General features: G+C 42.8%; 7 protein-coding genes across 15 annotated transcripts in view; 5 read left to right on the plus strand and 2 right to left on the minus strand.

Moving 5' to 3' along the window:
* The window catches only part of LOC129833205 (galectin-2-like), a 6,651-nt gene extending 3,838 nt beyond the window's left edge, over positions 1-2,813 (plus strand). The window contains exons 2-5 of the mRNA XM_055897615.1: positions 469-564; positions 1,601-1,680; positions 2,082-2,256; positions 2,520-2,813. Coding sequence (XP_055753590.1) covers positions 550-564; positions 1,601-1,680; positions 2,082-2,256; positions 2,520-2,666 — 417 coding nt within the window. The 5' untranslated portion in view covers positions 469-549 and the 3' untranslated portion in view covers positions 2,667-2,813. The remainder of the gene's footprint in view (positions 1-468; positions 565-1,600; positions 1,681-2,081; positions 2,257-2,519) is intronic.
* LOC129833201 (interferon-induced very large GTPase 1-like) lies at positions 911-26,034 on the minus strand. 3 transcript variants are annotated; one of them, XM_055897607.1, is made up of 9 exons: positions 25,930-26,005; positions 25,178-25,239; positions 24,869-24,977; positions 20,468-20,612; positions 12,466-12,638; positions 12,147-12,273; positions 11,353-11,439; positions 8,951-8,994; positions 911-7,764 (listed from the first exon to the last, which is right to left on the minus strand). In XM_055897607.1, exons 3-9 carry the CDS (start codon positions 24,956-24,958, stop codon positions 2,875-2,877), a joined length of 5,556 nt encoding a protein of 1,851 aa, XP_055753582.1. In that variant the 5' UTR covers positions 24,959-24,977; positions 25,178-25,239; positions 25,930-26,005; the 3' UTR covers positions 911-2,874. The 3 variants fall into 3 exon arrangements, with proteins under 3 accessions (XP_055753582.1, XP_055753580.1, XP_055753581.1); XM_055897605.1 differs by having other exon boundaries at positions 11,353-11,979; XM_055897606.1 differs by lacking the exon at positions 25,178-25,239 and having other exon boundaries at positions 11,353-11,979; positions 25,930-26,034.
* Positions 26,035-27,093: 1,059 nt separating this feature from the next.
* LOC129833206 (cdc42 effector protein 1-like) lies at positions 27,094-38,081 on the minus strand. 2 transcript variants are annotated; one of them, XM_055897617.1, is made up of 4 exons: positions 37,057-38,081; positions 33,189-33,259; positions 30,118-32,920; positions 27,094-29,011 (listed from the first exon to the last, which is right to left on the minus strand). In XM_055897617.1, the coding sequence occupies exons 3-4, from the start codon at positions 30,569-30,571 to the stop codon at positions 28,398-28,400; spliced, it is 1,068 nt and encodes a 355-aa protein (XP_055753592.1). In that variant the 5' UTR covers positions 30,572-32,920; positions 33,189-33,259; positions 37,057-38,081; the 3' UTR covers positions 27,094-28,397. The 2 variants fall into 2 exon arrangements, with proteins under 2 accessions (XP_055753592.1, XP_055753591.1); XM_055897616.1 differs by lacking the exon at positions 33,189-33,259.
* Positions 38,082-55,931: 17,850 nt separating this feature from the next.
* Positions 55,932-67,589, plus strand: LOC129833207 (caspase recruitment domain-containing protein 10-like). The gene is made up of 24 exons (XM_055897618.1): positions 55,932-56,121; positions 58,843-59,085; positions 59,596-59,733; positions 59,824-60,010; positions 60,328-60,466; positions 60,675-60,863; positions 60,971-61,090; positions 61,272-61,397; positions 61,742-61,912; positions 62,113-62,211; positions 62,761-62,797; positions 63,445-63,482; positions 63,757-63,845; positions 64,047-64,093; positions 64,211-64,331; positions 64,480-64,657; positions 64,757-64,880; positions 65,060-65,300; positions 65,526-65,592; positions 65,678-65,780; positions 65,886-66,044; positions 66,226-66,338; positions 66,965-67,080; positions 67,226-67,589. Exons 1-24 carry the CDS (start codon positions 56,115-56,117, stop codon positions 67,431-67,433), a joined length of 3,060 nt encoding a protein of 1,019 aa, XP_055753593.1. The 5' UTR covers positions 55,932-56,114; the 3' UTR covers positions 67,434-67,589.
* A 1,746-nt stretch (positions 67,590-69,335) lies between these two features.
* LOC129833208 (trinucleotide repeat-containing gene 6B protein-like) lies at positions 69,336-92,427 on the plus strand. Its single transcript, XM_055897620.1, has 21 exons — positions 69,336-69,634; positions 71,187-71,274; positions 71,515-71,536; positions 74,506-74,865; positions 75,009-77,687; positions 77,774-77,929; positions 78,025-78,209; positions 78,341-78,403; positions 82,326-82,484; positions 82,733-82,867; positions 83,125-83,319; positions 83,534-83,629; positions 83,832-84,027; positions 84,342-84,494; positions 84,625-84,792; positions 84,913-85,056; positions 89,010-89,102; positions 89,254-89,469; positions 89,660-89,730; positions 90,194-90,333; positions 90,671-92,427. Exons 2-21 carry the CDS (start codon positions 71,218-71,220, stop codon positions 91,218-91,220), a joined length of 5,838 nt encoding a protein of 1,945 aa, XP_055753595.1. The 5' UTR covers positions 69,336-69,634; positions 71,187-71,217; the 3' UTR covers positions 91,221-92,427.
* Positions 92,428-93,790: 1,363 nt separating this feature from the next.
* LOC129833210 (casein kinase I) lies at positions 93,791-104,040 on the plus strand. Of its 3 annotated transcripts, XM_055897627.1 has the most exons (12): positions 93,791-94,174; positions 96,544-96,620; positions 98,069-98,159; positions 98,449-98,559; positions 98,859-99,007; positions 99,410-99,638; positions 99,852-100,022; positions 100,188-100,336; positions 100,698-100,887; positions 101,313-101,452; positions 101,582-101,648; positions 101,773-104,040. In XM_055897627.1, the coding sequence occupies exons 3-11, from the start codon at positions 98,084-98,086 to the stop codon at positions 101,612-101,614; spliced, it is 1,248 nt and encodes a 415-aa protein (XP_055753602.1). In that variant the 5' UTR covers positions 93,791-94,174; positions 96,544-96,620; positions 98,069-98,083; the 3' UTR covers positions 101,615-101,648; positions 101,773-104,040. The 3 variants fall into 3 exon arrangements, with proteins under 3 accessions (XP_055753602.1, XP_055753601.1, XP_055753600.1); XM_055897626.1 differs by lacking the exon at positions 96,544-96,620 and having other exon boundaries at positions 93,793-94,174; XM_055897625.1 differs by lacking the exon at positions 96,544-96,620 and having other exon boundaries at positions 93,795-94,043.
* A 789-nt stretch (positions 104,041-104,829) lies between these two features.
* Positions 104,830-120,936, plus strand: LOC129833209 (transmembrane protein 184B-like). 4 transcript variants are annotated; one of them, XM_055897621.1, is made up of 11 exons: positions 104,830-104,972; positions 105,216-105,299; positions 107,591-107,827; positions 108,901-109,066; positions 114,681-114,771; positions 114,982-115,057; positions 115,151-115,242; positions 115,616-115,785; positions 115,947-116,141; positions 116,609-116,635; positions 117,051-120,936. In XM_055897621.1, exons 1-11 carry the CDS (start codon positions 104,967-104,969, stop codon positions 117,275-117,277), a joined length of 1,371 nt encoding a protein of 456 aa, XP_055753596.1. In that variant the 5' UTR covers positions 104,830-104,966; the 3' UTR covers positions 117,278-120,936. The 4 variants fall into 4 exon arrangements, with proteins under 4 accessions (XP_055753596.1, XP_055753599.1, XP_055753597.1 ...); XM_055897624.1 differs by having other exon boundaries at positions 105,259-105,299; XM_055897622.1 differs by lacking the exon at positions 116,609-116,635.
* The last annotated feature ends 960 nt before the right edge of the window (positions 120,937-121,896 follow it).

Raw genomic sequence — 121,896 nt, forward strand, 5'->3', positions numbered from 1 at the left:
AAAGATGAGTTGATAACATTATTTGGGTATGAGTTAACACAACATGAGCTTTTAAAAGTAAGATTTATCACTGGACAGTCATTTACTTTAAACACTGTCATTACAGCACCACTAGTGGCTGTCAGCCAATCAGCACTCAGGGCTCAAACCACCCAGTTTATAATATACAGTGCAGCACTGCACAGTTGATTACTGATCAGACTGACTTTGATCAAAGATCAGGCTTTTCAATGTGAGTAAAAGCATCAGTTTAGTAGGCAACTATCTTCACTGCCAGTCTGCCACCAAGCTTCTTCTCATAACCTAGTATCAGGGTGTGAATAAGAGAATAATTTTATTGTTTTTATTGAATCATCATTAAGCATGCCTCATTATCATGCTAATCAGTGAGTGACCTGTGTGAGGAGGGTTGCGCACATAAAAGGATAGTTCAAACTTGCAACTAACATTCTACTCTCTGTATCTCAGGAAATAAGGTTATCTTGTCCGATCCCAGTCCGTCTTGCATCTCAAACCACATTCAGGGCCGCTTTCACCACCAGTGACAACATGGCAATGCCGATGGTAAGTCTCGTTAACTTTCATGCTTTCATGTGCTGATACTTTTATTCCACACAGTTACTTACTGAAGAGGCTGTGTTTATACAGGCAGCCCAAATCTTATCTTTTGTGGAAAAATATCAGAACTGGGCTGCCTGTGTAAACCCAGCCATAGTGGCCTACATGCTTACTGCACTCAGATATGTGTTGCTGAGTGAATTAATTTAAATGGTCAGGCCCTTCAGTCTTATGTTTTGTGTTTTGACAACATGGTATTTGTTGAAAAAGTAATCTATGCATGTGTTGAGGTTCGTTCCTTGTTTCTTGTCAATCGTTGGCTCATTGGTGAAATTAGAATTCAGACAATATCTTCAATTAAATCAATCAAAAACCTTTATTAATGCAATTGCAGACAGAAGTTGACAACAGGAACATAGCATGCATGTTTCCGAGTAAGTTCTGCAAAATAGAAAAGGGTCCGAGTTGTTTTATTATGCCTGCAGTCATATATCTTAGTGATGTCACTGCCTACGTCATCACCTTCTACTCATGAGACCAAACCCATGCCTACACAACTATACAAACAAGAGTTTCAGTGTTATCTAAAGGCTCAGCAGTAAATGTCCGCTCCCCAAGTTGATTTATAGTGGAATGTCTGACTAGTCTCTTATCTCTTTCACTCCCCTGCAGAGTTCTGTCTCACAGTCACAAATCTCTCAGGCCGTTTCTTTATAAGAGGCAGAGACTTAGAAAAGACTGTGAAACAATATTAAACATTATAATGAATATATATATTATTAATCTATAGTATAGGACCCTATAAATGTAAGGAGGGAGGTGTCTTATAACCCCACCTTCTATAAATACAACATACGCATAATCAATTATTATAATACATCAAACATTTGGTACAGCCCCTATCATGACCCCAAGGTGAACCCGACACATGCACTGTACATAGTGATTCCAATGATTATTAAAAGTCATGACATATTAAAATACAAAATCCCTTTTACCTTATGTTCAAAAGCACTCAATTTAATTATATGGTTCTTCATAGGAACTTGAGCTGAAGCATGTGGAGCTGAGAGCTGGAGACCAGTTCAAAGTACAGGGGAGGAATATGGATGCGGCTGAGAGGTACATTTAAAAAATAATAATAATAATCTTATTTACAATGATGGCCTACCCCAGCCAAACCCAGCCCAATTGTGCGCCGCCCTATGGGACTCCCAATCACAGCCGGACGTGATGCAGTGACGCCTCTTGCACTGAGATGCAGTGTCTTAGACCACTGTGCCACTCGGGAGCTGCATTTAACAGTTTTTTGTGTTTATATCACACAGAGGGACCCATAAGATTAATTTATGCATAAAAAATAAATATACTACCAGTTTCACAAATTATTTCTCAAAAGAAGAGAAGACGGACCAGAGAATGTTTTTTTGTTTTGGTATACTGTATGTGTGAAATCAATTAATGTTAGACAGACATGTATTAGGGTTTCTGGAATGATGTGATTTTCTATTTCCCATATCCAGGTTTCAGATCGACCTGGGCTGTGATGAAGACCACCTGGCACTGCACTTTAACCCACGCTTCAATGATGACACTGATGGTACTGTGCTCATGTGCAACTCAAAGATTGCCGGCTGCTGGGGAGATGAGAAGAGGGAGATCCACAATCCACTCCACATTCAAGGTGTGAAAATGGAGGTTGAAGATATGGAGGGAGGGGGGTTTGGTCCTGGCAATAAAAATTGAGAATCTTGGGCATAGTGTTTCAGGTGTTCAATATAACAGAAACAATTAGGGCCTATGTCCATGTAATCTCCTGCTAGTATCGTTTTAAGGAAACTGGCGCTAATACACTGCACAGTGCTTACTCCAGCTTGTTCGTTGCAATTGGCCATGTGGGTGTAAGGGTGAACGTGCTACAACACTAATGATGTAAACAAATGTGGTTTCTCCCTCTCAAGATTGTGCTGAAGCTGACGGGTGACATGTTTGAAGTGGAGATGACTGATGGACAGGAGATCCAGTTCCCCAATCGTGAGGGCCTAGACGTCATTACCTACATTCGTATCAAAGGAGACCTCAAACTTACTTCTTTCAAAATCTACTAGACCACAAAATATGAGGGGTGATTTAGTTAGATCAATGGGTTAGGACTATGTTGACATTGTAAACATGAACATAGTCAGAAACTGAAAAAACCTCTTGACAATGTGCCCTTGAGCAATGTACAATAAAGCACCGCTTTTATTATTCTACTCAGCTGTGCCATCTTGTTTGTGCCATCATGTCTGTATGTTTTTACTATTTGAGCTCCCCTTAGATTTTCTTCAAGCTTTCAATAGCTTGCTGTTTTGTGAACTTCCTCCATTCAATTGGAATTTCACCTCTGCCCTGGAATTTTTTGTCATAAAACCTTTCCAGGTCTTTTTGAAATCGACAAACAAACCACTTCCAGTACGGAAGTTCAGAGAGGTCTGGTGTGATGCTCCAATCAACAAATCTTGGGCCAGCTTTTCTGTATTCTTTCCAAAGATATTTATCCTCTGATTCATGGGATGGGTAAAACCGGCCATTACTTGTTACTGAAGTTGTGCAAAAATCAATGCTAAATTCTACTGTGTCTCTGAAGTGGCATCCATTGATTCCAATAGGGCGATGAAAAGGGACATTGTGATCCTTCGGTTGGTGCCCCTCCATGGTGTTTGTGCAGATGGCTTTACAGAAGGGACACTGTACCCAGCAACAATCACAAAAGTGTTTGATCAGAATCTCATCTGGCCTCTCCCTGAACTGCTTCATGTGCAGGAGTGACACATTGCTGAGGCTTCTGTTGATCTCCATGATTCTGTTGGCAAGACCTTCCCTTACCTCTTTTTTGAGGAAGTCAAAGTCAGTTATGTCACAGAAATCACTGAAATGCTTTTCAGCAAATTTCAGCTCATCTTTTAGAGCACTGGAAAACTCTCTAAGCCACATGTTGGTGTCTCCATTCTTGTTTTTGACCGTCTTTGTTGCTGTATGTACTGCGTGGCTCACACGCTGCTCTTTAACTTTTATGTTCCCTTCAATCAAGGCAAGGACTTTGGACCTTTCTGTGAGCATATATTTCTCTGCAACCTCTCTAATAAATTTCTCAAAGTGTTTCCTTGGGTTGTGAATGTAGGTCATGAACTTGTCAAAGTTCTCCTTCTCCGCCAGTGATATCAGGATGTGTTTCTCCATGTTAGACCTGTTTCCACTGAATGGAGGGTGACTTAATTGCATTTCTCCAGCCAAGTCAATGGCCGTCTGGTCATAGACCGCCTGTACAATCGATTCTTTCAGTGTGTTGCAAATTAACTCCCCAAGCACAGCTGCAGTTGAGGACCCTTTGCAGTATCTCTTGAAAATCTTGTTGTACTGTGGCCTCTTCTGCTCCAGGTAAGTAAGGGCATCATTGTTGCTTCTGAATTTGCTATGGGAATCTGCTAACTTACTTCCTGCAAGCTCACACACATGAAGTGAAAGATCAATCGTAAATTCCTTCTTGAATGAATATTTTCTTATCTTCGATTCAAATTCCTTCACGCTTTCTTTGACATGAGTTGCTATTTCTTGCATGTAACTGTCATTGTATCCCATCTTTTCTATGGGCTTTGTCTCGATTATCTTCTGGCTTTGTTTGACAACATCATTGGTGAATGCTCTTATCAATTCCTGATCTGTGTATGTTAGAATGTTGCTTGGACCAATGTGGTCAATTGTCTTGTTCTCTGGAGACTTAAACCCCCAAAAACTCTTAAAAGCACCCCACACATTATTTTTCTGCAATTGGTCATTGTTTGGCTTCCTTTGAGCATCTTTTGAGTGCTGATCGTCGTTAAAAAGATCTTGGTGCTTGGATACAATTGCATAGGTCGAATAACTCCCCAAGGTACACATCTCATTGTACATTCCGCAACTTTTCCGATCATATACAAGAGACGATTCATTACCGATCTCTCCAAGGATATAAGTCACATCATCCGATATGTTTATGTCCTTAATGGGAGGTGCATCTTTTGTCAACTCAGCAACCCACACTCCCCAAAGAGTATTGAATTCATTCTCAAGTTGTTTTTCATCCTTTGCCTTGTCCTTCAGTTTTGAGGCAAGTTCTTTGCTCTTTCGGAAGAGCTTGTTTTCATACTGTGTCTTCTTGTCATCCAGCTTTTTGCGCGCATCCCTCTGCTGAATAACCTCCTCTAACTTTCTTTTTGCTCCCTTCACAAGTTCATCATAAAGCTCACACATTTTGGTTTGAAATCTCCCTCGCCACTGAATCAACATTTCTTTATCTCTGTGTTCATCAAAGTACTTTTCCATTGATTTGTCCACTTCTTCACGAGTCTTTCTCATTTCTTCAACAAGGTAATGTCTCTCAACCCTGTGAAGTTTTCCATTTTCGATTCGATTGTGCAGTTGATTTTCAATGCTTAGCATGGCACTCCTGAGAGTCCAGATCCATTTTCCATACTGAATCTCAAGTTTTCTGTAAACTGCAATTTCCAGTGTGTTTTTGAAGCTGAACACAAAGTTTTCATTCAGCAGGGCATTCCAAAGGTCTTGGATACTGCTTTTGAACTGTGATAATGTCATGCCAAAAGACTTTGATGTTTTAGAGAGGATTGTTTTCCTTAGCTCCTGGACATTCTCACTGTAGCATGGGTTTGGTGGGGCCATGGGTGGGCTGCCCTCCCACAGCTGGGAAAAGTATTTCACATCTCTTTGTATGTCAAATGCAATGACATCGCTGAAACACTCTGCATTACTGTCCTCTTCTTTGGCAGCTAACTGGGTCATCTCGTCTAGTTTGTCCTGTAAGCGCCTCTTTCCCTCCATGTTCTTCTCTCCAGCCATGATGTCTCCAACATTCTGGTGCACAAACACACAACTTGGAGACAGATTAATTTTTTTCATCCTCATGAAGGCCTGAACAGCTATCTGAATGATGTCCTGCATCTCAGCAGGATTCTCTCCAAATATGTTGATCAAGGTCATGTTTCCAAGGCCAATGACAAAAGTTGCAAGTTCATTGTCATGGTTCACTGTTGCCTTTCCTGCCAACTCTAAAGCTCGAAGTCCCTCAGTGTCAACAACAAGAACATAGTCAAACCTAAAGTCATCTTTCATCTCCTCGGTCACTTTCACCAGCTGCATGAAAGCACCTCTGGTACACCTTCCAGCACTTACTGCGAATTGCAGTCCAAACATGGCATTCAGCATTGTAGATTTTCCAGTGCTCTGGATTCCCAAAATGGACAAAACAAAGACTCTCTGATCTCCTAGTTTCTTGATAACTTCATCTAAAACCCCATTAATCCACATCAGTGGCACATGAGCTGCGTCACCATCCATTAGTTCCATTGGGTGTCCCGATATCATAAGTTCTGCCGCAAGCTCTGGAAGGTAAGACACGGTCACCTTACTTTCTCCTTTGCTTTCCCTGGCCACAGATGCATGGGCTTCATAGATCTGTCCCATTTCCCTTAGGATGTGTTCAAATCCGAATGTTGCTGCTTGCAGCTTTCCTGATATTTTTTCCAGCTCCATTTGTCTCATTTTCAGTTGCTCTGATTTATCATGCTTCTTTCTCAAAGCCAGGACCTCAGACCACTTTTCATCATATTTGTGATGAAGGTCTGAGAGCTCATCCGAGGACAGGTCATCCAGTAGTATCCCTACCCACTTGAGGAAATATGATTTTTCTTTTTCTCCCAGAGATCGTAGACTTGTGATAAACATCTGCATGAGTTCAGTAAAGGCAACTTGATGTTGATAGTGTCGAATTTGCATCATTTCATGTTGTATTTTACTTCTTTCCATCTCTAGATTCCCTTGGAGACGATAAAGGTCTTTATTTTTTTGACACCAATCATGCCACAGCCTTCCTTGACATGGAAGAAATTTTTCTTTGATCTTGGACAGTTCCATTTCCTTAAGCAGATCCGTTATCTGCAGAGCATTAGTCTTCCCTACTTGGCAATCTTCATCATCCTCATCTACCCTAAACCCTGAGTACTCTGCCATGTCCTCAAGTTTGAAGGAGCAACATGGTCTTGACAAATTATTTCTAATGATCCTTTTTAGTTCCTCAGACACATCTGACTGATTTCTGTCTCTCAAACCCATTTTGTACTTTCCCTTTTTAATTTCAGTTGCAACAGAATCCTCTTCAGTGAGCAGACATATCAGAGGTTTAGAAGACTTGAACAGCTCCTGCACGATTGCCATACTTTTGTCGCCTTTTCCAAGACTTGGTAAAAGGATAACATTGACTGAGGCTTTTTCAATCAGTCTGTCACGCTGAACTTCTTTCGCAATTGCGTCACCATGGAGATTACAGAATGCAACACAGTCAGTGAAAATATCATTGGGCTTCCCAGCAGGACAATACCATGCAATCTCTACCACCCCATCCATTAGGAGGCAGGTTTTACTGCTTCCTGGACAGTGTCTGTGGAAGAATGTGCTGTGACGTTGGTTGATCAAGTTGTTCATCAGCTGAGATTTTGATGAGGACACAGAACCAAGCCTAAAGAATGACACCATTGGTGTTTCTGCCTTGTAAATAGGCATACTTTGGCTGGTGAGCATATTAGAGTCATTAGTGGACTTCCAGGTTTTTCTGATTTGTCGAAATGTCCACAAAGGACATTCAATCTCTTCGGTGAAGGGATTTGGCACAAGCAAAGGCAAGGCATACTGACACAAGGACAGCTTTGTGACCATGAACTGCTGAAGGAAACTGTCTGAACAGTGAAACACTGCCATCTGGACGTCCATTGGGTGAACATGCGTGTTTCTCTTTATATCACCAGAGACTGTGTTCTTGTTGAAAAGGGCATCAAAGGCACTTTCTTCTGTTTCTGCATGATCATTTCTGTTGTCATTTGTGTCATGCATCTCACTATTCTCATCTCTTACAGGAATGTACCTGGCTCTGTAGTCCAGCATCAACAACCTTTGTAGGAAAGTATGAGCAAGTTTGTTCTCTGTTTGGGGTTCGTGTTGATGTTGAGCAGAAGAGCCAATGTTCAGGAAGTCTGCAGTTGTCAACTTATCTTGATATTTATCTTGAAGGTGAAGTCTACACATGAGCTCTTCTACTTTTGCTAGTTGTATATTTTCTGGGATGTTTTTTTCAATTAAACTCCCGTTGATTTCCTCAAGTATCTTTTCTTCTCCCTTTAACGTTAACCAAACACATTTTAATAGCTTAGTAAGTCAAAACATCTGCAGTACTATCAACACACCCCTTGCAGTCTCACATTTTGCAGCCTTAAAAAGGGATTAAATTAGATTTTTTCCCCTACCGATCTACACAATCTACTCCACATTTTCAAAGTGAAAGAAAAATCAAAGAATAGTGTCAATTTATTACAAATAAAAAAACTAAGATTTCTTGATTGCGTATGTCTTCACACCCCCGAGTAATAACTGGTGGAAGCACATTACAACCTTTTACCTGGGCTTTGGTCCTTTCATATTTATTTTGATCCTGACAAACTCCCCAGTCCCTGCTGGTGACGAGCATACCCATAACAGGATGCTGCCACCAAAATAGTTGAAAATACAGTAGGGTTTCACTCTGTGTTGTATTGGATTTGACCCAAGCCTGTAGATTTTAATCTAGGCCAAAAGGTTATTTTATTTTTCATATTGTCTTGCAGGATTACTTAACAGCCTTGTGCAAACAATGGATGATTTGGAGTGGATTTTTTAATCACAGGATTCCTCCTTTTCACTTTGTCATACAGGTCAGTAATGTGTAGTGGATGCAATGTTGTTGATCCTATCTATTTCCTCAGTATTGTGGCGGTAGCATCATTTTATGGGCATGGTTGTCACTGGCAGGGACTGGGGAGAATTTTATTTTTCAGCAAGACAATTACACAAATGGGAATGCCAAAGACACCAGAATGGCTTTCCGATAGTTGTTCAGTGTTCCTGAATGGTCCAGTCTCAGTCCTGACTTAAATCTGCTTGAAAATCAGACACAAGGTTTGAATATTGCTATCAATGAATCCCAACCAAAATTACTGAGCTTGAGCAATATTGTTGTGCAAAGTTGGTAGAATCTTATTCAAAATGATTAACAGCTGACAAAGATGCTTCCACCATGTGTGAAGACATATGCAATCAAGACATCTTTTTTATTTTTTTTATTCATTAGGAAAGTGTTATATAATTTTTCTTTCAGTTTGAAAATGTGGATTAGGTTCTCTACATAAGTGGGGAAAATCGACTTTAATACTTGTTTTGATCGAATTTTAAGGCAGCAAAATGCAAAGACTGTACAAGGGGTGTGTAGAATTTCACAAGGCACTGTATGTGAATTTACCAGAATTTGTGTAAGGTTATTTCAAATTACCTTTTCTTTGTTTGCAAGACCATCTTCAGGCAAGTTATCTGGAACTGTAAGTAAGAGGGACAGGAAAAAGTAAAGTGTATATTAGACACGTACAGTATGATGAGCAGAACTTTTCCTAATGTCTCAATCTTTGTGGCATTGATCACTTTTTTACAGGACATGAAAGTTACCATTGTCAACCAAGCTTTCCTAACAACACATAGAGGATTTCCCCCTATCTTCACATGTGAATCTGTTTACACACTTATCCCACTGTTGTCAATAGCGAGTCTCGGAAATCCGAGACCTAGGGCAACAGCAGATTGCCCTAAAATCACAAGTTGGGGTGGGCGGGGTTTAAAATGTGAGCACAAATTGTGATCTTGAAAAATAATTGCCTCATATATATGACAGAGGCGGACACAATGTGGACGCAGATAGCTAGGCTAATTATAGCCTCAGCCAGTCAGTGGGGGAAAACTTGTAAAGTTACAGTGCCTTCAGAAAGGATTTACACCCCTCAACTTTTTCCACATTTTGTTGTGTTACAAGGTGGGATTAAAATGGATTTGTCATTTTTTGTCAACAATCTAAACAATACTCTAATGTCAAAGTGGAAGGAAAATTCTAACATTTGTAAAAAAAATATATATATATACAGTACCAGTCAAAAGTTTGGACACACTTACTCATTCAAGGGTTTTTCTTTATTTTTACTATTTTCTACATTGTAGAATAGTGAAGACATCAAAACTATGAAATAACACATATGGAATCATGTAGTAATCAAAAAAGTGTTAAACAAATCAAAATATATTTTATATTTGAGAGATTCTTCAAAGTAGCCACCCTTTGCCTTGATGACAAATCACATGTGGCGTTCCACAAGTTTCGATTTTGGGTCCGGTACTGTTCAGTTTATATATGTTACCCCTTGGCAGAGTTATCAGAAAGCCCAGCATTGATTTTCACTGCTACGCAGACGATACACAACTTTACATTTCTGTGTCACCAGAGGATTTTAGATCCATTGAAAAATTATTAGACTGTATTAGTGATTTAAATACTTGGTTGGCTCATAACTTCCTCCAGTTAAAGACCAAGGTATTTATTGTTGGAGCCAAAGCACAGAGAGAGAATCTAGTCACACATTTGAATTAACGGGCAATAAAGATAAAACACCAGGTAAAAAACCTTGGTGTTATTTTCAATTCTGGACTACATTTTGAGTCACACATTAGGAATGTGATCAAAAGAGCTTTTTACCACCTGAGGAACGTTGCCATGGTGCGGCTGTTTCTCTCTCAGTCTGATACAGAGAGACTCATCCATGCTTTTATTACAAGCAGGCTTGACTACTGTAATGGTCTCCTGTCTGGTCTACCCAAGAAAGCCATTGGTCAACTGCAAAACATACAGAATGCTGCAACACGGGTACTGACCAAGACCAGACAGAGCACACATTACACTGGTTTAAAGGTCTCTACACTGGCTGCCTGTGAGTTTAAGAATGAATTTTAAGATTCTTCTCTTGGTTTTTAAATCAATCCACGATTGTGCACCCCAATACATGTCAGACATGCTTTTATGTTATGTACCCAGTAGGTCCCTCAGGTCCTCTGGCAGTGGCCTTTCAACTATCCCAAAGCCTAGGACCAAGAGGCATGGAGAGGCAGCCTTTAGTTATTATGCCCCTAGCCTCTGGAATAGCCTCCCATAGAACATGAGGGGGGCCAAAACTAAGAACATTTAAAAGCGATGTTAAAACATCTTTTTAGCTTTGCTTTTCCATCGGGTGCTTTTTAGTTGTTCAGTTTGTGTCATTCTTTAGTTTGTTTATCTGACGTTTGTTGTGTAGTAAATATTTCAGCTTTTATTTTCAATGTTTTTTATTTGTTTTTTTCCTGTAAAGCACATTGCGTTTCATTACATTTATGAAATGTGCTGTTTAAAGCTTGATTTGATTTGCATGTAAACGTGGTCAATGACAATCCCCAAATGTCGTTACACTTTTTGGTGTTTTGTAACAGATGTCTCTTTCCATTCATCAAATGGTGTGAGTGCACAGTTTGGATCTGGAATTATTTTGGACTGGATGAACATGTGCAGGTAGCCGACTTTTTGAAGTGATTTGTTGGACAATAAGATGAAAACATCATAACTGGATGTGTTCATGCCAAATTAAAAGGTAATAAAACATGTTTTACCCTTAAATGACATGTACTTACTATTAGGCAAATAAAAAAGCAGGCCCACTCAAGCGCGTGCAGACATAGGGGGTCTATTGAAAAAAATTGACCCCCCCCCCCCCCTATGCAAGATATAGACCGGGAAACAGTTTTTGGGTATCGTCAACGATCGGGGTAAGTGTGTGTAGACGGAGCCACATGTCAAGATGGGGAAAATCCTCCTACAGGACTTACCTGATGCAGTTTTCTCCTCGCTTTGTGATCGGTCACCCCAATCTGTTTTCAGTTGCCGTTTCCTGATCTCTTCATCATACATTTCTCCTGTGTAGCAGCATAGATCATTTTCAGACACCATGAGGTCTATCTGTTCAAGTAATGTTGAAATCTCGATTGGATCATTCATACTCTTTTTGCAGGTGAGATACCTATTTCCACACATTTCTATGAGATCCATCAGATCATTGTTGTCCTTTAGATCACCCAACCCAAAGTCTTGGTCATTCTTGTGGGTAAAGACGATTATTGTAAAGGCAAGGGCTCGCTCTCCAAGCATTCTTTCCAGCCACCCCACTCCCATTTTGAATTCATCAATATGCTGACCCAATGGTAGAAGTAAGAGGACAGCATTGATACCCTGCTTATGCACAAGTGGACCTATGTGATTCTCCTGGGTAAGTTCAGAACTCTGCAAGCCCAGCATGTTGATGACAGAGACACAACGACCGGACAAATCATACATCCTGGGTGCTATCTGTGAGAGTTCTGCTGCTGGTAGATCATCTTGACCAAGAAGGAGATTTCCAGATTCAATCTCCATAGAATCAGTGCCACCAATCAATGCAATTGTCAGAACAGGTGTCACTGAAAAATTATTATAAGAACAATTAAATGTACATACTGTAAGTTAGCTGTAAATCACATACAATGCTATGACATGATGGTTGACTAAAACAATCTCACCTGTCTTCTAATTGTAAGTTGCTCTGGATAAGAGCATCTACTGAATTACTAAAATGTAAATTTCTTACTGCTTTGTGCGAAATTAGAAGACGTTGTGATTTCTGTCTTTTCTTCATCAGTCTTGGTTGTCTTGTCATCCTGTTGGTCACTGTGTTGACTCTCAATGTCTGTGATGTCAAGGGCCTCAGGCTCCAACTGTAGAAATAGTTACAGTGCTTTAACACAAGCTCTAACTACTGAGAGATGTTGGTTCAAATTGCCAAGTACTCTTGAAAGAGGCTTAACCTAACTTGTACAGGAAATGTAATATCACTTATACTGAACATTTCAATGACCCCCCAAATGTTTAACAATAGCATAATCATAAACTGTTGAAATATTTCTTACAGATTTTTTGCTCATTGTGCCAACATTATCCATGTTGATTAAAATGTGGGGGTCAGTAAAGTGATCCAGGTGAACCATGGTATCTTGATCTTGATGAGCCGAAGGAATTGTGCAAGTGGGGGTTAAACTTTCCTCACAACGATCCACCAAATCATCACTTTCGTTTTCAATGTCTGTTAGGTATAGACAGAGACAGGAGAGTTGTTTTTGTTAGGACACTTCAAGATTTAATAATCACATGGCTCTATTTTAACAAATCTAACACAATGGTAAATCTTAGTGCAACCACGCAGTGCTGTCAAGTTGTGGGTGTGGCAGAAATATTTCAGTTATTTTTACAGCGGGAATAATGGGCGCAATAGCTGGTGGTGGTGCAAAAGGGCAGGGTTTGGATGAATAAATAAGTTGTAGGTGTGACAAGAGCTTGACCACTCACAGGCCAATCAACGTTCTTCATGGCGTTCTTCCAGCAGCATACCACCCTGCATACCACTACTGGCTTGCTTCTGAAGCTAAGCAGGGTTGGTCCTGGTCAGTCCCTGGATGGGAGACCAGATGCTGCTGGAAGTGGTGTTGGAGGGCCAGTAGGAGGCACTCTTTCCTCTGGTCTAAAAAATATCCCAATGCCCCAGGGCAGTGATTGGGGACACTGCCCTGTGTAGGGTGCCGTCTTTCGGATGGGACGTTAAACGGGTGTCCTGACTCTCTGAGGTCATTAAAGATCCCATGGCACTTATCGTAAGAGTAGGGGTGTTAACCCCGGTGTCCTGGCTAAATTCCCAATCTGGCCCTCAAACCATCATGGTCACCTAATAATCCCCAGTTTACAATTGGCTCATTCATCCCCCTCCTCTCCCCTGTAACTATTCCCCAGGTCGTTGCTGCAAATGAGAACGTGTTCTCAGTCAACTTACCTGGTAAAATAACGGTAAAATAAATAAATAAATAAAAATACTGCATGCGGTTGTCTCAAATTGTGTAGATTATTAACAGTCTTTGCATTTAAATCAACTCCAATTCGTCTGGAAGGCACGCAATATTGTGGATTGATACAATTATTTAATAGCATACAGTAACGAATAATAGCAACAATAAAATGCATCCAGTTTTGCTAAATATGCCATTTGCCATCCACATTGTTCTAGTTGGCTTCAACATGTAGGTCTACATGAGTTTACACATCAGTCGCACTTCTCCAGAAATAAAAAGGCTCTTACTAATTGCATTTCATGTGCGAGGCACGTTCTCAATAGGCAAGATCATTTTGCCATTAATATGGCATTATAGGACTGAATAATTAAAATAAGTTTGAGGGAGTGCGTCTTTGGTAATCAAACGAGACCCGCTCTTTGAAAATGGGGATGGATATTTGAACACGCAAAATGAAGTATGCAGGTGGGTCGTTCCACAAAAAGTGCCATAACCCTTTGACATTTTAGGTAGAAATTGTGCACTAATATTGCATTTCATGAGCCGTTTATATTAAATGAAGTGTCCTTTGGAGAATTCAATAAATCAGATTTTGTCAAATATGAATAAAGATTTGCTAAAGTGCCAAAATTCTGCATTTTACATGTCCCTCCGTGCACCCTCTGACTTCTAAGATTTTAATCCACTTAATCCCAACATTTCTCAAAGTTTTCAACATCATTGTAAACCCCTAGCTATTTGTTGCTTTGACAAAGTCATTTCTGAATATTATTATTTATTTCATGTGATTAGTGATTAATTTACGTCCCTGTTACGGGAACTGAACTCTCATTTTAATATGGTGAAATTGTTCCTTTTTAAATATACCTTTTTTCAAATTAAATCCTAGTGTAAAAGCAGGTGAACTGGTCCTACTCTTTGTGGAAATGTTCTGGTGTTTTGTGGTCAGACAGAGCATGTCGAGCATAACACGTCAACCCTTTACCCATTGATAGACAGGCTAGAAATGTTTTAACCAAAAAAACATATATATTAAGCTTACATTCAATTGCCACTCCCTGTTACACACAACAAGCTTCCATTCTCCCTGTCACAAGGGGTTAACCTCTTGAGATGGAAAACTATTTTTTTTTATTAAGTTGAACATGTTGATCATCTTATAACAATGTTAAAACTGAATTGAATTGGTGGAGCGGCTCAGGTACAGCATGTGAATTGTGAATTATACAAAAGCATGCGGGCAAAAACCTCAAATATTTCAAGACACTCTGATGAGTAGACAAGTTTAAAACCTCTTATTGATAGGCTGCTTGGCTAATGCATGGCCAGGATTAAAAAAATATGCACCGACGCAGAAGAACCAGACTTCGTTGTAGTAGGATAGCCTATTGATGGCTTGATTTTGAATTAAATGAAACGTAAAACAAGAAATTGTACAGGAAAATAACTTAAACGTTTCTAAACACTAGGGTCACAGGCATCATCGCATCTCTCGATCCAAGATGGGCACATTTAAAAATACTTTCTTAAACCTCAACTTCTAAATACTCTCCTGCAACCCGCCTCACCCAATGTGGCGTGGATCTGCTTTTTTCTAAAGTATTTCTATTTACTTCTGATCTGGAATCCATCTACTGAAGATAGCCAGCTAACTGCCTACCAGCTATCAGTTAGCAAACCATTGCTAGCGGTCATCAGCTAACCTTTAGCTCGGAAAGCTCTCGCTAGTTCGAACAACGTGACTAAAACCAGAGCATAACGGACCTATTTCTCTCCATATCCCCGGATTCCTACCGCAAACTCTGAACATTTTCATCTGGATCTTCGCAACTAGCTAACCACAATCCCGGGTGACCACTCCTGGCTAGCGTTTCCATCCCGGAGCAAGCACCAATTAGCCTGAAGCTAGCCCGGCTAGGGCTCCTGTGCTACCACTGAAGCCCACTCCTGGGCTACAATATCCGGACCCCTTTACTGCCGGTACGGAGCACGGAACCCCGCCGATCCTCTACGACTGGAATACCGACATAATCTGCCCGAGGACTCCAACAGGCCCCTCAGGCGTGACGCCCGCTGAAGGCCCATTCTGCTAACCTACTAGGCCTGTTAGCTACCTAGAGCTACCTGGAACCCTACTAATTCCACGACTGGTCTATCGACGTCACCGCACGAAGAGGCAAAACAGACTTCCCCCCCCATCGCGACGTCCCCCAAAGGCTAACTTGCCTGCCCCGGTCTGCTAACTGCTAGCTTATCTTGCAGCTAGCACCAGTTAGCAAACACAATTCTACAATTCACAACCTCTCTTTCGCCATTGCTATCCGGCTTGGATTCTCTGTCGACACGACCACGTCTGGTCTGCAGACGTGCCCTCAACCGGTGCCCTCAACCGGCCTCCGTCTGAGCAGACCCCCTCCGTCTGAGCAGACCACCCCCCGGGCTACTAACTTTAAACGCGTGCTAGCTTAGTGGAGGCCTCACTGCTCCATCTACGGCTGCCCCCTGGACACTATGATCACTTGGCTACATAGCTGATGCCTGCTTGACTGTCCATTAATTCATGGTACTCCATTCTGTTTATTTGTGTTTTTTCTGTCGGCTCTGTGCCTTAACTCAGGATCTGTGTGTAGTTAATCCGACCCTCTCTGCCCAGTCGTCGCCATTTTTACCTTCTGTTGCTGTGTTAGCTGACTAGCTGCTGTTACCTCACATGTTGTTTTAGCTAGCTCTCCCAATCATGACCTGCAATCACTTTATGCCTTATTGTATGTCTCTCTCAAATATCAATATGCCTTGCATACTGTTGTTCAGGCTAGTTATCATTGTTTTGGTTTGCAATGGACCCCGTAGTTCCACTCTCCGTACCTCTGATACCTCCTTTGTCCCACCCCCCACACATGCGGTGACCTCACCCATTGAGACCAACATGTCCAGAGATACAACCTCTCTTATCATCACCCAGTGCCTGGGCTTGCCTCCGCTGTACCCGTGCCCCACCATACCCTGGTCTGCACATTATGCCCAGAATCTATTCTACCACGCCCATAAATCTGCTCCTTTTATTCCTTGTCCCCAACGCTCTAGGCGACCAGTTTTGATAGCCTTTAGCCGCACCCTCATCCTACTACTCCTCTGTTCCTCGGGTGATGTGGAGGTAAACCCAGGCCCTGCATGTCCCCAGTCACCCTCATTTGTTGACTTCTGTGATCGAAAAAGCCTTGGCCTCATGCATGTCAACATCAGAAGCCTCCTCCCTAAGTTTGCCTTACTCACCGCTTTAGCACACTCTGCCAACCCTGATGTCCTTGCCGTGTCTGAATCCTGGCTTAGGAAGGCCACCAAAAACTCTGAGATTTCCATACCCAACTATAACACTTTCCGTCAAGATAGAACTGCCAAAGGGGGAGGAGTTGCAATCTACTGCAGAGATAGCCTGCAAAGTTCTGTCATACTTTCCAAGTCTATGCCCAAACAGTTCGAACTTCTAATTTAAAAAATGAATCTCTCCAGAAATAAGTCTCTCACTGTTGCCGCCTGCTACCGACCCCCCTCAGCTCCCAGCTGTGCCCTGGACACCATCTGTGAATTGATCGCTCCCCATCTAGCTTCAGAGTTTGTTCTGTTAGGTGACCTAAACTGGGATATGCTTAACACCCCGGCAGTCCTACAATCTAAGCTTGATGCCCTCAATCTCACACAAATCATCAAGGAACCCACCAGGTACAACCCTAAATCCGTAAACATGGGCACCCTAATAGACATTATCCTGACCAACTTGCCCTCCAAACACACCTCTGTTGTCTTCAATCAAGATCTCAGCGATCACTGCGTCATTGCCTGTATCCGCCACGGGTCCACGGTCAAACGACCACCCCTCATCACTGTCAAACGCTCCCTAAAACACTTCTGCGAGCAGGCCTTTCTAATCGACCTGGCCCGGGTACCCTGGAAGGATATTGACCTCATCCCGTCAGTCGAGGATGCCTGGTCATTCTTTAAAAGTTACTTCCTCACCATATTAGATAAGCATGCTCCGTTCCAAAAATGCAGAACCAAGAACAGATATAGCCCTTGGTTCACTCCAGACCTGACTGCCCTCGACCAGCACAAAAACATCCTGTGGCGAACTGCAATAGCATCGAAGAGCCCCCGCGATATGCAACTGTTCAGGGAAGTCAGGAACCAATACACGCAGTCAGTCAGGAAAGCAAAGGCCAGCTTTTTCAAGCAGAAATTTGCATCCTGTAGCTCTAACTCCAAAAAGTTCTGGGATACTGTAAAGTCCATGGAAAACAAGAGCACCTCCTCACACCTGCCCACTGCACTGAGGCTAGATAACACGGTCACCACTGATAAGTCCGTGATAATCGAAAACTTCAACAAACATTTCTCAATGGCTGGCCATGCCTTCCACCTGGCGACTCCAACCTTGGCCAACAGCCCCGCCCCCCCCGCTGCTACTCGCCCAAGCCTCCCCAGCTTCTCCTTTACCCATATCCAGATAGCAGATGTTCTGAAAGAGCTGGAAAACCTGGACCCATACAAATCAGCTGGGCTTGACAATCTGGACCCCCTATTTCTGAAACTGTCCGCCGCCATTGTCGCACCCCCTATTACCAGCCTGTTCAACCTCTCCTTCATATCATCTGAGATCCCCAAGGATTGGAAAGCTGCCGCTGTCATCCCCCTCTTCAAAGGGGGAGACACCCTGGACCCAAACTGTTACAGACCTATATCCATCCTACCCTGCCTAGCTAAGGTCTTCGAAAGCCAAGTCAACAAACAGATCACTGACCATCTCGAATCCCACCGTACCTTCTCCGCTGTGCAATCCGGTTTCCGAGCCGGTCACGGGTGCACCTCAGCCACGCTCAAGGTACTAAACGATATCATAACCGCCATCGATAAAAGACATTACTGTGCAGCCGTCTTCATCGACCTGGCCAAGGCTTTCGACTCTGTCAATCACCATATTCTTATCGGCAGACTCAATAGCCTCGGTTTTTCTAATGACTGCCTTGCCTGGTTCACCAACTACTTTGCAGACAGAGTTCAGTGTGTCAAATCGGAGGGCATGTTGTCCGGTCCTCTGGCAGTCTCTATGGGGGTACCACAGGGTTCAATTCTCGGGCCGACTCTTTTCTCTGTATACATCAATGATGTTGCTCTTGCTGCGGGCGATTCCCTGATCCACCTCTACGCAGACGACACCATTCTGTATACTTCCGGCCCTTCCCTGGACACTGTGCTATCTAACCTCCAAACGAGCTTCAATGCCATACAACACTCCCTCCGTGGCCTCCAACTGCTCTTAAACGCTAGTAAAACCAAATGCATGCTTTTCAACCGTTCGCTGCCTGCACCCGCACGCCCGACTAGCATCACCACCCTGGACGGTTCCGACCTAGAATATGTGGACATCTATAAGTACCTAGGTGTCTGGCTAGACTGCAAACTCTCCTTCCAGACTCATATCAAACATCTCCAATCCAAAATCAAATCTAGAGTCGGCTTTCTATTCCGGAACAAAGCCTCCTTCACTCACGCCGCCAAACTTACCCTAGTAAAACTGACTATCCTACTGATCCTCGACTTCGGCGATGTCATCTACAAAATAGCTTCCAATACTCTACTCAGCAAACTGGATGCAGTTTATCACAGTGCCATCCGTTTTGTTACTAAAGCACCTTATACGACCCACCACTGCGACCTGTATGCCCTAGTCGGCTGGCCCTCGCTACATGTTCGTCGTCAGACCCGCTGGCTCCAGGTCATCTACAAGGCTATGCTAGGTAAAGTGCCGCCTTATCTCAGTTCACTGGTCACGATGGCTACACCCACCCGTAGCACGCGCTCCAGCAGGTGTATCTCACTGATCATCCCTAAAGCCAAAACCTAATTTGGACGCCTTTCCTTCCAGTTCTCTGCTGCCTGCGACTGGAACGAATTGCAAAAATCTCTGAAGTTGGAGACTTTTATCTCCCTCAACAACTTTAAAAATCTGCTATCCGAGCAGCTAACCGATCGCTGCAGCTGTACATAGTCCATCTGTAAACTACCCACCCAATTTACCTACCTCACCCCCATACTGCTTTTATTTATTTACTTTTCTGCTCTTTTGCACACCAGTATCTCTTCTTGCACATGATCATCTGATGATATATCACTCCAGTGTTAATCTGCTAAATTGTAATTATTCGATTTATTGCCTACCTCATGCCTTTTGCACACATTGTATATAGATTCTCTTTTTTCTACCCTGTTATTGACTTGTTTATTGTTTACTCCATGTGTAACTCTGTGTTGTTGTCTGTTCACACTGCTATGCTTTATCTTGGCCAGGTCGCAGTTGCAAATGAGAACTTGTTCTCAACTAGCCTACCTGGTTAAATAAAGGTGAAATAAAAAATGTTAAAAAAATATGGACACATGTCCTTGGAGGGGGTTTAACGCACATCCAAAATAATAACAGGAACTGGCTAAAAGAATGTCCAATACATAGATAAAAAGGGAATGTTCACTCACTGTTTTGCTGCTCACAAATATGGTTTAATAAAGCTTTGGTGATTAAGATGTACAAAAAAAATAATCTTTATATGGGCATTGCGCCATGGCCACCACTGACAAAATCCATGCTGTAATCATCTGCGTTTGCAAAAAGAGCTGATTTTAGTGGTTCTCAAAAGTCCCCACCTGCGCTTCTTGAAATTGGCACTTTGGCGCACGTTTTTAAGGACACACCTCAGATATTGACACCCCTCCCACCCCAGTACAAACGAGCTGATGTTAGACAGGTAAATTGCCAGACCTGGTGAAAGAGGTGGAAAATGCCAGAGCGACAGTCTTTACAAGCCAAAATTACTAAATAACGTGTGTTTGACAATAACAGCCTTGGCACCAGCTGAAAATAGAGTCAACAGAATCAACGTTACCAATCAATGCAATTATCAGGTGTGTCACAAAAATATAGTGCATAATAACAAGAGGAATTGAGAGAAGTGAGTATCTCTAAATAAAAGTTATACTGTGAGAATGAAATGATGGTTGACTAAAACACTCTCATCTATCTTACTGCTTTGCGGGAAATTAGAAGAAATTGTTGTGATTTCTGTCTTCTCTTCATCAGTCTTGGTTGTCTTGTCATCCTGTTGGTCGCTGTGTTGACTCTCAATGTCTGTGATGTCAAGGGCCTCAGGCTCCAACTGTAGAAATAGTTGCTGTGGATGTATCAAGGGAGTATCAAAATACATATCTGGATTACATAATTTGAGTACAAACATTTATACAAGTATTTTGTAAAGTTACTGTGTAAAGTTACTGTGTAAATTAAAAGGTAGTGATCAGATTACATTTACTTCAGACCCAAGGTTTGGAAAAAATGGGAATGCCCTTGTCATGCAAATTCTGCATAGGTCTGCACAAATATTAATAACATATTGAAAAGATGAGTAAGTTATTTCAGAATCTAGCAGATTCGTTAACTACCAACAACAGCTGCAAATCCCAATGAAACTACATCATGTTTTGATGTTCACTTTCCTGGCTTTGTCTAACAACACTATCATGAATCTAGAAAATTGGTTTTGTGGGTCAGAGTGCAGTATATATTTAGTTTCATAGCACAAACGTTTGCTAGCAAGTTTCTCACACTGTCTTTAGCTGTGGTCTGCCAGGGCAAGTCCAGGAGGGATGCCTAGCAGTGATCCCACTTTCCAATTTCAGAACACTATCTTCACTGTCCCAGACAGGTATTTAGGTTCTGGTCAAATCACCAAAAAATAGCATGACTTTTGGGCTATTCAAAACCCTAAAATCGGCGCTTTCTATGCCGAAATTACACAATAATGTTACAAAACCTCCAGGGCGTCTGTCCTATTGTAGCGGCATTGATGCAGTAACGGTCCCTTTATCAACTTTTGACTTTTTTTATTAGACTACTCGCATAACAGCTCCCCTCCTTTGTAAAGGACACCAGCAGTATGATCTCTATTATTGAACCTCTTGATTCTCTCCCTGTGAATACTTTGTTAGTTACTTTTGATGTTGAGTCGTTATACACGAATATTCCACACGGGGGCGGTATTGAAGCCATGAAACATTTTCTTCTGCAACGTGACCCTAATGAACTACCTTACAGGGCATGCATTATAACATTTACTGAAATAGTACACACACGTTTAGAAACTATTTCATGTTTATAAATGATTTCTTTATTCAGACCAAGAGTACTGCTATGGGATCATCCATTGGCTACTAACTATGCTAATTTGTATGTGAAACAGTACTCAATACTCTCAAAAAATATGTATTGCCTAACATTATTATATGGAAACGGTACATTGATATTTTTGTTCTATGGAGGGGTGATGCAAAACAGCTCCAGGCATTCCATGCTTTTCTTAACACTTGTTCTGAGCACCTGAGATTTACTATGCAATCTGGCACACGTCAAATCCGTTTCCTTGATCTTCTGATTGTGTGAGGATAATGTTCTATACACTGACATATACAGGAAACCTACTGATCGTAACAGCTTCCCTTGAAAAACAGTTTTCCCTACAGCCAATTCTGTCGAATCAAAATCATTTGCAAAAAAAACTATCAGATTTCGACAGAAACATGGCTGAGATGCAAAGAAAATTCAAGGACAGCGGGTACAAAAATGATCAGATTAAAAATAAAATGTAAAAAAAGAAGCATTCTTACTACCTGCTATTCAAAGTGCTCTGAACAAATTAAGGGTAATTGTTCGCGAACATTGGCACATTCTGAGATCGGTAATGTGTTTTCGGACATATTCTCGCGGGGCAGAAATCTCAGAGCACAATTGTTAAACTGATTTACCACCCCAAAATACCCCTGCACAACGCCTCTACCGGATGGAAACTACAAGTGTAATGGTTGCGCTCAATGCAATGGCACTTAAAAACGTAGCTCCTTCAAACACCCCCAAACAGGGAAACAAATCCCAATCAAAGGTGTTATCACGTGCTCCAATGATGCAGCTATTTATTTTATGAATTGTCATTATGGTAAAACGAAGTGCGAATTAAAAGTGTGAATCTCGGAGTATCGTAAAAACCAGTTGCGGCCCACTTTTTGGAATGAACCACTCGATTTCGTGTCTTACGTTATATCGGCACCGAACACGTCACCATCCCTATGAGAGGAGGTGACCTCGACAATTTATTGTTTAAACAAGAGGCTGCCTGGATCATTCATTTAAAGGCGCTTGCTCCCTTTGGTCTCAACCTAGACTTTGATCTGAAGCCATTCTTGTGATTATTGTGATTTTGCTATTCATTGGAAATATTTGTAGGCCTATGTAGCCAAATTGTATCTTTGATCGTATCGTATCATATCCTTTTCATTTTTTTTTATATGTTCTATTTATATCTGTAAATTAAATAATGAAATCAAGCCACACCCAGCCATGATTACAGCCACATGTGTGTGTCCTTTTACACTATATAAACTAGTGACCCGCAGTGTTTGTCATTATACCCTGATTAAGACAGCTTGTCTGTCGAGATGTTGGTTATTAGGTTATTCAATTATTTCATCCTAGTGTGCGCCTTTTCCTTTTCAAGTGTTCTACTCCGCTTGCCAGCACCTCACCTAAACAGGTGTGCGTTTCTTTCGCCTCCAGATTTTCCCAGTAACACCTCCGAGGGAGGCAACGGGTGTTGGAGCAGTAAGGGCTAACAAAGCTGTCTGTGGACGAAAGTCGGCAAATGAAGTCGTGGGGAGGTGCATCTGCGACAGCCGAAAGTCGGCAAATGAAGTCGTGGGGAGGTGCATCTGCGACAGCCGAAAGTCGGACGCTAGTGGTTTTCCAACAGCAAGGCTCAGATCAACATGGTAGCGTCAACATAATTGCTATTTATAAAAAAAAAAATGTCTTTGTACATTTCGAAAGAAACTTTTCTATACACCTATATCACACACTTACAAACTGAAAACGTGCATACTACTAGGTTAGAAACAGGCCTCAAATATAACTTTCATTTGTATCTGCTTTAGAATCGTGGAAAAGTTGGTTTCTGTTTAGGGTCACGCTTGTGTGGGTCAAACAAAAACAATGATTGGTGTGTCACAAGAATACAGTAGACAGAGCCATGATGCAAGGACTGACCATAATTTTAGACATCATTTGGCTTACTGGTATCTCCTTAAAAGGTTGATATTTGGTTACGTTGACAACCAAATATAATTAAATATCACATTTGTAATGCAGAATGCAGAATGCCTATTAACCTATTTACATGTTACCTAATTATATATTAATTAATGTAATGTGGCTCCCGAGTGGCGCAGCGGTCTAAGGCACTGCATCTCAGTGTTAGAGGTGTCACTACAGACTCTGGTTCGATTCCAGGCTGTATCACAACAGGCCGTGATTGGAAGTCCCATAGTGCGGTGCACAATCGGCCCAGCGTCATTAGGGTTTGACTGGAGTAGGCCGTCATTGTAAATAATAATTTGTTCTTAAATTACTTCCCTAGTTAAATAAAGGTTAGACAACCAAACACAATTCAATATCACTTTTGTAATACAGTAAATAACCTAAAATAACAGTATTTATTAAACCTTAAAATAAGTATTTATTCAACCTAAAATGAGTAAAACATCCATGGCCACATATTGGGGTTACTGTAATTTGTAAATGTCTTCTTATATAATCCTAGAAAGCTTGCATGTTCAAGACGGCATGTGAAGGTCGCAGATCTATGGAGATCTGCTCAATTGCTCTGATGTTAAAGTCTGGTCTCATAGACTAGATGTAACATAGTAAACGTAAATCCGGGACACGGCAGAACTTTAAATGCAATCTTAACCACAATTTAGGTTATTTGTTTTTGCTATTAGATGCAGCACAGTGATAACACATTCTGTTGTTCTATAATCAAAATATCAGATATTGTTTTCCCATTGGAACTTTGTTTTGCTTTTAAATGGTTGGAAGCGTAGTGATGACCCATTTAGGTGACAACTAAACCAAAAATCTGACAATGTTTTCCATTGGAATTTAGTTGGGCTTTTAGATGATTGAAAGCATAGTGATAACACATTGGGAAATCAACAAATATTTGGCTGTCTTTTTGAGTGGGTGATTAAAGGTTGTAACTACATTTTACATATTTAGCAGACACTCTTATCCAGAGCAACAATTAAGGTTAAGTGCCTTGCTCAAGGGCACATCAACAGATTTATCATCTAGTCGGCTCAGAGATTCAAACCAGCAACCTTTTGGTTACTGGCCCAATGCTCTAAACTGCTAGGCTACCCTGTTGTCCCCTCTCATTGATCAACGTCTAAGCCAAATATTTCCCAATTGTCCACATTGATGTGCCCAGTAGAATGCTTGTCTCTTTGTCTCTGTTTTAATGATAATTTTCCTGATTTATTTGAGAGTCAATTCCTGACACTCTCTGTCTTGCTGTTCCTAACATGATGTTCCTCAATTACTCACATGTTCTTCTCCTTGACATGTACACTCAGACGACGGCTCCAGTGCGTCTTCAGTCTTTGTCTCCATTTCCTTATTTTCTCCAGTCTCCATTATTAGCTGCTACTAGTCACTGCAAAAATTTTTTAAGAAAAATCAATACGTTTTATATTATTATATTCACTTCAGTTACCTTACATCAAAACAAAACCTTTGTTAGTATTTTACTATATAAAGCAGCACTTAATTGAAAACAGTTTAATTAATAGTAAATAATACAATTCTACTGTATCAGCAGATTTAGTAGAATTTACACATTCTGTTCATGCTCACTTTCAGTTTATGATTTTTATTTGGATCCCCATTATCTGTTGAAGAAGCAGCAGCTATTCTTCCTGGGGTCCACACAAAACATAGAACATGGCAAAATACACAACACTAATGGACAGGAACAGCAGCACAAATGTAATCTATGGACACTATGACGAAAGAACAATACGACTACTGTATTACAAAAAAAAAGAAGAAAGAAAATGAAGAAATCAATTAATAATGCTAAGAATAATGTGTGTGTGTGGTGTGTTATGGTGTAGTAGGTCAGGGTGTGACTAGGGGGTATTCTAGTTTATAATTTCTGTGTTGTGTTCTAGTTTATATTTTCTATGTTGGTGTTTTGTATGATTCCCAATTAGAGGCAGCTGGTCATCGTTGTCTCTAAGTGGGGATCATATTTAAGTAGCTATTTTTCCCACTTGTGTTTGTGGGATATTGTCTTGTGTTTGTGCATTTGCACCACGTAGTCAGGTTTAGTTGTTCAATTATTGTTTTTTTTCTTTAAGTTTCACTTTGCTATAAATATGTGGAACTCAACATCCGCTGCGCCTTGGTCCCGTTCTTACGACAACCGTGACACCCTGTTGTCATTATTTACCTGATAGTACACAATCTAATTGGGTTTGATTAAATGTTTAATTTTACAGTGTTTGATTTTATACTACTTACACTGTATTATACTACTTACACTGCCATACTACAGTTACCATGAGGTGCAACATAAACAAACATACATTATGAAGGTTACTTACAGTTTGCAAAGTGATATCCATTTCTTGTCTGTTCATAATGTAGACTGAAGTGAACCTTTCATCCACAGGGTATTTATAAGGCCTTCAGTATCTGTCAAAACATAATTTCCAGGAAATCACATGACCATGTGTAAATGAAACTTAAGGCATTTGAGATGACAAAGTTCGGTTAGCAATCAGTACACTGTAACTAATACTGTTTATCGCAAGGCAAACATATAGGACATCCATCAAATTATATATTTTACGTGAATGTATATTAAAAATGAAGTGCAAAGTTCCCAAAATCCTTTATTGGAGTGGTGGGGAAATAAAACTCATGAATTGTGTAATGCAGTATAAAGTTGACCTCATTTAAAAGTTATATAGACCTTTGAGAATGCATACACCCACCCTGTCACATGATGAAGACAGTTTTTTTCTCAGGGACTCACCTTTATAAAGCAGGTTTACAAGTATAATGAGTTTAGTTTTCTCCGAGAAACTGCATAGCATTGTGTGTGTGTGTGGCTGTGGTGGGTAGATGTAAAAGTGCATTTGTGTTTATACATGTGCTTGTCTGTGAATGCTTTTGTGGAATGTCATCCTACTTGCACCAAGATAACCTCAGGTGTGTGTGTGTGTGTGTGCAGGAAGTAGTTGACAGAGAAAGAGGAAGAGATGCAGTGTCTCTGCTCTGAATTAAAATCAGCTCTGCCCAGTCCTATACAACAGGTGCCACGGAGTCCTCATCCTTAGTCATTGGGATCTCAGAAAGTGGAATTTGAGTGTTTAGCTTCTACATCTGAATGATGGGACAAGATAGTATTGCCTTCTTTGTATGCCTAATGTAGTTTTTAGGACAAATTATGATGTTAATCTAGTTCCCAAGTATTCCCTTGAATAAGTAGAGAGACACGTGATAGTGTCTCAATGTATGGTATGAAATGATCACGTTATTTCCAAATACAATATCTGTCTGGTCTTACTTGCGGTCAATTTGCAGTGTACAAATTATTATCATATTTTTCCAGCCCCTATTCACTCAGAAATATATCGTCCCATGGTTGAATCAAGTTACCTCTGGTCGATAGTGAATATCCATTCCTGGTTGAAAATCACTGTTACTTGTTTCTGTATATTTTCTGTATCCACTCAACGTGTCAAAAAGGACAGAGCCAATGATTATTAAAAAAATGTATTTATTGTTAAGAATATGACTGCTATGACTGCTACTGGTAAATGGATCAAATTATACAATCTTATTTCATTCCGTATACATACTGTATTCATATGTGACATCACATACATGTCTGTACTGGTCATTTTAAGTAGAGTGCCTGTAGTCTTATGAACGTTGCTAATATTCAACTTAATTTGATTACCTTCATGTATGACAATGCATTTGTTTCCTTGTTATTTAAAAAGAAATGTATACTCACATGTATGAACATAACACTGAGAACAAACATACTTGGAAAAAGTACTTGACAATAACTATCACTGTAAGGCAGCTATAGGTTTAAACGATTATAGGGCTGTGTATCCAAAATTAGTTTTAGACATTTTACAGGGCACACCCTTCATTTCAACCTTAGCATGCAGTGCAATCTCAGATATTAATCCAGATATTAGTGAGAAAAGATTTATTCCTATCAAATCTTTCTCAGGAAATGATAATTTATGAAACTGGCTTTGTGTTAGGTCTAACTGAGATGACTTTGTCAGTGAAGATATGTCAATTTAGGTCAGGTGGATAGAAACGAAATCAAACAAAACTAAATGTATTGTCCCTTTAGTATCCACATACTGTTACAAATAGTTTTGCAGATAGTCATGTTTTATCTCCCTTTTCAATCCTTTTCACAGAAGGAGTGTGTCATAAGGCTGGAAATCCTACCTTTGTCTTCTAAAAATAAAATGTATTATGTTCCTTACATCCATGTGGCATGTCTGTGAATGACCACTGAGTGCTTTTGACAGACAGCCTTGGCTCATCACTGTGTCCTTCCTTCTGGTTGTTGTATGGCATCTTGTGTGACTGTTGCACTGCAGCTGATATAGCACAGAGTTGCACGATACCAAGAGATTGTTCCATCCCAGAATTTAATAACAGTTTAATGGGATCTGCTTAGTATAAGGTATATTTCTTATGAAGATATAATGAAACCTGTCATCTTTTAAAGGTTGTTTTTATATATACCCTGTCCAATGTTGCTGTCAGATCATGTCTGTCAAACTCTACACAAGCTTCTCTTGAACTGAACAAGAGACAGTATTGATTCAGTTGTTAGATGGTAGACAAGAGAGCTCTTATCATTACGAGGAGGAGCTTTCCAATTCAAATCATTCATGTAAAAGGTTTATTGAAAAACATGGATCCCTCTGAAGGTCTTGAGTGCAAGGATTCAGAACCAAGGTCACCCAGTAAGTAGTCTAATGATCAAAAGGGTTCTTCTCCTCACAATGATAGACATTTGGTAAATGTTTCAGACTTTGATCTCCTCTTCCTCAGGGAAGGCGTAAGGGACTTTAGGCTGGCTGAGGGGTGAGGAGGAGGAGGAGGCAGAATCGCTGCGTTGACTCCTGGAGAAGGAGCCTCCCCCGTAGTGACGCGCCAGTACGTCAGCTGCCCTCTGGAACCTCTCAGCTTCCATAACTGGTTCTACCTGTGTAGGAGACCCCATAGATGCGTCTGGTGTCTTAAGAGATCTTTCATCCTCCTCCTCTCCCCTGTTGTTCACATTCACTTTGAGCGGAGTGCTTAATATGGAAGGGTTTGATGAGCTTAGCATGGGGCTCTGCACAGCCAGCTCAAACACAGAGCTCTGCTCCTCCTCTTCCTCCTCTTCCCCCAACTCCCAGCTGTGATTGGGCATAGTGAGGCAACTGGGGCTGTCAATCATGCCCAGAACCTCACTCATGAGGGAGGGGCCAAGGTCCACTGTGAACGAGGTGAAGGAGTCAGAGCGCGTTAGCTCGAAGCCGTCGTTGTCTGGGAGCGAGCCACAGCGAAAGTCCTGAGCGAACAGTCCGGTGCCGTCCTGCAGCTGTTTATCAAGGCGGGAGTGGCGGGGTAGTGTGACGAAACCAGACTGCAGACCTGCAGACAGGAAGGACACAAACATATTAAAATTTAAAACATTTTTAGAACAGTTCTTGCCTTGAAAAAGGCCATTGTATATTCTATTAATACAGCTACAGTATAATATCCAATTACTTTCATTAGACAGAGAAACCAACTTTCAAAAAAGTGCATTGAAAATAATGTCAGGGAACCTTGCAGTTTGCCTCATTGGCCAGAGGGTGACAGTATAAAACAAGCAAGGTGTTTAGTCGTTTCAGAGCACCAGCTCGACCCACACACACATTCCACGGTGCCATGACTTCACTGGTTCTGAATGCTACCTGTGTGGGGGATGGGGGGAGGGCTTGGTTTTATGCCTAGTGGACAGTTCTCAGCCGCTACTGAAAGGGAAGTGAGAGGATGACCCAGAATGGTAAATATAGAGGATAACAGAGTGGGAAAGAGAAAGGAACTTAAAGTTTTAAAAGTTGATGACGTGGAGAGTAGAAAAGGAATGAGAGGAAAATGGGACAGGAGAGGAAAGAAGAGCTAAAGAAATGACCAGTGTGAGTTAACCTGTTGATCCCCCAGATCATCTAGCTCTCTGTGCCCTCTGTTGGTGCTCTTTATTTGGGTACATTCCATCTGAGTTGGGTAACTATTCCAGTGGCTGGGGGGAATTCCAGACATCCCACATACTGTTCGAAAAAACCCTACCCCTGAACACACACACACAGTTTCGCTGTACCAGCAGTGATTTAAAGGGGAGATGATGAGTGTTGGGTTTATGAGGTGCAGTCAAGCAGCCCAGAAACACAAAAGATGACAGGAAATGCCCTCTCGGTATCTTTCTCTCCCCAGCTATGTTTGTTTGTGTTTATAGGCTTAATTGTACGCAGGTGTAACGAAGGTAATTTCAGATGACTCAGAAAAAAATGATCTGTTTGTTGACTGTTTGGAGGTTTGAGAAGAGGAAATGGCAACCTGTGTGTGTGTGCGCATGCATGTGCAGGTGTGTGTGTGTGTGTGTGTGTGTGTGTGTGTGTGTGTGTGTGTGTGTGTGTGTGTGTGTGTGTGTGTGTGTGTGTGTGTGTGTGTGTGCGTGTGCAATATATGCTTTTTCCCATTACAGATGTTCTTACCGTAGCTGTAGAGGGAGGCATCTGGGGAGCTCACTGAGCTGGGGAACAGCACCCTCTGGTAGCCGTTGGGCATGTCAATGTTCAGCTGGGGCAGGGAGATAGCGTTCTTGATGATGGGTGAGACAGGAGGCGGTGGAGGAGAAAGGTCACGGGAACCGATCCTGGCACGGGGCACAGGGGACCTGCGTACATGCCTCAGGGTGCGGGAGAAGAAGCGGGTGGTCTTCGTGCTGGTGGTGGGTGAATCGGGGCTCACTGGTTCCCCTTTGCCCCCATGATTGCTAAGGAAGGAGGTGTCTCCGAACACATCGCCGCCGCGGCCCACGTGCATGGTGTGGCGAAAATCTGGTAGCGGTGGGCTGATCATGTCCACGGAGAGTTCGCTCTTAAAGCGCCTCTTCCCCTGAGAGCCCGACGCTAAGCCTTTAATCCCTGGCAGTTTTCCCAGACTCATGGTAGCAGAGATGAATACCCTTTAAATATAATTAATCAGGGGGATAAAAAATCCAGTAAGAAATCAGTCAACTTTTCCAATGTAAAATGAGTATTAAAAGACACTTAAACAACTTTCTGGATCCTTAAAAAACACACAAATTGTGTGCTGAGAATGTGTGTAGAATACATTCTCCACACGGCAGCAAGTGCCAGCTATTCATCGAGCGTAAGCCTGCAGTTTGGCTTTAGGAAGTCCCACTGAAGTTTTCAGCTGAATGATGGTTATCTATGGAGTCAGTCAACATTCAAAGCTTTCTCTCTCAGGGCCAATTCTGTGCTTTAGAATGACTCCAGCCTCAGAGAAATCCTGTCCTCCTTCCCAGCAGCTTTCAGTCATGAGGAATAAAAAGAGGAGGAATGACACATCCCAGGGATTCTGGAATAACCACAGCCTATGTGGTCTGAGAGCTTGGGATCCACTGTTCTTTTCCCAGACGGTGGGTTTTTGAATGTCAGTTCAGAAAATATATCCAGTTGTGGCTCCAAATATATACTGACAGTGAACGATAACTCATCCAGTATTTGTGCAGTGAAAGAGTGAGAGAATACCAAAAGATGCTCACATTCTGTCCATCAGACAAAATACATTACACTCTTTGTGTTATTTTGAACTTGTGTTTCTGCTTGTGAAAACTAACAATATAACTATCATGCTCTCTCTGTTGGCAAGCTCATACCTGTGAACGTTTCTAGAGCTAAATCAATCTTAGACGTGCACAGCAATTTCTATAATTAGGTCATTTAAATGCACCTTTCCCTTCAGCAACAAAAATATACAGGTCCTTAAACTTCCCTCTCAAAGTTAAGCAATGAGGCTTTACAAAAACAAAATCTTGTTCTTCTCTTTTTAGGATCAGTCCAAACTGAAGTCTATACCTACCTCCTTTAAAATGAGCACCAATGTCTTCTGTCAAAGCTGGACAGCCAGCAGTGTTACCAAAGAGACTCCTTTCTGTGAAAACCACCCAAGGTCTTGTTTACAAACAGTTAACGAACATCCAACCCATCTAGACACTAATCACCTTGCCAGAGGTTTACGAGATCCTCGTAAAATGAGAAGAAATATTTATGTTTTCTGTAAACCTAGTTAAAATTCCTTCTTGGTTTGGCACAGTACAGTAGATAGGAGTCAGGCTGTGTTATACATCTGAAAGTGGTTATGTTTAAGTTGCTTGGCCCTGTGTGCTCTGTCCAATAAACTTGTGAGATTATAAATAACTTGTCAAGGAATTGTAATGGGATTATGTCAGCTTTAAAACATTCTTTATTACCACTTCACTCTCACCCAGTGCTTTCTCTTCTCAACACTACAGGCTTCAACACCAACACAACACCAAGACAACAACTCTCACCAACCAGGTCACTTTAGATATGGCTTATTCAGGAGTGACTCAATAGGCTGACACCTTTGATTGTCAGCTAATAATCTTCTCTAATGCACCTACACACATGAACACACTGCACTCAAATACCAAAACATACACTTGCTACTTAATCACTTAACTGACAACTCAGATCCTTCCAGTTAATGATGGAGGTTTCTAGGCTGCCGCAAGTCTCCTCAACCAAGTCCTTCTTCCCTTCAGATACAGTAAGTGTTTCCAGAAACTAATTTGTAATCCTGCTTTGAAAGCAACCTCACCTTATACTCCCCTGTAATCAACAACTAAAATATCTCCAACCTGTAACTCACTAGTCACTCAGTCGTTTTAGTATTCCCTCATAGAAGTTTGATCTTGAATGTACCGTCCTCAGGGGTGTTCAGCTTTCAGTCCCTCTGAGACCCAATAGAAAGAGCAGGGGGTCCGTTCACACATGTCGTCTCCACTAAAGCGCTTTATCTGCGTGTGGCACCACACAGTCCATTGGACATCCTGTCACTTCGCTCCCCTCTCACCGGGACTGTTGTCCTCTTTTATCCTTTGTTGTACAGTTCATCAAATTTACCACAGTCCACTGACACCAGGCATTTAGGGGAAATGAAACACCATACAAAAGGGATAATGCTTTTAAAAAAGGCAATACACTAAAGTGCAGTAATCCGTGTGACTGTTTTGTCTGCGTCTTGGAAGAAAAGGAGCTCCTCTGGGATTGGCTGTGTCCTGGATTAGCTTCTAATCCATCCCTCCATTCCTCCCTCTCCTCTCTCGTTCTCTGCCTCCCACAATCCAGATAGTATTTTGAGATACAGGTAAGTGGCTCCTCTCTCGTTCTCTGCCTCCCACAATCCAGATAGTGTTTTGAGATACAGGTAAGTGGCTCCTCTCTCTTTCTTCATTCAGACCACGTCAGGGCTGCCTGGAGAAGACTTCACAGAGAGTTACAGAGTTAGAGAAAAGGCAACCATTAATAGGACTCACAGAAATGGGGTCACATAAATGACTTATTTTGGGAATGCTTCTTTTCACCCAGTTTTGGCTCAGGAGTCACTTATAACGGCCAACAGGTCATAAAATGTATTTTTTTTGGTATGTGAGTTGTTTTTCAAAATAAGAGAGCACCACAACACATTTTAGAGAGCCTTGTATGTCAGACTCCAAATGCAATATATCCATTTCAACAAGACCAGTTCTCACATAATGCTTTACAGCAGGGTTCAGCAACGTGCGGTCCACAGGTCAGGTGATTTTATTTGTCCTCCCGTTTTCTGAGCAAAAACAAATCATAAAAGACTGTAAAAACACCAGAAAATCAGCTCCAAGTGATTTTGGAAATCTGTTCCAAAGTATTCCCATGCACAATAGAGAGATGTGTGATTTAATAAAAATGTAATGTGATTATGTTTTGATCAAAATTATATATTTTTAGGCTTCTTACGGTCAATTTGCAGTCTACAAATTATTTGTAATTATGTTCCGGCCCACTGACCATCCGCTCAAGAAAAAAATCGTTCCGCGGCTGAATCTAGTTGATGATCCCTGCTTTATAGAATCTTAATTGTTTAATTGTCAGGTTTGTCTCAAACCCTCTTAACTAAACTGACACCCTAGGAAGAATGCGAAATGACATAATTCTGTATTCTAGAGTTACAATGTACCTCTAATTTTACACCACTAACTGTATTTAAGGCACTTCAGGACTGTGTAGGTACAAGGCAGCCATGTTTATGTAGGCTTACTCTAGTCTGCCATGTTCGTCCTGCATGCTGAGGAAGTGAACACCTAATTTAGCCCCATGTGGCTTTGGCTGACTGCTCCACAGCGTCTCTGAGGATTAGTGTCATGGTCTGTCAGTGTGACGTGGTGTCTCATTTGGAGTACAGGGGTTAGAGTAGAGGTACCTGTGGCTGCTGCTACTCAGGCTTAGGATAGTGGGGGAAGGAGGACTGAGGATGTTTGTTGTCTGCGCCTGTACTGTTTCGTCTTCTCATGAACGATTAGCTGCAATTCAATTAAGAGGCTGATTAGTCGTCTGTGACGGTAGCGTGCGAGTGGCAGGGAGGAGGGACGGTCGCTGCTGGCTGGTTGCCAGTTGTGTCAAAACCAATCTGTAGTAAGGGATGCCTGTCCCTGGCTAGTTGCCACTCCTATCGTTCACAGTGGGTGTCTCTGTCTCTTATAGCACCTCTGCAAGCTCCCCTAATCTCCTAATCTCACACTAAATGGCTCCCTCCTTCCCCTACCCTGACATTTTACACGGTCCCATCTCTCCCTCTCTTTATCAGTACTTCCACAACTTTCTGTGAGCTTTTAGATGCCTCTGTGCTCATAAACCCTATACTGCAGATCAGGAATCCACTGCAGGCTCTGTATACAGTACATGGACTGGTTAAAGACGCACAGGGAGATGCATGGCTCTGCTAAACATTATATTTATTATTTAATTGTACCGGCACACATCCGTAAACAAGATGAGTTATGCCGCAAGGCTGGCGAGGGCAGCCTGTCTGATTGTATTTAAACTATGGAGGGAGGGAGACACAGCGATCTGAAACTGTAATGGGAGCAGTGTGTGAGGGGAAGACGGCCGGACGCGCTTCATTATGGCCGTCAAATAAAGGACCTAAAGCTCTGAATGGAAACACTTTTAATCTCCCTTTCTTGTCAATGTTTTCCTTCTCCGTCTCTCTCTTTACTCTTTTTTCTCTCTCATCGCTCTTTCCTTGCCTCTCTCTCTCTCTCTTTCTTTCTTTCTTTCTTTCTTTCTTTCTTTCTTTCTTTTCTTCTTTCCCCTCTCTGTGTCCTCCTGCTTGCCCAGTAAATGGGTTTAAGTCTTCAGAGGAACAGCTGGTACCACAAAGCCCGCAAATTGCAGAACTGAGCTCTGCACTGGGATGGTTCTGCCACAGTGGGTCAGCCCTGAGGATGCTTCCACTGGAGAGTCCTGGTCCCTTTAGAGCAGGGTTCCCCAACTTGTGGCCCGCGGGCGCAGTTGGTTTTATTTGCCCCCCAAGATTTATGAAAAAGAATCATTGTTGGACATAAAAAAGGAGGAAATCAGCTCCAAGTGATTTTAATTTTGGAAATCTGTTCGCGGGTATTCCCACGCATTATAAAGAGACACGTGATCATATACAAATGCAGGCAATGGTTGAAATAATTTTTTGTTTTAGTCTAAAAATATACATCTCAAGATTCTCAAGAAAAAATCATCCCACATCAGAATCTAGTTGATGATCCCTGCTTTAGAGCATTGCATCACCAGGCTGTGGGTTAAGACGCATGACTCCAAATACTGTCACTTAGTTTACGAGGATCTACTTTTGCGACGTGGCTATAGAAGGTCTGCCAGGTCCCCTAGTGGTGTGGTGTGTGTGTGTGTGTGTGTGTGTGTGTGTGTGTGTGTGTGTGTGTGTGTGTGTGTGTGTGTGTGTGTGTGTGTGTGTGTGTGTGTGTGTGTGTGTGTGTGTGTGTGTGTGTGTGTGTGTGTGTGTGTGTGCACATAGTCCTCCCTCCCCATAATTCCCTTGATGCAATACATTGCAACATTTCAACACTGCATTGCCTAATGCTCAAATAAATCTCCAAAGATGTTCATTTCCCAGCACTCTCTCTCGTCATTAACCAGTGTCTTCTTGACCATACTTACTGTATGGTACACAACAGAGGGGCAATAAGTTAGAACAACAGTGGAGTGTAAATACATCCCTATTCCATTTCAATAGCATGTTAGACCACCAGACCAGAGAGTGTTTGCTCTCTAAACTTCCACATGGCAAACATCAGTAGAGGCCATTTAGTGCACAAGGTGACAGTGAATGTTCTCAGTCCAGTTACCAAAATATCATTAGAAATTCACATTGTTACTGTGTTTCAGTGATTATAATTTCAAGTAGGCTATAGGAAATTAGGCTAATTATTTTGGACAGTCTGGGACCATCATCTCTTATGCATTAATGTTTTATTGTGAGTGTCTGTGTGCGCGCTCGTGAGTGTGTGTCACCAAGAAGGAAATCCAATCTCTGTGGGAGATAAAGTTGTGTTTGTTTTTTGATATTTTCTTTCTCTAATCCAATTTCTGGCCCCTTACATACTTACATTCTCAACATCCCCAGGTGCATACTGTAGAATGAACTTAAAACCAGACCACTCATCTTGGCTGCATGTACATTGTTTAAGAAACTGTAAATCAGGGTTAACTTACAAAATGAGGTCAGAGTTGATTAACATTGATTAATTTCCTCTGAATGCGCGCACCACTACATCAGGAAATTACTACCCACTGCCAGTATTCAGCATGATGTGTAAATAGAACAAGAGTAACCAAAAGCCTAATCCATTGTCCTGTAACGCTTTGAATATGTCATTCGAACTCAATGCTCTCTCATATAAATTCTATAGGGGTTAATTATTTCACAAACAGGTGTCTTAAAACCTCTGTTGTGGCTTTCAATTGGACCCCAAGAAACCCAATTCTTCAAAACATTGAAATCAATTGGCCACTGCTGGTGTGTCATGGCAAAACTGTACTGAGATCCTGCCAGCATCACAGGCCAGTGAATAGTGAGGCTTACCTCACACAATCACTCTGCTAGTAACTGATCTGAGAGCAGCAAAAAGGGAGCAGCAGCAAAACACTTATCATAAGAGGTTCCCTTATTGCAACATTTCTGATGGTAGTGCACTGGTCCCACTGTCCCCAGCTATGCGCTACTGTCAGTTCTCTCTCTCTACCCACAATTATGCGCTCCAGGCACACAACCGATCCCAACTCCTGTCTAGAATATCCGACAGTCTACCTCGTCTCGATGTAGAAAATTACTATACAACGTTATAGATTTGATTCAAAATGTAAGGGACTGATCAACGTGATTTATACCAGTACTTGGCCCCCACCATCAGCAACTAAATTGAAAACAAAGTTTAAATTTGTCTTTACTTTACTGTTTATGTATGCATTAGCCTACAATAATAATGTATCAGCAGTTAGGATAAAGATATGTGAATAAAGTCATTTCTATAAGAAGTATAGACCATGTAATACTTTTTTCCGATGTAAACTTACCATAAAATCCGCTGAAAGTTCGCTTTCGCTCCATGAGCTATGAAGGGAAAGGTACATAGAAAATAGTATTTTCAATGTGTGCCACCCTTGTCTTATTTGATATGTTTCGATGTATTAAAATGTTTCCAGTAAAGTCCATAATGTGCTTTGCAGAGGTGTTGCGTTGCTGCTTAGAAATTGTTTCGCTGGAAGATGGGAATGAGATACAGGGTTGCGCCGCAGGAACGTGAGCGACAAAACAGTTGTCAAATCAGGATTTGAATGACGCCTTCAACAAACGTTCACCGTAAGAAATAAATGGGGAGGGGACTTGGAAGTCTTGTAACATTTATGCACACTAATCTCTGTACAGTCGTGGACAAAAGTTTTGAGAATGACACAAATATACATTTTCACAAAGTCTGCTGCCTCAGTTTGTATGATGATGCATATACTCCAGAATGTTATGAAGAGTGATCAGATGAATTGCAATTAATCGCAAAGTCCCTCTTTGCCATGCAAAATAATTGAATCCCCCAAAAACATTTCCACTGCATTTCAGCCCTGCCACAAAAGGATTAGTTGACATCATGTCAGTGATTCTCTCGTTAACACAGGTGTGAGTGTTGACGAGGACAAGGCTGGAGATCACTCTGTCATGCCGATTGAGTTCGAATAACAGACTGGAAGCTTCAAAAGGAGGGTGGTGCTTGGAATCATTGTTCTTCCTCTGTCAACCATGGTTACCTGCAAGGAAACACGTGCCGTCATCATTGCTTTGCACAAAAAGGGCTTCACAGGCAAGGATATTGCTGCCAGTAAGATTGCACCTAAATCAACCATTTATCAGATCATCAAGAACTTCAAGGAGAGCGGTTCAATTGTTGTGAAGAAGGCTTCAGGGCGTCCAAGAAAGTCCAGCAAGCGCCAGGACCGTCTCCTAAAGTTGATTCAGCTGCGGGATCGGGGCACCACCAGTACAGAGCTTGCTCAGGAATAGCAGCAGGCAGGTGTGAGTGCATCTGTGCGAAGACTTTTGGAGGATGGCCTGGTGTCAAGAAGGGCAGCAAAGAAGCCACTTCTCTCCAGGAAAAACATCAGGGAAAGACTGATATTCTGCAAAAGGTACAGGGATTGGACTGCTGAGGACTGGGGTGGGGCCATGAATGAAGAATAGTACCAACACATCTTCCGAGAGCAACTTCTCCCAACCATCCAGGAACAGTTTGGTGATGAACAATGCCTTTTCCAGCATGATGGAGCACCTTGCCATAAGGCAAAAGTGATAACTATGTGGCTCGGGGAACAAAATCCCATTGAGAGCTTGTGGTCAAACCTCAAGAGGGGGGTGGACAAACAAAAACCCACAAATTCTGACAAACTCCAAGCATTGATTATGCAACAATGGGCTGCCATCAGTCAGGATGTGGCCCAGAAGTTAATTGACAGCATGCCAGGGCTGATTGCAGAGGTCTTGAAAAAAGAAGGGTCAACACTGCAAATATTGACTCTTTGCATCAACTTCATGTAATTGTCAATAAAAGCCGTTGACACTTATTAAATGCTTGTAATTATACTTCAGTATTCCATAGTAACATCTGACTAAAAAATCTAAAGACACTGAAGCAGCAAACGTTGTGGAAATTAATATTTGTGTCGTTCTCAACTTTTGGCTACGACTGTACTGTTGCAGCAGCAAACGCTTTTATGATGCATAAATTAATTGTATTTTCTTTTCTCATTAACAAATACAATGTGGTTGTTAATCAACCCTGGCTTTAAATTCAGTTGATACGTTCTCTTTATTTTAATTCCTGAAGTTAGGATATTTATTAGGCCAATACAAAAACGTGCCACTAATTATTTGTACACTCCTGAAAAAAGGTGCTATCGAGAACCTAAAATGGTTATTTGACTCTCCCCATACGAGAATCCTTTGAAGAACCCTTTCGGTTCCAGGTAGAACCCTTTTGGGTTCCATGTAGAACCCTTTCCACAGAGGTTTCTACATGTAATCCAAAAGGGTTCTACATGGAACCAAAAAGGGTTCTTCCTGGAACCAAAAAGGGTTCTCCTATGGGGACAGCCAAAGTACCCTTTTGGAACCCTTTTATCCCTAGATTGCAGGTCTTGAAGTCTACATAGCATTGCCATCCATCCCAACCAGCAAGAGCTAGGAACAGGGAGTTAGATGGAGGGGGTTAGGGGGGTGGGTGGCGGGATGCACTGCTGGACACTCCAAAAGGATACAGCCTTGTCAGGAATGCCCAAGAATCGACAAAGCCTTGATGTGCCAGCAAATAGTTTCCAAATTCCAAAGTGGTTAGTGATTGGGCTAATCTTGTAAAACTCCTTGAGCCCTGGTGACCTGGGCTGTTGGCTGTTTCTCAAACCATCAGGCAATCGGCAGGAAGGCAGGCAGCTCTGGAGAGTCTGGGGGTCAATGTGCTGCATTTCATGTCTGTCCCCAAAACACAAAACCACATACCACTGGGCTGAAGTTAGAAGGCAGAAAGAAGAGGGGGTGTGAGGACGTCAGACACCGAAGACACTGTGAGACCAGAACGATGAGGCATAGCTTGGAACCTTGATTTCCCTTACTCATACAACCCTCTCTCAGTCAGCTCCCTCCCTCTCTCCCCCTTTTCCTTATTTTTTTCTCCCTCACAATTGCCCACTCCACTCTATCCCAAGGAAAACAGTCTTGGGCGGAGTATGCCGGTTCTTCAACAAAAAAGAGCATGACAGTTTTGGACCCTGGACCGATGTTGGTCCCTAAAGGAAGGCAAGACCATTTTCCATCGCTCTCCTCTCTTTTTGTACCCTCTCAACTCTCTAATCCTCACCTTTTTATCATCTTTTCTCATGCTCTCCCCTCCATGCTCTCATTCAGAATTAGAGATACTGATGTTCTGCAGCTGTTGTCAACAGGACCTGGTAGTCCTCATACATTTACAGAAGTCTGTCTGACCTCATCAGCCACCAAATCCATCCTTTACGCCCACTCCTCCTCCTCTCCCTCCCTCCCTCCCTATTGGCTTCTGTGGTTCCGGCACATTCCCCTTCATGGGAAATGGATTTCTCCACTGATCACTTATTTCCTAGGCAACTATGAAAACCTCTCCTGCCATTAGTCTCTATTTGTTCAGTTCTCCAGCTGCAAGGTCTTCCTGAAGTGGGTGTCAGTGAAACCACAGGCACATCCACGAACTCCAGAAGCCTTGGTGCAAAGTTGAAGTAAAATATGAACTGAGGATCTGAGGATGAGAACAAACAATATCCACATCGTTCGGATGTTCAGAATCGCCCAGGATATCTTTGTATAGTGGCAAATTCTGGCAAACTTATAGGACCGTTTTTATGGGATGCCCTGTATGCTGGTTGAGGCATTGGCACATACAGCACTGTTGTTTTAAAGTTTTGAGTGTAGACTTGACTGTCACAGAGTGAGGTCTGACTGATTCTGCTTAATTTTTGGTGGCTGTGAAGTTTCTGTCCCCATGGTCTTCAGGTCCTGATCCCTCATGATGATATTGGTGCTCCCACTTGACCCACTTCACTCATAAACCAGTCAGCAGGCCAGAATCCAATCAACCACTTACAGAAGCAACTGAAGTCAGTCACGGGTCAGTCAAGTTTAATAATGTATAACACATACAGTAGTAACACATGGTAAATGGACACATAGATCCGTCAAATTATACAGAATAAAGGGCCTTGGTCTGCATGTCTATGCATTCCTTTTGCATATCTATCTATTTCTTTCTTTTCCTGTTTTAGGAAGTGCTATTCTCTTGGACTCCTTGTTTAGTCATTTATCCACACATCTATGCTTTTCTTCATACACTCTGTGTGATGTTGTGGCCCATTAGATCTGCTTCAGAATAGCCTACAGTGGCTGGGTACTAATGGAGTGTGATCTCCACAGTTCACAATCGCACTCACACACACACGCACACAGACACACACACACACTGTTTACACAGTGGGAATGAGAGAGGAGTTGAAAAGGACTGATGGCTCCTTTGTGACCACTTAGGGGATCATATATTTTTATGCTCCACTGACGGCTTTTGAGTGTGGGAATGTGTGTCCGTGCTTGTTTGTGTGCATGCATGGATGCATGTGTTTCCTTTCAATTGGACATGAGTTCTGTGCCAATATGTTTTACTGTGCAAAATATGTTTTGATGAGGTATCTATGCAATACCAGTTGTCTTGTCATGATTTACAGTAATGAGATGAGTGTACATTTGCATGCATCACCTAAACAAACCACCTGAAGTGTGACAGACCCTAGAATCGAAGGGATTGAAGGGGATTGCTGGTGGCAAATGAGCAATGTGATGTCATCTGACACCCTGATGTAGAGAGTACAGATGCAGCCTGGGAACAGCAGGCCCTCTTCACACCAGAAGCTCTGAGGTTAAGACGGGAATCTGCAGAGTTCAGAGACTGGGGGGCTTTTCACTTTCATAGGCTGATAAAATATATGCACAAATGCACTAGCATATATACGCACGCACGCACGCACGCACGCACGCACGCACGCACGCACGCACGCACGCACGCACGCACGCACGCACGCACGCACGCACGCACGCACGCACGCACGCACGCACGCACGCACGCACGCACGCACGCACGCACGCACGCACGCACGCACGCACGCACGCACGCACGCACGCACGCACGCACGCACGCACGCACGCACGCACGCACGCACGCACGCACGCACACACACACACACACACACACACACACACACACACACACACACACACACACACACACACACACACACACACACACACACCTGAGAACAGTCACAACTGCTTATTATTTTTGGATCCTATTGTAGTCATATACACCCGCAGTCGCCGCTGCGTACACAGCAGTCACACATGGGAATGTATACAGTGTTGAGTATCTCTCTTTGTAAGAGTGATTTGCTTTGATGGCCTCAAGCTGACACTGTTGTTGTTTTCCTGTTGAGATTTAGCCATTTTAGATTTAAACTAGAGGGGGGTTAGAGCTGGACCCATGCCAGTCACACAGACAGAAAGAGAGAGGGAGAGCTGGAGCTGAGCAGAAATTTCACATCCAAAATAAAGCTTGGAATTCTGTCAACCAGTGTTCCATTTCTTTTAAGGGGAGCCACATTAGCTAAATAAAATGAAGGAAACAAGGGAGGGAGAGGGAGAAAAAGATGAGAGAGAAACAAGAAGAGCCAAGAGACATGCATAAAAAGAGGATAGATGGACATAGAGACGTGGAGAGCAAAAGATGAAGGACGATAGAGCATGGAGGAGGGGAGGCCTTGGGTAAGCATGAGAGGAGGAAAGTGAGGGAGGTAGAGGGGAAGGAGGGCTAGTAAAACAGGATGAGAAGTCTCTCAGACAGAAAAAGGATTTTTCCTCAGGAAATTGCTTTCATACAGTTTTTACAGGCTGCCAAGAAACACTTTCAGTAGTTTACTGTATATGGTTTTACTACAGTAGAAATACACTAAATTGTAAGATATTAACATTTTGTTAGTTGATTGTAATAGGAACTCTGACTTAATTTGGGAGTTAAAGTTATTGTTTAATGTGTGATGCTGTATTGCTCTTTTCTACCACACATAATTCCAATTGAGTGCTCATTGTTGCAAGTACATCAAAATACTTGTGGACATTAAAAAGTGTTTTCCCACTAGGCACAAACTGGTTGAATCAACATTGTTTCCACATAATTTCAACAAAATTCAATGCAATGACGTTGAATCAACATGGAAAATGGATAAAACTGATTGAATTTGCAAAAAGTAAAAAACGCAAAGACATTTTGGGAACGTTTGTCTTTTTTCCTTAAACTTCTATCCTAAATCCAATGACATATTTAACATTTTTGTTGATATCACGTTGAATTCACATTAGATGACAATTCAATTAAATGTTAATCAAAATGTAACGGTTGTCATTGGTGGAAGGAGAAGAGGACCAAAGTGCAGCGTGGTACGTATTCATAATAATTTAATAAAGAATGAATACTAAACAAAAACGACAAACGAACAGTCCTGTACGGTGAAGCAAAACACAGAACAGAACAGAAAATAACTACCCACAACCCATAGTGGGAAAACAGGCTACCTAAGTATGATTCTCAATCAGAGACAACAATAGACACCTGCCTCTGATTGAGAACCATACTAGGCCAAACAAATAGAAATATAACGACTAGAACGAAACATAGAAAAACAACATAGAATGCCCACCCCAACTCACGCCCTGACCAACTAAAATAAAAACATAAAAAAGGAACTAAGGTCAGAACGTGACACAAAACTAAACTTTGAACTGATGTCTATGTCTAGTGTGTTATCTTTAATAAAGTCATATTGTAGAGTAGTTGTGCTGATGCTGCACTATGTTCATACAATCATCTATCCCCTGCACCCAGAGCATAAATCGAAGTGGCAGACCAGTATGCATAAGTCACCACTCCGCAGACCTCATCCCTCAGTTAAGATGAATTATTTGTGTGTGATCACCAGAATGAAAACAGTTTTGAATTATGTTGCATCGACCATCTCTTTAGCCAGCCAAACAAAACAATACCAAGAATATACTGTAGTACAGCATGGGCCAAGAACAGCATGGTCAAGGGCAGAGGGCATAATGTGGGTCTATGCTTGCTTTCCAGTCCTACTGGTCTGTTCAAAGCCTCTTCAGCCCTTACTAAAACTAACCACTAACCTATATCTAGAACTCCCAATCAAACATACAGTACAAAGCTGGTGGGATATGGAAAAATACATCAACATATTTTTCAAATACAAATGGTTATTTCTGTATTTTCCTCTGCCACTCATCCAGGGCTGCCTTGCCAGGCGTGCTATTAAAGTGCATTACGAGAGCTGTGGAGAGCAGGGCTGGAGTCAGAATCCCTTATGAAACCCAGATGTTCTCCGGGAACGTAGGGGACAGCCAGGGAGGGGAGGGGAGGGATGTACGAGGGCGATTCAGGGAGACCATGGTGGTGCCATTGGGCCAGCGTCTCTTCAGACCCAGAGTCAAGGGTTTCCCAGCAGGGTCTGAGAATTATGCAGCTACCGCTCTGCCATAACCACACTGTGGATGGGATGGCATTGCACAGTCTGTGGTAAAATAGGAAGAGGGGGATCATTGCTATAACAGACTCAATTGGTCTCTGGTATACTGAAGGTTCCTAGTACTAGCATATATTAACCCATTCACTGTGTCACATACATTTCCCCTTCAGATTTATTTGTCCTCTTTGTGTAGAAGGAAGAGGATCTCCTCAGTTAGACTCCCATCCAGATAGAGACAGTGTGTGCGCATGTGTGTGTGTGTTTGGTTTTACTAACTTTGTGGGGACCAGAAGTCCTCACAAGGATAGTAAAACAAGGAAAATTGTCAGGTCATTTTGCCGGTCCCCACAAAGAACAAGGCTATTTTAGGCTCAGGGGTTAGGGTTAAGGTTAGAATTAAGATTAGAATTAGGGTTAGGGTAAAGGCTTAGGTTTAGGGTTAGGGTTAAGTTTAGTTTTAGGGGTTAAGGTTAGGGTTAAGGTTAAGGTTAAGGTTAAGGTTTAGGTTTAGGGTTAGGTTTAGGGTTAGGGTTAGGTTTAGTGTTAGGGGTTAGGGTTTGGGTTAAGTTTAGTTTTAGGGGTTAAGGTTAGGGTTAAGGTTAAGGTTTAGGGTTAGGTTTAGGGTTAGGGTTAGGTTTAGTGTTAGGGGTTAGGGTTAAGGGTGCGGTTTAGTGTTAGGTTTAGGGGTTAGGGAAAATATAATTGTGAAAGGGAATAAATTGTTTGGTCCCCACAAGGATAGTAAAACAGATGTGTATGTGTGCATGTGTGTGTGTGTGTGTGTGTGTGTGTGTCTGTGGTTGAAATAGTAATGTATGGAAAGGTTGGGTTAGGGGGTACATACTAAGGGACTGTGGGTCAAAGTCTCCGCCCTTTGTTTTTGTTTAGACTGCACCCCTATTTCCGTGAATTCTGACCGGTCAGGATGCCATGCTTGGCCCAGAGACAATGGATCATTGTTCTGTCCAGCCACCGCTTATGTCAGGTTAAAACAGGAAGCCTGACTTGAGTGCGCACAAATACACATATACTCAGACATGCACACTCATGCAGAGACACACATTGAAAAATTCAATCACACACATTGAGAGGCTGTGAGACTCTGAAATTCACCTCTGTGTTTTTACGAGCCAGGCTATATATAGCCCTGTGTGTCTCCAGGGTCAGATGATACACTGAACATGACTTGACAGATGATCAGTATCGAGCCCTCAAGGTATCCTGCAATCCTTCCCCTTACACTACTTTTCCTTATTCCCAGTACGTCTTCCTTTCAGACAATTTTTCCAGGGAAATTAAGCAATAATTTAGGCATATCTTGTAGTCAGGGCTCCTCAAAGAACCAAACAGGGGGTTTCTAAAAGTTATAACTCTTTCAAAGACATATTCTCTATCAAAGGTAAATAGTCTCATATGCACTTATAGTATGAGATGGTCACTTTAACACACCAATCAACAGATACACTACCGTTCAAAAGTTTGGGGTCACTTAGAAATGTCCTTGTTTTTGAAAGAAAAGCTAATTTTCTGTCCATTAAAATAACATCAAATTGATCAGAAATACAGTGTAGACATTGTTAATGTTGTAAATGACTATTGTAGCTGGAAACGGCAGATTTTTAATGGAATATCTACATAGGCGTACAGAGGCCCATTATCAGCAACCATCACTCCTGTGTTCCAATGGCACGTTGTGTTAGCTAATCCAAGTTATCATTTTAAAAGGCTAATTGATCATTAGAAAACCCTTTTCCAATTATGTTAGCACAGCTGAAAACTGTTGTCCTGATTAAAGAAGCAATAAAACTGGCCTTCTTTACACTAGTTGAGTATCTGGAGCATCAGCATTTGTGGGTTCGATTACAGGCTCAAAGTGGCCAGAAACAAATAACTTTTTTCTGAAACTTTGAAACTGAAACTTTTCTCTCTAGTGTATAGAAGGCCAGTTTTATTGCTTCTTTAATCAGGACAAAAGTTTTCAGCTGTGCTAACATAATTGGAAAAGGGTTTTCTAATGATCAATTAGCCTTTTAAAATGATAAACTTGGATTAGCTAACACAACCTGCCATTGGAACACAGGAGGGATGGTTGCTGATAATGGGCCTCTGTCGCCTATGTAGATATTCCATTAAAAATCAGACATTTCCAGCTACAATAGTCATTTACAACGTATACACTGTATTTCTGATGAATTTTATGTTATTTTAATGGACAACAAAAGTGCTTTTCTTTCAATAACAAGGACATTTCTAAGTGACCCCAAACTTTTGAACGGTAGTGTATGTTTTACTGACACACCACAGAAACTAGAGAACCAGGTTTCACCAGTCAAAGGTGGAAGAAGAAGGGGGGGATTGAACGGACGGGGTCAGTTCCAGTTTGAGTCATGGGTGAGTCATAGAGACACAGTGGTTAATACCCTCTCCCTTTCTCTATATGTGGATGTCTGGTCGAGACAGTCCATTGTATGAAACAGCCCATTGTGCGCCTCAACACGCACACATTCATGGTCCAGACACGCACACATCAAAACAGTCCTTCAACCGTTGTGCTGGATGCATTAGTGGACTGTGGTTCATTGTGTGAGACATTCCCCTACACAGTATACTGAAGTATGAAAAGATGTCTGTCTAAAACATTAACGTACAAACACAATTCCTAAATAGTGTCACTCACCTAATTATAACAGATAAAATGCACACACCACTAATACAACAGCATGTCCTGCTGTTACCCTGCAACCTCCCATCCAGTCCCCACCACACTCTTCCCATTGTTATGATCCTCATGAGAGATGACACTTCTGTGCCTGTTTGTTGACTTTATTCCAGATTTAGGGGGAATCTCTTGGGCCAAGAGAATGTGAGGAGGGAGATGTTTGCCGCCAAGAGTCGTGAAAAATGTCCCTGTGTGACCTTTAACTGTTGACCTGTCTCCGAGGGTCTAGACCACTCAGAGACATTTCTATGTCTGGCTTCTCTAATACGCACGCGCAAATGTGTGTATGCCCATGCTCACACACAGTAACAGACACACACTCATTGGCATATTATCTCTGATAAAGAGATTGCCCCCCTCGATAAAGATGAGCAGAAAAATACTATATAAAATAAATAATACAAATACTGAGCTATATTGTATGCTCCAAAGATATATATATTAATTACACTTTGGATGGTGTAACAATACACTTAGTCACTACAAAGATACAGGTGTCCTTCCTAACTCAGTTGCCGGAGAGGAATTAAACTGCTCAAGGTTTTTACCATGAGGCCAATGGTGACTTTAAAATAGTTAAAGAGTTTAATGGCTGTGATAGGAGAAAAATGTGGATGGATCAACATCATTGTAGTTACTCCACAATACTAACCAAAATGACTGAGTGAAAAGGAGGAAGCCTGTACAGAATAAAAAAATATTCCAAAACATGCATCATGTTTGCAATAAAATGTGGCAAAGAAATTAACTTCATGTCCTGAATGCAAAGCGTTATGTTTGGGGCAAATCCAACACAACACATCACTGAGTACTACTCTGGCTGCATCATGTTATGGGTATGTGTAACGGCTTTCCTCCTCCTCTTCATCCGAAGAGGGGGAGCAGGGATTCGACCAAAACGCAGCGTGGTTATATGACATGATATTTATTAAACAAAACCGAAAACACGAAGAACACTTGAATAGATACAAAAACAACAAACGACGTAGACTGACCTGAACGTAGGAACTTACATGTAACGAAGAACGCACGAACAGGAAAAACAGACTACACAAAAACCAAACAAACCGAAACAGTCCCGTGTGGCGTAACATACACTGACACAGGAGACAACCACCCACAACAAACAATGTGAAAACACCTACCTTAATATGGCTCTCAATCAGAGGAAATGAAAACCACCTGCCTCTAATTGAGAGCCATATCAGGTCACCCTATTACCAACATAGAAACACATAACATAGACTACCCACCCAAACTCACGCCCTGACCGTCAAACACATACAAAATAACAGAAAACCGGTCAGGAACGTGACAGTATGCTAGTCATCGGCAAGGACTAGGGAGTTTTTAAAAATGAAACAAAACAGAATAGAGCTAAGCACAGGCAAAATCCTAAAGGAAAACCTGGTTAAGTTTCCTTTCCAACAGGGTGAGACAAATTCACCTTTCAGCAGGATAATAACCCAAAACACAAGGTGAAATATACACTGGAGTTGCTTACCAAGATGACATTGAATGTTCCTGAGTGGCCTAGTTACAGTTTTGACTTAAATTGGCTTGAAAATCTATGGCAAGACTTGAAAATGGCTGTCTAGCAATGATCAACAACCAACTTGACAGAGCTTTAAGAATTTTAAAAAGAATAATGTACAAATATTGTGCAATCGGGGTGTGCAAAGGTCATAGAGACTTAGCCAGAAAGACTAACAGCTGTAATGGCTGCCAAATATGATTCTAACATGTATTGACTCAGGGGTGTGAATACTTATGCAAATTAGATATTTGTCTATTTCATTTTTTTTATACATTTGCTAAAATGCCCAAAAATATGTTAACTTTGTCATTATGGGGTATCGTGTGTAAAAATCTATTTAATCAATTTTAAATTCAGACTGTAACACAACAAAATGTGGAATAAGTCAAGAGGTATGAATACTTTCTGAAGCCACTGTATACCACTTACCACAATTAGGGCAACAATTATGTTTAAAACTACTGGAACAGTGCCTGGTATTGGACCCAAGTGTATCTTGTCCCCATGCACAGTGAGGAAGATGGTTCAGGAGGGAAAGAAATGTCCAAGAGCCACAGTTGGAGAATTACAGAACTTGGTTGCATTTTGGGGTCGCCAATTCTCCAAATCTACAATTAGACGCCACCTCCATGCCAATAGGCTATTTGGAAGGGTTGCCATAAAAAGCCTTTATTGACACACACACACAAATGTGAACAACTGGAGTTTTATAAACAGCATTGGTACTTGTATTGGAACTGGGTGCTATGGCCAGATGAGATGAAAACAAAGCTGGGATGCATATGCAGGAAAGAATACCTACTGTAAAATACGGTTGTAGATGTTTGATTTTATGGGGCTGTTTAGTTTCCGCTAGTCCTGGGGACTTTTTTTAAGGTCAATGGCATCATAAACTATACCAAGTACCTGGACATTTTAGCCAAAGAACCTGGTTGCCTCTGCCACGAGGCGAAACTGTCACGTTCCTGACCTATTTCTGTTAGTTTGTTATATGTGTTAGTTGGTCAGGACGTGAGTTTGGGTGGGCATTCTATGTTTTCTGTTTCTGTGTTGGTTTATTGGGTTGCCTGGTATGGCTCTTAATTAGAGGCAGGTGTTTGGCGTTCCTCTAATTAAGAGTCATATTTAGGTAGGCGTTTTCACAGTGTTCGTTGTGGGTGGTTGTCTCCTGTGTCTGTGTATATGTTTGCACCATACGGGACTGTTTGTTCGTTTTATGTAGTCTGTTCCTGTTCATTGCGTTCTTCACGTTATATGTAAGTTCGTCGTTCAGGTCTGTCTGCATCGTTTATTTTGTTTTTGTTTGTTTATTCAAGTTTAGTTTGTTTTTTCCGTCGTGTTCAATAAATCATGTCATTTCACTACGCTGCGCCTTGGTTCGATAGCTACTCCTCCTCTTCTGATGAAGAGGAGGAGGATTGCCGTTACAGAAACTTGGTCACAGGTGGATCTTCCAGCAAGACAATGACCCCAAGCACATATCAAAAACCACAAAGAAATTATTAATTGACCACAAAATCCACATTTTGCAATGGCCATCTCAGTCTTGAACACCAACCCTGTGGTTTGAATTGAAGAGGGCAGTCCATAAGTGCAAACCGTTGGATATCAAAGATCTGGAAAGATTCTGTATGGAAAAATGGACTAAGATTCCTCCCAATGTGTTCTTCAACCTCATGCAATTATTTTGAAAAAGGCTAAGTGCTGTTGTTCTTGCAAGGGGAGGGGGCACAAAGTATTGAAAACAGGGGTGCTAATAATTTTGACACTTCTCTTTTTGAGATTTTTCTAAATGACTTGTTAAAGGAACAATGCAGCTGTTTTTATCTCAATATCAAATCATTTCTGGGTAACAATTAAATACCTTACTGTGATTGTTTTCAATTAAAATGGTAAAAAATAAACAAATATATCTTCTTGCAAAGAGCAATTTCTCAAGCAAGAATTTTGCTAGGATTGCCTAGGAGTGGTCTGAGTGGGTACGGGAAAACTAGCTGTTATCGGCAGAGAGGTTTGGAACTCTCTTTCTTAATGGTCTATTAATGATGATGTCGCCAAAACTCCATTCTTTTCAAACAGCTCTTTCCCTAAAAGGGCATTATCATAATTTTCACAATTTCCCAGTCTTATGCCAACCTCAGTGTGGAAATATATAAAACCTGGGAAAATCGTGTTTTTGACTGTACTGGGCCTTTAAACAAAATATGTTACAAAATAAAATTATTTCCCCATTTTTTTGGAGCATACAATATAGCTCAGTATTTGTATTATTTATTATATAGTCTTTTTTTGCTAATCTTTATCAAATGTCCCAATAATTTCAGATGCGACTGTAACTGGTCAGCCAAGTATTGCTGTTCCATTTTCAACGTTACTGGTAGTCCCTCTAATAGGAAAGAGAAAAATTTCAGCATTTATTGTATTTGGCCTTGCCACAGCTTTCCATTTCTGTTTGTGTGCTTTTTCTCAAATGTGCCTAAACCCATTTAACACAACACTAAACATGTGGTTAGAAAAGGCACATTCTAAAATCTAAATGTTTCATGAAGTCTGAGTGGTCAACAAAGCTGTCTATAAATGCAGTTCATATGTGTGGCAGTCTCTTACTTTTAGATAGCCATGCATGCTACATACATCCTATAATTTAAAGGTTAATTACAACCACATGTTTCTGGAAAGAAAGTGATAATAATATGGCTGGCATGAGGCTAATATTGAAGAAGGTGATGTTGGGTGGTGCATTTATGTGCATGTGCAAGGTGTGTACATTTTGGGTAGAGGGTTGTTTTCTTGTAGGCGTGTCTCTAAGTGTGAGTGAGGGAGTTCTATAACTATACAAACTGAACCGCTAATGTTAATATGCTCAATTTTTAACTGGGCTTTATGTTACAGTCTGCGTCCTGCGCTCCACAGGGCCTGATGGAAAACACAGGTAGGTCTGTGGATGTGGCTGCTCTGCTACCCATGGCTCTGTGCCCAGATCCCAGTATAGTGTTCTGTGGTTAGCAGAGAGTGTCAGAGTCGTGTGTGTATAGGTGGCAGGGAAGTCAGGCGCAGGAGAATCAAACTTAAGGTAATGGAGTTGATTAATAACAATAAATAAAATATAACTCCAAAACTATAATAACAATAAAACAAAGTCAGTACGAGGACCCGTTGCGCAACAATACAAACACGAAACTGAACATCAAACAATCTCTGACAATGACATGAGGGGAAACAGAGGGTTAAATACACAACAGGTAATGAGTGGGATTGAAACCAGGTGTGTAGGAAGACAAGACAAAACCAATGGAAAATGAAAAATGGATCAATGATGGCTAGAAGACCGGTGACGTCGACCGCCGAACACCGCACGAACAAGGAGAGGCTTCGACTTCGGCAGAAGTCGTGACAGAGAGGGAATTTCCTGGAATGGTTACTAGATCTACAAAACACAATGGGCTGAGTTTAATAGTGTTCGATGGTTTTTATGACTGAAAAATTCATTTATAGTGAGGAGAACCATGGAAGGAGAGTGAGAGAAGTTGATCTTCTCTCTTTGTCAATTTGAAGTGCAGTATGTTCCCAGATCACGATTTATTCTTTCACTCTTTAGTGGTAAGTCTCATACTGTATACCCATATTGACCAGCTCATCTCATTAACACTGATTAACATTTGTGATGATAATCGTCAATCCTAAAACTGTCTATCCACGACACATGTAGACAGTGGAGTTGGAGTATGACCTCTGATGTCTGGAGCATTGAGGAACAGACACTGTGTAGGTAAAACACACACACTCAGACATACATAGACACACGCGCACACACAGCAGCAAGACATTTCACCTCGAGGTGGGTTTCTGCACATAGTGCACAGCTGTCTTTGTTGCCAGTAGTTGGACATATACATTATACAACATTGTTCAGATTACTTTTGGTCTTCACTGAAATGTTTTATATTTAATTGTATCCTTTCATCCATTTTTGGTTTTTAAACAATTTAACATTGGCTGGCTCAGAGTCTCTGATCCGTGGCCTTTATACTTCAATTGGCAGCTGGCAGCTTCTTAATAGTGCTTTGGTGATTGACCAGTTCATTCAAACACTGTTCTAAAGGAGCCACTGTTCTAATGGAAGTTCTATGACCTACACACACAAAACAAAATATATATAGTGCAAAATAAGGGTTCTTTGGCTTTTAACCATAGCGGATCCCTTTTTGGTGCTATATAGAACCTTTTTGGTTCTATAAAGAACCATACTCATATATAGCACCAAAAAGAGTTTCGCTATGGTTATAACCCTTTTTGGTGCTAGATAGAACCCTTTTTAATGGTTCTTTATAGAACCTTTATGGAGAATAGTTATATAAAGAACCTTTCTCAATCTCAGAGGTTCTACAAAGAACCTTTTGGATAACCATGCAAGTAAAACAAATTGTGGTTAGGCATGTTATATTGCTAAAATTCCATAGGTGTTATTATTGTGTTATTTGACAAGTTGGATCAGGCATGCCAGTTCTGGAACACCTAGTGGTCCCTGGGGGGAGAATTAAGAGCTGATTTAGTCAACAGTTCTCAGTTGACACAAGGCCATACGTGAGTGAGTCTTTCACAAGACACCGTCACTGGCCATGGTCATAATTAACATGTAAAAACATAACACAACAGGTTAGATCAACTTGAATGATTCTCTCACTCATGGTAAAACTACACCACAAAATATTCAAATTAACTGACACCCCTACATTTTTATTTATCACAAAAAGATGAACAAACCCTTTTCTGAACTGCAAAGAACCATTAAAGGGCACAAACCATTACCAAATAATCCTTGAGGAAACCTATTTTCTAAGTGTGTAACCCTGTATTTATTTTATTTTATTCACCACAGGGTTAGAACTTGTTGCCAAAAAAGTGGACTGAACTCATTTGTGTGAAGTATATCTGTGTTTTGTAATTGCTGGCTAGGCAGCCGTTGACAAAGCAAAACAAAGAAGCTGCCAAGTGACAGTCACTCACCCCTCAGCAAACATCCTGTTTCCTCTGAGCTTGTGAGACCTGCCCAATCATAAAAAAACTATACAGACTATAATGGTTACTAATTATAGGACTTAGGAAATAATGTGGGTTAAGTGAGAGTGCTAAGCTATTTCACAGTGCTGTGTTCTCTCACTCCAACTTTTATAGACGTCTAGAAATGCAGGGGGGGGGGGCAGCACGGGATTTTGAGAAACTCCTGCTCCTTTCCTGTTTACTCTCAGTGCTTCCACTGTTAGGCACGCATGCCTTAGTGAAGTGCATTGGCGTTTTTTGAGGAGCAGCCACTGTGTCTCCAGGAAGTCATTATTTTTCTGACTGACTGAGCTTGGTGACAGCCAGAAGGCTAGAAGCTGCTGTGTTATCTGGACTGGAGTGAGCGGCTGCTGAGACACCTGACCATCACAGTGGGCCCTGCCCTCATCATCAGCCTCTATCTGAGAGTTAATGGCTTTTGAAAGATGGCACTACCCAGCTGACTTATTTGAATCATAAATCACTCGGGGTGAATCCATTGAAAGAGAGCCCCTCCAACTTTTGAAAACAGTGCATAATGCCCAAAGAGAGCCTCCTCTGATGGGCTGAGGAATTTTCTCTCTGTATAGATGCATCCTATTTTTCTCTCTTCTTTGTTTTTCCTCAGACTTCTGTTTGTTTAAATAAACAATTCCTTACACTCTGACACTCTGGATCTTCCTTTGTGTTGTTGCATCTTTTGTGTTGATCAGAATCTAAAACAGGAACATGCATAATCTCTTCCACATAATATGGGGACAATTAGAGGAGAATAAATTGCAGAGCAAGATTAGAATTTACTCTTTTGTTCTCTGTTTCCCCCCCAAAAGTGAGGAAAGACACATTCTTTGTGGGGACAAAGGGTTGATTCTGCTGCAGCAGAGCCGACAGTGAGGCCCGAGTCAGAGATGGGGCTGTGGGTCTACTGGGTGAAGGCCAGTGTGGTTGTGCTGGACTGGGACAACGCATTCCACCACTGCAGCACTGGGCTCTGGGGCTCTCTCAATGCCCTCTCTGTTTCTGTCACCTCAGAAATGACAAGAATGATGTCCCCTCTGGGCCTGGCCTGTGGCGGCAGTGCTTCTGAATGTGAGAAGCAGGGGAGGGCTTTGAGAAAATATGAGAACGAAAAAGAGATGGGGAGGGGGAGAGGACGTGCTAAAGTGGTTTCAAACATCTATTTCTGAACATTAAGGCGCCTATGAATATCTAAAAACTTGTCCCGAAGCCACTCCTTGTTTGTAGGCCCCACTGCTTTGGCTTCTGTGCTGTAGGCCCTTCTTCAGTCCAGCAGCTCTGAGACACTGGTCTGCTTGTTTATTCAGGGGAGGCCCAGGGACCGAGGGTAGCTTGACATGTTCTTTCAGTGTGTCAAGAGAAAGACACATTCATTTGTCAGGCACCCCATATTTCCTGTCTCACATTAAACCCAATATCAGTCTTAACTGTACGCAATAAGTGGGCTTATCTAAATCTCATTGCTAAGGTAGCAGCAGCCTTTCAAAAGCAATTACATAATATTGAAATGAAATGATGTGTCATTGTGTATGTAAGGCGTGTTCCCTCTATTGTAGACTGCTACAGCAGTTTTAGGAAAACTGATTCAAGATTTTGTAGTAAAAGAGAGACCATGAATGAGTCAGTGGACCAGGCCAGGGTGAGTCACATGCTGGGAAAAAGCCCCAGGGTATAGCTATCTAACAAAATATAACATAGGACAAATCTGTCCTATACATATTCAACAGAATTAATCAAATATGTAATAAAAACAACTGGTGTTATTGGTGTGAGCAATGAAACTTCCAAAGATATTGACGAAAGAAAGATAAATTAAACTGAGCAACTTTGTAAAGCAGTGGGTGGATTGCTCCACCTTGTGGAAAAGCCCTTTTCAAGCCCCTCATCAAAAGCAGCTTTAACACCTAATTGCGTTTAAGGGAGTAAACTCTAAAAGTTCAACAGTGAAAATGACTGATCTTCATGATCTTAGATCTGTATGGCCTGTTGAAATGGAAGTTGTCCTCTAGCCTAATGATGGCTGGTTACATTTGAACTATGGTAGGCTTTCCTTTTTAACAACATTTGTTTAAAGTTAACCATACACTGTGTGCACAGGAATATCGATTTCCAAAGACCAAGAACACTTTATTGCAGGAAATTAGCTTTAACGGTCAACTTTGGGCATGAAAACGGTCAAATTCCTCCGCTTTCTCAATTTTCAAACATAAAATTTCGCCCTTGGGTTAACCGGTGATACAATATTTGGGTTGACCTGGTTTTAACCTAAAGTAGCAGGCTTAAAAGAAAATGCCTGAGAGGAGTACCACATCCAGTTTTCATCAGAAAAGGAAGCCTATGTTGAATTAGCTGTATCCCTGAAAACCGGATACATCCGGTTGTTGGAAACTCCTGGTTTGGTCATCTGGAATGATCAGGACAGTTGTGAACAATTGCTGATTGGTGGAATATGGTATGTGCAGGCAATTGTGAGGAGGCGGGACTGCAAAATTGGGGAGGACTGTGATACTGCGTCCCAGGTACAACACAACCAGCTTCTCAACGCAATAGCATAGCCATACTGGAATAGTAGTTTACGTTTCTATGTACTCATTCATCCTTTTATGATTGATCAAAATGAAAAGTGGAATATCTGTCTGAGGAGTTTGCTTACAACACGATCAATCCTTGACAATGAGTGGTAAGTGGGAAATTAAGATTTCTTCTTTATTTTTAAAATGTATTTTACAGCTGACATTACATAATTTCTTACCTGACTTTTTCAGATAAAGTTAGATGACTCAATCGGGGGTGAAAAGTTGCGGCACTGAATGACACTTCGCCCTCCTTATTGTCTTGTCAGTCACAGTTATTTTTGGTATTGTAGGCTCCGTTTAAATAGTGTAGTAAATATTCATATTGCCAAGTAGTCTGAGAGGTGTTTATTTTTATTTTGAGATGTTGACACTGCTCTTCGAAAAAGTTGTTTTTGATAAAAAAGCATCTCATGATATCTGTTTTCTATTGACTACATGAGTAGTCTGCATGGGCAAAAGAGAGATGACAGGAAAAATTCCACAGGACAGATGTGTCTCGACCTGTCTGTCTGTTCGCGAGGGGGGCGTGGTTATGGAGCACTTACTTACCCCTCATTGTCGGTAAATAGGTAACTTTAAAACATATATTATGTGGCTTCAGAGTTCTGCAGAAAATGGTGGTGTCAGCTATGACACGGCATCTTAAATTGGAAAAAAAATCTATTTTGGTTATTGAACTACAGTAAGTGAAGGGGGTTTACACCCGGTAACGGAATTCGATCATGGGTCCCTGATCTGTACTACTAAACGTGTTGAGTCTCAATTGAACGTGTTTTTCTTAGTCCAGGGAGTTGGCACAACTGCTCCTCAGTAGTTGAGGAGATCTTTGTCTGCTATCGCAATAGGTTTTTAAGTGTGCGATATGAATCACACCAGTGTTTGCATTCTTGAGCTCCTAGACAGATTGAATGTCCTCCCTATCATTGTTTACGACCCACCAACCAACCTTGTGCAACACCAGGAGAAACTTGAGTAAATCATTGGTGCAGATAATGCACCATCAAATGTGTTCATAGTACTGGAAGTTAATCCTACAGCCTGTTATACAGTGCATTCGCAAAGTATTTAGACCCCTTGACTTTTTCAACATTTTGTTACATTATAGCCTTATTCTAAAATTGATTAAATATTTTTTTCCCCTCATCAATCTACACAATACCCCATAATGACAAAGCAAAAAGAGGTTCTTAGAATTTTTTGCAAATGTATATAAAAATAACTGAACTATCACACTTCCATAAGTATTCAGACCCTTTACTCAGTACTTTGTTGAAGCACATTTGGCAGTGATTACAGTCTGGAGTCTTCTTGGGTATGATGCTACAAGCTTGGCACACCTGCATTTGGGGAGTTTCTCCCAGTCTTCTCTGGAGATCCTCTCAAGCTCTGTCAGGTTGGGTGGGGAGCGTCACTGCACAGCTATTTTCAGGTCTTTCCAGAGATGTTTGATCAGGTTCAAGTCTGGGCTCTGGGTGGGCCACTCAAGGACATTCAGAGACTTGTCCCGAAGCCACTCCTGCGTTGTCTTGGCTGTGTGCTTGGGGTCGTTGTCCTGCTGGAAAATTAACCAACAACCCATTCTGAGGTTCTTAGTGCTCTGGAGCAGGTTTTCATCAAGGATCTCTCTGTACTTTGCTCCATTCATCTTTCTCTCGATCCTGACTAGTCTTCCATTCCCTGCTGCTGAAAAACATCCCCACAGCATGATGCTGCCACCACCGTGCTTCACCATAGGGATGGTGCCAGTTTCCTCCTGACTTGACACTTGGCATTCATGCCAAAGAGTTCAATCTTGGTTTTATTAAACCAGAGAACCTAGTATCTCATGGTCAGAGTCCTTTAGGTGCCGTTTTGTATACTCCAAGAGGGCTGTCATGTGCCTTTTACTGAGGAGTGACTTCTGTCTGGCCACTCTACCATAAAGGCCTGATTGGTGGAGTGCTGCAGAGATGGTTGTCCTTCTGGAAGTTTCTCCCATCTCCACAGAGGCCCTCTGGAGCTCTGTCAGAGTGACCATCGGGTTCTTGGTCACCCACCTGACCAAGGCCCTTCTCCCCCGATTGCTCAATTTGGCCGTGCGACCAGCTCTAGGGAGAGTCTTGGTGGCTCCAAACTTTTTCCATTTAAGAATGATGGAGGCCACTGTGTTCTTGGGGACCTTCAATGCTACAGAACTTTTTTGGTAACCTTTCCCAGATCTGTGCCTCGACACAATCCTATCTCGGAACTCTACGGACAATTCCTTCGACGTCATGGCTTGGTTTTTTCTCTGACATGCACTGTCAACTGTGGGACCTTATATAGACAGGTGTTTCTTTCCAAATTATGTCCAATCAATTGAATATACCACAGGTGGACTCCAATCAAGTTGTAGAAACATCTCAGGATGCACCTGAGCTCAATTTCGAGTATCATAGCAAAGGGTCTGAATACTTATATAAGGTAAATAAGGTATTCTGTTTTTAAGCAAACATTTACAAAACCTGTTTTCACGTTGTGGGGTATTGTGTGTAGATTGATGAGGAAAACGAATTACTTAATACATTTTAGAATAAGGCTGTAACGTAACAAAATGTGGAAAAAGTCAAGGGGTCTGAATACTTTCCGAATGTTCTGTAATGTATGTTAAATGCAAAATAATCCCCTACAGCTTTCATTGGAGCACAGCCATAAAAGTAAATCCTTCTGCTCCTTCTCACAATGCAGCAGACAATGGCCATAAACTGTATTATCAACATGGTTTGAGTCTGTTCTCTTTATAACACAGAATAACTTTGGCTCCTCTTTCAAACCAGTCCTGTATTAACTTGCTTCCTCTGTACCAGGCATCACAGTATTGGAGAAGGATTATGACACGGGACAAGAAGAGGGGCGGCCGGTGTCCCCGTTCTCTGACGAGTGCTGTGAGGAGCTGTGGGACCGGGTGGAGGGGGTGAGGCACAAGCTAACCCGCATCCTGAACCCAGCCAAGCTCACCCCCTACCTGAGGCAGTGCAAGGTCATCGACGAGCAGGATGAGGATGAGGTCCTCAACTCCACCCAGTACCCACTACGTATCAGCAAGGCTGGTGAGAGAGAGGGAGGTAGAGGGAATTGGTGGGAGCGAAAAAGAGAGGGAGAATGAGAGAAAAATTATGGAAGGGAATGAGAAGAGTGTAAAAGGTAAGTGAGAGGAGGCAGGGAGAGAGGGGGTACGTCGGAGAGAATGAGGTAAGTAGGGGTTTGTGCCGTGTGAGAAAAAGGTGGTTAGGAAGGATAGCAAGAGGGGAGTGAGAGACAGAGAGAGGGGAGACGGGTATGAGTAACGAGGCAGGAGATTGAGATGAAAGGAATGAAGGGGTGGCCACTAGCTAGGTAAAGGAGAGGGGGAGGTAGACAGATGGGGAGTGAAAAAGACGGGAAGAGAGGAAGAAACAGAGAGATGAGGTTAGAGAGGTGACAAAGAATGACAAAGGGATTACCTGGAATGTGAGTAGCTTTCACACTTGTGTCAGTACAGTACTTACAGTGTCTCCATCTTCAGGATGTATTGTCGTCTTCATCTTATAAACTTTAATGATGTCATAACTGTTAATCAGGACGTTTGATTGACATCCTGCATGGGCGGGGCCAGCGTGGCCTGCAGGCCTTCATGGAGTCTTTGGAGTTCTACCACCCCGAGCAATACACTCAGCTCACTGGAAAACAGCCCACCCAGCGCTGCTCCATCATCTTGGGTAAGGATTTGTCCCCAAATATCCCCCTTCCACTCCTGTATGACCAGTTCCCCCGTCCCTCATTTATCTCCACTGCTGCCCCCCCCCCAGATGAGGAGGGTCCAGAGGGCCTAACTCAGTTCCTGCTGCTTGAGGTGCGTAAGCTGAGGGAGCAGCTGCGGGGGAGCCGCGTGTGTGAGCGCCGCCTGTCCCAGCGTTGCCGTGTGGCCGAGGAGGAGCGCAGCCGGGCTGAACGCAAGACACTGGACCTACGACATGACCGGCTGCAGATGGAGAGGTACACCACACGGAACCACACATACAGGGCTTAAAGCACTGTGAGACAAATGACAGTATGAGAAGCATTAAAGTTTGATTCATTGAACTTCACAGGTAAAACCACACAAACATCTGGTTGTTATCCACAGGGCCCAACAATGTGCACTACACCCAAGGTGAATGACAGTATTTAGACCGGAATTTGAAACATCGAGAATGATATACATAAACTACATTCATGAGGAGCCATGGTCATGGCTGTCATACATTTTTTAATAGGGATGTACAGTTTCTATGTCCAGTGTACTGAGAGCTGGCTGAATGTGTCTCCCACAGGCTGCGTCAGGACTGGGAGGCAGGCAGCAGGGAGCTGGGCCGGCTGAAGGACAGACACCTGGAACAGGCTGTGAAATACTCTCGTGCCCTGGAGGATCAGGCCAAGGCCTCTGCACGTGAGAGAGAGCTACTGGAACAGGTATAGAGAGGAGAAGGGGACAAGGGGTCTTATGGGTTGTTGAAGGAGAGGGATGGTGACTGGGACAGAAGAAAGCAGCTGGAGAAAGATAAAAGGATGGATGGAGGGTATACATTTTTATTGAAAGAGCTGTTGGGACATGCCTTTATAGGAAGCCTTTTCCCTGGTAGGATTCCCTTGTAATACTCTTACTCAACCTTTTCTACAGATGGAGCAGCTGAAGACCAGACTGATGGAGGCAGAGAAAGAGACTGACAGTAGTCCTGTCTCTATTGCGCCAGTCAGAAGGAACAGTAGTGTCACCCATCGCACGAACGGCACCCCCGCTGTTCCCGAGAAGAGGGAGAAGCCAGTACAGCACATTGACATTAATAAGTCAGGTCACATTGAAACACAGGTCAGAGCCACCACTCAGAGTGAATCTGATTCACCCTCTGAGTTTGTGATGTTTTCCCGCTCCGACGGTGCTGCTCTAACTCTTGTATTGTTCCGTTTTGACCTCAGGCTCTGTTGGACATCCTGAAGCAGGACCGCAGGGAGGCAGCAGAGCAGAGACACGAGCTGTGTGGCAACATCGCCAGACTACAGGGAGAGCTGGAGAGCTCTGAGGATTTCAGGGACAAGGTGAGAGCAGAGAAAGGGCCTATTCACGCCATTCTGTCCCGTGATTCACTCTCAGAAGTTACTGAGCTGATGACAGTTTTCAAGTTGTCTTTGTTAAGGTTTCATAAAGTGTTAAAACATACCTCTTGTATATCAACACAATTGTATTATTCTGTCTTTGATGGTATGGTGTGTTGTGAAGCTGGAGTCTCAGTGTGAGCAGCTGCAGCTGAAGGTGAGGACTCTACAGCTGGACTGGGAGACGGAACAGAAAAGGAGCATTTCCTACTTCAACCAGATTATGGAGCTGGAGAAGGAGAGGGACCAGGTCAGTAGGTCTGAGTAGGGATATGGGTTAGAATCAAGTAATCAATGTATGGTAAGGTTTTTGTTTCTGTTGGTTTAAATTGTTCATGGCTGTTTGGAAACTGAATGCACATGCACAGAGGAATATTGAGGTTGGAGTGTTGAGTTTGAGGCCTTTTTGCTGGATAATATAAGGCCCTTCTCTGCATAGTTGCCCCATTACTCACCGTAATACATCATTTTTGTCTAGTCACACAGGTGTTTCCACTACTCAGTATCTCCCCCACTCAGTGTATGTCTGTCTCCTCATAACTCATCTCTCTGGCACGTTCTCTCCTCCTCCCTCTGATACTGTAAATCCTTCAGGCTCTGCGCAGTCGAGACAGCCTGCAGTTAGAGTATACTGACTGCCTATTGGACAAGAACCGCCTGCGTAAACGCATCGCAGAGCTTCAGGCCAATCTAGAGCAGCAGCAGAGAGAGCTGGAGAAAGAGAAGGACAGGAGCAGGGAGCAGAGTTCCCCCTGTATGCACTGTGTGAGTCTCAGCTACTGTATGTACACACATTCTCTGTACACACTTTTGATTATACTTGCACAACACAAGTGTGTTTTCCCTATTCTGTCAGACAGACAGTTTCACACACTCACAGAAATATGATAATGAAATTACAGTGTGGACCTGTTAGCCTTCTCCTGTACTCTTCTAATGTGATTGTCTCTCTGTCCCTCTCCTAGTCTCACCTGTCTCTGTGCAGCGAGGACCAGTGCTACGGGCCCTGCTGCTCCCTAGACCTCAGCCCTCTGCCCAACGGCACTCACCAGCTGCTCTGCAAGGTCAGAGTTCATCGCCATCTTATCATCTTCATTGGCAGCAGCTAGAATATTAGCAACATTCAACAGTAGCCACAACATTTATCTCTTCATAATCATGTAATAAATAGTCCTTGAGAAGTGTGGCAGTGTTGCTGTCCAACCCGTCTTTTAATTTGATTCATTCACAGACTTAAGTAGGTACCATTGAGCTGATCCCCATAATAATAATGATCATTTTACTTGTCATGATTATTCATGGTCTACTTACAGAGAATATTATTTTTTAGATCAGGGTGAAGCAACTCATGTGTGCTAATTAGGTCGTTGTTTTGCGTTAGAGTTAGAGATATGATGTTTTATGTATTGTTTATTTCACTTTTTGTTTTTTACTTACTTCACTTGCTTTGGCAATGTTAACATATGTTTCCCATGCCAATAAAGCCCCTTGAATTGAATTGAATTGATGTTGCCAGAGAGGAATTTGTGTAACTGTCAGCATGTTGGTACCTGTAGAATACCTTTCAGTGAACAGATGTTGATGATGTCTCTGTTTTCATTTCTGTGTCACAGTCTCCCTCTACAGACCAAACCCATGACCACTCTGAAGGTAAGCCTATATTTCAATTCAAATCAAATCAAATGTTATTTGTCACATGCACCGAATACAACAGACCTGCAGTAAAATTCTTACTCACGAGTCTCTAACTAACAATGCAGTTTTAAGAAAAATACCAACAAAAATATGAAATAAAAGTAACAAATAATTAAAGAGCAGCAGTAAAATAACAATAGCGAGGCTATATACTGGGGGTAGAGTTGAGATGAATGCAGTGGTTCCCAACCAGGGGTACTTGGCCTATCCAAAGGGGGTACTTGAGAAGACTCATAAGACCATAGGCTTACTGGTAAATGCACACGAGCGGTACTTTAAAGGTACTCTGGGCAGAGCAAAATATACTTGGTGGTAGAGTAACGGAAAAAGGTTGGGAACCACTGGATTAGGGGATTGGGGTTTTGCAAGGATAGCATTGAAGAAAAGAGCATTCCTGAGTTGATCCCTCTTTTTTTCATGTTTGCTTTATTTATTCTACATTTTTACATCACTGTAGCTGATGAAAGATAAACCTTGTATTTTAACTACTGTTTGAATAAGACATGATAGAAATAGGCATGGCCAGAACAAATGTTTTTTTTTTTACAACTTTGATGAGAGAGGATAGGCTTAGACTTCTAAATACATTATTTTGTCTGCAGGTTCCCGCTCAAACTCAGAGGAGAATCTCTTGACACCAGTGAGTTGTTGAATTACTCCACAACACTTTGTGACATGCCAACATATCAAAGCATCATGTCTCATCTAGCATTCATCTGTATTATATTAACAAATGTATTTTTCTCACTGAATAGTGTAGCTGTGAATACACACAGTATATGTGGATTGTTGAATAATTAATCAACTTTTTCAAGTTGTCAAGGAGACAATGAATAGGTTTAAATTGTGGGCCAGCATCGATGCTTTAGTCATTCTCTATTTCACTCTTTGTTTGTGTCCTGTGTGTTTTACAGACAGTGGACAGTGAGAGGGATGTTAACAGGCTCTCCATCTTCCCCTTCCCTCCCTGTATGAACTCCATCAACCGCAGGGTCAACATAGAGTATGTCATACCCATAGAATTAGGAAATATAATAATGATTAATTTAATAGGATATCTATGGTCATACCATAGGTGATCAACTTCTACATTATTCTCTGATATGGAGATATCACTCTCTTAAATCCCATGTTATGCTGTACATGCATTTAAAACTAAATAAATGATGATGAAAACTCCTCTGTTTGTTTTATCCCTTTACAGGTTTGACCTGGACTCCTGGGGCAGTGATGAGAATGAGAACCTCACAGGTTTGGTTTAGTTCAGTACATCCCTCCTGTCTGTCTAAGTCTGTAGTTACCTGTAATACCAGTAACCCCGGCTAAGTATAGATGTGTGTAGTGATGTCTCATTATGTTGTGTTTCAGGAGTCCAGAGTGAGGTCTCCCTGTCGAACTCCTGTAGCTCCCTGCATTCTCACCTCTTCCCCCCTGACCTCGTCAACCTGCCCCCTGTCCCACCCCACAAACCCAACTACAGCATTCTCGGGTATGTCTCCATCTCTTTGCTGCCTACATCAGGGCAGCTAATCCAACGTAGTGTAGGTACACTTGCTAACCCTTTATGGTGTGAGATATAATCTTAACTGTATACTGATAAGTGTAATTACCATCTCTCTTTCCACTTCCTCTTTCAGTTTCGAGCCCCTGTCCCCCGTACCTAGTCCCCCCACTACGCCCAAAAGAGGAAGAGGCAGCCTGGCAGATGACATCACCATCATTGGGGGCAACCGCACAGGCATCTTTGTTAGCAGCATCAGAGCTGGTTCTCCTGCTGAGCAGTGTGGTCTGAAGGAGGGCAGTGAGTTACTGGAGGTGAGAAACAAAAGCATACAGACAGATGGACAGGCAAACAGATAGTAGAAAAACAGCCACACAGGCCTGAGTATAACTGTCTCTCTCCTCCCTGCCCAGCTGGAGAAGGTTCTGTTTGGTGGGGGCAGTGTGCTGATGGGTCAGTGTACTGGAGAGGTGGCCCACTTTTCTCTGCAGTGGTGGACAGAGCCCTCTTCTCTCAAACACCAGACCAACACAGAGGGTGAAGTTCTGAGACAGCTTTTACAGTTGTTTTCCTTGACTGATGTGCTTTTCCAGTACAGTACACCTTTATAGTATATGGTCTTGGCCTTTATCCAGGCGTCAGGCTGTTTATAGAACAAAAAAGATAAAAGAATAGAGTATGTGTAACTAACTGCCTACCCCTTTTCCTCTTCTCAGCCTACTCCAAGTTATGTGCCCAGCTCCCTTCTCCTACCTTCTACGGTGCTGACTCCTTCTACGTGCGCGTCAACCTGGACCTGGACCCTCATAGCGACCTGCCCTGTCTGGGGGTTCGCTGTGATGACATAATACACGTCACTGACACCCGTTACAATGGGAAGTACCAGTGGCGCTGCACCCTGGTGAACCCCCGCACAGGCAAGCCCTTGCAGGCGGGGGTCATGCCCAATTACAACCGGTAAGGGAGAGGTGCCATGTACTGTAATAATGCCTTTGTGACAGAGTTCAAATTAACATGTTATATAATGTAAGACATTTTAATAAGCATGAGAAGAAGATTACACGTTCCATTAATCTATATCAGATAGTTGTGCAAATGTTTAACTTTGTTAGACTGCACTCACAAACTGCATGGGACACGTAGTGATAAATGTGTGTCCCCCTAAATATTTCTCTATCTCAGAGCCCAGCAGCTGTTATTGGTGAGGTTACGTACCATAGCCCTGGAGCAGAAGGATTTCAAGAAGAAAGTAAGTCTCCTCTTCTCCTTACTGTGTGTGAATCTCTGGTAACCAAGGGTAACCAGACTACTGATTCCTCCATTCCTCACTGTAGGTATCCAAGAAGGGCTCTGAGCGTGTGCGATTGGTCAAGGCTGTGTCCCCCAGCTGTCGTGGGATTGGTTCCACCCCACAGGTCCTTTACACACTCAGTAACCGTAAGCTCCTCCCATATGACTTTATTGATATTTTTGTTTGTCCTTTGAAGACTATGGTAAGATAAAAATGCATGAACCTAAATGTGTGTGTGTGTCTTTGCTCAGGTCATGAGGAGCACCTGATTCCTTACAGTATGGTCCAGCCAATACAGGTCAAGACCAAACGGCCTGTCATCTTCTCCCCCTCCCTACTCTCTCGCGGCCTCATAGAGAGACTGCTTCAGCCAGCAGAGTCTGGACTGGACTTCAACACCTGCCAACCAGGTACACACACACACACGCATGCAGACACACACATGGTTATTTACATACTGTCACTACACACTCAAATTTCAGAAGCACTAGTTGCATGATTGTTGTCCTTCTTGCATGGTCGGCTGTATTTAAAAGTAATTACTTGTAGATATGTTGTCTCTACCGCTTCTCATGGAGTGATGTATTTCAGAGCCAATCCCGGCCACAGAGAGAAATGACAAGAGTGTTTTCCTGCTAGATGCTTCCACCCCAGAGCAGGCTCTTGGAATCAGTCTGCAGTCTATTCAGGATGTAATAAGCCAGGTATAGACTCTTTCATTCATTCGCTCGCTCCCTCTCTCACACACACACAAACAAACACTTCCCATGTGGCAAAAACTGGTTGTGTCAATTTGTATTTTTTATTTAACCTTTATTTAACTAGGCGAGTCGGTCAAGAATAAATTCTTATTTACAATGACGGACTACCCCGGCCAAACTCTCCTCTAACTCGGACGACGCTGGGCCAATTGTGCACCACCCTATGGGACTCCCAATCACGGCCGGTTGTTATACAACCTGTAATCTAACCAGGGTCTGTAGTGAAGCCTCTAGCACTGAGATGCAGTGCCTTAGACCGCTGTGCCACTTGGGAGCCCCAAAATGTTGCTTCCACGATATTTCAACAAGAAAATGTCATGTAATGATGTTTAATCGACGTGGAAAACTGATTGGATTTGAAAAAAGGCATCAACATAAGGGAATTTTGTATTTTTTTCATCAAAGTTTTGATCTAAATCGAATGACATGGTGACATTTTTTGTTGATTTCACATTGAATTCATGTTAGTTGACAACTACACCTAATGTAAATCAAAACTACATGTTGAACTGATGTCTGTGCCCAGTGGGTTACCTTTCCCATATTGGTTTCTGTGTCTTGTCTCTCAGGACAAGCACTGTCTGTTGGAGCTGGGCCTGAGTAGTGTGGAGGGCCTTCTAAGGCAGGGGGTCTACCCTATCGTCATTAATATCCGACCCAAGAACAAAAAACACAAGAAGCTAAAGTAAGTGCCTGACTGACTATCTGTATTTGTGTGTGTTTACAAGACACTTTTAGATCATAAGTTATTCTATTTTTGTAGTTGTATGTTCTCTAATCCAATTTATAAACAGTAATAACAAAGTCTATCTATTTTGCCCCATTGACAGGAAGTTGCTGACCGGGCGAGGGGAGGATGGCGTGATGGAGGAGGTGTGTCAGGCGGACGAGCAGCAGCTGGAGACCCTGCCCCTGCTCTACCACACTTTGGAACCCAGCACCTGGAGCTGCACCGAGGATCTGCTTCTAGCCATACGCAATGTCATCCACAGCCAGCAGAAAGCACTGCTGTGGGTTGAGTTGGAAAGGCTCCAATAGATCCCAATGTTATCGCCCAGTTTTATTGTTTTACTAAGCTAAATTTGATACAATTAAAGATACATTTCACACACACCCATTTAGATACCTAGGTCTACCACAGTAAATTTTGAAGTTTCATGTTCATATGATGAATTAAACCTTACAAGCTCAGTAGTAACGTGTCTTTATGCTTTAATGTTGTATTTCTTGTCTACCTATGCTAAACATCAGCATTAAACAACCTTCATTAGTTAACAGAGCATCTTTTTTAATTCTTGAATAATTTATAATAATACATGGAATTTGTATAGCGCTTTTCTAACATCCAAAGACAATAATATTAGTATTTGGGTTTTGCCTACATTTGCCTTTGGTCACTAGTCACAATACAATAGCTTTTGAAAGTTCTTATAAAAGTAAAATGCATAAACTGCTTTATGGTTAGGAAAAACTTTGGCCGTTAGAATGTTGCTTTCAATATAACTGGAAACTCGGAAAACGAGAGCTTAAAGGCGCTGCATTGTCAATACGTCATCTGCATTGACCATACAGTATTTACTCCAATGCGGCCTCCGCAGAAGTCAGCGCAAACATATTTTTTGCGCTTTGCAGAGCAGCCCAGAGCTGTTGTGAAGAAAGTTGTCAAGAACGTGCGTTTGTGTATATCTAGGACCCCCCCCCCCCCACTCATCTACTGTCAACCAATCAACCCTCCACTCAATTTGACCTCTGCATGCCTCTGGAGACTCCGAAATTGCGTCACACCATCCATACGGCACCTCAGACCACATTTACGATAAAGCATGATGATAGCGCAGCGGTATAATATTGACGAGGTCGAAACAACTGGGAACTCGGAAAAATACGAGGTCAAATCATGACATCAGTGATCCTAAGGTTGGAAAGTCGGAGCTCTAGAAAGTCCCCCCTCGTTCACGAGATGGAATTCCGAGTTGGATGACCGTTCAAATCGATTTTTCCCGTCGGAGCTCGTTTTTTCCGAGTTCCCAGTTGTTTCCAACGGACTGAAGTCGGAAGTTAGAGATTTCCGAGTTACCAGTTTTGAACACCGCATAACTCAAGACATTTTTCATTAATGTTGACGTTTTTGCTAAGGAGATTTTAGTCGCGCAATTTTGCATTTGACCATGATATTTGGTAGCAGTATTTCTCAAGTGACTTGCCTAGTTAAATAAAGGTTTAATAAAAAAACTAAAAAGGGAATCATGAGGACGAGTCGTTTCTCATTCAAACCGCACATCATTGAAGTATCCCTACTGTTGACCAATCGCCGACGACGGGGCGTAAACTTCATCGATCGACTTCCGCTTGACTCGAGAGAAAATAATGGTGTGCTTGAACTGATGAAAAAAAACATGCTGATGTCCAAAACAAACAAAAACGTCACAAAATGTCATCATAATATATGCACGAACTGTTCAGTCTGGGAAGCATGCGGACGCCACTAGGCAACAAAAGAGAAAAACAACAACATGAGGAAATATCACATAACAAGAGGGTATAAATAAGCAGTCAAATGAGGCTGGTATTTTGAGGTCAGTCTTATGATACAGATAATACGTTGTGTTCTGGAAAAGGTATGATGAAGAGAAGAGAGTGAATGCATTGATTCTACTTATTATTATCTCATTGAGCTGACTGTAAACCAAAGATGAGAGATGACTAGGTTATTGATGAGTTTTTGTTTTGCAATATCTAAGTTCACTGAGTTATGGCAGAGGTTGTTCAGTTTTCACTGTCTAGTTATGGTCCTGGACTGTTGCTTTGGCTTACAACTCTTTCTACCAAATTTGAGAAGTGTCATCTCTGATAACACTCTGGCTAATTGGATGTAAATGACGTCACGCTTGGGAGAGAATACGCCCCCTTGCTGCAGAGTGCAGATATCCATCCAGCCCCCCTCTCTCTGGTCAACAACACAAGCTTGCACAGAGAAGCAAAATGGCCGATAGTAAACTAACCGACCTCACAGCGCTTTGCAACCACCAAGAGGTTATACATGTGTAGTTTACAGCGAAAACTACATTCGTACGAAAGGATATACCTTAACTGAATTTCTCGACTGTCAACATTTCGTCTTTTGGTGACGTTATTTCTTATTTGGTTTAGCCTTGAACTACCGTTAGATTGCTAAACTAGCTTTAGCTAACTAGGTCTGCAAGAATTTCACAAAGTACTTTATGTTTGTGATTCCTGAGGTGAGTAACTTAGGTTGTTCATTACAATGTTGTAAAATGTGTGTGCTATTGGGATTTTTCTTACCTTGTTACGTTATAAGCGACAGCTAACGTCAGCTAAGTTAGCTACAGAGAACGTCACTGAAGTTTTATCGTAGCTTCTTTGGCCTTGTCAGTCACATCAGTCCAGAAACGACAGTTGATTGTACAGACAAGTCATGCTATGAAGCAGTATTGTTTAGTGTGTGTATGCATGAATAATTGAGAAACACACTCAATTCAATTAACATTGCTATTAACTATTGTTGATCTGCACGGAATACTCAGCTAATCAACAGTATATCTGTGTAGCCGATATGTATGGATGTTTTTTATTTTGTGTATATATATTTTTTTAAACTGTATGGAGTTTAGCTATGGGAGCTGGTTAGCAAACCGGCAACTGTACGTCGTGTTCCTTACTTGACTTAACCTTTGAGCGGCAGTTAACGACGTCAGTCGCTCGCACGAAAGGGCTATCTTACAGCTAGTTAGTGTCAATACTATTTTAACAATTTAGCTAGCTAGGTTAACGCACATTTGTGTCGTTGCGTGACTTTATTCTCGAGAAGTCTGTTTCGTCCGTTTTTTCAAGTCCAACGCCACCGGGTGTCCAGCTTGGGGCTACTCTGTACTCGAGCTCGAGGCTGGAATAGGCCTTTGCAAACGTCAGAGCGATACCACCAGGCAAGCTTCTGCTAGCTAGCTAGCTTATTTGTATTAAGTGGCACTAGCTAGCATAATGTAACGTTAGCTATTATGGGAATTGTTATTTATTTAATGCCGCGTATAACACAGTATAAATATTATTTTTTTACTCTAATATTAGATTGCTTGCTAGCTAGTTCTTTACCTCTGACAATTTTGACCAGCTTAACTTGACTGCTGTCGTTAAATTGTATTTACAGACTAGACTACTACTACACAATTTGGACAAGAGCTTGTCCAAATTGCCAAAGTGCCTCCCATAGCGCGAACTTGCATTGTTTTTGTTTCCCATACATCCACTCAAAAGACCACATTTTCAGCTTACTAGCGTTTTCATTGGAGCGCTTTTGTAAAAGCTGAGTCAAACAGGGGGACTAAAACTAAATGCCACCCCGTGATACCTGACACATCTAGCCAACTAGCTCGCTCTATCCTGCACACACTCACCTTCTCGCCATCTCTACTAGTTCGTTAGGCCTTGACCTACGTGACAATTAAATATTTCTACCAGCAAACGGGTACTCTTTTTATACCAGTCAGGTACTGCCCAGTCTTACATTTCCTCTCTGTTGGTGTGCATGTGTTGTATGTTTGGAGTTGTAATCGTTTGCTTGAAAATGAATAATTCAGGGTGGCTACCACAGACTGTTGCCAAGGTTGTGTCTGCTTAATACTATAGTTCTGACAACATTAACTAATTGTGTAAGAGTTCTTTTTGATCAACTGTTGATAAAACGTTTTTAGGCAAGTCGCAGCAAATGTATGTAACTTGATGTTGATGCCTGTCGCCCAATATCAATGCCCACATCCATTTAAATGTGTCCAGATAGGAGAATCAGGAAAGGGAACAGCAGTTCATGGAAGACAAGAAAAAGAAGAAAGAGGATAATAAGAAAAGGGAATCTTCCCAGAAGGTATATAATATCCACTTTTCACCAGAAAACTAGGCCTACATAATTCAGAGTGCTCTGTCTGGTGTTTGATCCAGTTTCATGGCCCATTGAAAGTCAGAGCCACACTGTTCCGGTTGTGTTTTAGTTGTAGTCGTAAAGGCAATAATGAGTTACTTGGCCTGCGCTCCATAGTTGCGCTTGACATTCATTACAATAATATGTGGGCTGTTTCATGGCACTGACGGTCTTCTATACTTTCAGGTGACTGAACAAAAAGTCAAAGGTATGTTTTTTTTGTTGTAGTCCTGTATAAACAGTACCAGTCAAAAGTTGGGATACACCTACTCATTCAAGGGTTTTTCCAACAGTCTTGAAGGAATTCCCACACACAGTGGGGAGAACAAGTATTTGATACACTGCCTATTTTGCAGGTTTTCCTACTTACAAAGCATGTAGAGGTCTGTAATTTATCAAAGGTACACTTCAACTGTGAAAGACGGAATCTAAAACAAAAATCCAGAAAATCACATTGTATTATTTTTAAGTAATTTGCATTTTATTGCATGACATAAGTATTTGATACATCAGAAAAGCAGAACTGAATATTTGGTACAGAAACCTTTGTTTGCAATTACAGAGATCATATGGTTCCTGTAGTTCTTGACCAGGTTTGCACACACTGCAGCAGGGATTTTGGCCCACTCCCCCAGATCCTTCAGGTTTCGGGGCTGTCGCTGGGCAATACGCACTTTCAGCTCCCTCCAAAGATTTTCTATTGGGTTCAGGTCTGGAGACTGGCTAGGCCACTCCAGGACCTTGAGATGCTTCTTATGGAGCCACTCCTTGGTTGCCCTGATTGTGTTTCGGGTCGTTGTCATGCTGGAAGACCCAGCCACGACCCATCTTCAATGCTCTTACTGAGGGAAGGAGGTTGTTGGCCAAGATCTCACGATACATGGCCCCATCCATCCTCCCCTCAATACGGTGCAGTCGTCCTGCCCCCTTTGCAGAAAAGCATACCCAAAGAATGATGTTTCCACCTCCATGCTTCACGGTTGGGATGGTGTTCTTGGTTATACTCATCCTTCTTCCTCCAAACATGGCGAGTGGAGTTTAGACCAAAAAGCTCTATTTTTGTCTCATCGGACCACATGACCTTCTCCCATTCATCCTCTTGATCATCCAGATGGTCATTTGCAAACTTCAGACGGGCCTGGACATGCGCTGGCTTGAGCAGGGGGACCTTGTGTGCGCTGCAGGATTTTAATCCATGGCGGCGTAGTGTGTTACTAATGGTTTTCTTTGAGACTGTGGTCCCAGCTCTCTTCAGGTCATTGACCAGGTCCTGCCGTGTAGTTCTGGGCTAATCCCTCACCTTCCTCATGATCATTGATGCCCCACGAGGTGAGATCTTGCATGGAGCCCTAGACCGAGGGTGATTGACCGTCATCTTGAACTGTTTCCATTTTCGAATAATTGCGCCAACAGTTGTTGCCTTCTCACCAAGCTGCTTGCCTATTGTCCTGTAGCCCATCCCAGCCTTGTGCAGGTCTACAATTTTATCCCTAATGTCCTTACACAGCTCTCTGGTCTTGGCCATTGTGGAGAGGTTGGAGTCTGTTTGATTGAGTGTGTGGACAGGTGTCTTTTATACAGGTAACGAGTTCAAACAGGTGCAGTTAATACAGGTAATGAGTGGAGAACAGGAGGGCTTCTTAAAGAAAAACTAACAGGTCTTTGAGAGCTGGAATTCTTACTGCTTGGTAGGTGATCAAATACTTATGTCATGCAATAAAATGCAAATTAATTAATTAAAAATCATACAATGTGATTTTCTGGATTTTTGTTTTAGATTCCGTCTCTCACAGGTGAAGTGTACCTATGATAAAAATTACAGACCTCTACATGCTTTGTAAGTAGGAAACACTGCCGATTTTGCAGGTTATCAAATACTTGTTCTCCCCACTGTATGCTGAGCACTTGTTGGCTGCTTTTCCTTCACTCTGTGGCCCAACTCATCCCAAACCATCCCAATTGGGTTGAGGCCAGATGATCTGATGCAGCACTCCATCACTCTCCTTCTTGGGCAAATAGCCCTTACACAGCCTGGAGGTGTGTTTTGGGTCATTGTCCTGTTGAAAAACAAAAGAGAGTCCCTCTAAGTGCAAACCAGATGTGATGGCGTATTGCTGTGGTAGCCATGCTGGTTAAGTGTCCCTTGAATTCTAAATAAATCGGTGTCACCAGAAAAGCACCATCACACCACCACCTCCATGCTGCACGGTGGGAACCACGCATGTGGAGATAATCCGTTCACCTACTCTGCGTCTCATGAAGTCACGGCGGTTGGATCCAAAAATCTCAAATTTGTACTCCAGACCAAAGGACAGATTTCCACCGGTCTAATGTCTATTGCTCGTGTTTCTTGGCCCAAGCAAGTCTCTTCTTATTGGTGTCCTTCAGTAGTGTTTTTATATATTTTATTTATTTAACTAGGCAAGTCAGTTAAGAACAAATTCTTATTTACAATGACTGCCTAACCCGGGCGACGCTGGGTCAATTGTGCGCCTGTTTCTTTGCAGCAATTCGACCATGAAGGCCTGATTCACGCAGTCACCAGAGGTAACTCTGGTGGTCCTCATGAGAGCCAGTTTCATCATAGATCTTGATGGTTTTTGACTGCACTTAAATGTTCTTATTGTTCTGTATTGACTGACCATGTCTAAAAGTAACAGTGGACTTTCACTTCTGTTTGCTTATTTGAACTGTTCTTGGTCTTTGGTCTTGTTCTTTTACCAAATAGGGCTTTCTTCTGTGTCACAACACAACAGGTGGCCTCAAATGTATTAAGAAGGAAAGAAATTCCACAAATTAACTTTTAATTAATTGATTCCAGGTCACTACCTCATGAAGCTGGTTGAGAGAATGCCATGATAGCTTTGCGCAAAGGGTGGCTACTTTGAAGAATCTCAAATATATATATATTTTTTTTTTCTGTGATTCCATGTGTTTATTTCATAGTTTTGATGTCTTCACTGTTATTCTACAATGTAAAAATCAAGAAAAACCCTGGAATGAGTAGGTGTGTCCAAACTTTTGACTGGTACTGTACATCTGTAACACCCTTTCCATTCATCAAACAGGATAAGGATGAAGGGGGAAATAGTCAAGTTTATATTATGTTACATAGCATTAGGATGCATTTCAGCTTTGACTTTATTGACGTGGTTCATTCATTTCATTTTCTTTAAGTGCCAGAATTAACCAAGGCCACCTCCACGCAGTCACTAGCCACTCCTGGCTCTGTGTCTCCCAGCCCTGGCCCCACTCCACCATCGTCCCCCTGCCCTGCAGCTGGGTTCGCTGTTCCTCCGGGCGGGAACAATGCAAACCGGGCGGCTGTGGCCAACGGACAGCCCCCCACCGGAACTCAGCGCTATATGCCCAGAGAGGTGCCCCCACGATTCCGCTGCCAGCAGGACCACAAAGTGCTTCTGAAGAGGGGCCAGCCACCACTGTCCTGCATGCTGCTGGGGGGAGGCAGCGGTAGGGGAGACACACCCCCTCTTTCACAGGGAGATGCCCCCAATGCAACCACATCTGGATCCACAGGTGGGTCAACATCGAAATGAAAGGATGTGGTTTGGATCTGAAGTTGCCAGCAAAATGAGTATTCGTCCAAGCGTAATTAATATCCTGTTTTAACCTTAACACGGTCCTGAAGTTAACAAAGTGTGTTTGCTCATTATCTACAGATCCCAATCTGGGTTCACCTTCTCCTTCACCCCCTCACTCCTCACCATCATCTTCAGTCGCTGCTTCTTCAACTTATGCAAATTCCACATGGGGGGTGGGCTCTGGCAGCCAGCCCCTTTCTCAGGGCTGGGAGAATGTGATAGTGGATGGGAGTAACCTTGAAGAGTGGCCCAGCATCGCGTGTGGGGATAGAGTGGGTACCGAGGGGGCAGAGCTGGATGGCCCCAACAATAGCAGTGCCTCACGGACTGACAAATGCACCCAACAGCATCTGAGGGCAGGAGCTGGGAGTTCAGACAGTCCCTCCCCACCCTACTCTTCCCCCTCGTCACTCACTGAATGTGTCCTGTCTGGTGTCGTGTGGGGCTCTTCCAGTCAGCCTGGAATTGGAGTGGCCGCTGCAGCAACAACAGAGGGGCTAGTGCGCAACAATTCCAAAGTCTCCTTTCTTCCTGGGGCTCAGGAGAGCCCTCTTAGTGGAATTCCTGGTGCCAACTTCAACCCTAATGCCAACCCTTCAGCCTGGCCTGCCCTTGTGCAGGATGGAACGACAGGGGTTGGTGCAGCTACCACTGAAGCTGTGCCCTCATCCATCACAACATCCTTCTCTGCCAGTACCACCCATACTCATCAACTCTCCTCTGTGAATCAAGCTAGCCATCAGCACCAACTCCATGAAATGCCTGCCAGGGATGGAGAACATCTTCATGGGGACTGGGGGGGCTTGGGGCCGGCGCTTGGAGAAGGACCAAATCAAGGAGGCAGAGAACTTGTAGACAGTGGGGTTGTTGGAGGGAGCGGGAATCTCTCTGCCTCGTCATCCTCCTCCACAACCTCTTCCTCTTCATGGAGAGCCTTGCCCCTCCCCCCCAACCTCAACACAGGTGCCTCTAAGACTGACGGGTGGGACAGATTAGGGGGCGATGCAGCTCAGGGGGAGGAGGCTAACGTGTGGGGCTTCGGCAGCCAAGGTGAGAAAGCTGGTTTGGCAGGAGATGAGGCATGGGTCAGGGGAAATGATGTTAGCTCAAATACCCCAGTGGTATCTCAGGGAGCATGGGATGGGGCTACAGAGGAGGGTTGGGGCGGTACACAGGGGTCGACAGGTGTCAGGGGTTCCAGCAACCCAGCAATAGGAAGTAGCGGTGGAGGTGAGAGCAGTAGCAGCAGCGGAGGTAGCGGAGGTGGTGGTGATGGTGGCATATCCCAGGATTCTACCTCGCCAACATTTGCTACTATGACAACAGCTTGGGACAATCAGAAAGGGGTTGATGCTGTGGGGGAATGGGCAGGTCAAGGCAGAGTAAGTGGAGGCCCCTCATGCTCTAGTGGAGGAGGGTCCAGGGCTGGGAGTCACAATCGGCACCAGGAGCATTTCCGCCACCGCTCCAGCAACCCACCCCCCAACCCTGAAGTGGCCTTAAAGAGCATGCTCAGCCGGTCGGACCTGGATCCCAGGGTGCTGTCCAACACCGGATGGGGGCAGACCCAGGTACAGCAGAATGTGGCCTGGGACCTGGATACAGGAGCAGCCAGTCAAAATGAGGGAAGCAGTTCCCCTGCATTTCCATCTCAAGCCGTTAATTCTACTGGTCGGCCTTCTGCTTACCCCGCAAGCAACAGCACAATGACTACTGATCGATCTGCTGGGGCCCACATGCCTACTATGAACACTGGCCCTGTACCTTCAAAGGGTGGCTGGGATGACGAGTCAAATTGTCCTCCACCATCCAACATGCGGAATTCTGCTGCCTCCAGGACGCCAGTGGAAGATATTGATGGCAGCCGGGGAAAGACGAGTGGAGCCTGGGGCGACGTCGGTACTTCAGAGAGCCATGGCAAAGGCTGGGGCAGTGAGGAGCAGGAGGGGAGAGACCGCAGAGGGGGCGGAGGAAGTAACTGGAGAGATTTCGGGGAACAGGGTGGTGGAAGAGGGAGTGGCTGGGGAGGTGGTCAGGAGGAGAAGGGGACTGCAGGGGGTTGGAAAGAGATGGGTAGGGAGGGAGGTGGATGGGAACAAAGAGGAGGAGGCAACTGGGTGCAGCGTGAACCCAAGACAGTCAGTGGAGCCTGGGGGGAAGGGAGGGGCAGAGGTGGAGGCAACACAGACAAGGGATCTTGGGGTAACATCGATGAGGGAGGCCCACAGAGGAGTTGGGGAAGTGGAGGTGACATGGGTGGCAAACCGCACCAGGACTGGTGCATGAAGCCGCATTCAGCACAGATACCGAACAGCCAAGTGGCAACACTGAAAGCCCCAAATCAACAGCAACACCAATCACAGACCCAACAGCCACCAGGAGGCTTGGGCAGGTCAGGAGGTCCTCCCACCCAGAATCAGAACCAAAGCTCGGGCTGGACTGCTGGCCCCATCCCTCAGACCCCCGTTGGGCCTGCTGAGGCCCCTGAACCAAGCGGGTGGGAGGAGCCCTCCCCTCAGTCCATCAGCCGCAAGATGGAGATTGACGATGGCACTTCAGCCTGGGGAGATCCCACCTGCTACAACAGCAAGAATGTGAACCTGTGGGACAAAAATAGTGCCCCCTCTGGTCCGCCACCGCCACTTCAAGGCAAAACTCAACAGGGTCCACCTACATCCGTACAACAGCCACCACCAAGGAGACAGGCTGCGATCCCAGCTAACCGGGACTCTAACCCTGGCAATGCACCTGGAATGGGTAAGCTATGCCCGACTTATTCCTTCAAAGGCCAACAACTTGTATTTCTGGCAGATTCTTTAATCTGTTCTTCTCTGTATTACCAGGCCCAGTTATGTGGGGAGGGGGTGGCAACCTCGTTGGACAATCTGTGGATAATGGCACTGCTTCCTGGGGGCAGACTTCTGATCCACCATCTGGCTGGGGAGACCCAGATAACTCAAGCAAAACTGCTGGTTGGGGAAACCCCTCATCTAAATCTGGTAAGACACTTCAAGGAGTTTTCATTGTAAGGCAAATGTGTTGTTGGTTGTTACTCCTTAGGACATTGCATGACCCCTTTTTGCATGTCCCATAGGTTCAAAGTCAGTGCAAGAGAGCTGGGGCAAAAGAGAGGGCCCAGTTCCAGCCTCTCGACACTCCAGTTGGGATGAGGAGGAGGATGTTGGTGGAGTTTGGAACAGCACAGGCTCACAGACCAGCAGCAACTACAACTCTGGTGGCTGGGTGCAATGCCCCGGGGGAAAGAGAGGCAACAGCAAGGTATGTTGTGATTAGGGTCTGCTTGCTCAATTTTGTTTTTATATCCTAATCTGTGGAACTATGAAAGACATCTTTCTGATTGAGGGATTATGTTGAGCTACATTGCATGTTTATGCGTTTGTTCCCTAAAGGGTGGAGGTGGAGACAACTGGATGAACCCAATGACACGACAATTCCAAAATATGGGACTCATGGTAAGCCCTATTATGTCTCGGGAAGAAAGGATGGTGACGATGCATTTTCTGTTGACGGGTAGGTAGCATAAACGTAACCACATGTAACATATGGATTTGCATTAGACTCCTCATCAAAAGTCCCAATACAAAGTTACACCTCACTTTTCAATTTTCGAGTTATTATATAGAACTGATCAGAATGCCGATGTCATGCCGGAAAAAACATTTGCGGGGTGTGACATAATATGGAGGACCCGGCAAGCCAGTCTATTCCCTATAATGCAAGCCCTCTGCTTATTGGCTACTTAGCTTATTCTTGCCTGTCTCAAAATACAACACTGCCTCTTTAAGACAAAAAAGCTCTGTACCTGACTCGTCTTTCAATGGTGTCTAGAAATGTACATGTTTTGTTCTCTGTATCACATGCGGCCGTGATTGGGAGTCCCATAGGGGGGGTTTGGCTGGAGTAGGCCGTCATTGTAATTAAGCATTTGTTCTTAACTGACTTGCCTAGTTAAATAGAGGATAAAAAACATATGAACAATGTGCACATGGCTACATGCGGCTCTCGCTTTGATCTCAAAACAACTCCATCTACTCATGTCCGCTCATGCCGTTAACACAGTCCAGTTCAAAGTAAATGGCACAGATCCATATATGGCAATGGTCTATTTGCATATAGAGCGACTGCAGCTCTGATTTGTTTATGCCGCCCCGGGCTGAGTAGTTGTAGCGTAAGGGCTGAGTAGTGAGTGTCAATGCAATAGTATTATTCTCTGATGCGTTCTGCCTACAAAAAATTATCTTGTATAGTTCATTTTGTTTCGGGTATGTTGCATTGAACGTGGCTAATATTACGTTGATTCGATCACAATTACCAAAGTAAAGGGAAACTTTGATCGTGTTAACAGGAACAACTCTAGAACAGTGGTCACCAACCTTTTCTGAGTCAAAATGCAAGCTGAGATCTACTGCTCAGGTAAACATTTTTTTTTACCTGACTTAAAACATTACCTATGCAACATTAACCAGTTAAAACAGTACTGTAGCTATCAGGTTTGTGCAGTAAGCTATAGGCCCAATACGTTATCACCACATATTTACTTTGTTTGAATTGCCCTGCCAATGCATTTTTGTTCGGGCCATTTTAAAATATATTTATTTTTCAAAATTTGAGGTAGGCTATATGATCACACTGGTAATAGATCCATTGTTGTATTACTTGTGAGACATAGCTGGGTGAGCATACATTTAAATAATTAGCTTTTTATTTTACTGTTCTTATGGGGCCGTTATCTGATGGTCTCTTAACATCCCTCCGCTCTCCCTTTCCTCCACTGACCAAAAAGGGACACAGTCTTCTAGCTGATGGCAAAACTCGAGTTGCACCGCATTATTGCACAAATTCATGTTACTCCTATGAACAGAGAAAGTGAGATATTCCTCTGTTAAATACGACCCAAGCTGCTAATAATAACGCAAGTCTATAGATACTTTCCTACTCATTCATTACTGCTGCAGTGCCTGTTGTAGCACTGAGTGGAAATGGGAGAACGCTCATTTGATTTAAACTTCAACACACTCATAAAAAAATTATATCTTTGCTGTATCTCGTCATGGTTTTGAAAACTCAGTATCAACTTTGCTGTAGTTTCTTTTTATGCCTGCTACGTTACTGCAGACACGGTCGTCTGAGCCATCTGATGGGCCAGCGGTAGACCTATAGTGCACTTTATTTGCTCTCTGGGCCCTCCGGGAAGGCAGAGATTGTGCCTTAAGACACACAAAATGGTTCAAAATGGCAACAGTTCTCCTACCTGGCGCACAGGGCAGCTGAATCGGGTGCGCTTACTGGCAACAGCGGTAAAAATAGGAACACAATGCTTTATCGTTAGGTTTTTATTTGGCGATCAACCGGTTGATCATGATTGACCAGTTGGTGACCACTCAACTTTCTAGAGCAGTGAAGTTATATCTTGTGCATCTCTCTGTGGGTTGATATTCCTGTGCGGCAGTCCCAGGGAGCTGTGCGGCATGCGCGCAGCTTAGAGAGAACATGTGGTTAGCACTGCTTGAGTCAGCCAGTTGCTGTCAACACCTATCTTACAGCTACATTAAAGTAAACCAAAGTTTTGGAAATACATAATGACATCTAACCAGTTATCTTAGCAAGCCAGCTAATTTTGTTATTTTTGCCTGCCAGCTAACTAGCCTAGCTAGCCAATCACCACTGTCGACATGGCTAAGTAGTAAGCCAGAGAACACAACAAAAAAGACAGCAGATATAAAGTGAAAAGAGCGGAGACTTAACAATTGACGGCTGAGTTAGCTACCAAAATCAAAGAGCCAAGGAGAGGACTTCAGAGGGAGAGTCTGCATGCCAATAGTGATTTATAGTAAGTTAAAGGTGAATAAAAAAAATCAAATTTAACCAGGTAGGCTAGTTTGAGAACAAGTTCTCATTTACAACTGCGACCTGGCCAAGATAAAGCAAAGCAGTTCGACACATACAACAACACAGAGTTACACATGGAATAAACAAACATACAATCAATAATACAGTAGAAAAAGTCTATATACAGCATGTGCAAATGAGGTAGGATAAGGGAGGTAAGGCAATAAATAGGCCATAGTGTGAGGTAATTACGATACAGCAATTAAACACTGGAATGATAGATGTGCAGAAGATGAATGTGCAAGTAGAGATACTGGGGTGAAAACGAGCTAAATTAATAAATACAGTATTGGGATAGAGTTAGTTGGATGGGCTATTTACAGGTGCAGTGATCTGTGAGCTGCTCTGACAGCTGGTGCTTAAAGCTAGTGAGGGAGATATGAGTCTCCAGCTTCAGTGATTTTTGCTGTTCGTTCCAGTTATTGGCAGCAGAGAACTGGAAGGAAAGGCGGCCGAAGGAGGAATTGGCTTTGGGGGTGACCAGTGAAATATACTTGCTGGAGCTGTGCTGTGGGTGGGTGCTGCTATGGTAACCAGTGAACTGAGATAAGGCAGGGTTTTACCTAGCAAAGACTTGTAGATGACCTGGAGCCAGTGGGTTTGGCGACGAATATGAAACGAGGGCCAGCCAATGAGAGCGTACAGGTCGCAGTGGTGGGTAGTGTTAAGTTCATGTTTTAAGTATCCCTATATTTCTGTTATTACGGGGCTATCGCTCTGTCAAGATTGCGCCTGCACGGGAAGTTTGGTTGTTGATTGGCCACAATAAGCCGAAACAGATATATTTGACTACAACATAATCATTTCAAACCTTGCTTACATTTTTATACGATCACGTCTCTTTATTATGCTTGGGAATACTTGGAACAGATTTATTGCTGTTTTTACAGTTTTATGTCCAATGAACCATACAATTTTTTTCTATATAGATTATTATAATTTTTTTTGCACACAACTTGACCCAAATAATGCCACCAGTTGGGGAACCCTGAAATAGAGCTTGCAGTCTTCACAAATAACGCTCGGCACAACATCTGGTTTCATTCCGAATCCTGCCTTCCACTGGTTATACTAAGCCATTGAAGTCCTCCGGGGTGAAATGAGCACTACATACAGTAGATGTGCGCACGGTTCCCATGCTCCACCAAACACACAGGAGTAGAGGCGTTGCAGTTTTTTGCATGAATTTATATGGTTTATTATTTGTGGATGCACATAGTATCTCACCATGAATTGGAATGTAATTACATGCTAGCATGGCTAGTAGCTAACGTTAGCCAACTGGAATTAGCTAAGTAGCATCAATTCTCAAGAAGTTGAGAAATGGGTAGTTCTGAAGATATCCTTAAGTTAGTAAATGTTTAAAAAATGCTAAAACATAAGTGTTTGTAGTGATGGTTAACCAGATCGTGACAACTAAGTTACTAAGTCTTTGATCACACTGTTACTTTGAGTAAAAACTCAAGCGTCCTACTCTTTTAATAGGGCGAGGACTTGAGTCTAGATAAAAAGTTGGAAGGAGATAAGAGAGGGATGAACGACTACAGCGGTGAAATGCGGAGAGGAGGAAGAGGTGGCGGAGGCTACCGTATGCCCAGTTCCAAAGACATGGGGCCTGGCGACATGGGGCCTTACATTGACAAGGTAAGAGAGTCATACTCCTGTCAAAGGGTTCAAGGTGCCCTTGAAGCTGTGCGAAGCAAAGTTTGCGTGATCTGTCGATTGGCCTAGGTGGAGGAGGCTAGATATGTTGACCCTATCATTAGCTAGCCAGCTAACATCAACTAGCTTTTTTTTGTCAACTAACTTTATAGATATTTTCCTTTTAGCAGCTCTCACTAACTATTTATCATTTCATATTTAACTACTCTTCTGTATATCCATCGTTCCAGATGGGTGGTCATGGTTTATTTGGTGGCAGCGGTGGGATGCCTCCGTCTCGGGGAATGCACCAGCCTGGGATGCATCCCATGAACCCCTCCCAAGGGTTACGCGGACAAGCCCCTCATCAATTCTTGTCTGCGCAGGTACGTTACCTGTGTTGTTCCTCATTAATATTAGTGTTTTTATTTAGAAAGTTGCTCCACGTTGGGTATGAGCAGGTCCTCTAACATTCAATAACAATATTTTCTATCTTGTCTATAGATTACCATTTTGGAATATTGGCCAGGTTGTCTAACAAAACTTTACATTCTTTATCCAAGAGAGCTTTTTTTCTTTCTCCAGCGTCCACAGTGCTAATACACATCGTGATGCTTCATTTTTATTTTATTTCACCTCACAGGTGCCGGGCCCCATGCTAAAGCAGATACCCTCTCCTGGCAGCAGTGTCGGAGGAGTAGGTGTCGGAGGAGTAGGTGTCGGAGGAGTAGGTGTCGGAGGAGTAGGTGTCGGGGGAGGGGTGTTCCCACCTCAGCTCTCCCCACAGCAACTTGCAGTGCTTAGTAACATTTACCCCCATGTGCAGCAGTTCCACCTGGTAAATATCGTCTCCGCCTCGATATTGTGGTTCAGGCCGTCTGAACCATTTATCACAATTTTCAAATTTGCTCAGTAATTCAAATAATCTTGTATTGATTGGATATCAAGTAATTGCCACTGTAAAACTGCTACTACACTGGCTCTCTCAGTGGAATAGAATAGTAAAACTACTTTGTGCCTGCCAACTCCATACCTTCCTCCACCCCCCCCAGGCTTGTCAGCTCCTTCTGCAGCAACAGCAGCAGCAGCTCCTGCAGAACCAGAGGAAGTTGCCCCAGCCAATACGCCAGCAGCCTGATCCACAGCAGGTTCTGAACGTCCCATAGTAGTGTAGTGCCTTATCACTATACCTATAGCAGTTCAGACTAATTTAAATATTAGATGCAATAGTTGTGCTAGACTTTCAGCATGTAGTAGCTTTCTAGCCAGCTTGTTTCTATTCTCATGATGCAATGTTTTGTTTATGTACATCATTTTTCAATTTTTTTCTCTTACCCCATGTCTCCATAGCTGGCTAGAATCATGGCTATTCTGCAACAACAGAGACAGCAACAACAGGGAGTGGTAGGTGGAGGCAGTGGGAGCTCCAAACTGTCCCCATCTCTTGGAGGGGCACCAAAACAGCCGATGGCAGACTCGATGCCCCACTCTGGTATGGGTGGCCCCTTGTCAGATCTTCATGCCAAAACACAGGGGATGTACTCTGGTAAGTTGCTTAGGTTTGGTCTTCGTTATTATCTCTCTAACACATCTCAGTCCAATCTGTCAGTTTAGAGCAGTCCACTCAGTATGACATCGAAGGCAAACCATTACTAAATCATATCCAACTAATTTGTGTAAACAGTAGCTCGTATATCACTGTTGCCGTGACGAAAGTCCAATTTAAATCCCCTAGCAGCTATTCCGTGCTGTTTGATTTCAGGGGGATTACACTGGCCCAAGTTTTAGCAACACAGCCATCATCTTTGCTCATGACTGTATTGAATGAACCATCTGGCCATGTTTTTCCCGGTATCTCAGGGCTTGCTCCTGGAGGCAACCTGTCTGGGCTGGAGCTGGGCTCCATGGTGGGGGGGGTGAAGGATGGAGGAGGGCAGCAGTCCCGCTTCAAATGGATGATGGAGGGTCACTCTCCGGCCCCTTCTCCCCCCGATACAGCCCATCACAAGAATGGTGAGTCATTAAAATCCAATGTCTAGCAAATGACACAAATAATCATACCAATATAAAGCCGTAAAAGGAAAAGCCATGTCAAACTGACAAATTATTTGTATTTCTGTTTTTGTCTTGTGTGCTATTGCAGGTCCTTTACCCATGGCCATGAACGTTCGAGAGGGCTCCCCATATTCACAGTATGAGTTGCTCGGGGTTGATGATTTGGGAATGCCCCCTCAGGGCCCTTCTGACAACTGGCACCGTACCCCTGGAAGCAAGATGAGCACCATGACTGGGACATCCAGCTGGCCCCCAGGTAAGCTGCTTTCAGTACCCAAAGTGCCTAATGTGCAATTTTAAAATTGACATTATGAAACATTTTAGTTCCAATAAATGTCAATATTGCCAAGCTCAGTAGTCTTTTCTGTGGTGACAGAGTTCCAGCCTGGAGTGCCCTGGAAAGGCATCCAGAGTGCTGACCCGGAGTCTGACCCTTACATGACCCCTGGCAGTGTTCTGGGCTCCCATGGACCCTCCAGCTTCAGTGACTCTGACCACCAGCTACTGCGAGACAACACAGGTACTCACTGTTTAATCACTGCTTCTGTGTAAGTATTGAATTAGAATAAACCTATTGGCACACCTTGGGCTGTTGCAGTGACCGTATTACTGCCACACTGGCGGTCACGAAAAAGCATCCATCCACACTGGTGGGAAAAGCATCCTCCATTCGCTATTTAAGTGCATAGATTACATTTTTTAAAATCCTGCTGCCCCTGTTTTGGTACAGGTGCAGTGGTCCATGGTCCATTCTAAATCAAAACAAATTTCACAAATATATATTATTTAGTATATGTAAAGACAAGATTAAATCAAGAATAGTCTGATGGGTGACAATTAGGGTTGCAAAGGGTCGGTAAATGTCTGGAAATTTTCCATGGGAAGTTGAGCACTGGAATTTGGGGAATTTTGCTTAAATTCATAGCTTAAACAGTGAACCTTTTTTGTAGGATACATATAAGGCAATTCTAGGTCTTGTGGCATATTTTGGTTAAACTATCCCCAATGCAATGGAATTGCAATCCTCTGCATGCACATTCTTCCATCACATGTACAACTGATTCTCAAGATCTTGCACACTAATGAGATGCTGTTGAGCCCACACTACTACACTGTCTGAGCCAAGGACTGCATGCTTTCTGGTAAGTTTTGATTAAAATACTGGGTGGGGTGAATATATTTTATGAGATTATTTTTTTGTTAACTAGTAAGTAGTAGCCTACAGCAAAATGTTTTAGTCATTTCTAACTTGTTAAAAACTTCTGCTAGTTGGGTTTTTGCTACCATGTGGGTTTTAGTTTGCTTGAGCCTGCTAACTGAGGAGTGTTAATTCACCTGTTTCCATACATGTTTCCTTTTAAAACATTTATCTTACAAAGGAGTTGTTTAATCTAACTGCTTAACTATTTATCTGTACATGGAATTGTATTTGTTTAAAAAAAAAAAAAAATCATCCTAATCTTTACAGGAAAATGCCACTGGCACGATCTGATGTGTGGAGACATTTCACTGCAGCTAATGTAGAAGGAAAAGCTGTGTACATTTGCAAGTACTGTGCCAAATCATATGTGAAGAATGCAACAAAGATGCAGAATCATCTGGCCATGTGCATAAAGTTCCCTCAGCACTCACAACAAGCAACCTCTGACAAAAGTACCTCTACTTCTATTCGAGGTGAAAATGATGAATCAGATACCTTATCGATAGCAACAGCGCATGGTCCTCCTGGACTCAGACGTTTTTTTGACTCAATGGAGGAACGTATTCAGAGAAATGCTGATGAATGTCTTGCTCAAGCTGTGTATGCAACTGGTTCACAGGCAATGTGTATTAGAAGAGATCTCTGAATGTTCTTCGCCCAGCATACACCCCTCCAACCAGACATGCTTTATCTACTAATTTGCTGGATGCAGAGTTCAACAGAGTTCAAGTGAAGGTCAAGCAAATCATAGAGAAAGCAGACTGTATTGCAATCATCTCTGATGGGTGGTTGAATGTTCGTGGGCAAGGAATAATTAACTACATTACAATACATTAACTATCTCCACCTCTCAACCAGTATTTTACAAGAGCACAGACACAAGGGACAACAAGACACACCGGTCTCTACATTGCAGATGAGCTGAAGGCAGTCATCAATGACCTTAGACAACAGGAGGTATTCCCACTGGTGACAGACAATGCTGCGAACATGAAGGCTGCTTGCTCTAAAGTGGAGGAGTCCTACCTTCACATCACAACCATTGGCTGTGCTGCTCATACATGGAATCTGATCCTCAAGGACATCGTGGCACTGAAAACAATGGATACACTCTACAAGAGAGCCAAGGAAATGGTTAGGTATGTGAAGAGTCATCAACTTATAGCAGCAATCTACCTCACCAAGCAAAGTTAGAAGAATAAGAGCACCACATTGAAGCTGCACAGCAACACACATTGGGGTGGTGTTGTCATGTTTGACAGTCTCCTGGAGGGGAAGGAGTCTCCAAGAAATGGCCATATCACAGTCTGCTGATACGGACAGCCCCATCAAGAGGATCCTCCTGGATGATGTATTTTGGGAGAGAGTGGTAAGCAGCCTGAAACTTATAGCAGTAGCCATTGCACGGATTGAGGGAGACAATGGCATCCTATCTGACGTTGAGACTGCGCACAGATGTATGAGAAGAAATGGGTATTGCCCTGCCCACTTCACTGTTTCTCCAAGCAGATGAAACGGCAGTTCTGAAATACATCAAAAAACGTGATGACTTCTGCCTGAAGCCCATACACACCACAGCGTACATGTTGGACCACAAATATGCTGGCAAGAGCATCCTGTCTGGTGCAGAGATCAACAAGGCCTATGGAGTCATCACTACCGTGTCTCGCCACCTTGGCCTGATGAGGGCAAGGTTCTTGGTAGTCTGGCGAAGTACACTTCCAAGCAAGGGCTTTGGGATGGAGATGCAATATGGCAGTCGTGCCAACATATCTCATCAGCCACCTAGCGGAAGGGACTTTGTGGATCTGAGGCTCTTTTGCCTCCACCATCCTCCAAATCTTATCAATATCAGCCGCCTCAGAGTGAAACTGGTCCTTGTTTGGGAACACACACACCAAAGCATGCAACAAGATGACCAATACAAGGGTTGAAAAATTGGTGGCCATCTAAGCAAATTTGAGGCTTTTTGAGCCTGACAACGAGCCATCCTCAACAAGGTTGGAAAGTGACAGTGAAGATGAGGCCTCAGAGTCTGATGTTCAAGAGGTGGACATTGAGGAGGTCCAGGGAGAAGACATGGAAGCCTAAGAGGAAGACAACCAATGCTTTACTTTCTAGACTATCATTTTACAGATCTATGTTGAAAATGTTTTTGGGAGATGTGATGAATCATTCAATATTCACTTTTTTTTTGTTCAGTGAAAACATCCCATGTGATGAGTCAATTCATTGAATTAAACTTCAACTCGTAACAAATGTTTTTTCTATTGGAAGGATTTAATCATTTGCAATTGTCTACTTATAAGGTAAAAAGTTTGTTTCTGTCACCATATGATATGGTAAATATATCCAATGCAAAAAACATCAATTTAAATGGTATTAATATTCATTTGCATATATTCCCCAAAATGTGCAACCTCTCTGGCAATATTAGCCTATCACTTGTGAAAATGTTTTAATAAGGTTTGTATCACAACTAAAGTGGCCAAATAACTTCTTAAAATGTAAGCACATTAATCAGTTTTAAAAGGGTGTAGAGACTTAATAGCATACATGAGCAGTGAGTGAGTTTCAAGTTTGGGGAAGATAATTTTCACTCTAAAAATGCACCTTTTGCATAATTGCATTCACTGACTTTTGATGATGTTTTCCACATGGAACATTTGCGCTTATAGCCTACTTCATTGTGCGCATTGCTGTGCTTATAATGTGAAGAAATAGCCTAAATGTTCTGATCTGTTGCGTCAGCCACATTGCGTAAATAAAGTTTGATACTGGTGGTTGTATTAATTTGGAATCTATTGCTTCCCACAACTGGGGATGCAACAGCACAGGTAGGGGCATTCTCTAATATGAACAACTTTAAGGTCTAGTCCAATAGTTGAGACTGAGCTGTTAACCAAAACTCTGTAAATTGATAGTTTATTGAAATTAGCTGTTTCCCTTGTGTTCTGGGGAACACCACAATCCTGGAGGAGTTTGTGAGTGAGGAGGAAGTGGCTTGCTATTTTGCACATTCCCAGGTTAGAGGTGCGGATTGGGCCAACCCAGGGGCGGCCCAGGGCTCATGAGGAACGTGCACAGCGGTGGCTTGTAGGCTGTGTGGAAGCCAGGAGAGGCTAAATGTGTTTGTTAATTAACGGTCAATTACTGTGAGACCGACAGTTACTTGATTGTAAGTCACCGACTGACAAAGTTTCATGACAGCCCTAGGCACACCATATGTTGTATTGCAGTATTTTTTGACACATCCTATCTCTCTGTTGCAGGGCCAAACCCCTCCCTCAACACCTTGCTGCCTTCACCAGGTGCCTGGCCCTACAGTGCCTCAGACAACCCCCTTGGCAATACACACAGCACAGGTAGTGACAGTCTCTAATATATGAACAACTTTAAAGTCTAATATTTGAGAGAATGAGCTGCTAACCAAAGCTCTGTAAATTGATGATATATTGAAATTAGCTATGTTTCCCTTGGTAATTTCTTTGTTGTAAGTTGTGCTTTTTTCCTCAGCAAAGTACTCGGAGTACAAACCCAGCTGGCCCCCAGAGCCCATTGGACACAATAAGCCGTGGAAGACCAGTCGTGTCAGTTCCCAGCTGCCACGCCCCCCTCCTGGACTGACCAGTCAGAAACCGGCCTCGACATCCCCATGGGGCAGCGGAGCCCCACGTTTGGCCAGGGGCTGGGGAGAGGGCGGGGGCAGTCAGGATTCAAGATTTGGGGCGGGTAATATTATATATCTGGATCAACCCTGTAGCGATTTTAACTGTTTCCTGGCCAACTTGATACGAAACCATTTGTAGCTGTTGGGTTTTCAGAGCTCATTGTAGTAAGATATTTATTAGAGACCGGCTTTACAACAGAAAAAAGATTGGAAGACTACCCTTTGTTTTTGACTGCCCTCTTTCCTCCGTAGGCTCAGCGTGGAGTGATGGTGTGGCCTCCAGAGGCAGCTGCTGGCTACTGCTCAGCAACCTCACCCCTCAGGTACAGACAGAGAATTGATAAAGATGTTAGCACTAGCACCAATGAGCAGGGAGGGAATGAGCAGAAGGATGGATGGGGGGGGGGGGGGGGTCTAGGGATTATGTTGTGGGTGATTTGGAATCTTATGTTTTCTGACCCATCATCGAAGTGGAAGTTATCACAGCTGTTAAATAAAATGGCCATTGAGAGGGATGGGCGTGAATTTCTTGTTCATCAGCATTCTCCTTCGGTGTATTCTATGCAAATGAGCCGGTGTCATGCGTGACCCAAGTGTAATTGGATTGTGAAGTTGGCTGATAGATTCAATCAATTAATGATTGCTTGAATGGCGGTGGCATTAAAGGGCTGCTAAGGGAAAAACAGAATGGGAAAATGTTTAATTCTACTGCCTGCCCTTTTACAGTCTCACACTTGCCCACCACAGACAAACTGGTATCCCACAAAGGTTTCTGTTCCCCTACAGATCGACGGTTCCACACTACGTACTATCTGTATGCAGCACGGCCCCCTGCTGACCTTTCACCTCGGCCTGACCCAGGGCAGCGCCCTGATTCGCTACAGCACACGTCAGGAAGCAGCCAAGGCTCAGGGTGCACTGCACATGTAGGCTACTACCCCTCTACACACTAACAAACACCAGGCTGCTGACTAGTGTAGTGCTAAACGCCTGTAATGAAAGATTTACAAATTTGCCCTAATGTTAGCTCCATGCAGCATGTTTTAAAAGCAGTAATTGCTAAATTTAAATCATTGCAATGATTAATATATATTTTTTTGCATTCTTGAGCATTTTTTCCCCCCATTTACACACACAGAGCTTTCTTTTTAAAAACAAGGCTTCAGATTATAATGCTGAATCAGAGCCTGATGACCAGTTAGTAAATGTTCTACTACTTCACCTGTTTTACTAAAGTACACTGCCCTATTTTGTTTTCTCCAGGTGTGTTCTGGGAAACACCACAATCCTGGCAGAGTTTGTGAGTGAGGAGGAAGTGGCTCGCTATTTTGCACATTCCCAGGTTGGAGGTGCGGAGAGGGCCAGCCCAGTGGCAGGGGCAGCCCAGGGCTCGTCAGGAACACGCACAGCGGTGGGCAACAGCAGAGGGGGTTCCCCGGGCAGTGAACAAGCAGCAATAGGAGCAGGAAACAATTTGGGTGGAAACAGCGGGGGAGGAGGGGTTCTGGGTAGTGTGGGGCCTTCCGGCTGGCAAAGTTTGGCTGGTACAGGCAGCTCTCCAGAGGCCACCTCAGCCCAAGGTCCTGGGCTTGGTATTTTTGCTCAGTGGAGCGCCAACGGGGCTGGGAAAGGGGTAGGGGGTGGGGTGGGACGGGTAGAGGCAGGGAGGTCTGGGCTCTGGGGTGGTGTGACCCCAGGTTACTCCAGCAGCAGCTTGTGGGGTGCACCTCAAATGGAGGACAGGCACCAAATGGGCAGCCCAGCTGCCCTGTTGCCTGGTGACCTGCTGGGAGGAGGGGCTGACTCCATCTGACACACCTTCACATAAGTATATATTTAGACACATGACATACACTGGGAAACACACACAAATACATATATAAATTACTAAATATAACCATGTAAACACAAGCAGAAATGTGAGACATGCTTACACACATTCTCATGGCCAGACTTAAGCTATTATATAAACAAATGCAGGGACTGTTAGATGTTTAAGGCCTTTTTCCACAGATGAAGATTTCAACTGCTAGACTTGAACCTGAAATTAAAGTATGTTGGTCTGAGAGACTGGCTGGATTGCATTGTGCTTAGTAGGTGATTTGATGACAGACTTGCATACACATGCACACACCAAATACAAACTAGCCTTTCGGACAGATGGGCACTGTAACAGCATTACTCACGTCATATAGGAAAACTACGTGATGCAGGACAACCTGCAGTTTCCATTCGTCCCTTATGGAGACTGAATTAAAACACGTGGAAACACTGCTCTGATGACAGAACTGTATCTTATTGTGTATGTTAGTTTCTGTTTTGTATGGTTGTTTTTATTTTGAACAGTGGAATACTGAAATGTAATTGTTCCTTTCAAATGCTGACCTCCTACTGTTTTCTCTCAATCACGTTTGTTACTGTTACTATGATAATTGTTGAAACTCTGGCAGTATGAGGCAACATTGCATTTCTCAGAGTGATACTGTGTGTGGAATACTCAGTGTGTGTATGAATGAGACCAAGTGATAAACCCCTGTGTGAGAATGTGAGGATAATGTAGTGTGCATGTTACTGCCTGTCATGATTAGTGTGTGAGGCTGCTTACAGAAGGTCTAAAAATATGTTTTGAGTGCATTCGGTATATTGCTGACTGTGTGTGTTCAAGAACATTGGCACTAATGCTTAGTTTTATTTTCTCATTTTAATATTATTTTTGCAGACTGTCTTTTTTATTGTCCGAACTGCAATAATACATTTTTTAAATTTAATTACAAAGAGCTGAAGGCATATGTATTGAAAAAAGGACATGCCAAATCTTATCAAACTGTGGAGTGGTGGGGGGTTGTTTACAAGACACAGAAAAGAGTTACCGTGTGTTTATATGTTTTGTTGTGTATCGTTTTAAATTAAGACAGGCTTTAACACTCCTGTTCAGTGTTTCGTTTTGAGATTTTACAAAGAAATTTATTTAAACAAAAAGAGAACAAGATTAATAATAAAAATGAAAGTATTGGCTTCTACTTGTCTTGTGGTCATTGCGAATTGTCCATCTATACAGAATGGCCTCTTATCCTCAGGTGTCCCAACACCGTTCACATACGGGTTCCTGTGTCCACTCCACTTCACATGCACTCAAATAAGCCGGTGCCCATCTGCTATGCCATCTTAACCAATCCTATTTACTGTACAAGCCACACAGCCTGTAAGAAGCATGTGCTTCTCCAGTGATATATCATTTGCGGTGCAATTAGTATGACAGTATTGACTATTAAATCCTGTATGTGAAAAAGAGATGGGCCACTTTGATGGGTGTGGGGGCCACAAAAAAATCAACTCGTGGCTTGCGGGTCTGAATACCGACATCCATAACCAGACGTGCAGTCAGAGCCAGCCCTAGCCAATTGGAGAATCTGTTAGTCACCCGTCACCCCCCCCCAGTGAAATTTTGTTGGGCACCCCATCTTGCGAACAAAACATTATGCCATGGGGCGGAGAGAAGATTTAGCAATTTTATAACATTTCCTGCAATTCTACTAATTTTGCCATAGGGTGGAGAGAAATGTTTGTAGTTTTGAATATGAGTGAGAGTGATTAACAAAATCAATGGGCGATCCCCGGTTGGTAATTTGACCATGATTACTAGAAGTTTAGATGGCTGGCTAAAAAAATGTTAGCTGATAAATTGGGCTAATTGAGTGACTGCCAGTGACTGACGTAATAAGAAAAAAACTTGATGCACAACCAAATTTGGAAATTGCACCTTGTGTGTTCCACTATTCTGACTTTCAACATCAAGTTGAGACCCCAACTGAGTTCCACAAAAGGGGGGAGAGCACCAGTTGCCCATCACTGTGCAAAACCATCAGGGTTCAGAGGTACTTTATGGGGACCTCTGCTGTTCTTTCACTTCTGCTGCTTGTGTCCAAACTCCAGGGTGCAGAACTATGGAGAACCCTTTGGTAATATGCATGAGGACTAATGTCTGGATAGAATCTTTACTATCTCTAAACCTAAACCAGAACCATTGCAATTTGTTATGATGGCTCTTGTCTTCACTCTATTATTCTTCAGAACAGTGTTCACAAGAATCTAATCATCCTGCAAATACCTATTCTCTGAATAACTGAACAAAAGCCAACTCTCTATGGTTGTGTTTACACAAGCAGCCCAATTCTGATCTTCTTTACACTAATCTTTTCATATCAGCTCTTTTTCAGCTCTGACCTGATTGGTCAAAAGACCAATTAGTGAGTGAAAAAATATCAGAGTTGGGCTGCCTGTGTAAATGCAGCCTATTTTCCGAGGTTGCCTATTCCTCAAATGTGTAACATTTAAGAATGTCTATAGTAGCTGTTCTATTTCTTTAAGGCAATCCGGGTGCTTCTGACATCATAGATGTTGTCAATGGAGCGTTGCAAATAACGTGAGGGGGAGACAGAACTCTGATAGAGACGGCCATTCGTATTGAAGCTTCACAGGGACTATCAACAGGGAGTACAGCCGATGCAAAAGGAAAATTGGGGTATGAGAGCCACCAGAATCCGTTCCCATCCTTCGCTGCCCGGGGCCCAGTCTGACTGACATCCTTCGGATCAGCATTGCCACTGAACCACCTCTCGAATAAACCTAATATCGTGTGAGTAGTGTACTGGGGAACCGACGAAACCAGGGGGGAAAGGGAACTTGATTCGACCGAACCGGAGTCTTGTATTCAGAGCGTCGCAGAGGGGGAGGGGCGAATAGATGGCTATCACTGGAGAACATAGGGTAGGTACCCCAGTGTAAGGGTGCGGCTAGAATAAAGTCCAAATGTTACATGATCGTATACACTGTCAACTATTTGTGAAGCTTGAAGGTATTTAAAATGGTGTGAATGACTGGTACATGGTTGAAGCGGCAAGCGTATTCTCAGGCTACTTACTAGCTAGGCACAACCACTGCTGTATACGGTCAGTTGGTATTGTCACAGTAGCAACCTTTTGTTTGAAGTGTACAGTAGATATTATTATTGTTATTGTAACCAGTTCGACTTTTGAGTGATCGTAAAAGTCACAACTATTCTCCCTAGTTGAGATGCTTCCCTTTTGATTGTTACCAACGCAGCGACAGCTTTCTAAAAGGTGACGTAAGAAAATGTTTAGTTGGGTTGATGATACTCAAATCCGTTAAAGGATTTTGTCCATGCAAATGTTACATTTCACGTTGCCGTACCTAGCTAATACATTAACACTAGGTAAAATAGACTGGCATAATGTAGGCCTAGTTGTATTGTTTCTGAAAAGAGACAGCCTCTTTTCATGTGGTTGTGAAATCCTCCTAGCTTTTTGTCAAGACAGAATTTGTCTTAAAGAGAACGCATTGTAATTCTATGTAGGTTACAGGCCCACACTGATGAAATGATTCAAGTTAGTAAATACTCTGTAGTGTTTCATGGGATTAGTGGTAATGGTTGAATATTGCAATACATGGTGCCGGAGTGTATGGTTTACACTGTAGTTACCAGGTCCTGATTGTTTCCTATCAAAATATAAAGCCTGGCTCTGAACTGTGATCTGTTGATAAAACCTCTCACATGACCCAGTAGGATTTATCAACTGCTAAATAATGAATGTTAGGCCTGAGCTGGGTCTCTACAGTTGAAACCCTCATGTTGTAATGAAACCTAACCCTTTATTAACCCTAATCCATCTACTACCATCACATCTGTAATTCTGTCTGTCACCTAGTCAGCTGATGCCTCTTCTGACAACACTACAGGCAATGGAGAGAACCTCATGCCCATTTTTTGGAATCATTTCCAGAAAGATGTTTGGTCCCCCTTGGTAGGTTAAATATGCACAGCTAGTCCTGCGCAATTGATGACTTTTTTCCATTCCCGAATTGGAATGCCCATTGCCCACACAACGGTGGTTGACTGAGAATGCTTCTTCTCGTTCTTCCTTGTTCTGCTCTGTCGTGAGCTACTTGCATTTCCAAAGTATTCTGTTGAGAGGAAGTAGACCTGTAATCATGGTGAGGTATAATGTGGTCAGTGTTGTAGGATGGCCTAGGCCTAATTATAGGAAAAACATGACAAGGTCATACACACAATGAAAAACTCTATAGTAGTTCAGTAATGAGAACTGACTGAATCATGCTTCCCATCTGTATGTACGACATTGTCAACTGAGAGATAGAAAAAGCTTTTCTTAGGACACCTAAATTGGCGTGGCGCTCTATAAATTATACCTCATATATCCTTCTCCAGGTCTTGCTCTAAAGTTCATTGCACAGAGTCGTTTCTGGGCTTTGACACACATACAGCCCACGCAGCAGCGCCTTTGCAGTGGCTGCAGAATATGGCGTGGTTGAGGGTGCTAAATAAATGATGATGATGCTCCAGTGTCACGTGCAGTTTGGCTCAGAAGACTCACTTCCTTCCCTCCTCGTGTCTGACAATTTCTACTATCCAGGCCCCAGCTGACTCTGGGGAGCTCTCCCGGGCCCTTCCAGGGAGATATGTTGTTGCTCTTTCTCTTGTCTCTCTTTCAGGCCTCATCTTCCATATTTCCCTCTGTATTTCCCACTTTCTCTGTACCACCTCTCAGCAGCCCTACAAATGTAGTCATGTAGCCTATCGCTGGAATCCAGACTAGAGGTCGACCGATTATGATTTTTCAACTCCGATACCGATTATTGGAGGACCAAAAAAAGACGATACCGATTAATCGGCCGACAATTACAACAATACTGAAAGAACACTTATTTTAACTTAATATAATACATCAATAAAATCAATTTGGCCTCAAATAAATAATGAAACATGTTCAATTTGGTTTAAATAATGCTAAAACAAAGTGTTGGAGAAGAAAGTAAAAGTGCAATTAGTGCCATGTAAGAAAGCTAAAGTTTAAGTTCCTTGCTCAGAACATGAGAACATATGAAAGCTGGTGGTTCCTTTTAACATGAGTCTTCAATTTTCCCAGGTAAGAAGTTTTAGGTTGTAGTTATTATAGGAATTATAGGACTATTTCCCTCTATACGATTTGTATTTCATATACCTTTGACTATTGGATGTTCTTATAGGCACTTTAGTATTGCCAGTGTAACAGTATAGCTTCCGTCCCTCTCCTCGCTCCTACCTGGGCTCGAACCAGGAACACATCGACAACAGCCACCCTCGAAGCAGCTTTACCCATGCAGAGCAAGGGGAACAACTACTCCAAGTCTCAGAGTGAGTGACGTTTGAAATGCTATTAGCGCGCACCCTGCTAACTAGCTAGCCATTTCACATCGGTTACACCAGCCTAATCTCAGGAGTTGATAGGCTTGAAGTCATAAACAGCGCAATGATTGAAGCATTGCGAAGAGCTGCTGGCAAAACGCACGAATGTGCTGTTTGAATGAATGCTTACGAGCCTGCTGCTGCCTACCACCGCTCAGACTGCTCTATCAAATCATAGACTTAATTATAACATAAAAAACAGAAATACGAGCCTTGGGTCATTAATATGGTCGAATCCGGAAACTATCATCTCGAAAACAAAACGTTTATTCTTTTAGTGAAATATGGAACCGTTCCGTAATTTATCTAACGGGTGGCATCCATAAGTCTAAATATTCCTGTTACATTGCACAACCTTCAATGTTATGTCATAATTACGTAAAATTCTGGCAAATTAGTTCGCAACGAGCCAGGCGGCCCAAACTGCTGCATATACCCTGACTCTGTTGCAAGAGAAGTGACACAATTTCCTAGTTAAAAGAAATTCATGTTAGCAGGCAATATTAACTAAATATGCAGGTTTAAAAATATATACTTGTGTATTGATTTTAAGAAAGGCATTGATGTTTATTGTTAGGTACACGTTGGAGCAACGACAGTCCTGTTTTGCGAATGCGCACCGCATCGATTATATGCAATGCAGGACACGCTAGATAAACTAGTAAAATCATCAACCATGTATAGTTAACTAGTGATTATGATTGATTGTTTTTTATAAGATAAGTTTAATGCTAGCTAGCGACTTACCTTGGCTTCTTACTGCATCCGTGTAACAGGCAGGCTTCTTACTGCATTCACGTAACAGGCAGGCTCCTCGTGGAGTGCAATGTAAAGCAGGTGGTTAGAGCGTTGGACTAGTTAACTGTAAGGTTGCAAGATTCAATCCCCGAGCTGACAAGGTAAAGATCTGTCATTCTGCCCCTGAACAAGGCACTTAACCCACCGTTCCTAGGCCGTCATTGAAAATAAGAATGTGTTCTTAACTGACTTGCCTAGTTAAATCGCTGTCCAAAAATACCAATTTCCGATTCTTATGAAAACTTGATCTCGGCCCTAATTAATCGCCCATTCCGATTAATCGGTCGACCTCTAATCCAGACAGCTGTCTGCTAATCAACCCGCTCAAGCTACACACTCACTCAATTAATTTAGTTGTTTGCAGTTAATGGTCATCCTGTATTGGAATGTGCAAAGTGATTGTAAGATGGCCTACCGCTGGTTCAGGAAGAAATGTTCCATTAGTCAAAGTTTGCCTTCGATTTGAGGTCTAGTGAATTATGTTGTATTTGTATCATTTGTTTCAAATTAGCCTATGCCAAGTGTAAAATATAAGACTACGGTCATGGTTGCCTCGTAACATCTTGGCCTCTTCTCGTCTGTTTGTTCTGTGTCTATAGTGAACTTACAACACCATGGATCTGAGAGTGGGGAACAAGTACCGACTGGGACGGAAAATAGGGAGTGGGTCCTTTGGAGACATTTACCTTGGTAAGTGGAAGTGCTCCATCTCTCACTGTTGGCATTTCTCTTCTTCCTTGTACTTTTCTCCATTTGCCTCTGTCTACTGGCCTAGTCCCCGTATTGGCTTTTTTCCTCCCCTTAGCCTTAGACTTTCCATTCCCTGGGTGTTCAACCGGAGTTTCTTTCCATTCCCTGGGTGTTCAACCGGAGTTTCTTTCCATTCCCTGGGTGTTCAACCGGAGTTTCTTTCCATGTTCATGGTTCACAAGTTGCTCTTGAGCCTAGCCCTAATATGTGTGTGTGTGCACTTCCTCAGGTGCCAACATTGCCACGGGCGAAGAGGTGGCCATTAAGCTGGAATGTGTGAAGACCAAACACCCACAGCTGCACATCGAGAGCAAGTTCTACAAGATGATGCAGGGAGGAGGTGAGGAGAATGGGGGAGTGACTGAGAAGGAACATAAGTAAATTCCTAGTAAATGCCCTATTGAGACGTCTGAGTCTATTGGGATCAGGAAGTAGTGACTGTATCATAAATGTTCAAATGTACCCATTTATTGCATTTATTTTATTTCAGAAGTATCATGTTCACCAAAAATAGTGTTGAGCACTGAAACACTCTTTCGCTGAAGTTGTTGTTGTATGACATTAGCCATAAAGGACGTATGCGCAAGTAACTATGGTTAGATGTACACTAAAAGCTACTTCTTTGTGCCTGCCTAACAGTGGGGATTCCCTCGATAAAGTGGTGCGGGGCAGAGGGAGACTACAACGTCATGGTGATGGAGCTCTTGGGCCCCAGTCTGGAAGACCTCTTCAACTTCTGTTCCCGCAAGTTCAGCCTCAAAACGGTGCTACTGCTGGCAGACCAGATGGTACAGAACTCTTATGGTGTCATCTTTTCCCCTCAATGTTCATTGTGCTGTTTGTCCTCTATACTCTAACACTAACTCTGTCTGCTGTCCTAACTTTGCTTGTGCTGCTGTGTCACCCTTTTCTCTTAACTTTGCTGTGTAGTCGTATTACTCTTCTATGGTCTTTGGCTGTCCTTTCTCCACTTCCTGTCCTCCTCATTGTTCTTCCTTTTGCGCAGATTTGTTCTGTTACTTATTGTTGCTGTTTTTACCAATGTTGTGCCCCCGAAAGGCATTGGCTGTTGGGAGGGTTTAAATTAGGGTTAGCTTACAGTAAGGTTTCAAGGCTTTTACAGACCATGCCAGCAGAGCTTTCTGTTCTCTCTTCTCCTTTTCTTCTAAATCCTCCTCTGTCCTCCCCAGATCAGTCGCATCGAGTACATCCACTCCAAGAACTTCATCCATCGTGACGTCAAGCCCGACAACTTCCTCATGGGGCTGGGGAAGAAGGGCAACCTGGTGTACATCATCGACTTTGGCTTGGCCAAGAAGTACAGAGACGCCCGCACACACCAGCACATCCCCTACAGGGAGAACAAGAACCTGACGGGCACTGCACGCTACGCGTCCATCAACACCCACCTGGGCATCGGTAAGGGACTTTTTAAAAACCACCTCCTCCTGTTTGGCTGAAATATCTAAATATCTTCATGAATGTGATTTAATTTTACCCTCCAATGCTCATGCCTAGTGTTGAGATGTAGTGACTATTGTCCCCTTGTCCTTAGCTTACATATTTTGATACCACTCAATCCTATCTATGTCCTAAATAGCAAATCATTCAAACCTGTCTACCGTTCTTCAGAGCAGTCTCGGCGTGACGACCTGGAGTCTCTGGGATATGTCCTCATGTACTTCAACCTGGGCTCTCTGCCCTGGCAAGGCCTCAAAGCTGCCACAAAGAGGCAGAAGTACGAACGCATCAGCGAGAAAAAAATGTCCACCCCCATCGAGGTGCTCTGCAAAGGATACCCCTGTAAGTGACTGCTAGTATCTGTCTGGGCTGTGACATTTGTATCAATGTGTGTGGACAACTATTTTCCTTCCCCATTGTGTTGTAACAAACGTTTGCATATACCACAGTCTCTCAATCCTGGGTATTTGCTCACCCTTCCCTTTTATTGGCATTGCTTGTCTGCAGCCGAGTTCTCCACCTACCTGAATTTCTGCCGCTCTCTGCGCTTTGACGACAAGCCAGACTACTCATACCTTCGGCAACTCTTCAGGAATCTGTTCCACAGACAAGGCTTCTCCTATGACTACGTATTCGACTGGAACATGCTCAAATTTGTGAGTTTGCCACACCAAAGCTCTTATTCTTTACAAGGAACTAAGTGCTACATTCTGTCTGTCTACACCAGGGCTCTCCAACCCTGTTCCTGGAGAGCTACTCTCCTGTAGGTTTTCATTCCAATCCTAATCTTGCACACCTGATTTCTAATAATTAGCTAGTTGATACGCTGAATCCGGTTAGTTACAACGGGTTGGAGCGAAAACCTACAGGAGGGTAGCTCTCCAAAAACAGGGTTGTAGAGCAGTGGTATGTATACACTATCCAGTGTTTCCACATAACCAGAATGATTCTGAAAGATTTGGATGTAGTTCTATGTAGAGGTATGGGTTTATTGTAACCTGTGTGGTCTCCTCTCAGGGTGCCAGTAGGACAGCAGAAGACGGTGAGAGGAGGGGAGCTGACGAAAAGGACGAGCGTATCGTAGGAGGCCCTCGGGGATCTGCTGCACGGGGTCTCCCGCCAGGGCCAAACCCACCAGCTGCCAACAGAGTTAGGAATGGACCTGAGCAGGCCATCTCTAACCCTGCATCACGGGTGCAGCAGTCTGGTGAGCACACACCTGTGCTCTTTTAACTAGAGCTACAGTTGAATGGAATAACATTTAGGAAATTATCCAAAAAGGGCAGAGAGAGAGAGAGAGAGTGTGTGTGTGTGCCTAACACATTTCAGTTAATTACTATAGCTCCCTCCTTCTGCCAATCAGTGTAATTTTGTAAATGCCGGATCTCTATGGCAAGACATCATTCATCCAAGTTTCGTCAATCGGCCCAGTGCTGTCAGATTGCGTGTGACTAATTTAAAAATGAACGGAGACCAAGCCGCAGACCACTCCCCGATTTCATTGCGGTGGACAATGAAATGGATTTTGATATAGATAAATACTTTTGTGAACACATTGACAGAAATGACGGTTTGCAAAGTCAACAGTTCTATTTCTAAATGGCCTCCTCCCTTGTATTCTTCCTCTTTCAGGGAACACGTCGCCGCGGGCTATCTCTCGCGCTGAGCGTGAGCGGAAGGTGAGCATGCGGCTCCACCGAGGAGCCCCCGCAAACGTGTCATCCTCTGACCTCACAGCCCGTCTTGACCAATCCCGAATTTCCACATCGCAGGTACGCTAACGCTACCCCATCATACATCATCACAAACCCTAAAACCCAGATGTCATCCACCTGAGCTCAACTCACCCAACCCAACTCTTTTCTGAGTCATTTGTTCTCTCCCCTCTTCTCTCTATGCAGGTCAGCATGCCATTTGAGCACCTGGGGAAGTGAAACCTTCAGCTCCACATGCACTGGATACTGACAGGTAAGGATGTCTCTTTCCCTAAGTTGACACACAGGACTTAAATGTATCTAGTTTGTCAGACAGGTGATAAATAACAAAAAAAACACTCTACACATCTGACTAAATACGCAATCTTCCATTGCAGGGCTTCAAGAGATCCTTTGTCCCAATTTTGTTTCTTTTGTGAATTTTTGCCAATTGGACAGATAAGTGGATCTTGGAGGAAAGGACAGAGAATCATAAACCGATGACAGTTGGTCAAGGACTGCAGGAATTTCTCCCCTCCCCCCTAACTTTGATGGGATAAACCTGGCCTATAATACAAGGATAAGATAGTGAATAACACCCTCCTCTCCATTTACCTATTTACCCCATGGTAGCTTGGATCATACACCCCCTGCCATACACCTTTGTCCCTACCCCACTTCTCTGGGTGGCTTGCAGAGGTAGAAGACTGATTTGGGGGTCGAAAAATCCAAGCAGGTGCTCCTTTGCCAAATATAGTTGCGGGCACAAACACGTTCCAAACCAAGGAATAGGTCAACTCGAAATTTGGGCTTGTGTGGATTTAGCCATTTCTGTTTACACTGCAAAGACCACACACACACACACACACACAAATGTACCCATGTATGTTTTAACCAGTTCATTTATAGAATAGTAAGGGGCTGTACTCCATTGGTATGATTTACTGTGCATATTTTGTGAATAGATCATATTCATTTGGTGGGGGTCCTGTTGAGGCTTGGGAAATGTGTTTATTATTTGATGTTTTAATTCGAAAAGGAAAGGTACAGCTGAAGAGAAGGAATGGTGAGAAAGATGGAGATATGGGTGGGTGGTAGATGAAGCCATGAGAAAGGAAGAGCAAGTGTTTATTAGCTGTAATGGTGTAGAAATAGTGTTGGGTTCTTTTCCCCTACTTTACCTCTTACTGAATTCCTAATTCTCTACTTTACCTCTTACTGAATTCCTAATTCTCTACTTTACCTCTTACTCAATTCCTAATTCTCTACTTTAACCCTCTTTGGAACTGATGTTGCCCAAAAGCCAACACCTCACACAATGATTGAGGTGAACATGCATTTTCTACCCTTCTCCCGCTCTCATTTATTCACCACCTCATCCACACTTGGGTTTTTTTATCCTCCCTCTTTGCCCACTTTGGTCTCCTTTTTGATTTGTGTTCTTTGGTCATAATATTTGGAAGGTTGGTAAGGTCAAAGTAACCACGCTTATTTTAAGACTGCAACACTCTTAAGACATGGGAGAATCACAAGCTTATTGTATTTGACCAGAGACTGTGATGAACAAGTTGGCAAATGATGATGGCTATGATTTTCATGATTGTTCTTAACGTCAACTTTTACATTTTATTTTAATGCTTTTCTTTTTGTAGGTCTGATGGGAATGGATGAGCTCTGTACTTGATTGAAGGGGGGGTGCATGAAGTGGAATGGCTTCTTAAATTGTTTTTTTACTTCACTGTAAATATATTTTTTATTTCTGTGTAAAGCCAAAATGTGGTTGGTTGTTTTTAAGGTGTAATGTAGAAAAGACATACTAAATGCATAAATTGCGGCTGGGGATCAGAATATTTGAAAATATTAAGTACTAAATTGGGAGGGATTTTAGAAACTTTTACATCGCCAACTGGTTTGTGTGTGTGTCGTCAAGTGTAGTTCTGGTGCATGGACTCTCAGAATTCCATAGGTCCCCTGTTAAGATCACAGGGCTGCTGGGGACAAACTGCAGGCTATACATTTCTCGTGCCTCATTATTTGAGATTGTCCATCTCACTGTTATTTTTCTGAAACTCCATTTTGTTTATCTTGTGTATGAGGAAACTCTTGAAGTATTGCACTTTGTTTTTCCTCTTTTTGTCCCATTTATTTTATTCCCAGCAGTTTGTTCATAGCCTGTTGAAAATTTCACACTACTCTCCCCATCACTCCACTCAAAGCCTTTCCTGGAGGCTGTCCATGTTCTCCACCAAGGACCTGATATAGGGCTGTCTACTTTTCCTTTAAAACAAAAAAAAAGCACTCTTGAAAAAGAGGATGCTGACAGGGGTTGACGTCATCGGCGCCTTCTATTGCAAAATAAGAGGTCCCTGGATGTCATTTACCAGCACCCTTGATGTCATTGATGATAACTGGGACTTGGATGCAGTCACAGTGATGTCACAGATTCTGGTAATGACCTGTGTTTGCGACGTGTCCCTTTGGCAAGCCAGTGTGACCCAGTGGCAATGTAACTACGGGGAGGGAGAGTGCTTGTCAGGTTATGGGGAGTATACACTTTATGTATTATGTACTGATATCTTGTACAGTTCTTTAACACACTTTAACTTTATTTACAACAGTATTTGTGTATATTTTATGACCTAATAAAAAATAAAACTTCCACTTCACTCTTTTTAGTAATTTGTTGAAATGGCTCTATTTTACTTCAGTTCTATGCACTTATGTACATTTTGTTTTGTATTTTGTTGTAGCTGTACACTGCATTTGGGAAATTACATGTTATTGTATCTAAAAGAGGACCATTTCAGGGGACTATGGAGGAGTAACTGGGTCTGAAATGCTTTTTTTTCCAAAATTCTAATTAAATTGTCAATACAGTAATGAGAAACATCTCGGTACATATTTTTCAATCTAAACATCCAATAAAGTAAAAGTCACTACACTTGAATACATGAAGATGTCAGGAATAATGAACATTTTACATTTCATTTGCAGATACAAATTTTAAAAGGAGCAGGGTTTACATTTGTGAAATTATGTAAGAAAATATTGTTCTTGTCATTGCCTAATTTATAGATTTTAATAAATATTTAAGTTAAATTCTTCTGGAACGGATATATTACTGAAATTGAATGGAAGAAAGCTTGGTTGCCCCTTGATTTGTATATAAAAGTGAAAGAAATTAACTTTAAAATGGGGAAACTATTATCCAAATGTTTTGTGACAAGTTATTTTGGAGCGAGCTAAGTAATTGCGTTTACTTCATTAAGACGTATGTATTTACAATAAAATATGTAATATTCGAATAAATTAATTCAGTAGCTTTGTTTATTTCATACTACCTGGTAAATTCTTCATACACAAATATTATAAATTTGGGTTTGTACAACGCAAGACCAGCTGGCATATACGAGTTAAATCATGGGAAAGTGGCTGAAGGCGATGAAGCTACTGCGCCTGCGTGAAAGTAGGACCTGTGGAGGAGTTTCGCTGTTCTGCTACTGTAAAATCTAAGCGTAGTGAATCGCTAGGAGAGATACAGGGGAATAATGGAGCCGAATTCACGAGCGTTCCCCGATAATGCTATTTTGAAATGATAGTGAGTGAATAAAGTTTTTCTACATGAGATGGACTATTAGTACAGACAAAAGTTTGTATTTGCTTAGGCTTTTAAGAGTTTGCGAGCAGCTACCTAACTAGCTATGCTAACGTTAGCTAGCGAGCTAGATAAAACTGTAAACATGGTTTAAATTGGTTGCTCATTTGACGTTATATTGCAGTCATTTTAATTTAGTATGAATTTTATTATTTTCATTATTTTATGAATGTGTGTCTGTCGTAGCTAATAGCGTATTTAGGATACCTTTATGCTTGGATTCAAACAGCCGCAGTGTGTACACAAATCAAACAACTGCAGCAGAGGCAGGTAAGCCACCGCTCGCGCTGTGTTTTTGTGTTCATAATGGATGGAAAGGAACTGTTTACAAACGAACGTCAAATGTAGCTTTCGCTTGCTGACAGCTGTAATTTCAGCTCCTGTTTTCATTTTGTGGTACAATGACAATTTTCATAATGACATCATCCATAAAGAGGTTTTGGTTGCCTTTTTTTCTCATATGAAAATGGGCAGCTGCTATTGTTTTAATGTTTTTTATTGAAGTCTTTGCATGGAAATTATGTTGTTATTCATTTATTCTCACTACAACGCCCTATATTCTTTTTAGTATGTTATGCCTTTAGTATATCTGGAGAGGAAAACTGCAGAAATGTATCTCGTTTTATTTTGGCATCAATGTCAAAAAGCCTATGTTGAATGACTGATAGGATTTAGGTCAAAGTACAATAGATGGTATGAAATACACCCTCAGGCTCAGTCAGCAGGAATTGATGGAGTCTCCCCTGTCGTGTCTATGAATTATCTGGTCTTTGAACCAAACGAAATGCACCAGACATGGCTCTCAATTACAACTGAACAGCAGTATACCTTATCAATATAACATGTTTGCTGTTTTTAGAGGCCATCAATATTGACCAATACTTTCATTCTTTACTACTGTCTCAACCCTTTTTCTTGAATAATTAAGCATTTGTGTTATGGGAAAATCTCATTATAAACCTAATAGGCATTCATTCTCTAGGTCTATACAGAATAGGCCTACATATTGCTGATATTCAACCTCAATAGTCTATGCTTATCACGAACCAATAGTTACTTGAGAAACCCAACTTGAGGGAAACGAGTGTGACACTCAAATGTAACTGTCCCTCAAATGTAATACATACAGCAGGCTTCGTCCAGCAGCGTGAGTCACCCATGGCAATGACCTGCCTATATTTAGCTATGCATATTAATTGAATTGCCATTTTTAAATCAGTAGTTTTATTCTGAATGATTAGGTTATTTCCATCATTGGACTCCAGACTGATGCATCTAGCAATCACATTACCTAGTGAGCACCACTAATGCCAGGATTGAGTACAAGGGTGTGGAGTATCTACTGTCCATCTTTCTAATGGTCACTTAGCCTACAGTTTCCCATTAGAAAACTGCTATCTGGCTACTCTGCAATACATCAGTATTACAGACCTAATGAGCAATAGGGGTCTGTCACCTTGCTGACTTTGAGAATTGATCATGTGCTGCTGATGGCTAAAAGACTCAAACCAACATCATAAATGTTCACAATTTTTCTGTCTTTCAATAAATTCCTCATTAGCTATAGGTCCCACTGGCACTGATATACCCAGTCTGTCCTTCAGTGTGCTCCATAGAGATGTATTTTGTGTATTTGTGGCTCTCCTACGCTCGCCCCTGCTCCCAACCCAAGAGGAGAAGGAGAATTTGGGTCAGTGGGCCTTCAGCCCATGTCACACCAATTCGCTCTGTCTGACTGATTCACTCTGTCCCTGTGTTCTCTCTCAACTTCCATCCCCCTCTCCCTCACTCAGCTCCTTCTGGTTCCCCTCACTCAGCTCCTTCTGGTTCCCCTCTCTCTCCCTCACTCAGCTCCTTCTGGTTCCCCTCGCTCAGCTCCTTCTGGTTCCCCTCTCTCTCCCTCACTCAGCTCCTTCTGGTTCCCCTCACTCAGCTCCTTCTGGTTCCCCTCACTCAGCTCCTTCTGGTTCCCCTCACTCAGCTCCTTCTGGTTCCCCTCACTCAGCTCCTTCTGGTTCCCCTCACTCAGCTCCTTCTGGTTCCCCTCACTCAGCTCCTTCTGGTTCCCCTCACTCAGCTCCTTCTGGTTCCCCTCACTCAGCTCCTTCTGGTTCCCCTCTCTCTCCCTCACTCAGCTCCTTCTGGTTCCCCTCGCTCAGCTGCTTCTAGTTCCCCTCTCTCTCCTTCACTCAGCTGCTTCTGGTTCCCCTCTCTCTCCTTCACTCAGCTCCTTCTGGTTCCCCTCTCTCTCCCTCACTCAGCTCCTTCTGGTTCCTCTCTCTCCTCTCCATATCTTAATTAGATTTTCTCTATCCACTAGGATGTTAGTTTCAGCTTCAATTGTTCATTTGAATAAAGTAGTAGGTTTTTATTGGTATGCCCGAGACAACCATCCATGTGTGATTTGTTCGATAACCTTGAAAGAAACCTGGGTTTTGGTCCCTTGGGTGGCACACTGTTCCTTAATGGAGCTCTACCTTTTCTACATATTTAGCTACTTCTGTTAATGTGATTGTGAATATCCGGAAAACCCACCATATCCCCCTGTTGTCTCCCTCCAGATGATGGAGGAGCTGTGGAGACGTGGCATGCCCCTGTCAGATCGAATGGAAAATGACCCCCCAGCCGATATGGCCCCAGGGTCCCCGACCACAGCGGCCCCGTCGGGCTCCAACACCTCCTGGGTGCCAGACACCCCCCTGGTGACCCCTGAGGAACCATACTTCCTCATGACCTCCACTGCCCAGACCGTGTCAGGGTTCTTTGTCTGGACAGCCCTGCTAATAACCTGCCACCAGGTAAGGGGCTAGTGAACTCTTTCTCATACATACACACACACACACACTCCAATGTTTTTCTGCATGCTGCATCTAACATATGCTTCAACTGTGTGTACTCAAATCATATGTTAGTGTGGTCTCACTGCTGCATAAGATGGATGCTTAGTGCCTACAGTAGTACTCTCAGTATGCACAAATCAAATTGCAGATAGAAACTGCAGAAGCATATCAAGGCATCCCTTCAGATTCCTCACACCTGCCAAGTCCAGGTTGATTATGCACTCTGGAACACCTCAGGCTGTTCAGCCATGATAAAGTAGTTGTGGCAGGTCTTCAAATATGTAGTCATGTTGCCTGCAGACCACTAACCTCCTGTAGGTTCAGAGCTACTGAAAGGCCCAGGTTAATGATTCCTCTCCATTGTGTGTTGCTGCTCACACAAAGGGTTAAAGATGAGCCGTCGCTCTGACAACAGGTGTACCTAGCTCTGCAGTGACATCAGAGAGCAGGGGCTGTTGCCAAGCAACAAAGCTGGTACAGTGCTCTCTGTGTGCGAGCGCCCTACTGTTTGTTATTTTACCAAAGGTGTGTGTGCCCAGGCCAGGAAAGGTGATAGGTGTAGCATTGTGTAAGTGGGAACCTGGGACAGGATGAAGTAGACAAAAGGTACTGATGACAGAGCCTGCTCATCCAAATGGAAAAACACAACACAGATCCACTCATCACACACACAATGTCGACTGCTCTCCCCAGGATGTGGGCAGGACCACAAAGTCACAGTCACTGAGCCCTCGTGAAAACACATTGATTTCATGAGACACTTGTTTCAGCTAGCCCATTTTTAGCTAGCTCACGTTGACAGAGCTGTGGTCCCTCTCAGGGAGAAGGAAGCTGTTGAATATTCAAACACAATTACCCTCCTTTCACTTCATTGTCTATTTAATTGTCACGTTTATAGTTTTTAAATTGTTCTCCTACAATGAAGTACATTATAATCTAGCCAGGTCCTTTAGGAGCTGAGATTAAATGATGCCCTCTTCACTCTGTCCTTCTTTTTCTTGTCTATATATCTATCTTTCTCCCTTTGACAGATCTACATGCACCTGCGCTACTACAGCTCTCCCAATGAGCAGAGGCACATAGTTCGCATCCTCTTCATCGTTCCCATCTACGCCTTTGACTCATGGCTCAGCCTCCTCTTCTTCACTAACGAAGAGTACTACGTCTACTTTGACACGGTCCGCGACTGCTACGAAGGTGAGAACCTTCCCACCCTGTCAATTTGTATTTTTTATTTCACCTTTATTTAACCAGGTAGGCTAGTTGAGAACAAGTTCTCATTTGCAACTGCGACCTGGCCAAGATAAAGCATAGCAGTGTGAACAGACAACAACACAGAGTTACACATGGAGTAAACAATAAACAAGTCAATAACATGGTAGAAAAAAAGAGAATCTATATACAATGTGTGCAAAAGGCATGAGGTAGGCAATAAATCGAATAATTACAATTTAGCAGATTAACACTGGAGTGATAAATCATCAGATGATCATGTGCAAGAAGAGATACTGGTGTGCAAAAGAGCAGAAAAGTAAATAAATAAAAGCAGTATGGGGGGTGAGGTAGGTAAATTGGGTGGGTAGTTTACAGATGGACTATGTACAGCTGCAGCGATCGGTTAGCTGCTCGGATAGCAGATTTTTAAAGTTGTTGAGGGAGATAAAAGTCTCCAACTTCAGGGATTTTTGCAATTCGTTCCAGTCGCAGGCAGCAGAGAACTGGAAGGAAAGGCGTCCAAATTAGGTTTTGGCTTTAGGGATGATCAGTGAGATACACCTGCTGGAGCGCGTGCTACGGGTGGGTGTAGCCATCGTGACCAGTGAACTGAGATAAGGCGGCACTTTACCTAGCATAGCCTTGTAGATGACCTGGAGCCAGTGGGTCTGACGACGAACATGTAGCGAGGGCCAGCCGACTAGGGCATACAGGTCGCAGTGGTGGGTCGTATAAGGTGCTTTAGTAACAAAACGGATGGCACTGTGATAAACTGCATCCAGTTTGCTGAGTAGAGTATTGGAAGCTATTTTGTAGATGACATCGCCGAAGTCGAGGATCGGTAGGATAGTCAGTTTTACTAGGGTAAGTTTGGCGGCGTGAGTGAAGGAGGCTTTGTTGCGGAATAGAAAGCCGACTCTAGATTTGATTTTGGATTGGAGATGTTTGATATGAGTCTGGAAGGAGAGTTTGCAGTCTAGCCAGACACCTAGGTACTTATAGATGTCCACATATTCTAGGTCGGAACCGTCCAGGGTGGTGATGCTAGTCGGGCGTGCGGGTGCAGGCAGCAAACGGTTGAAAAGCATGCATTTGGTTTTACTAGCGTTTAAGAGCAGTTGGAGGCCACGGAAGGAGTGTTGTATGGCATTGAAGCTCGTTTGGAGGTTAGATAGCACAGTGTCCAAGGAGGGGCCGGAAGGGCCGGAAGTATACAGAATGGTGTCGTGGAATGGTGTCGTCTGCGTAGAGGTGGATCAGGGAATCGCCCGCAGCAAGAGCAACATCATTGATGTATACAGAGAAAAGAGTCGGCCCGAGAATTGAACCCTGTGGTACCCCCATAGAGACTGCCAGAGGACCGGACAACATGCCCTCCGATTTGACACACTGACATTGACACACTGACATTGACACACTGAACTCTGGTGTATGACTCTTATGACTCTTACCTGAATAGAATGCCTTGAGAAACATCAAATACATACAAGTACATTTGTTTTAGAGAGAAGATATACTGTGCTTGCAATTGGCATGGTGACTGGAGAAATGTCCACCACAGCTGTTGCCAGAGAGTTGAATGTTCATTTCTCTACCATAAGCCGTTTCCTACGTTGTTTTAGAGAATTTGCAGTACGTCCAACCGGCCTCACAACCGCAGACCACGTGTGTGGGCGAGCGGTTTGCTGATGTAAACAGAGTGCTCCATGGCGGAGGGGGTGTTATGGTATGGGCAGGCATAAGCTATGGACAACAAACCCAATTTGCATTTTATCGATGGCAATTTGAATGTACAGAGACACTGTGGCGAGATCCTGAGGCCCATTGTTTTAAAGGTATCTGTAACCAACAGTCATAGATTAGGGCCTAATTTATTTCAGTTGACTGATTACTTAAATGAAATGTAACTCAGTAAACATTTTGAAATTGTTGCATGTTGTGTTTATATTTTTGTTCTTTATACATTCAAATAGAGCTGTGATAGACATGGTTTGTGGTCTGTTGCTCATCCTGCTGGTCTATGGTTTGATGTTGCAATGGAAAAATGTATTTGCGCTAAGCACAGGTGCATTCCATTGTTTGCAGTACACTGTTAAGGCTGAAACCTTTCTGCTGTGCTACTACATGTTCTGTGTTTTTTAAAGCAATATCACACACGTACGTTCTACTCCATCGGAACAAGTACTCAACACATTTTTGTATATTTGCATACGTTCGATGATTGTGTTTTTACATGTGCACTTGTTTTGTGTTCCGTAGCAGGAGTTGGAAACCAAATAATTTTACAATCATTTTGTTCTGAATAGAACCATTTTTTTTTTCTCGTTCCATTCCACTTTTTCCGACCTGCAAAATAAAGTTTGACCCCAAAAGATGACAGGTTTATATTGTTCCTTTCTGTTCCTTTTTAAACCTCTGAAATAATATATATTTTTACATCTAACTCAACATTAAATTACTTCACCAAGTATGCAGTATGGATAGAGCAGCTTTCTATGGAACGGGCAAGCTATAGCTCAGTGAGTTGTTTACATGCGTGATGGAAAGACAAACCAGGTAGGCCAGTTGAGAACAAGTTCTCATTTACAACTGCGACCTGGCCAAGATAAAGCAAAGCAGTGCGACAAAAACAACACAAAGTTACACATAAACAAACGTACAGTCAATAACACAATAGAAAAATCTATGTACAGTGTGTGCAAATGTAGAAGATTAGGGAGGTAAAGGCAATAAATAGGCCATTTAGGCAAAATAATTACAATTTAGCATTAACACTGGAGTGATAGATGTGCAGATGATGATATGCAAGTAGAGATACTGGGGTGCAAAAGAGCAAGATAAATAACAATATGGGAATGAGGTAGTTGGGTGTGCTATTTACAGATTGGTTGTGTACAGGTACAGTAAGCTGCTCTGACAGCTGATGCTTAAAGTTAGAGAGGGAGATATAAGACTCCATTTAATCTTTTTTCCCTACCCTCGCCCCAATTGTTAGATATTATGCACATTGATAGCTTGATACCAAACGTCCTTGCCATTTTATTTATCATAGTAGCAGGCTAACAGGAGGCAACAGCAGTCTCAATGATCAGACCGAAACAGAGAAGTGAAAGTGATCGGGTGAAATTATGAAGCAAGTGGACAGAGAAATACAGCTTCACTCTATCCAATCAGAGTAGCAGGATCAATGTACAGCCCGTCCTTTTCTTTAAAGACAGGCAAACTGGCCAGTTGAGCTATTTAGACCATGTAGCACCTCACTTGACTGACATGAGAAAGATAATTACAAAAAATACTCTGATCAAGTCGTATCCGAAAAATTGCCCATATCTGTTACTAACTCGTTTTGTCCGACTACTCGGCACACCTCTAGCAGGATGACACTGGAAGAAGTTTCTGATTGATAGAGGGAGGGCTTTGCATAGGCGCGGTTTGTTTATTTCGTGGAACTTATTATTATTTTTTAAATGCTCGGAATGTTATTAACTGGTCCCCATGTTTTTAAAATAATGGTTCTGTTCCGGAGAAGAATAGATCACTTTCGTTCCTGGTTCTGATTTTGTTCCTAGAAAAATGTAGTTCTTTTGCGGTTTTTAGTTCTGTTTTCTGAACCGGTTCCAACCCCTGGTCTGTAGTATCGAGTGTGTGGGAATCTGTTCTGTCCCTAGTGACAGATGGTCTTTGCGGTCTCTCTGCCTTTACGAGAGTGGCCATCTTTGTTCTCTTGTTGTTTCCAAGGCCTGCTGGGATTGCTGGGGAGGGGAATCCTGTTCCCTAGCAACAGTATGCAAACGACTGAAGCCTTGAGAAGAGTTTTAGAAACCACTCACTTATGAACAGATAAATTGTCTGGCTGTTCTGTACCAGCCGGCTGTATCTCAACAGAAGTAACATCAACAGAAATTGGTATTAGCATTTTGTTACAGTGGTTACATAATACAGACAGGTGTGCCCCTTGCTTACCGGTCTCTGCCATCAAATTATTCCTGACAAACTCTTTTGTACGTACAATGTACAACCCTATGTCTGTGGGGAAAAGGGGACCTCAGTGCGAAGGTGTGCTCAATGGATGAACGAGTGCTTTGCGCTGCAAATTTTGTCTACCTTGTGTCAAAGAGAGTTGTGTGAGTCTACGATGCGTGAGTAAATGCTGTGTGTGTGTGTACTGTATGATGTGTGTGAGTGCTGGGAGCGCATGGATTGACGGCAGGGGAGCTGACAGCTCAGCTAGGCTGCACACAGTGGGCTCTCCCTGCCAGCACATGGCACACCGCAAGGGCAGCAGCTGTGGCCCCAGGGCTCCACACTGCTAAATATTGAGGGCCCCAGTGCTGTCAAAGTTACAAACTCTCTCTCTCTCACACACACGCACACACACACACACACACAGACAGACAGATGTTGTGTATTTATACATGCATGTTTGCAAACATTCGAATAGCAGGAGTCAATACCATAAGGATGCCACTGGGATTCCAATTATTGTCTGCTCAGACCTCTACGCAGCGATATGTGTGCAAATACAATATACAAGGAAAGCAAATGGAATAGGCAGGGGTCCTTTATGGCTGGAGTTTCCAATGCCAGAAAAGAGACAGAACAGGAGAAAGAGCAGCAAAGCTTCAGGATTGATTCGTCCTGTAGTTGTATCACCACCCTCAAATTAGCATGGACTGAACACCTGGGACAGCAGCTGAAACCACATTCCTCCCAGTCAATGACACCAATAACAGTGTTCACAGCCAAAGAAGAGACAGAGAGAAGTCCTATTGCCTCTTCTGCCCCAATGAACTGGAAGTGATTCAGTCTGACTGGAGAGGATTTTCTCTCAACTCTCCATCTGTCCAAAGGAGTCGGGACCCACAACTGTGCTCTGTTCATTTGAAACAATTTATTTAATTTCCAAATCAATTTAAATCTCTATGAACCATTCAAATCTCTTAGCTAAATAATTTATGCTAATGAATGGATTCAAATAAACAGGCACGTATTAGATTATACCAGTACTGTACATGTGTTGTTAAATAGGATTGTAACTGAATAGTTTTGGACTAAACATTCAGCTGGATGGATATCAATATTTGGGAATCTCTGGAATACACGTTGTCTCACACACACACACACACACACACACAGTGGGGGAGGGTAGCTTTGTGTGCACACAGGGGGACAGAGCGATGTTGATCCAAGCTAGAATGGAGGGTGGTTTAGCCAGAGGCCATTGGGGACAATGACTCAGTCGCTCATCTTGTTTTGCTTTCCGCACTGGCCCATGCACTGACACAGCACATCAGCATTCTGCTCATGGGAAATAGGGACCTTAATACTGTAGAGAGGAACATGGCCAATGCCTCTAGATAGAACATGTTTACTGCTGTGTGTGTTAGTGTTCTTTCTCATAAATGTTTCTGGGATCTCAAGGGATGCCCAGAGTCCAAACAGACCAAATACATACAGACAGACAGATTGATTTTGGATATGAAAGCTTTGCTGGGTTAACCCGAAAGACTGCTGTAGTTGCATAGTGGCAACTACCCCCATATTCTCTCAACTCTCTGACACTGCTTACATGTGTTTGTGTGTGTTTCCTCTGCAGCGTTTGTGATCTACAACTTCCTCAGCCTGTGTTATGAGTACCTTGGAGGGGAGAGCGCCATCATGGCTGAGATCAGAGGAAAGCCCATTGAGTGAGTCTCTCTTTATTATCACTCTTTGTCCTCTCTTATTTAAAAAAAAGAAAAGACAATTCATATACAATCCAAGAATGTCATTCAAACATCCCACAACTGCAGAATAGTAATGTATATCAATACTTTATTGTATAGTTTGAACCTCTTCATTCCATGTGGATCTTGAGATCACAGACTACCAAATGCTTGTGTCTTGGCTGTCTACAGGTCCAGCTGTGTGTACGGCACCTGCTGTCTCTGGGGAAGGACTTACTCCATTGGGTTCCTCCGATTCTGCAAACAGGTATAGTGAAAGCGTTCTTCTTACACATTATTTGTGAGAAACCCTTTCATATGAACAGAGTTGTTACAGCATTACATATTCTCTCTCTCTCAGGCCACTCTGCAGTTCTGTGTGGTGAAGCCTTTGATGGCCATGATCACGGTCATCCTGCAGGCCTTTGGGAAGTACAGAGACGGAGACTTCAAGTACGTAGGGCTATGGGACACTGTCACTCATTCTACTATATACTATATCAGAGTATTTGCTTAACCTTAGTTGACCTCAAAGTGAATTGTTTCAAAAGCCACAGAGGGTTCATGTTTGTCTATAATATCTTTACTAGTTTGTACTTTTCTGTATGAACAGTTTAAATGTTATTTGTTTGTTCTCACAGATGTTTATTTTTACATTTACACTATTATGTTTGTAAATCTGTTTTCACCGAAATGTCGGGGTTGTAGTTGTCAAGCATCTCAGAGTAGGAATTATATTACTTAATCTCTAAGACAAGACTGTGCTAAGACATCCCTATGTGTTGACACTGTTCTGATAGCTGGCTGTGCCTCTCTCTCTCTCCAGTGTGGCCAGTGGGTACCTGTATGTGACCATCATCTATAACTTCTCTGTCAGCCTGTCTCTCTACGCCCTCTTTCTCTTCTACTTCGCCACCCGCAACCTGCTGGTCCCCTACAGCCCCATGCTCAAGTTCCTCATGGTCAAGTCTGTCATCTTCCTCTCTTTCTGGCAGGGTAAGGAAACCTCTCGATCGACACACACACGCAATGTATCATAGATAATGCTGCATCCAAGTGTGCTGACCCTCTCTCCCAGATAATACACACAATGGGATTTGACAGTACTCTTATCCTCCTTCCTCGATTTCTCTCTCCCTCTCTCTCTGGGGGATAAGGTATGCTGCTGGCCATCCTGGAGAAGTGTGGAGCCATCCCTAAAATCAACTCTCCCGAAGTGTCAGTTGGGGAGGGCACGGTCGCCGCCGGCTACCAGAACTTTATCATCTGCATTGAGATGTTCTTTGCCGCTGTGGCCCTGCGCCACGCCTTCACATACAAGGTCTACATGGACAAGAGGCTGGACTCCTACGGTAAGGATACAGAGGGAGGGACTATCCATGCAGATTAGAGAGAAAACTGTTTAAGTAAAAGAAATCAAGTCATCATTAGCATATTAGTGTGTTCCTGACTAAATGACACAAGCAGTTGCTTATGTTTCTGGAACTGTGTTCAGTGAGGATTCAGGACACTGGTTCTCCATGGTTGCTCTTTAAGTCTATTTCAGTGACTTTGTTCCACTGACCTGCTCTCTCTGTCTCTAAATGTTTCTTCCTCTCTTTTATTCTCCCTCTCTCCTCTCCACTCCCTTGGTTTTTTACATTTTTTTTGTTGAATCCTTTTTCTCCTCATTTATCTTCCATCTCTTCCTTATTCTAATGTTCTGTTCTCTCGCCCTTCTCCTTTTTTATTGTTCAATATTCATCCTTGTATATTTTCTTATGTCCCTCTCTCTTTATCTGTCTCTCTCTATCTGTCTCTCTCTGTGCTGCACTATAAGGGTCCTTTCCTATTTATGGACAGTACGGTAGGTCTACCACTAGCTCAGCTGTGTTTGGCTTCTCACTGCCACAGTACTTTCTGGTTACTCCATTTCTGTGATGTGCTCATATTTTGTTATTCTATTATTTTTTAACTGTTTCTGAGATATAGAGCTTAATTTTGTACAAACAATTTATTTTGAGCATCCTCAGTGCTGTCATACATTTGTATTGCCATTATTGTACAGTATGTGCTGCTTTTATCAATGTATTTTGTGATGTGTATGAGTTCTCCCCTTGCAATGCACTAGGAGCTCCACTGCCTGTTGCTGTCTGTTTGGTTCAGTAGTATTATGTGATCCTCCATTTTGTTTACTCATGGCATTCAGATTGCTCACTGTAGGGTTCCACTCTTCCTTCCATTATCCCTTATCCTCCCTCTATTTCCATCCTCCCCGGCAGGTCGCTGCGCCCCAATGAAGAGCATCTCCAGCAGTCTGAAGGAGACCATGAACCCCGGAGACATGGTGCAAGACGCCATCCACAACTTCTCCCCGGCCTACCAGCAGTACACACAGCAGTCCACCCTTGAGCAGCGCGGAGGGGCGCCGGTGTCCCGCAGCCACAGCAACCTCAGCACCCGCGACAACGAGAAGACCCTGCTGCTCAGCTCTGACGATGAGTTCTGAGCCCCCCTACACACCGACCGGTGGTACTACTGTGGGGTGGAGACGGGAGGGGCTTTATGGACTCTACTACAGTGCCGTATGAAATCGACAGGCTTGAGTACTTTGGCTGATCCACTTCATTGCATACATGAACATAGTACTCATATTCTCAGTCTATTTTGACAATACAAACAACCTACTACATAGAGGTCCATTGTCACATACCACTGCCAATATGGATCACTACAGATACACACACTCGTGCATAGACCATTCCCAGGTGTCTTCAGGCTGTGTGTTAACACTCCAAAAGGCCTACCACACAGAGAAACACTTAACAACCTGCATGCCATTGACATGAGTGCCATTGAAATATTGTCAATTATACAGCATCCCCCCTCACCCTCCTGCCAGCTCTGCGTCTTGCTGAAATGTTGCCAAATAGAGGGAGATCCCGCTTGGTCAGCAGGACCCTCTCTAACTTAAGATTTCAGAGTGACTTGGATAAGACACTAAGGGATCCCGAAATTAATGTATATTTTGATGTTTATTGACCTGATGGTATTCTTCTCATTTTAAACGAATCTATTATGAAGGGAGGTTATTATTATATGATGGGTGTTAGTGTGTGTTGGCATGAACAGGAAGGTACAGTGAGGATAATATAATTGGGGGGTTTTGGGGGTCATTTGGGGTGTCTCCCGGAACGTTATGGTTGTTGTTGACGACGTATGAGGGAACAGCTGTTGACAGAGGTTTGGTGTGGATTTCAGATTAAAGAGGAATGGGCTTCTTAGCAGAGCTGGACCCGGCCGCAGCAGACAGGATTAGAATCCCGTAATTGGGGCATTATGTGCGGCACAGATCAGGCATGTTTTATCATCACGTTGGTGTAACGGTCATATCGCGCCGAACTGCGCATGTGCAGACCGTCTAATCAAGGGATGTCTTGATTATGTTTTTTGGACAAAAATGAAAACTTGTCAGTTTGTCACTTTCACGAGGTTGGAGTAATAACATGTTCAACTACTTAAGACATTGACTCAAATCTAGGTTGTGTCTTTAGATTGAGAAAATAAACAACTAATTTCACTGTTCTCATCTCAAACCTCAGCCTGGTCTGTTTCATAGGTGTTCCTGGAAGACTTCAATGTTGCACCTCTGGGTTTAGGTGAAGTTGTCAAGGGTATGGGGACCAAGCAATTCTTCCCCCTGGTGGCAAGAGGCAGAGAGATTTCCAGCCCAGCCTCTGGGAGGGGCCTGTTGAGCAGAAATAGTTTCTTTGAATACATAGGCAAGCCTTGGCTATCTTCAGCATTAATATACTTCAGTTATGCCTGAATATACCTGCTTTCTTCATCATGGCTGTTTTCTTGTCTTGTTAGGGTTGCTATGTTGCTGCTCAGTGTCACTAGCCTCCTCATTGATGTTTTTCCTTTGAGAGGTCTTTTTGCTGAAGACAACACACAAACAGATAATTTTGAAACGTTTTACTCATAAAAAATCCTCTCACTGACCTGTCAATTCCAAAACTGCAGTTTTACAAAAAATGTAAATAGGAACACTACCCATATTTGAATACCTGAGTGAAGTGTTTTTCTACAGCAGGGGTTCTTAAACGTTTATCTTGAAACCCAAATTAGACATTTTACCGTCCTCCCGTGACTCAAATCTTCCTCTAACGACCCAAATTAAGAAGAAATCTATATGTTATTATAGATGTATTCTCATAACTCGCGACCCACCTCTCACATGTCCAGGGCCCACTTCGGGTTAAAAAACCCTGGTCTACAGGGTCCAATAAATACAGTACCAGTCAAAAGTTACTACTCATTCCAGGGTTTTTCTTTATTTTTTACTATTTTCTACATTGTAGAATAATAGGGAAGACATCAAAACTATGAACACATATGGAATCATGTAGTAACCAAAAATAAGTTAAACTAATCAAAATATAGCCACCCTTTGCCTTGACAGCTTTGCACACTCTTGGCATTCTCTCAACCAGCTTCATGAGGTAGTCACCTGGAATGCATCATTTATATTTTATATTTCTCAAAGTAGCCACCTTTTGCCTTGATGATAGCTTTGCACACTCTTGGCATTCTCTCAACCAGCTTCACCTGGAATGCTTGAAGGATTTCCCACATATGCTGAGCACTTGTTGGCTGCTTTTCCTTCACTTTGCGGTCCAACTCATCCCAAACCATCTCAATTGGTTTGAGGTCGGGTGATTGTTGAGGCCAGGTCATCTGATGCAGCACTCCATCACTCTCCTTATTGGTCAATTAGCACTTACACAGCCTGGAGGTGTGTTGGGTCATTGTCCTGTTGAAAAACAAATGATAGTCCCACTAAGTGCAAACCAGATGTGATGGCGTATCGCTGCAGAATGCTGTGGTAGCCATGCTGGTTAAGTGTGCCTTGAATTAAATAATAAATCACTGACAGGTTCACCAGCAAAGCACCCCCACACCTCCTTCTCCATGCGTCACGGTTGGAACCACACATACAGAGATCAATCCATTCACCTGCTCTGCGTCTCACAAAGACACGGCGGTTGGAGACAAAAAATCCCAAATTTGTAGTCAGAGCCAAAGTACAGATTTCCACCAGTCTAATGTCCATTGCTCGTGTTTCTTGGCCCAAGCAAGTCTCATTATTGGTGTCCTTTAGTAGTGGTTTCTTTGTAGCAAATCGACCATGAAGGCCTGATTCACGCAGTCTCCTCTGAACAGTTGATGTTGATGTGTCTTACATTTATTTGGGCTGCAATTTCTGAGGCTGGTAACTCCAATGAACTTATCTTCTGCAGCAGAGGTAACTCTTGGTTTTCCTTTCCTGTGGCGGTCCTCATGAGAGGTTTTTGCAACTGCATTTGAATTTTCCGGATTGGCTGACCTTCATGTCTTAAAGTAATGGACTGTCGTTTCTCTTTGCTTATTCAAACTGTTCTTGCCATAATATGGACTTGGTCTTTTACCAAATATATTCTGTATACCACCCCTACCTTGTCACAACACAACCGATTGGCTCAAACGCATTAAAGAAGGAAATAAAATTACACAACTTAACAATGCACACCTGTTAATTGAAATGCATTCCAGGTGACTACCTCATGAAGCTGCTTGAGAGAATACCAAGAGTGTGCAAAGCTGTCAAGGCAAAGGGTGGCTATATTTTGATTTGTTTAACACTTTTTTGGTTACTACATGATTCCATATGTGTTATTTCATTAGTTTTGATGTCCTCGCTATTATTATAAAATGTAGAAAATAGTAAAGAATAATGAAAAACCCTGGAATGAGTAGGTGTGTCCAAACTTTTGACTGGCACTGTATATGTCATAGGTTTGAATGTTAAGTATAGGCTACATACATTTAAGTGATTGTTTTAATGATGTGTCTTTTGATTAAAATCAATATATTATTCCTGAAAAGACAGGATATTGTATATAAAGTTGAACTAGATAATGGAATGTTTATTGGTGGGTATAATAATGATAAAGCACAGAATGCTTACTTCTGTATCGTCTTTGCTCTATATTCCTTATATTATTTTGTTTCATACTTTTGTGTTCATTTGTATATTGGTATTATTCTGCTTTATAGATTCTGATGCAATTTTTTGTCTTTGTGGTGTTAAAACAACCGCAAAATAAAAAGACAGATAAAATTGAATATTTTCATTTGGTCCTTTAGTGTGTGTTGAGTGACTACAGAGTGAGAGGAGAGTCAGTGGGATTGATTGATATTGCATTTGTTAATTTTTAGGTTGGCTGCATAAAAAGCTTAAAGTACCACTTTTAGGAGCTGGTCACTTCCCTATACAGAGAAGCTACTGTCTTCTGGTTCAGAGATGTATGATGCTACCAGGCAATGTAGTTGTTCTGTTTAGACGCCAAGTTTCAAGTTTTGTCATGTGCAGAAGTACAGTGAAATGCCTTTCTTGCAAGCTCTAAACCCAACAATGCAGTAATCAGTATCAATGTAGTACTAAAAATAACAGGATAGGAAAAAAACACGAGAAAGTAAAACTATATACAGGGTCAGTGCCAATAGCATATTTACAATGTACAGGAATACTATAGTGATGGAGGTAGATATTGTATGCACAGGGATACCGTGACTAGGCATCAGTATGTATGATAAACAGAGTAGGAGCAGCGTGAAGATTGTATGTAAGTGTGTGTAGAGTCAGTATAAAAGTGTGTGGATGTTCTGTGTTGGCGCGTGAGTGTGCATAGAGACAGTGCAAAATGTTTAATAAATACAATGGTCAATTCAGATCTGTGTCTTACCAGCCATTTTGTTAGCTATTTAGCAGTCTTATGGCTTGGGGGATAGAAGCTGTTCACTGCTTGCCATACCAAGCAGTGATGCAGCCAGTCAAGATGCTCTCAATGGAGCAGCTGTAGAACGTTTTGAGGATTTGAGGGCCCATGCTAAACTTTTTCAACCTCCTAAGGGGGAACAGGTGCTGTCGATCCTTCTTCACAACTGTGCGCGTGTGTGGACCATTTTAAGTCCTTAGCGATTTGAATCCCGAAGAACTTAAAAGCCATCGACCTGCTCCACCGCAAAATGTTCTGATTTTGAGGATGGGGGCGTGCTTGCCCCCCCCTCCCCTCCGTTTCCTGT

Source organism: Salvelinus fontinalis, chromosome 34 (assembly GCF_029448725.1).
Source record: "Salvelinus fontinalis isolate EN_2023a chromosome 34, ASM2944872v1, whole genome shotgun sequence".
In the NCBI taxonomy this organism is placed as follows: Eukaryota; Metazoa; Chordata; class Actinopteri; order Salmoniformes; family Salmonidae; genus Salvelinus; species Salvelinus fontinalis.

Excerpts from the sequence above, each read along its gene's own strand:
- LOC129833201 (XM_055897606.1), bottom strand. The coding sequence starts at position 24,958 with ATGGAGACTGGAGAAAATAAGGAAATGGAGACAAAGACTGAAGACGCA. Across the intron at positions 8,995-11,352 it reads CGAGGAGAAAACTGCATCAG|TTCCAGATAACTTGCCTGAA; the intron begins GTAAGTCCTGTA and ends TCTTACTTACAG. Across the intron at positions 7,765-8,950 it reads GTCTTGCAAACAAAGAAAAG|GGAGAAGAAAAGATACTTGA; the intron begins GTAATTTGAAAT and ends TTAACGTTAAAG.
- LOC129833206 (XM_055897616.1), bottom strand. The coding sequence starts at position 30,571 with ATGAGTCTGGGAAAACTGCCAGGGATTAAAGGCTTAGCGTCGGGCTCT. Across the intron at positions 29,012-30,117 it reads TGCCTCCCTCTACAGCTACG|GTCTGCAGTCTGGTTTCGTC; the intron begins GTAAGAACATCT and ends TCCTGTCTGCAG.
- LOC129833207 (XM_055897618.1), top strand. Across the intron at positions 61,091-61,271 it reads CTGAGGATTTCAGGGACAAG|CTGGAGTCTCAGTGTGAGCA; the intron begins GTGAGAGCAGAG and ends TGTGTTGTGAAG. Across the intron at positions 67,081-67,225 it reads AAAAAACACAAGAAGCTAAA|GAAGTTGCTGACCGGGCGAG; the intron begins GTAAGTGCCTGA and ends CCCCATTGACAG.
- LOC129833208 (XM_055897620.1), top strand. The coding sequence starts at position 71,218 with ATGGAAGACAAGAAAAAGAAGAAAGAGGATAATAAGAAAAGGGAATCT. Across the intron at positions 77,930-78,024 it reads AAACCCCTCATCTAAATCTG|GTTCAAAGTCAGTGCAAGAG; the intron begins GTAAGACACTTC and ends CATGTCCCATAG. Across the intron at positions 89,731-90,193 it reads TCAGCAACCTCACCCCTCAG|ATCGACGGTTCCACACTACG; the intron begins GTACAGACAGAG and ends GTTCCCCTACAG.
- LOC129833210 (XM_055897627.1), top strand. The coding sequence starts at position 98,084 with ATGGATCTGAGAGTGGGGAACAAGTACCGACTGGGACGGAAAATAGGG. Across the intron at positions 98,160-98,448 it reads CTTTGGAGACATTTACCTTG|GTGCCAACATTGCCACGGGC; the intron begins GTAAGTGGAAGT and ends GCACTTCCTCAG. Across the intron at positions 100,023-100,187 it reads GCTCTGCAAAGGATACCCCT|CCGAGTTCTCCACCTACCTG; the intron begins GTAAGTGACTGC and ends GCTTGTCTGCAG.
- LOC129833209 (XM_055897621.1), top strand. Across the intron at positions 114,772-114,981 it reads ATCAGAGGAAAGCCCATTGA|GTCCAGCTGTGTGTACGGCA; the intron begins GTGAGTCTCTCT and ends GGCTGTCTACAG. Across the intron at positions 115,243-115,615 it reads TACAGAGACGGAGACTTCAA|TGTGGCCAGTGGGTACCTGT; the intron begins GTACGTAGGGCT and ends CTCTCTCTCCAG.